We start from the raw sequence: 144,179 nt of genomic DNA, 5'->3' as shown, positions 1-144,179 counted from the left end.
GGGGAGGAAGGGAGAAAAACAACAATAAACAAAATAACAATTCTGGAAAATTGATATAGGCCACATTACTCCAAAGTCCATGCATCAGTGGACAGTATGAAAGTGGTTTATATACGTAAATTGCTGTTATTTTCTTCTGAATTTAAGTTGTCTAGCTTCAGTTTGCAGGACTTTACGAAAGTACAACTTAGTTTTCAGTAATTCCAAATTAGGAAAAATGGAAAAAACAAAGTTGAGAACTTATAGACAAGAAAAATTAGAATTCCATCCAAAGTGTAGGAAATAATAAAATTGAAAAACATTTGGCAAGACTAAGAATCTAACAACAGCTGTACTATAGTTTTTGAAACATAATTTTTCTCTCTCCAGTTACCCATTTTTACTAAAAACAAATCATGATAAGACTGATTTGCTTTGTTATACTTGGTCTAATTACTTGTATGCAGTGCAGCAAGAATGATTACTTTTTATGTGGGCTTTTAAATTGGCTTTGATGGAACTTTGTTCCATAGAGGGAATCTCAGATAAGAGTTTTTTGAAACCCAGCCAAGCTATAGAATTGTGCCATCAAATACCTATGAGTTGAATGATCCTTTCGTCTTTAAGTTCCAAGATAAACTTGGGGCTCCTGGGCCAGTTAGAAAGTGACATTCTTTACTTACCACAGGTCAGGAACCCTGTACAGTGAAGGTATGAGGCCAGTTTCCCAAGGGGCTTTATTGGCTTTATAAGTCAAGTTTTATTCCTTAAAGGAAAGACATCATTCTAGTTAAAGCCATGGTAAAATAACCAGTTTGTTCAATTGTGCCCTGTTGCAAAATGAAAAAAGATTCTTATTGTGTTTATGCAAATAACTGTATTGCCATAAGTTAAGAATACTCACAAATAGTTTTCAAATTTCGGAGAAATCAGGTAGAGAGATAAAACATATGCTCCAAATTTTGTTCATAGAAGTTTACTAAATTGTATATTAAACCTGACCAATAGCTCAAAAGAAAAGTTTCATTCACTCTGGGAAAAAAAAAAATAAATAAAAATAAAAAAATAAAAAAAAATCAATGTTTAAAGCAAACAAAGTCAAAGAGACTACTTTAGTTTTCTAACAGTTCAGTTTACACACTTAACTTCTGTTCTGCTTGATATTCATGAACATTTCAGCTCTCCATGAGAGTTCTGAAAGTTTTTTCCTGTATTTTAATGTCACAATCTCTAAAGTCATCAGATATTTCCATTTTAGAATACCTGTTAGAGTTCTACAGCTGATAATAAAACCATCTTCTAAGGAGGATCAAAGAGGACAACAATTATTTGTGAATAACAAAAGGTTTTAGGGTAGCCACAGTCAAAGACACAATTGACAAGGAAATTTGTTACCTCTGTGGCAAACAAAAACTTAACATAGCAATTATAATTATTATTGATAACATATACTAAGTCATTTCAGAATTATAGGAGTTTCCCATTATTTTGGAATACATACCAATAACATATTTATACAAATATGGTCTAGAGTAAATCAAGCACCATTTCAAATTTGAAAATGTTTCCTGTATAATTTTTGTACCAAATAAGCCATGCTATGTCATTTTTTTACTTTAGGGAACATAATATCTTAAAGGGTTTAATTAGGTTAGAAAAATATATAACCTATAATCTTATAATTTGATTTTAGAAAGTTTGTCAAGTATCAAAGGTTTAAAATTCTTGATATAACAAAATAGGATCATTCATTTAACTAAAGTGATAACAAGGATTTCAAAAAAGGCAAATTCTTTCATTCTTTGAGACAGGAGACTAAATATTCCGCACAGTAAGTCCTAATAAAAACCAGCATTAAGTCAATTAAATTTGTTTTTGAAAATGTTATAAACAATCAATAGAATTTTAATCCTGACCATAAGATACAACTTCCATAAGCCTTTTATAACCTTTATAAACTTTGTTAAGGAGTCAGTTAATGCTTCAGGAAAATCTTATTAATTTGACACAGGGGCCAATATGCTGATCGTGCATCAGTCTGTCTTTAACATTCATTAGTAATTTATAGAGTAAATAAACTTACTTTATCCTTTAAAATCAGTTCCAATTTCATATGCCCACCTCTTCTGTGATAGCCCCTGAGTTTTCAGTTAAAATAATTTTAATTTCTGACCTTGCATCTCAGGAATGTGCTCATTTTGATTGGTATCTTCTATGGGGTTTGAAGATGGGAATTTAATTGCTATTATTGTTTCAAATTTAGCAGAATTGATGTCCTTTTGATCCAGGGGTCAAAGCACTGTAGATTAGTGTCACAGTACTTTCAAAGCACACACAGAGGGATACACAGATGTAATAACCTTATTTTTTAAAATATTAAAGTCATTTTTTCCTAAGCAAACTAAAACAAATAATTATATACAAACTTGATTATATAGACATTTTGTTGTTGTTATTGTTTATAAATCCTCTTATTGTGACTTACGATGACTGTTCATGGTATGCTTGGACTTTCTGGTTTGTCCTGAACGACCCACTTTTTAAAACAACTAGTCATTTCACTCTAAGACTAAATTTACCATACAAGAGCTTTTCATATCTGAAATTATTTCCCTTTAAACTTTTTTACCAAAAAAAGCTCTTTATTTTTTACAACTTTCTTTTATTTCCTGGTGTCTTTTGCCTCATTTTTATACATGACATTTAAATAAGCTTTTAAAGAGACAAAACTAGCTCACCTTTTTTTTTTAAGGACACAATTTTTTAAAGAGTGTTTTCCTACAAATATATTTTAAAGAGAAAATACCCAGATAATGACATATGTATTATTTAATTTAATATAACTAAATTCTAAATTATGATGAATTTTTCTACAAGTATTCTATTATGTTTCCCTAATTATTTTATTTCAGTTGTTTACCTAAATTATTGATAATAACTTCGATTGTCATTATTTAAAGTTATGGAAACATATTGCACAATTATAACTGAGATAGTGAAAAATATTTGGCCTCCCTGTTTCCATCTGGCTTCTAACCTGCCAGCTGTCCTTGTTTATTCCTGGGTGTAGGCTAAACTAACTTTGTGAGGAACTTAGTTTATGGTTTAGCTTTGAAACAGAGATGATAACAGTCCTTTCCCAAAACAAACCATACTGTCTATGGACTAGACCACCTAAAGTCACAAGGTTAAAGTTATGGTAATGTTACTAAATTCAAGATGTAGCTATTTTTATTAAACCAATATAAATATCTTATTTAATAAAGATTACACAGCAAAGATATTTCTCTCTTGGGCTAGGTATATAGTTTTGTAATCCCTATGCTAAATTTTGACATATTATAGTATTTGGCAGGGATAAGTATGAAATTGTTTGATTAATAATTGCAAAGACAAATGTATGCTGGAATTTCTTAAGATATTTCTAGTATTACTTTACCAATAATTTAAAGCTAGCTTATTTATTAAAGATTTTACTTAAGTTGTATAAATTTGAAAAAGCATTTGACTAGTCTTTTTTATGATAAAGTGCTTGATTCAAGCACTTTTCTTTTTTTTCTTTTTCTTTAATTACCTGTTTAATCTAGAAGTTATAGGACTTTGCCAATGGTCTATTTCTTTTTATTTTATTTTATTTTACTTTAAGTTCTGGGATACATATGCAGAATGTGCAGGTTTGTTACATAAGTAAACATGTGCCACGGGCGTTTGTTGCACCTATCAGTGCATCATCTAGGTTTTAAGCCCCTCATGCATTAGGTATTTGTCATAATGCTGTCCCTCCCCTTGCCCCCTACCCCATGACAGACCCTCCTGTGTGATGTTCATGTGTTCTTATTATTCAACTCCCACTTATGAGGGAGTCTTGCTCTGTCACCAAGGCTGGAGTGCAGTGGTGCAATCTCAGCTCACTGCAAGCTCCACCTCCCGACTTCACATCATTCTCCTGCCTCAGCCTCCCGGGTAGCTGAGACTACACCTGTCTGCCACCACACCTGGTTAATTTTGTGTGTATGTGTGTGTATTTTTAGTAGAGATGGAGTTTCACCATGTTAGCCATGATGGTCTCGATCTCCAGACCTTGTGATCCATCTGCCTCGGCCTTCCAAAGTGCTGGTATTACAGGCATGAGCCACCACACCTGGCCAAACTCATCCTTTTTTATGACTACATAGTATTCCATGGTGTATATGTGCCACATTTTCTTTATCCAGCCTATCATTCATGGGCATTTTGGTTGGTTTCAAGTCTTTGCTATTGTAAATCGTGCTGCAATAAACATACATGAAGAACTTTTATTTTCTTAGCCCATTAAGTAGAGCTCTTTTATATATTTTCAGTTGTGAAAAATTGTGTATCCAATATATAAATACACAGACATATTAGGTATGCCAACAGAAGTACATCTTATAGATTTATAAACACCTTTTGTTTTCCTATCTTAGACTTCCGGATTAACAAGTCTAGACAGTTGTCAGCTAAATTGAATTAAATTTGCATATTAAAGGAAACAGCTCAGATGAAAATCAAATACCAAAATTTACATAATAAGATACAGAGAGAAAAAGTCTGGTGGTATTAGAGGGAGATTAATGATGGATGCCAAATCAAACATAAAAGTATAGAAATGTATCATAGGATTGTATAAGGAGACCAGGTTTATTTACACAGAGACTAGCTATCTTTTAACTGGATCTCTGAACCCACACTGAATCCTGGGTTTCCAACAAGGAATAATTTTTATGAGATTAGATCACGTGATGCTTTTACAGTACACTTAAATTAAAAAAAAAAAAAAAAATGTTTCTAAGTGCCTAAACCATATTCTTCCTTAAAAACCTAAGAGTAACCTCTGTTGCAAAAACTATTTTTGGCAAAGAAAAAAGAAACAGGTAACACAGCACAACTAAGCAGTTTAAGACCTAAGATGAACTTGTCTGTTTACATTCTTGGGGTTCCATAGGAAAAACAGGTTTCTTCCCCAAAGGGAGTCTGGCCCCTTCTTTATTTTCTTTAAGGAATCCTAGGCTGTTATAAACTATTTTATGTCCCCGATTCAGCAGACGGTACAAGAGAAAGAAGAGACAGCAGAAGTAAATGAAGAAAACGTAATTCAGTCAACTGAGAAAAAAACAAAACAAAACTGTTACTCAAAAAAAGACGAAGTCTTAGGAGAAAAACGAAAGCAGAAGCATGAAGGCTTTTTAAAAACAATACACAAACATATGCACATATGCAAACACACATCATGGATATTAGCTTTTAATTAAGCTGACTTTTAACCACTGAGCTTCTTAAAAAAAACCTTTTAAAATCTCATTACCGTATTTCAACTAGGACAAATTGCTGCTATTTCAGAAGTAAAGCCATTGCTCTTTCAGTTCGTCCTGGCTTGCAAAAAGGTGGCCTTGTTATGTAAATAAAGTATTTTAGTAGTCAAAATCTTTCCTCTTTTTTCCCCTTATATACATATTATAATATATATATTTATATATTATATATGATTTATGTAAATATATTACATATCATATGTAATATATTTATATATTATATACAATATATGATATTTATAATAAATAATATTTTATATGTTGTATATTTATAATATATATGATATTATGTATTATATATTTATATATAATATATTATAATATTCATATATAAATATGTTTAATTTAAAAATATTCTTAAATGTAATTTGATTGTTTAATGCAAATATAACAGTCATTCTATTCTTACTCCCTTTACTTAGCATACATTTTGTCCTCCATTCCGTTGTATAAACATGCCAAGAATGCCGTCTTTTAGACTTAGACTGTTTTTTCTACCTGTCGATACAGCATCCACACCCCATATGCAAGGACTCACTCCAGTGTTGTGGCTCATCTTTTTGTTTCTAATGTCTCATAATGTCTCAGCCAGCTTTCATCTCCCCAAAAGACCTTCTCGACTTGTATCATTTAATTACCACCCCTATCCATTATTCTTTACTTCCAATTTCCTCAGTCTTCCTTTTCACAATTTGTCATTCTGTATTTATGAAATATTCTCCTCTAATAGTTTTATAAGTTCCATGAGAGTAAGAAACATGATTATATTGCTTACCATCGTATTTCCAGAATCTAAACACTATCTGTGATGTAGTCATTGAATAATTCTGGAATGTATGCAGGATGTACTTAGAATAAATTTTCTTCGAAGTTGGTCTTACAAAAGTTCCAGAAAGTCATGTTTCAACCTATTTTACATAATACAAAGAGTCACATAAAGTTATTTAGATTCTCTTTATTTTGTCTTGTGTTCTGTCTACAAAATACGCTTTAAAAAACAGGCTAATAGATTTTTGTTTTTAACATGTTTTCAGAAACTAGAAGAAAAAAGTTAACATATTATTTTTTTAAAATCCCTTGAGTTTCTTTGAAGTGACCCTGTCAACATCTCTCAGTGTTTCAGCACTTAAAGTTGTTTCTTGGTCTGTTGCCAAAGGACCACCACAGGGATTTATACTGGCAGCTTCTTTAAAAATATATATACAGAACATTTTAAAAATAAGGTGTATTTTGGAGCAAGTCAAATTACTGTTACTTGCAATGGAAAGGCCATGTGCAGATATGTCATTATTTTTATTTTTAGGGCTGATAATGGGTAAGGTTCGACAATCAACTGAATAGTTAACTTCCACAAGAGGATGTCAATGGGCTTTGCAACTACTTAGTCACAAGTCAATGTAGTTTTTGAGTCAGTGGTTGCAGATGCTCATATACATACAACATGAAACCTGTAGCAGAGAAAGAGCTGAATAAAACCTTTAGAAGATATATAATGAAAAAGACATTTCTAAATCTACTTTTTATAAAAACTCTGTTTCCTTAGACGTTGTTTTTACTTATGTAGGTTATAAGTAGACTTTTTACACACACACATATACACATGCCCACACACATTATATAAATGTTAAATTTGTATTTCATAAGGCAATTAGCTTTGGAATTGTAACAGCAGACTATTGTATATCTTGATGGGGTTGCTTGAGTTCAACTATCAGGCACCCAAATTAACATATATTTGACAAAAACTAGCTGGGTGTGGTGGTGGGCATCTGTAGTCTCAGCTACTAGGGAGGCTGTGGTGGGAGGATCACTTGAACCCAGAACTCGGAAGTTGCGGTGAGCTAAGATCTCGTCACTGCACTCCAGCCTGGGCAACAGAGCAAGACTCCAATTCAAACAAACAAACAAAAAAGAATACTGTCTACAAATGTTACCAGATCATGGCAAATATAAGAACATTTATTTGGCACACCATGCACAGCAACAATGAAGAGATATTTCATTATTCAGAGTTCTCTAGGGAAACAGAACCAATACAGCATGTATCCATATGTATATACAGAAAGGGATTTATTAAAAGGAATTGGTTCATGCAATTCTGGATAGAAAAGAAAAAGATATAGTAAAAGGAACTGGTTCATGCAATTCTGGATACTGGCAAGTCAAAATCTGTAGTGTGGGTTGGCATGCTGAAGACCTAGAAAAGCTGATAATGCAATTTCAGTCTGACGTCTGGAGCCTGGGGATCCAGAAAAGCCAATAGTACAAATGAAGTCCAAAGGCAGTTTCCTGGAGAGAGAATATATATCCGGAAATATATATATATATATATTTTTTTTTTGCAGTATGTGTGTATATATATATATGCAATACACACACACACACACACACACACACACACGTATAGTTGCTGCAGGTAATGTCAGTCTTTTTGTTCCATTTCTTCAATTGATTGAATGAAGCCTACCCACATTATGAAGGACAATTTGCTTTGCCTAAAATGTTAATCTCATCCAAAACACCCTAGTGGAAACACCTGGAGTAATGTTTGACCAAATATCTGGGCACTTCCCAGCCCAATCAAGTTGACAACTTAAAATTAACTATCACAAGGGTCATGGGTTTGGAAATTAAAAAAAAAAAAAAATCAATAAAACAGAGTTGAAGGGGCATTTGTAAAATGCAATATTAGAAAGAATTAATAGTATTCCAGCATAAACTTTATACCTGAAATAATAGAGTGACGTTGAATAATTTCTAACTGTAGAGGTGTTAGTTGAAAAATATTGTATTAACCTTTAAAATCCAAATGGGAAGTTGCCACTGATCATTGCAAAAATTGCAAAATCTGGATGTAGCCTAACTGACTAGCAATCCCAGTCTTCCCACTGTTACTGAAGTGATTTAGAGCAAGTTGCACAGCTTTTCTGTGCCTCTGTTCCTCATTTGTAAGATGGGGTAATAGTACTTCATAATATCTCTGTAAAGATTAAACTACTTAAGCTTGAAATAAGCTTAAAACATATTTAGCACATAGTAAACCTTTGATAGTCATAGTTCTATTGTTACTATTATCATATTCTTTAGTAGTATCCACCTCTCCTAATCTGCTGCACTTATCATCTGTACTTACTACCTCAAAGTGAATTCTTCACATAGTATTAAAAGTAGTTTTACTGTTAAAAATAAAACCAAACCAAACAAAAAACTTTATGTACTGTAGCGAGGCAGAGTTGTTTCTATCTGTGGACTGCACAGATCTGAAATTGCTTCTGAGAGACACCGAGCTTTGACCTATGAATCACAGTATAAAGTCAGCCTGTTTATTCAGTCTTTTGTCTGAATGACACGAAAGGATCAATCAGGTAGAGAAGTGATTAAAGCTGAGTTTCTTTCTGTATATTTACTTAGAGGCAAAATCAATGAGCATCCCCAGTTAATAATAAAAAGTGATGAATAAATAAATAATCGCATACATTTTGGAAAGACACTGTGGCTCAGCCTTGAGGTAGTTGTCAGTCAATTATTGAAAGACGGATTCCGGCACTTGAAATTTTCGAAGCATATCTTTAATGCCCATCGGATAATGCAGTTTATTTCATTTTCTTTTGAACAAATAAATGACTGCCTTTTTGTTCCAACATTATTAGTGTAAAAAAGGTTTTCAGAAGGGCAAGGAGACCAGAGCTTATTGAATTTATAAAACCAAATAGCCTAAAATGTTACCATTAAAAAAGCCTCATTACCATGCCAGTAATGTAAATAAATGGACTCTACTTTCTTTCTTTTCTTTTTCTTTTTCTTTTTTTTTTTTTTTTTTTTTTTTGGAGACAGAGACTTGCTCTGTCACCACCCAGGCTGGAGTGCAGTGGCACAATCTCCACTCAGTGAAACCTCTACCTCCCAGGCTCAAGTGATTCTCCTGCTTCAGCCTTCAGCCTCCTGAGTAGCTGGGATTCCAGGTGTCCACCACCGTGCCTGGCTAATTTTCATATTTTTTCAGTAGATATGGGGTTTCGCCATGTTGGCCAGGCTGGTCTTGAACTCCTGACCTCAGGTGATCCGCCTGCCTTGACCTCCCAAAGTGGTGGGATTACAGACGTGAGACACCACACCAGGCCTGGACTCTACTTTCAAAATACCTCTCTTCCCTGGTGTATGGCTGATTTTTAATATAAGTTAAATTTATACTATAATCAAAATTTGTACTATAATCAAAAGCAAATGTGAGTCATCTGTGCAGGAAAACAAGGTATATCATGAAACTGTGGAAAAGGTGAAAGTGTGTGGCGAGAGTCATAAAGGATTACTATTCTCTTATCCAGATTCATCCACTGTAAATTGACCCATTAATATAAATTTTGTGTATTATCCTAATGAATAGTAACATACTATGGTGTAGAAAAGATTTTTCACATATTACATGTGAAAGTCATATAAAATCAGATAGATTGCTGATCATGATTCAGAATCCAAGAGAATGCTTTGAGATCTTGATTTCATTCATAATTTAGGCCTGAAATATATTTCCAGGGAAATCATTAAAAAAATAGTCTAGCATTGTATCAATGTGAATATCAATTTTGTATAACATCAAATCATATCTCATTGTTTCTGGTCTAGATCATTAAAGGATTCTATTGATATTATCTTTAGGCAAGAAGATTCTAAAATACTCAAGTCATTTAGAATTTAAGGACCTCATTGTGGTAAAATTTAGTGGGTATTAAGAATGTAGCAGAAATAATTAGGCATGTTCTACTTCAGAAAACTCACTCCCTGGTGGCTTTTGGAAAGAAATGATGTTGGAAACTAATTGGGGTTTAAATAAAGTCTTTAGTGTCTGCAAATTTCTTACAGGCTTCTCAGTCATGGGTATGATTAAAGCTTAAGTCATATATAATTTGCAATTAGAGATTATGGCAAAATTTTATTCAATATAGCTGTTTTTTTCTGAGAAAGTAAATATTAAGTTCCTTTTACAATCTCTAAGTGAAAAATAGATATTTTTAAAGGGGTATTACAGAAAAATTGAAGATGACGTTTTGAATACTTATTCTTATTTTTATCCATTCAAGAAGAGGCATCTTCCTGGTGTTTGGAAGTTTGTTTACACAGTGTCTTAGTGAGGTAGGAAACACAAATTTACAGTCTGGAGTTCAGGCCTGTAGATATTAGCTTTAGCCATGAAAGTTGATATTATATTAACTTAGAAAAAGAGAGGAAAGAGAATAAATATATTAGGAGATCCCCACAATATAGAGAGACAGCAAGAAAGAGCTATAAAGGATGCTAATTTGGTGAGAAAAAGCAGTAATAGTAAAACTAGTGTAGAAGGAAGTCAAAGAGAAGAAAGGATTTTAAAACCACAGTTGGTGAAGAGGCTATATGTGGCAAGAGAGAAATTAAATTAACGGTGTTGAATATTGCAGCGTTAGATGTAAGGTGGCCACAAAGAACACACTGAATTTCACAAAGAAATAATTGGACCTTAGGCAGACAGGTAATATTAAAGAGATTTTGATTAAATGAACACTGACTGTAAATTATGCAAATGGAAATATTATATAAATATTTTCTTCAGGAAGCTTAGTGAAGAAGAGCAAGAAAAAGCATGGAGGGTGTATTCAAGAAGGCAGACTGTTATTCTATTTATAATATGACTGATTTCTGAAATATTTGTACACAGAAGGAAGAATTCAAAGAACAGAGGAAATATTGAGACAGAAAAAAAATGGACTGGTTAACAATATGAAGCCTAGTAAGAGGGAGAAAGAGAAGCAATTCAGATTACAGGGCTATATAGGGTGAAGTAGAGAGCATTCAAGGAGGAAAATAGTATTTATACAGCAACCTTTCTTCCAAGCACTTGTCTTGGATAGTTAAAAAGTCCAACTTCATTTAAACACATGTTTAAATAAACTTGTTGTCTAAGATAGTAAAATATCACTGCTGAATGTTTTCATAGTAAATGTTTGGTTTATAAATAATCGGTTTCAAAAAGAAAGTTTCTCAAACTCAAACATTTCCACAAATTTCTCACCCCTAAAATTTATTGCTTACTCTTTTATTCTTACTCAATAAATATTTATCAAACACCAGTTATGTGTCAGGCACTGGTTCTGGCACAGTGAATTAAAAGGTGAAGAAGACAGGTTGAATCCCTGCCTTCATACTGCTGCTAAGTCAAATAAATACTAAATATGTTAAAAATTAAAATAACTAATGTTGTGGCTTTCAGAAGTTTTAGGGAGTATAAAATATATAACATGGTGTGAGAAATGTACTAGTTAAGGTAATCTGCATGCATTTTCCCGAGAAGACATTTACTTCAAAAGATGAATATTAAAAAAAAAAAAAAAAAAAAAGAAACTACAGTATTTTATGGACAGAGTATTTCTGGAAGAAAGAACCATTAAGTGTCAATGACCAGAAAATAAACAAACAAACAAAAAATACTTAGAATATTTAAAAAATAGAAAAAAATGCTTACTGGAATATATACAAGAGTAGAGTGATGTTAGAGGGTGCTGCATTTGGATGTTAGGCTGGCACAAATATTAACAGTAAGGAACAGTCAGATTGGATATTTGTTTTGAAATTAGAGAAGATACAGAAGGTACAGGGGAATCATAGATTATGCCATTTTTTAACCATACAACCAAGTGGATAGTGATTATATTTAATGAGTTGGAGATGACATGAACAGACTGCATCTTGATACAATTTTTTTTTTTGGTAAAAATCAATAGTACTCTTTTAGACATGGTAATCTGAAGGTACATTTTAGTGATACCTACATACGAAGAGAAGAAAATGTATCCAGACTATTAATGACTGAAGGAATGAACGCAAGCAAGGAATTCTGAGAAGAGACAGTGAGATAAGAAAAAAATCAAGCTATGTAGTATTGTAGAAGACAAACAACATTTATTTGAAGGCAGGGTGAGACAACGGGAATCCCAAGGGTGGAGGTTGAAGTGAGCCCGGATCTCACCACTGCACTGAATCCTGGGCAACAAAGTGAGACTCTGTCTCAACAACAACAACAACAACAACAATAACAACAAAATGGATAGAGATTTAATTATCAGTGATTAGGAGGAAATATACGGTACGTACCTAAAGCATCCCTAGTACCTCATAAACCCATTTATTCATCTACTAATTCATTCCTGCAACATATATTTACTGACATAATATGTGCATAGCACTTTTAAAGTATTGTAAACTAGAGTGTGGAAGAATGATTGCAACACCAGCATGACTGACTGATGTTACATGAAAGTCAATACATAAATGACAGTTATCCAAATGATCATTTCAAACTTAAAAATCACAGTTTAGAAAAGTTGATGCAATAAAATATACAGCATAATTGACCCTAACATAGATCATGATATATATAAAACATATGTTAAAATATGTCTTCTATTATATTCAATATGTCAAGTATATGTGCATATTTTAACATAGATCTAATGTATTCAGTTCTTTGAAAAAGTATTTATATCTTACCTATCTTATTCTTCTATATTTAGAAAACATAATATAATCTGTAGCATGATTCAAAACTGTGTGATTTTAAAATGCCATTACTTACATAGTCATCATTTTATATAAATGCATGTCCTTTTATGAAGATAAAGACATTCATTTTACTTACCACATCCTCCCCACATTTGAATGAATTTCAGCTGATTAATTTCAGCAGCAGTTTAGAAACAAGTTTACTCAATTATTTTCATTTCATCCAGTGCTTAAGGACTCCAATTTTTTAAATAGATTGTTTAATAATCCACAAACAAGATTCATACTGCATTGCAGATTTATTTAAATTTTCTTTCATTTTACTTAACAAGATGTTTTAACCATTATTCTTTTAAATCATATACTTGATTACTGGTGTTTTGTCATCTTATGCTTAGGCATATACATGGCATGGTCTAATTTTTCCTCATTGATGCATGGATTATAAGTTACAATGATAAAACCTGGTTTACTTTTTAACTAGCTGGGATCATTTAACTCCTTCTTGCTTTTAGTCAAAATATCAGTATTTATATTTAACTATTGCAAATTGATTTTCTATGTATATCTTTTTCATGAAAAATGATTCATTTCAAAAAGTAAATTATGCGGCTTTCACACACCTTCAATTTTCTCACTTACAGCAACTTTACTTCCAACTGTTAAATTCTGTCCACTGTTTATGGTTTCAAATTGTTCAAAACTGTTGCATTTCTATTTTATCTAATGCCTCAATTCTAGCAACTAGACATGAGACCTTATTGAGCAACAGTCCCCAGATTTGCACTATGTTTGAAATAACATTGTCTCTACCTTGTTGCCATATGCCTAAACACTTGACTTGACACTCTGATTGTGACCTAGTTCCTTCAGCAGGGGATCTTTCTTCTGGTAATCAGATCTGTTACATCCTCTGGTTCTGCACCTGCCCCCTACCTGGGACACCATGTACTGTTGATCTTTGTTATTTAACAACATCTGTGAACTGTTTTTATTTTCTCCTTGCACTATACATAAAATAGGGATAATAGCAGTATCTCCTTTGTTGTGAAGAATATTACCAAATTACTGATAAATATACTTATGTCTTGCAAGTGCTTGTTCAATGACAGCAATTATTATCATAAATAATGTGCATTTATATGTTATCCCACATAAACCATCCATAATATTATTAACATAACTTTAGCAAAAGAAGCAGGCATTAGAGGTATTTGGGAATGAATTAAATGCATTTAAACTACTGTTATAAAAACAATATAGCACATTTAAATTTAATGTTAACATTTATGGCTAGAGAAAAATTTTTAAATGATGAGGAACTCCATCAGACTTCAAATTTATTAGTCGAAGTGTTGGTAAATGTAGGAATGTGGATTCAGATGTCATTCTAAGTAAGGTTTAAGGATATCTCTTAAACCATGAGACAGAAACTACAATGGTGAAAATTTGTCTACAAGAAGAAATAGACTTCCAGTATCTCTACAATGCCTTAAAATAAATCTCAGTGTGAATACTTTTGTAGCTTATCAAGAACCATTGCAGAAATATATAACCTAATTTCTTGAGTCCTTGTTTCTAGGTTTGATGTATATAATTCCATAGCATGGTTTCACTTTTGTCTTGTCAGGAATAATTAACATGACTTAGGAAGTTCAATTAGTCTAGAATAAGATTCTCAGCTTGCCTGAGATGATAAATTTTCTTAGAGATTAGGTATCTTCTAACTACTTACAAATTTAAATATAAATACAAAAATTAAGAAGTAAATCAAATACATACTTCGTTACTCTTAAATTTAGAACAGTGTGCATATGTTTGGTAAAAAAATGAAAATTGTTTTAATGTTTAAAAATTTGTCATACTGGATGATTGAATAGATTAGCAGGTTAACCTAATTTAATATTATTTCAATTTTTTGAATGTTTTAAAAATTGTTTGTGGCCTAAGATATGGTCTATAATTAAGAACGATCCATGTGCTGGGAAAATAATGTGTCTTCTCCAGCTGTTGGATGAAGTGTTCCATAAATATCTATTATTAGGCCCATTTGATCTATAGTGGATATTTAAGTCCAGTGTTTCTTTGCGGATTTTCTGCTTGGAAGAGCTATCCGTGCTGAAAGTGGAGTACTGGGGTCTCCAGTTACTATTGTGTTGGAGTCTGCCTTTTGCTCTAACAATATTTGTTTTGCATATCTGGGTGCTTCAGTGTTAGGTGCATATATATATAGACACATATTTAAAATTGTTATGTCCTCTTGCTGAATTGACCACTTCATCATTATATAGTGACCTTCTTTGTCTCTTCATAAAGTTTTTTGTCCTGAAATTTATTTTTCCTTATGTAATATAGCTACACCTGCTTTGCTTTAGTTTCCATTGGCATGGATTATCTTTTTTTCCATCCCTTTATTTTCAGTCTATGAATTGTGTTTCTTGTAGGTAACAGATCATTTGGTCTTGTTTTTTTTCCTTAATCTATTCAGCCACCCTGTCTTTTGATTGGCATGTTTAGTCCATTTACATTCAATGTTTGTATTAGTCCATTTTCATGCTGCTGGTAAGACATACCCAAGACTGGGTAATTTATAAAGAAAAAGAATTCAATGGACTTTCAGCTCCAGGTGGCTGGGGAGACCTCATAATTATCGTAGAAGGTGAGAGACACATCTTACATGTGGCAGACAAGAGAGAATAACCAAGTGAAAGGGGTTTCCCCTTATAAAACCATCAGATCTCGTGAGACTTATTCACTACCATGAGAACATATGGGAGAAACTGCCCCCATGATTCAATTATGTCCCACTGGGTCCTTCCCACAACATATAGGAATTATGGGAACTAAAATTCAAGATGAGATTCTGGGGGACACAACCAAACCGTATCAATGCTATTACTGATAAGCAAAGTCTTAAACCTGTCATTTTGTTATTTGTTTTCTGATTGTTTTGTGGTCTTTGGTCTTTTCCTCCTTTTTCTTTCTTCCTATCTTCCTTTTACTGCAGGTGATGATCTCTGGTAGTACGTTCTAATGTCTTGCTTTTTATTTTTTGTATATCTGTTGTATTATTTTGATTTGAGGTTACCACAAGGCTTGTGAATTCTATCTTATAACCCACTGTTTTAAGTTGATAACAGATTAACACTAGAAACATAAACAAACAGGCAAGCAAATAGAAAACCAATAAAAACTCTACACCTTAACTTTGTCCCTTCACTTTTTAACTTTCTGATATTTCTATTTATATCTTCTTGTACTATCTGTGTCTTGAAACATTATTGTAGTTACTATTTTTTATTGGTTCATCATTTAGGTTTTTTTTTTTTTTTTTTTTTTTTTTTTTTTTTTTTTTTTTACTTAGGATAAGACGTAGTTTATACAACACAGTCACAATGTTATACTGTTTTGTGTTTTTCTGTGTATTTAATATTACCAGTAAATTTTCTAACTTCAGGTAATTTCTTATTGCTCATTAACATCTTTTTCTTTCTGAGTGAGCTTTCTGAGTGCAGAACCCCCTTTAGCATTTCTTGTAGGGCAGAGACGGTTTTGATTAAATCCCTCAAGTTTTGTTTGTCTGAGAAGGTCTTTGTTTATGCTTCATGCTTGAAGAATATTTTCACCAGATACACTATTCTATGGTGCAACTTTTTTCTTTCTTCAACACTTTAGATATATCATGACACTCTTCCCTGACTTATAAGGTTTCCACTGAGAAGTATGCTGCCAGACATATCGAATCTCCATTGTCAATATGTTACGTGTTTCTTTTTCTTTTTTTTTTTTTTTTGTCACTTTTAGGATCTTGTCTTTATTCTTGACCTTTGGGAGTTAGATTATTAAATGCCTTAAAATAGTCTTATTTGGGTTAAATCTGTTTGGTGTTCTATAATCTTCTTTTACATAGATATTGATATCTTTCTCTAGGTTTGGGAAACTCTGTGTTATTATCCCTTTGAATAAACTTTCTACCCATATCTCTTTTCTACCTCCTCTTTAAAACCAGTAAGTCTTATATTTGACCTTTTTATTTTCTAGATCTAGCCATGCCTCACTCTTTTTCACATTTTTTTCTTTTGTCTCCTCTGTGTATCATTAAGTAACCTATCTTCAAGCTCACTAATTCTTTCTTCTGCTTAATCATTTCTTATATTAAAAGACCAATGCATTATTCACTATGCCAATTGCATTTTTCAAGTCTTGAATTTCTGCTTGTTTCTTTGAAATTATTTCAATCTCTTTGTTAACTTTGTCTGATAGAATTCTGAATTCCTTCTCTGTATTATTTTGAATTTCTTCGAGTTTCCTTAAAGCAGCTATTTTGAATTCTCTGTCTGAAAGTTGACATATCTTTGTTTCTCTAGGATTGGTTTCTGGTGCCTTATTTAGCTCATTTTATGAGGTTGTGTTTTCCTGGATTGTCTTGGTGCTTAACGATATTTCTCTGTGTCTGGGTATTGAAGAGTTAGAAATGTATTGCAGTCTTCACAGTCTGTGCTTCTTTGTATCTGTCTTTCTCAGGAAGGTTTTCTAGGTATTTAAAAGGACTTAGGTGTTGTGATCTAAGCCATTTGTGCATTAGGGGACACTCCAAGCCCAGTAACATTTTGGTTCTTGTAGACTGGTAGAGGTACTGCCTTGGTAGCCTTAGATAAGATCCCAACCAATTCTCTGAATTACCAGGCAGAGACTCTTGTTCTCTTTCCTAACTTTCTCTGAAACAAATGGAGTCTTTCTCTCTTTTCTGAGCTGCGTGAAGCCAGAGGTGGAATGACGCAGCACCCCTGTAGCCACCATCCCTTGGACTGCACTGAGTCAGATCTAAAGCCCGCACAGCACTAGATCTCACTCAAGGCCTGCTGTAACCACTACCTGGCAAATGCCTATCTTCACTCAAGCCTCTGGGGCTCTGCAATCAGCAGGTAGAGAGGTCAGTCAGGCCGTTGTTCTTTCCTCAGTACAGCAAGTGTCCACAAGCACCAATTAGGTCCAGAGGTGCCATCCAGGAGTAAAAAACTAGAGTCAAAAGCCTGACAAGCCTACTGGTGTTCTATTGTACGATGGCTGAGCTGGCACTCAAACCATGAGATGCAGTTCTTTATAATCTTCCCTCCCCTTTCCACAGGCAGAGGAGCTTCTCCCCATGGCCACCACAGCCACATGCCCATAGGGAATTCTTCCAGGCTCCCACCAATGTTCACGTAAGGCCCAAGGGCTCTTCAGTCAAATTGTGGTGAATGCTGCCTAGCCTGGGACTCACCCATCAGGGCAGTGGACTCCCTTCTGGTCCAGGGCAGGTTCAGAAATGCCATCCAAGAGCCAAGGCCTGGAATGGGGGGTCTCAAAAGCCCATTTAGAGCTCTACTCCCTGTGGCTGATCTGGTACCTAAGGTACAAGACAAAGTCCCCTTTCTTTTTCTCTCCATTTTTCTCAAGGAGAAGGAGCCTCTATCTGTCACCACCACACCTGGGAATGTGCTAAGTCTCACCTGAAGCCAGCAAGTGTCAGAGTCTCTCCTGTATTAATCCATTTTCACACTGCTATAAAGATACTACCTGAGACTGAGTAATTTATAAACAAAAGAGGTTTAATGGACTCACAGTTCAGTTCTGCCTGAATGGGGAGGGCTCCAAAAACTTACAATCATGGCAAAAGGGCAAGCAAACAACTTTTTCACAAGACAGCAAAAGAGAGCATGCATGAGGAAGTGTCACACTTTAAACCCTTCAGTTCTTGTGAGAACTCACACACCAACATGATAACAGCATGGGGGTGGGGGGAACCGCCCCCATGATCCAATCACTTCCCTTCATCAACACATGGGGATTGCAATTTGAGATGAAATTTGGGTGGTGACACAGGGCCAAACCATAGCATCACCCAAGGCCATGGCATACTACCTGGGTATCACTGCTGGTTATTCAGGGCCCAAGAGCTCTTCAGTTAGCAGGTGATGGATCCTGCCAGGACTGGGTCCTTCTTTTCAAGGCAGTAGGTTTCCTTCTCACTCAGGGTGTATCCAGAAATATCATCTGAAAGCTAGGGCCTGGAAACAGGCCCTCTGATTGATGCCCTATTCTACTACATCTGAGCTGGTATTGAGGATACAAGACAAAGTCTTCTTACTCTTCTTTCTCCTCTCCTTAAGTGGAAGGAAGTTGTCTTTTTTGAAGCCAGGAACTGTGCAGCCTGGAATTTGGGAAGAGGGGGCACACTCACTCACTTAGCCACTTTGGCTGGCATCAATAGGTTGCGTGTCCCCCAGGTTCACTGGCTCTGAGCTTAATTCATTCTTTGGATTCAGCTAGCATTGCAGTTCGTGTATCCTAGATTGCCCTTCAAGTTAATTGTGAGCCCCAGAGCCCTTTAGCCTGTGCTGGTGAGACTTGCCAGAACTCATGTCTCAAATCCTGGGATGAATGATTCCCCTGCAGGTAGGGCTGGTTTAAATACTCCTTCCACAGGAGCTGAGTTCAGCTCAGTTTTGCTATGACGGGGAGGCACTGAGTTTAATGCAGTGCCTCACAACTGCTTTGCTCACTCTCTCCCAAGAGCTCAAATTCTCTCTCTGTGCCATGTGGCCATTGCTGGGGGATTGGAGAATGGCGGCCTTGTTGATTCAAGACTCCTTTTTACCGTCTTCAGTGCTTCTTTCAGTGATATGTAGTTAAAACCATGTACTGTGAGTGCTCATATGATTTTTTATTTTTTGAGCTGTTTTTGTGTGTGTGTTTGTAGGGAGTTGTTAAATTGGTGTCCTTGAAGTGGATGAAATCAATGAAGCCTTCTATTTGGCCATTACACTGCTCCTCCTTTCTTGTGAACCTAATTCAAAATGTCACTGACTTCACATTACTGGTGATGATGAAGTAGCTTTGTAAGAAATTATTTTGCATGTAGCAGTTATACATTTTAGACAAGAAAAGTAAAAAAAAAAAAATTGAAGAAAAAAAGCAGTAAAAAAACTATACAAGATTTGATTCTTGAAAAAAGACTGAACTCTGTAAGACTTGAACTTAAATGGCTTCTTAATGGAGTAGGCACTTCCTAGTCCATCTTGTGTAGGGTGGCCACAACTGAAGCAGAGAGACATATATAATCTTACTAGATTACAGTTAACGAATGGAATATGAGACTAATAGAGTATCTAAAGTGAATGGGACAAATCCGAAAAGTAGAAGCCCAAAGAAAGTTGAACCCTTAAAACTGCATAAAAACTCCATCCCTAAACTGTGCATATTTTGAGGCTTTGAGGAGACTCCAATATTCCTAGCCAGAAGGAATAGCTGAAAGCCTGAATGAATGGGGGTATCACACGTGTTAACATCTGTAGAGGTAATTGAATTCAGAGTTTGAGTACAGTTAAATTACTTCCTGCTAGAATGATTAAAAAAATAAGAGTTTTCAGAAAAAAAATGGAACCCAGAAACTTTAAATTAAATCACCTGGAATGTATAGTATATAACAAAATGCTACCAGACCAAAAAAGAAAAAAAAAAAAAAAAAAAAAAATCAGCCACTATTTAAAAAAAAAAAAAAAAAAAGTCAAGAGAAATGGACTCCACAATGACTAAGATGATGGAATTAGCAGACAATGGCTTTTAAGCAGCATTTGTAAATTTGTTCATGTTAAAAGAAAACTATGGTCATTATAAAAGAAGTTATGCAGAATCTCAACAATGAAAAAAATACTATATTTAAAATAATGGAAATTCTAGAACTAATATGAGGAATGAATATGATAAAAATTGAAATAAAAAACTGAGCATCAATGTGCTCTGAAAAGAAATCAAATGCCACAATAAAGGTGACGTTTAAGTACTTATTAAAAAAATAGACGGAAGTTGCCACATATTTTGAGAAATGCATATATCTCCAAATGAATCCCAAGCAAGATATTTGTAAAGTAAATCAAACCTAAGTAATTATTAATTACCCTGCTAAAAGCCAAATAGAAAAAGAAAATTTTAAAGTATTCAGAAAAAAGTGACAAGGGAACAATGATGCAAATTATCTGACTGATTATCAGAATCAATGAGAATCAAAAGACAAATAACAACACCTTTAATGGACTAAAAGAAAAAAACCAATAAAACTGTCATCCCATAATTGTATATTCAGAGAAATACTCTTCAGATGTTAAGACCAATATTACAATTTTGTGGATAAATATGCACTGATAGAATCAATCACTAGCAGATTTATGTTCTACACTGTGAGAAATGATAAGAACTTTCTTTTTTCAAGCTAAATGTAAATGACACAAGGTTATGTAATTTGAATTTATGAATTTATAGGAAATAATAAATGTGTTATCATGTATATATTTTTACTCGATTACAATTAATCACAATTAATATTAGTACAATACTAACTCTAATAAGAATAGGATTGGAAAAGCATACATATTATAATCTCAAAGTAATGACTAAATACTAGTGCATGAAATACAGCTAATAAACTAATAAGTAAGGCCGGGCGCGGTGGCTCACGCCTGTAATCCCGGCTCTTTGGGAGGCGGAGGAGGGCGGATCACGAGGTCAGGAGATCGAGATCATCCTGGCTAACACGATGAAATCCTGTCTCTACTAAAAAAAAAAAAAAAAAAAAAAAAAAAGAAAGAAAAAAATTAGCCAGGCGAGGTGGCGGGCACCTGTAGTCCCAGCTACTCGGAGACCGAGGCAGGAGAATGGCGTCAACCTGGGAGGCGGAGCTTGCAGTAAGCCGAGATCGCGCTATTGCACTCCAGCCTGGGCGACAGAGCAAAACTCTGTCTCAATAAAAACAAACAAACAAACAAATAAACAATAAAATAATAATAAATAAAAATAAAAGATTAAGCATATTTGATTGACAAAAACAGATGAAGGAAATAAAGGAAGAGTAGAGTAAAACAAAACAGATGATGACATGGCAAAATGGTAGACATAACATTAACCATAGCAAATAGTATGTTAAATGTAAATGAAATCAAAGCAAATAGTACTTTAAAATGTAAATGAAGTAAAAATTCAAATTTTAAAAAAGGCATTGTCAATAAAAATTAAGATCTAATTAGATGGTACTTACAAGAGATTAATTCTAAACATAATGACATAGTAGGATAAAAGTAAAATAAGGTAAACATTAAAGGAGTAAATATAAAACCAGCTGAGATGGCTAAAATAATAGCAGTATAAATGCATTTCAAGGCAGAGAGCATATACACAGACTGATACACTTAATTGCAATAAACATGCATAGTTTATGAGGGAGATAGTAATAATATATATGTACTTAATAATAGAGGTTAAAATATATAAAGCCCAAACTGAGAACTGATAGAACTTGAAAATGTCAAGATGAAAAAAGAGAAGAAAGACTTCATAGTTTTAGAACAAAATACTCTAAATATATAAAACAAAGAAATGTAATATATGATCCTGCACTGGAATTTGTAATAGAATATAAAGGAATACATTATTAAAATGATTAATGGCTTTTTAATACAATGAATTAGATAATATTATTATATCAATGTTAAATTTTCTGATTTTGATCTTTCTAATATGGCTATGTCAGAGAATATCCTTCTTCTTAGGAAATGCAAATTGAAATGTTTAGGTGCAAAGGACTGTAGTATCTCCAACGTAGTCTCAAATAGTTCAGAAAAAATAATTATATAGAGCATGAAAGATAGAGAATATAAACACATAGTGAGAAAACATGTAAATAGCTGGATAAAGGGTATTCAGGAGTCTCCTGTAGCATGCTGATAATTTTTCTGCAATTTTAAATTATATTAAAATCAGACAAAAGTACTCAAAAAGTTGTGTTCTCTTGGAATATTTTGAATAAAATGTTTGATAATTTGACAGACTGAAAACAATAGTTTCAGAGCACTTTAAGTTTTTAATAATTTTATTTAATTAAATTTATAAGAATCATTTAAGTATTTTGCATAATTGTTCTTATTATTTTAAGCTTGTTTGTTCAGGCATTTTGGTGCTTGAAAAGAAAACTGAGCATTTTTAATATATGTAAAATTTCATACATTTTTATGTGTGGCTAATGATTAAAATATTTATTTGACTTGTTTTAACTCTAATCAGAGCCTCCCCAGAAAGTAATATTTCTTTGGAAATTAAAATTTAATAGACTTATGAACAAAATAACAAGATATAGGGGTATCACTTAAGAACATAACTAACTTTTCTAGTTAGTTAACAGATCCAGACTTTTTAAAACAGAATCTGATTTCTACCAATTAAAAAAAAAGAAAGATAAAAGACAGAAGCCCACATTAATTCATTTCAGTAATTGGACCATATTCTTTGTATTGTAATTCACCTACCAGGGTGTTATCACTCCTGTGATTTGAAAAGTATTCACTATTTACCAATCCAATTTAGCCCTTTATTGCTAGTAAGACTGCCTCTGACAGGACTAGCAAAATTCCCGTTGTTTCAAAATTAAAATTGAGTGTTTATAATTAATTTCTTGGAGGAGTATAGAATCATTTAGAGTAGATAATTCAATGTATATTACTAAGAAATGCAGAAGTATGTGCCAAGAGTGGAAATCACTTTCTTTTTGGAAAAGCTGAGGTTACTTGGCAACTCACATTCCTCCGGAGAGGTTAATCTTGGCTGTGTGTGAAACATGTTACCATAATTTTTGACACGTTTTTTTACTTGATCATATTTGACAGCACTTAACAATTAAAGACACCATATTTTGACCTTGAATTCTTAGGGCATTTCTATAATGACACTTGTGTTGGTTTTTGTTGAAAGGAAGGATTTGTCTTGATTGCTGATTTGCCTTTTGTATCATTTGATGTTTTAGAGTCTTGACATATCTGTAAATTCAAGCTAAGAAATGTGCTGACACGGAGAAATACACAAGCATCGGGCTTGCTTTTCAACTTTGGTTCTACATCTGAAACAAAGTGAAAAAGAGACTGATGTTTAATAGGATAAACCCATAGCCCTGAGATGTGCTTATTAAAAAACCTAAGGAGAAAAGTTGTTAATTTTCTATTGGTTCAGTATTTCCTGACAAGTCCTTCTCAAGATAGGTTCATTGATGAAATTTTTAAAAATTATCTGAAAAATAGTAGTTAAAAAAGGACTTCATACCCAATTGAAATAAATAGAAGTATCATTTGCTTTTAAATGAACTTTAATTTTTAGAATAGTTTTTTATTTACAGAAAAAATTGGTAAGTTCATGCAGAGTTCCCAGATACCCTTCACTTAGTCTCCCCCATTGCTAACATGTTACATTATTATGGTACATTTGTTATAATTAATGAAAACATATGGACACATTATTGTTAACTAAGGTGCCTAGTTTATTCTAATTAATTTAGTTTTTATCTTTTTTTTTTTAGTTTAGAATCCTATCTTGGATACCACATTACTTTTAGTAGTGATGCTTCCTTAGGATCACCTTGACTATGACAATTACTCAGACTATATTAGTCTGATTTCATGCTACTGTAAATAACTGCCTGAGACTGGGTAATTTATAAAGGAAAGAGGTTTGATTGACTCATAGTTCAGCATGGCTCCGGAGGCCTCAGGAAACTTACAATCATGACAGAAAGTGATGAGGAAGCAAGGCACCTTCTTCACCGGGCAGCAGGAAGAAGTACCCAGTGAAGGGGGATGACCCCCTTACAAAACCATCAAATCTCATGAGAACTCACTCACTATCACCGGAACATCAAAGGGGAAACTACTCTCATGATTCAATTACCTCCACTCAGTTTTTCTCTTGACACTTGGGGATTATGGGGATAATAATTCAAGATGACATTTGGGTGGGGACACAAAGCCTAACCATATCAAAAAGCTTCCTTGTTTTTGACATTTCTTGTTTCCTTGTTTTGGATCAGGACTTCTCAAAAACTGTAAGAAAGTGAGTGATGACTTCTAAGCTCTTCAAATATCAGAACTGAAATGGGAAGTCTAGATGATATTTTCAATGTTTCACTAGTTAATGTCTTCAATGACACTTCTCTGTATATGCTTGAAAAAACAAATTATGATTAGCCACATTGCCTTAGCAGTAATTTTTTAATTGAATAGTTAATGAGCAAAGCCTAAAATTTCCCAAGGGCCTTCAAAACATTTAACAGCAGGTGAGTTTGTTTTTAATTTTTTTAAAAAATTGCTTTTAACATAAGGTTAAGACAACTGTGATGCTTACCATATGCTTGTGTAGGAACACGTTCATACATCTGTTAGTTCATTGAGTGATTAGGAATATGTTGTGAGAAATGTGGATTTGCAACTTCTGTGATTGCCAGCAGCTACCACAACCTTAGTTCTAAAGAGATGGTCATGAATCAGAAACAATGAAAAGTCATAAAAAGGTTTATTTTTAAGTGAACTAAATCTGAGAATAAAAAGTTTTATAAAAATTGAAATATATTTCCTGGGTAAAGTGACCTAAAAATTAAATAAACACAAGTTGAAGAAATAGATTAAAAATATTTTAAATTAAAATAATCCCTGGTAAACCAAAATGATAGCGAAGCCAAACTTTTAGGTGTCAGTAATCCCTTCTATGTGGAACATGATTAATTACATTTCTAGAACAATGGGAAACAATGCATACCAAAATAATGTTAATATTTATTAATATAATAATTTGTAATGAAATATTTATTTAACACCTACTACATACTAAACACCATTAGAGAATAAATGAAGAATGATACAGATCTTTCTCTGAAGGTGCTGATGCTCCCAGTGCCATAGAACAGATGCATCTGAGGTTGATCTAATACAGCACTGAGTCTGACAACTACATTAAAAGTCTAGGAAACAAAAGACCGCAGAGTGAGATGATTTGCCTAAATTCATACTAACTGAATCTCAGGATCTCCAAATCCTAGTCCTTTGCTATATAGTTAGAAGAAAAAAAAAAGAACATGCATTTAAAAAAAAGGTAACAAAACAAATTGTGATACAAAGGATAGCGTTTAGTTTCATCAGAAAGTGCTAATAAAATATTTGTGACTAAAAATATTTTATGGATAATAAATCAAACACCACATCTATATTGTTTTGAACTTACCACTTCAGTATTCAAAGTGATATAATGGAGTTTTATTATTATTGGGATAATAGAGTTCAAGGCTCTCACAAGGACTTGAAAATATATTCAGATTATCTGTCTGTTTAAAGTAATGGGTCAGCTTGGTTTACCATATAAGCTTCCCTTTTGAAAAAAATCCTGATTTTTGTCTCAATAGATTTCTCCCCACACATAGCTTATGTCAAAATATTTCACATGTAATCATAAAATCTTGGCTAAGTATCTCATACCTGTCGTCAGTGTTTCTGTTCCAAATAAGCACCAGTAACACTTACCAAATATTGAGTAAACAATATGCTAGAAAAATCTCAACACCTTTAGTAATCATCTGTTTCAAATAATATGGTCCCAAAATAGCAGTTAGTAGAATGTGTGCAATTTAATAACTAGTGTTCTTGGCAATACTACTAAAAATAACATTTGGTGATAAAGTCATTTCTGGCACTTTTTTTTTTTTAATCAAAGACAATACATTTGTTACCTTCACATTGGTAACTGAAGAAATTCTCATAAAGTATAAATGGAGATGAAAAATGTGCAAGATGCCTATGCAGATTTTTATATAGCTCCTAATAGTTCTCTTCCTGGTATTCATACTCTTGTTATTGTGGGTTGGACCTAGTGACCCGCTTCTAATGAAGAGGATATGGCAAATGTGACATGATGTCACCTCCAGAAATAGGTTACAAAGGACTGCAGCATCCACTTGCTGCCTTGCTCTGTTTGGTGGTACTCTCTTGCTCTCTTGCTTGCATACTCTGATGAAGCAAGCTGTCATGTTGCAAACTGATCTATAGAAAAGCTCACATATCAGGGAATTAAGAAAGCCTCCAATGAGTAGTTTGTGAGGAATCGAGGTCTCATTCAAAAATATGAGAGGAGCTGAATCATGCCAACCACTAGCTGAGTAAGCTTGGAAGTGGAACCAGTCAGACCTTGTGATGACTGCAGCTAAGCTATGAGTCAGAAATTCTTGACTCACAGAAATAATGTAGAGTAATAAATGCGTGTTGTTTTATGACTATAACATTTGTGGTCATTTATTTCACAAAAATGAATATACAATTCATTGTTCTAATGAAAAATGCATGTCATTGACAATGTTCATCATGATGTGCCACGATAAAACTTTTTCTTCCAATTGTTATTACTACAGAGTAAACTGTATTGCCGTGTGTCACCATTTTAAGAGTCAGGAAAGATACAAAGGCAGAAAAAGAAAACTGAGTTTACCAATACCTTTCTTCCAAGGGGTATTTTTATTTAAAAGAACGAGCTCATGAGGAATACAACTGAAGTTCAACAAATGTCATTGAAATCAAATCAAATTGGAACCCACCCATACTTCCTTCCAAGAGCTAGCCTCCTAGACCTGATTGTGAGGAATAAATGTACCCTGAATTTCTACTAGAGGGTAAAATGATTCTTGGAAGATGGCACAAAGGTTCTCTTAACTATGACAATGGCCCTCTGCAAGTTATTTCAAGGTTCAGAATTCTCATCTCAGTGGAAAATTAATTATAAGAATATCTCAGTTTTTAATGGATTTTAAATGATCTAAAAACCCTCTCGGTACTTTAGTGTATAATTCTTTTATATTAAAAGCAGAAAAGATATGAGGAATAAACTTTATGAAGCATACAGCACATCAATAACTCTCTAGTATTTGAAGTTCTTATGCTTATATTTTTTAATGTATGCTCTGAGTAAGATTAATTTTCTCATAAAAAGCATTTGCAATCTAGCTGAAAACACTTAATAGATATTTGTGTTATTTCTTTAGAATGAATGCTGACTAATTTTCTTTCTTGCTTGTTTAGCATAACTCTTTTTGTTAAAAATTTATTTGACAGTCATTTTCATAACTGTAACACAAATATTTTAAAGCATAAGAAAATGTTTTGTTTCCTAATCTAAATAGTGAAACTGTTTTAATCAGTGGCAGTATTCCATTCAAAAATTTCAATTAAGCAATAGAGCCCAAAGGATCATTGTAGGTATTTACAGTTAATAAAGATTTGGTAAAAATGTGTTTATTTTAGATGTTGCAAAAGTGCAACATTATATGAACCATTACAGAGTTCACCAAGAGCAGATCAAACTATCATTCAAAAAGTAGATCAAGCTATCATTCAAAAACATTATCAACTATGAAATTTGACGTTGGGCCATCTGGACCTCAGTTCTCCCATTCATTAAAATGGGGAACCATGGTACCTGGTGTGTTCCAGGAAATCTTAATAAAGTGCTTTACATAAATATCTAATATAAGATGATCACAAAACTTCTAATAACTTAAGACAATTTTAGACTTCGGATTAATCTCAAATACCTAGTTCTTTAAAATTTTAAACATAGGCCGGGCATAGTGACTTACGCCTATAATCTCAGCACTTTGGGAGGCTAAGGTGGGTGGATCATGAGGTCAGGAGTTCCAGACCAGCCTGACCAACATGGTGAAGCCCTGTCTCTACTAAAAATACAAAAATTAGTAAGGTGTGGTGGTACATGCCTGTAATTCCAGCTGCTTAGGAGGCTGAGGCAGGAGAATTGCTTGAACCCAATGAGCCAAGATTGTGCCACTGCACTCCAGCCTGGGCGACAGAGGGAGACTCCGTCTCAAAAAAAAAAAAAACAAAAAACAAAAACAAAAACAAAAAAACTAATCATAACATTTACATAAAAGGTTGAGTGAATTCAACCAATTAGAAAAAAATGCAATGCATTTATAATACATTTTTCATTCATTATTTTACTTAGTGGTTTCAGAAACCTTGTATTCTCTTTACAAGAAGAGACTATTATGAGGTTCAGATAGTTTATGTAATTTGATCAGTTACCTAGGATAGTAATGAAAAATTATGGCTGTAACCCACATCAGCAACTACAATTCCAGTATTTTTCTTATTTTACAGCAATCACTTCCAAATTATTAGAAGCACTCAAAGAATGAAATATTTGATATTCATTGCATTTTAAATGTTTTCATATTGACCTTTTCAAGTATGATCACACTTAAACCTAGATTCTAAAATTTGTAATATTATGTCATTTCATTGCCCAAACTTGTAACACAGAAGCAAAAAAAAAAAGAAAAAAAAAACCCACTTACATATATATATATATATATTTAAATGGAGTTTTGCTCTGTCACCAAGGCTGGAGTGCAGTGGTACAATCTCAGCTCACTGAAACCCTGCAACCTCTGCCTCCTGGGTTCAAGCAATTCTCCTGCCTCAGCCTCCCAAGTAGCTGGCACTACAGGTGCATACCACCAAGCCCTGTTAAGTTTTGTGTTTTTAGTAGATACAGGGTTTCACCATGTTGGCCAGGCTGGTTGAGAACTCCTGACCTCAGGTGATCCAACTACCTTGGCCTCCCGAAATGCTGGGACTACAGGCATGAGCCAGATTGCCTGGACCTAAATATTTCAAAAAATAATTGTAGTATCTGTTTTCCTTTCTCTTGTAGTATAGCAGTTAATGATCTAACGGAAAAAGGAGCAGTACATCACAACAGGGAATAATTGGATAATTGCATATATATATGTGCAGAGACACACAGACACAAATACACATATACATACCCACATATGCACACACAACATGCTTGTTCTGACTATATTAGATATATTTCACCTTCCGACTTTTCATTTTTTAAAGGTGAATAAAACATTTGCCTATAAAGATAGAGCTATGAAATTTAAAGCTAATACAGAATCTTGCAGCTATGTAGATTTTACACTTGTCATAGTTGAAAATTTATTGACTCTGGAAATAAAGTATTGAAAATTGTCATTGTGTGAAATTTCAAGTTATACAGATATGTAGATACTGTTAAACTATATATTATAATATATTAGTTAGCTGTGATGTTCTCTCTACAAGAATATTTTAAATTTATTAGAATCCTAGAATTTTGCATTATCAATCACATAAATGACAGAAAATATTTATTATTTCAGTATTTTTAATAGCTATGTTGGGGAAAATAAAATCTATTATTAGTTTGTCAGAAATACATTACTGGGCTCTGCACATTGCATAATTGCTTTAGTAATTATATTGTCTTCTAAAAATAAAGTAAATAACAATATCAATAAATGTTGGTACTGAGTAGAACACAAGCAATTATCACGTATCTGTTTTACAACTCCTTTTCAAAGAGAAAAATTTTACTAAATTATAACCTGTATGAAATACCCTATTCCAGTTTGAGGAAAACTTTTAAAAGTATTCATAAATACTTCTAAAAGAAACATTTTCTTAGCAGCAACTCAGATCTATTGCTATCATATTACTATATATATATACACATATATATGTATACTCTGAATTTAACATATGAGGGTGAATATCTACTGATTTAAACATCATAAATGAACTTTGCTAATAAATTATGCCTACAAATTTAGCTTTCTACCCTTAGTTGAATTCTTTCTTTGGTAGCAAATTTATTTATTTGAAAATAACCATTTATCTTATTCCATATGTATTGACTCACAACTGTAGCAAACGTATGTTACTTTTTGCTAACCACAGGGCTGGACCTAAGTTTTATTTTGTCTGCTCAGCATACATTCACCTATTTACTTCATTGGGAATACTCCCAATTTCTTTTCCAGAACCACCATACCTCCAGTCCACCTGGTTCAAGGGTATGCAGGCGGACAATTTCTCAACAAGATTTAATTTAAGATATAGACCAATGGAACAGAACAGAGTCCTCAGAAATAATACCACACATCTACAGCCATCTGATCTTTGACAAACCTGAGAGAAACAAGAAATGGGGAAAGGATTCCCTATTTAATAAATGGTGCTGGGAAAACTGGCTAGCCATAAGTAGAAAGCTGAAACTGGATCCTTTCCTTACTCCTTATACGAAAATTAATTCAAGATGGATTAGAGACTTAAATGTTAGACCTAATACCATAAAAATCCTAGAGGAAAACCTAGGTAGTACCATTCAGGACATAGGCATGGGCAAAGACTTCATGTCTAAAACACCAAAAGCAACGGCAGCAAAAGCCAAAATTGACAAATGGGATCTCATCAAACTAAAGAGCTTCTGCACAGCAAAAGAAACTACCATCAGAGTGAGCAGGCAACCTACAGAATGGGAGAAAATTTTTGCAATCTACTCATCTGACAAAGGGCTAATATCCAGAACCTACAAAGAACTCAAACAAATTTACAAGAAAAAAACAAACAACCCCATCCAAAAGTGGGCAAAGGATATGAACAGACATTTCTCAAAAGAAGACATTCATGCAGCCAACAGACACATGAAAAATGCTCATCATCACTGGCCATCAGAGAAATGCAAATCAAAACCACAATGAGATACCATCTCACACCAGTTAGAATGGCGATCATTCAAAAGTCAGGAAACAACAGGTGCTGGAGAGGATGTGGAGAAATAGGAACACTTTTACACTGTTGGTGGGATTGTAAACTAGTTCAACCATTATGGAAAACAGTATGGCGATTCCTCAAGGATCTAGAACTAGATGTACCATATGACCCAGCCATCCCATTACTGGGTATATACCCAAAGGATTATAAATTATGCTGCTATAAGGACACATGCACACGTATGTTTATTGCAGCACTATTCACAATAGCAAAGACTTGGAATCAACCCAAATGTCCATCAGTGACAGATTGGATTAAGAAAATGTGGCACATATACACCATGGAATACTATGCAGCCATAAAAAAGGATGAGTTTGTGTCCTTTGTAGGGACATGGATGCAGCTGGAAACCATCATTCTTAGCAAACTATCACAAGAACAGAAAACCAAACACCGCATGTTCTCACTCGTAGGTGGGAACTGAACAATGAGATCACTTGGACTCGGGAAGGGGAACATCACACACCGGGGCCTATCATGGGGAGGGGGGAGGGGGGAGGGATTGCATTGGGAGTTATACCTGATGTAAATGACGAGTTGATGGGTGCAGCACACCAACATGGCACAAGTATACATATGTAGCAAACCTGCACGTTGTGCACATGTACCCTACAACTTGAAGTTTAATAATAATAAATAAATTAAAAAAAAAAAAACAAACAAACAACAAAAAAAACTATTTTCTAAAATTTTGGGAAAGATAAATACTTCCATGTTTCCATTTGAAGTTACTGATCTAATAGGATAAAGTTTTGGATATAGAAAGAGAATCTTGCCAACTTGATACAGAGGAAACGTCTCTGCCTTCTTGAAATTTAAACCAGTATAGGAAAAAATAGGACTATTATTTGATAAAACACAGAATCCTGAGGAGAAATTTGAGACTCTGGAATTTTTCATTCCTGAAGCTAAAATTCTCAGTTTTACTTGGAAAGGACTTATGAATTTGCAGTTTGAATTTAGATTTTTATCACCACAAGCAATGCTAAATAGTTCAGAAATATTACTTACAAAACATCTTTTAAAAGGAAACATTTTATAAAAAGAAAAAATCCAAGTTCTCTTCAATATGAATTCTTTAGACAGAAACTAGATTAAACAAGTCGTTATGTATTATAAGCTTTCTAATTCTATGCTATGATAGATATAAGTGAACTCGGTTTTTCAATTTGTGGATCACAGTGTGGTTATATTTTCAACCACAATACCTTTGAAAAATCTAATTGGTTTCAATTAAGATAAGTTAATATAAATCATTTCCACCATTTAGATGAAAACAGAAAAACTGACAAGTTCCTTCAATCATAACATATAAAAACCATCCATAAAATACATCAGGCCCAGCTGTGTCTAGTCATTGGATTTGTGTTTTGTTTTACTTTTTCATGGGAATATTAATGCAGTGATGAATAAAACCTGGGTCATGCAATCAGAAGGCTTAAAGGCAAATCTTACAAGCACTGTGAATTTGAACAACTCTCTCTTCACACTCAGAAATCTGTTTCTTTCTGTATTCTGATAATATTTAACATGTAGAGTGGTGGCTGTGATTGATGAGACCATACTTGGGAGAATATTTTGGGAACTCTTAAATGCTATACAAATACTACAGATGTGTGTGTGTGTGTGTGTATATGTGTGTATAAATATGTCAATATAAATGTATTCTATGTGCTAGGTTTGTGTTAATGTACACAATTAGATTCCACACACTGAGAAACTTTTATGTAATAAAATACTGTGTGAGGTACTTCCATTGCCTGGAGCCAAGACCCCTGTCTACAACAAGACATACTAACTTTAAGTCAAGTATCTGCCAATGTCCAGCTATGTGGCCTTTGGCAAGTCTATTTGACTTCTTGGTGACTTAGTTTCCTTATTTATAAAGAATAATAATTATTAATTTGGCTAATACACACAAAGAGCTTACAACAGTAAGACCTACAGCTGGCGCATGATAGGCATTCTACTGCTATTAACTTTTAGTTTGAACAGTCCTTAGCTAATTCTATGTTGTGGCTTGCTCAACTTGTGACTCAGGTTCAGTTCTCTCAGATAAGGCCCTGTTAGGTTTTTCCATTCTCTGTATCCTGAACAGCATTTGTATACTTCTTCTATTTCCCAGAATGCTGAAAAATGTCAGGCAGGACACTGAGGAAGAGAGCCCAGAGAAAACAAGTTGTCACATTCTAGCCTCTGGAAACAATCAGGATTCCTGGAGAGGTGACAATTCCCCCTTTGGGTGTTAGCAATGGGCAACACATGTTATGTTTGCTTGTTTGTCACTGGATCTTCTCTGGTGGATGATGAGATCATTAAGGCCATGGGTCATTTTAAATTTATTGGACCAAGTCCAGAGAATTTTCAGCTACAGGAGAGAAATCAGAAGCTAAAGATGGGAGCCAGGCAAGCATAAGAAAGAAAAGGAAGTGGAAAGGGAAGTAGGAATTGCAGACAGTTGCATTAGTCTGCAAAGCAATGGACTTAGAGTGCAAAAAACAGACATGTTGCTGATGATGATAACTCTCCACAGAGACTAGGTGAAGAGTACATAAAATGACAACAATAATTCAAAGTTGTAGTAACTGTGACATCAAGAGTGTCAGTGGAAACAGTTGGTGTCAAGTAAAAAGGATCAACTGTTTTCTAATCTCTGGGTTCACTGGTGGTCTGGCTAACACTCAGATGTTTTTGAAGCAATTGGAGTTTCCTCCCAGTGCTCTAGAAACCAACAGAGATATTTGAGATAGTAAAAGATGAGTGGAAATTGATTTATCTGAGGGATAGTTCCTCTGTGACATCAGTAAAAGAAAAGAATATTCTGGGACACATTTATATTAAGCTATTTGAGATATCTCTCTATCTCTCTATCTATTTATGTGTGTATATCCCTGCTCCCATGTCCCAAAAAAGAGCTCCTAAAAACCCTTCTAGAGTTGCTAGGGGAATTTTTTGTTCTATTTAATGTTTAACTCTGGTTACTAACACAGAGATCCTAAGACTTCTTCAATTTCCCAAGTGACAAGCACATCCTTTGTTTTGATGAGACAATTTTTAATGGGTGTTTGGACAGCCCATTGAGTAGGTAGGAAATGAAGGCTGAATTGATCTCCGAAGATTCAAATAACCATGCCTATGTAATGCAGCATCCATGAAACCCCAATAGGCCAGGGTGCAGAGGGATTCTGAATTGCTGAATAAGTGGAGGTACCTGGATGGTTGTACACTCAGAGAGGGCACAGAACCTCCATGCCTCTGCCTTCCCATACTTTACCCTATGTATCTTTCCTATCTAACTTCTGTATATATTTATATATCTTCTGTAATATATTTTATGATAAATGGGTAATCATAAGTAAAGTGTTTCCTTGAGTTCCTTGAGCTGCTCTAGCAAATTAATTCAACCCAAAGGGGAGCTCTTGAAATACCTAATTTCCAGCCAGTAAGTCAGAAGTAAAGGTAACAACCTGATACCTGTGACTGGCATCTAAAGTGGAGAGCGTTCTTGTGGGACTAAGCCCTTAAGCTATGGGGTTTGATGCTATCTCCAGGTAGACAATGTTATAATTAAATTATAAAACACCCAGTTGGTGTCCACCAGAGAACTGGTTGTTAGTGATGAGAAACACCCACAAATTTTGGTGATGGGAAGTGAAGTGCTTTGTGTTGTATTGAGCATCAAATTAGGAAAAGTAGCTTTAGTTTTCCATTTGCTTGTGTTTCCACATCCACGTGTATGGGTAAAAACTCACGCACATTTGGTGAGCACAGGCAAAATGCTCTGTGTTCACAGTGTGAGAATAGGGAAAACACATTTCGTTTTTTCCTATCTTGTATAATATGTATTTCCCTATATCTATCTTCTATCTAAAATTATTTTAAATATAGATCAATATATGGTTAATATTTCACTCTATGCACCAACGGGTATATAGACTACAAAGGAGTTTTATGAATGCTGCAGAAAAGCTCCTCAGACATAGAATAACCCATAGTTTTGATTACTCAACTGCACCTACTCTTTTGCTCTTACTTGTACTTTATAACAATAATGATAGCAACAGTAAAATTATGCCAAACACAGCTATATGTTACATAAATGAAAATTTCCAAAAGATTTAGAGGATACATTGAAAACAACTTTAATGTATTTAATCGGATGAAATGGAAGGAAAAAGTTGACATACACTAAGATGTGAACAATTGTAGGAGAAGCCAGTTTAAGGTAAAAGACTAGGAGTTCAATTTTGGACATGAGTTAACATATTATCCAATTATTAATGTAGTAGGAGACAGATCTTATACAAATTCTCCCTCCCTCCCTCCCTCCCTTCCTCCCTTCCTCCCTTCCTCCCTTCCTTTTTTTTCCCCCAGAGGGAGTCTTCCTATGTCAGACATGCTTGAGTATAGTGGCGCCATCTCGGCTCACTGCAACATCCGCCTCCTGGGTTCAAGCAATTCTGCTTCAGCCTCCCGAGTAGCTTGGATTACAGGCATGCACCACCACACTCAGCTAGTTTTTTGTATTTTTAGTAGAGACGGGGTTTCACCATGTTAGCCAAGACGGTCTCAAACTCCTGACCTCGTGATCTGCCTGCCTCAGCCTCCTAAAGTGCTGGGATTACAGGCGTGAGCCACTGCACTCAGCCCACAGGGAATATATATAATATATATATTCCATATATATACTCTATATATGGAAAATATATATATATTCCATATATATATTCTCTCTCTATATATTCCATATATATATTCTCTCTATATATATTCCATATATATATTCTATCTATATATTCCATATATATATTCTATCTATATATATTCCATATATATATTCTATCTATATATATTCCATATATATATTCTATCTATATATTCCATATATATATTCTATCTATATATACCATATATATATTCTATCTATATATTCCATATATATATTCTATATATATATATTCCATATATATATTCTATATATATATTCTAAATTGAAAAAAAAATCTGAAAAATTTTGGATAAGGCATAGTTCTTTCAAAAGAGTGTGCTCAATCCCAGCACTTTGAGAAGCTGAGGCAGATGGATCACAAGGTCAAGAGTTCAAGACCAACACCCCATCTCTACTAAAAAATACAAAAATGAGCCAGGCGCGGTGGTGCATACCTGTAATCCCAGCTACTCAGGAGTCTGAGGCAGGAGAATGGCTTGAACCTGTGAAGCGGAGATTGTAGTGAGCTGAGATCACGCCACTGCACTCCAGGCTGTGTGAAAGAGTGAGACTCTGTCTCAAAAAAAAAAAGAAAATAAAAGAATATATATATATATTCCCTGTGAAAAATTTATCAAACCTTGGAAATGTTTAGTAGCATAGAGAACGTGTTTTACAGATGAGTTTTTGTCACATAAAATTTCAAATTTTATTTTGAAGTACTGTAAGAAACACTTAATTTTTAATATACCTCCACTTAAATATATTGAGTAATTAATTAATTTATGGAAATAGGGTCTCACTCTGTGGCTTAGGCTGGAGTGCAGTGGTGCAATCACGGCTCACTACAGCCTTGACCACGCTGGCTCAAGCAATCCTTCCACCTCAGCCTCCCAAGTAGCTGGGACTACAGGAACACTCCATCACATACAACTAGTTTTAAAATTTTTTGTAGAGAACGAGTCTCCCTGTGTTGTGCTGGCTGATCTCAAACTCCTCAGCTTAGGCAATCATCCTGCCTCAGCCTCTCAAATTGCTGGGATTATAAGTATGAGCCACTGCTCCAGCCTATCTGCATTTTTAGATAAAAGATATGTGCATTAGATATTTTTGATTAACTGTTTTCTCTAAACATAAAAGTTGGATCTCAACATATTCTACTTTGTTTTGTTTTTCTGGCTTTCCTTACTCTGTTCTTTCTGAATTAAACCTTATAATAAACTGTATTTCCTGGCAAGCTACAACTTCACCTCTAGGAGTGTCATTTCCTAATCAGTCCATTCTTCTGGATGTAGGTTAAGTTAGGTGTCTTTTCTTTGTGCTCCTAAACGTCATTTCTACAATTTGCAGTAGCATTTTCACATAACATTGTCATTATTAACTTAGGATAACTGTTTCATTAGATACTAACCTCTTTGGGTACAAGGAACATAAGCTCATTTCTATCTTCAGCACTTCTTTCAGTGAACTTTAATATTTTGTTTTTATGAAAGCCTACTAGCCTCCAGGTACAATACAAATTGAAACAAATTCTATCCCCTAAGATTTTACAATCCAGTGGAAAACATTCAGTGCAATGCAAAAGTTGTAATAATAAAGATAGGCCATACCTATTGAGGTACTTGTTGAAGGAATAATAGAAAAATTAAGAATATCTGATCAGGTTAACAGAATCAATGACAAAGTAAAAGCTTTTACAACTGTTCCTGGAGCAATGACCTAAATTTCCCACTTTTTTTTTTTTTTTTACTTTGACCCAAAGATAATACAAAACTGTCATGGGCATTTTTTTTAGTTATTAAGGATGCCTAGTTTATTCAATAAGCATACATTCTAAAACTCAAAACCGGCTGGGTGCCAATCAAATTGCTGGGATTATAAGTATGAGCCACTGCTCCAGCATATCTGCATTTTTATCCCAGTTCTTTGGGAGGCTGAGGCAGGTGGATCACCTGAGTTTAGGAGTTTGAGACGAGCCTGACCAACATGGTGACACCCCATTTCTACTAAAAATACAAAAAACTAGTAGGGCATGGTGGCAGGTGTCTGTAATCCCAGCTACTTGGGAGACTGAGGCAGGAGAATCAGTTGAACCCTGAGGTTGAGGTTGCAGTGAGCTGAGATAGCGCCACTGCACTCCAGCTTGGGCAACAAGGGCAAAACTCCGTCTCAAAACAAAAACAACAAAAAATCATCTAAAAACCAATCTATTTCCTTGTCCTGTGAAAGAATACCCAAATATTCCTTTTAAATTTTCATTAATATAATCTTCATGCAAAGTACAATACTTTTTATGAAAAGCAAGTGATCCCACTATTTTTCTTTAAAGCATAAATTCATATATATATATATATATTCCCGCTACCCTATAGAGTCTTCAGTTTAATGCCAAACAATGCCTTACACATGAAATATAGCATATCCTTCTTATGATCAGCTCATCACATATATATTCTATAATACATATAACAATTTATTTATTTATGGAAACAGGGTCTCACTCTGTGGCTCAGGCAGGAGTGCAATGATGCAATCACGGCTCACCATAGCCTTGACCTCCCTGGCTCAAGCAATCCTTCCACCTCAGCCTCCCAAATAGCTGGGACTACAGGTACACACCATCACATTCAACTCGTTTTTAAATTTTTTTGTAGAGAAGGAGTCTCCCTATGTTGCCAAGGCTGATCATGTAACAAATATGTTTTATATATTTGTTATTTAAATGCATGTACACTGTTATTTATATTTAAATTATTTATATTATCTTATTTCTACAGGATTATTTTCTCACAAAAAAACATTTTCCATTAGCAGCAAATGATAACATGCTAGCCCCATTCTACTGTGCATGACTTCTGTTGTATTCTTGTTCAAATGTAAAAAAAACAATAGTCAGTAGAGAGTTAAAGAGTTGAAATTACTCATTCTGTGGCATATAAATATATAGATTTAATTATAGCAAATATATTGGCAATTGCTTATATACAAAACTGTCACATATTTAAAAATACAGTATCTAGTCATTTTTAAAACAATTTGATTTCATTTTTAGAAAAGGAAGCGACAGTCATATTGGTTGAAGTTATAAACATATTTAGCAGCCACACATTTGAGTAGCACAAAATGGAAAAATAAATTAAAATTTTAAAATAACTACCATTTATTTTGCTTGTATTATACCCAAAGGATTTCAGCAACATGGGAGCTAATATAATATAATGACATCTGTCTCCATCCCAGGCTCAATTTCCTTCCATGTTAATTGAATGCCTTGTGTGTTCCAGGGACTGTTCTGAGTGCTTGGAATGTATCATGCAACAGAAGATACAAAAACTGCCACCCGGGTGGAACTTCCAGTTGGGAGAAATATGCAATGAATAACAAACATAATAAGGAAACTGTATTGTGTACCTAAACACGATAATATAAAGTCAAGTAGAAGAGGAAAACTGACCTGCGAGTGTTGGGAGGAGGGTAGCTTGCAGAATTAAATGGAGTAACAAGGTTTCAGCATGGGCTTATTGGAGAGCAAAAGTTTGAGCAAAGATTTGAAGGGCTAAAAGGAGTTATTTAGAGGAAAATAATTGCAGGCTTAGCAAATGTCTTATGTGTTCGCAGGTAAACCAGAAGGCCAGAATGGCTGCAGGAAAGGGATTGGGGGCAGCAAGGAGGAGGTTAGAATACACAGGTTATGGGGAGCCATCTCACAGAGGACTCTGAAGCCAGTGTGGGCACTTTGGATTTTATTCTGAGTAAAATAAAGAATAATTGGAGGGTTTTTGCCAGACAAATGATACAACCTGGTATATTTTACCGAAATACATTGTATTAGTGTTATCTCCTTTATACCTGATAAAATTAATATTGGAAACTATGGGTCATATAAAGATTTACCTAGCATGACTCTGGTCAAACTGGAGGATAGAGGCCTTTCCACAGGAGGTTTTCCCCTCATACCTGTGCCATGGAGAAGCAGACAGAGATTAATATTTTCTGTCCTGCAAACTGGATTCCTATCCTATAAAGGAAAACAAACAAAAAAGAGTGTGGAAATAAAGGGGTATTTTTTTTCATTTCCAAATTCTCTAATTAGATTAAAGAAGTGAGTGAGGCACATAGAGCAGTCATTCAGGAGTATTGTATGAAGAGCTTCCCAAGTGGAATAGAACCTCAGGAGTGGGGAAGGAATGATTTCTTCCAACAGATCCATTCTTGCCTGCTCATCTGCAATGCAGAGTCTGACCCTGCAGAGAAGAAGAGAAGATATGAAATTATCTAGCCTATAGGATTAATTAGTCATTTTTATTCAGGTGAGGGCTACAAGGCCATTTGGCCCTCCTCCTAAGTCTTATCTTTGAATCCAGTTTTAATCAGTAACAGTAGTTTAATCTACATTAATCTGATTTCTCATCTATCAGTTGCTTGTAAATGGGGAGAGATGTTATCCATTAATCACTTAAATACAATCAGAATGAAAACTTGAATGACAAAAGTAGTGGGCAGGGGAGTGTGGGGGCGGGGGTTGCCAGAAAGTGTCATGTGGAAGAGAAAAGAGAGAAGTGCTTTTCCTCTGATAAGAAAACTCTCCAGACAAGAGCATCACCACCAACTCCATCATTAATTAGAAGCATTTGAGTTCTACAGTTACAGTATTTGCATTGAGTTTCTCCTTCAAGGCAGAGGCATCTGAATCCCCATCATCAGCAGTGACCTTTGGGTTAATTGGAAGCAGCAGTTGCACCCAAGTGTCCAGATACATGAAGACATACCTTTAAAGTACAGCTGACATGATGTCAAAGTAGAGAGGAGAGTCAGTTCAGGGGTCCCTACCATATATTCAAAAGTATGATGGAGTTGGGGTGGTACAAGCCATGAAATAGCTATCACTTATATTTGGGATATCTAATAAAATTACTGGCTCTTGTCACTTAAGAGATCACCACAGACTAATTATAAAGGTGTCATTTGAGGTGAACCTGGAAGTTTGTCATTTGAAGCATTTGTTGGAGCAAGTATGTTTTAGATAAAGAAAATAGCAAGCTGATATCACAAAGGTGTAAACATGCTAACCTAATTCAAAGTAAAATTTCAAAAATATGTCTTACCGTTTGAATTTATGACAACTAAAAGGAATATATGTAGGACAGTAAATTGAAACTACCTATTAGAATTAAAATGTTCTCAGTAAAGCTTTATATGTATTCTTGAATTTTTTTCTTAACCTGCAATGGAATTTCAGAACTTAACTTCAGTTTCAAGTTTGGGGTCCTTATTACTGGAATAATTCCTTGCAAAACTATGCAAAAGGAGCATCTATGTTTAATTGAAACAAGAAAGGATGGGGACTGGAGCAATGCTAGGAAAGTTATTTCAGTTGCATGATTCTCAAAGTTCAATGTATAGAGCAATCATGTGGGAACCTGTTAAAACACAGATCCTAAGATTTCAGCCCCAGATATTTGAACTCATTTGCTCTGAAAAAAAAGGCACACTGGTCAACATTGTAATAAGCTCTGTGCATGAAGCTAAAGTATATTGTCCAACACATGTTGAGCAATGCTGTAGTGGTTTAAATTAGAAGTGGTGAGTGCATGAACCTGAGAATGGCAATGGAAATGAAAAGAAGACGATAGACCAAGAGACATTTTGAGATTTCATCCATTAGGATTAAAAGACTAGGGGAACATACTGGTGAAAAAAGACTCACAAGTCATTCTTTTTATTATTATTATACTTTAAGTTCAGGGGTACGTGTGCAGAACATGCAGTTTTGTTACATAGGTATACACGTGCCATGGTGGTTTGCTGCACCCATCAACCCGTCACCTACATTAGGTATTTCTCCTGATCCTATCCCTCTCCTAGCCCCCCACCTCCTGACAGGCCCTTGTGTGTGATATTCCCCTCCTTGTGGCCATGTGTTCTCATTGTTCAGCTCCCACTTATGAGTGAGAACGTGCAGTGTTTGGTTTTCTGTTCTTGTGTTAGTTTGCTGAGAATGATGGTTGCCAGCTTCATCCATGTCCCTGAAAAGGATATGAACTCATCCTTTTTTATGACTGCATCATATTCTATGGTATACATGTGCCACATTTTTCTTTTTCCAGTCTATCACTGATGGGCATTTGGGTTGGTTCCAAGTTTTTGCTATTGTGAATAGTGCTGCAATAAACATACGTGTGCGTGTGTCTTTATAGTAGAATGATTTATAATCCTTTGGGTATATACCCAGTAATGGGATTGCTGGGTCTAATGGTATTTCTAGTTCTAGATCCTTGAGGAATCACCATACTGTCTTCCACAATGGGTGAAGTAATTTACACTCCAACCAACAGTGTAAAAGCATTCCTAATTCTCCACATCCTCTCCAGCATCTGTTGTTTCCTGACTTTTTAATGATCACCATTCTAACTATGAGATCGTATCTCATTGTGGTTTTGATTTGCATGTCTCTAATGAACAGTGATAATGAGCTTTTTTCATTTTTTTTGGCTGCATAAATGTCTTCTTTTGAGAAGTGTCTTTTCATATCTTTAGCCCACTTTTTGATGGTCTTGTTTGTATTTTTCTTGTAAATTTGTTTAGGTTCTTTGTAGATTCTGGATATCAGCCCTTTGTCAGATGGATAGATTGCAAAACCTTTTCCCCCATTCTGTAGGTTGCCTTTTCACTCTGATGATAGTTTATTTTGCTGTACAGAAGCTGTTTAGTTTAATTAGATCCCATTAGCCAATTTTGGCTTTTGTTGTCATTGCTTTTGGTGTTTTAGATATGAAGTCTTCTCCCATACCTATGTCCTGAATGGTATTGCCTGGGTTTTCTTCTGGGGTATTTATGTTTTTTGGTCTTACATTTAAGTCTTTAATCCATCTTGAGTTAATTTTTGTATAAGGTGTAAGGAAGTGGTCCAGTTTCAATTTTCTGCATATGGCTAGCCAGTTTTCCCAATACCACTTATTAACAACTCAAGCCCTGACAGTGATGTGAACATTGATGTTTTCAGTAAAATTAAAAAAAAATAAAACCAAAAAACAAAAAACAAACAAACAAAAAACTTCAGAGGACTTACATTTTAGTGCAGGAAAATAAATTTTTTTCAAGAAGACATCTTGAGTTTCAGGTGGCATAAGGAAAGCGAAATGGAGATGCTCTCTAGGTACTTTGATGAGGGTCAGGGAGAGTGAAGAAAGTTAAAGACTTAGACTCAGCAGTCACTTATCCATAGGTAACAAATGAGACTGTAAAAGTGGATGAAAGAAATGTGAAACTCTGAGAAGCCATATAGCTAGGGGAGGGGAGATTTGGAACTAGCAATAAAAAATCATGTTTTTCCTATCTGGGCACAATGGCTCACACCTGTAATCCCAGCACTTCGGAGGCCTAGGTAGGGGGATCACCTGAAGTCAGGAGTTCAAGACCAGCCTGACCAACATGGTGAAACCCCATCTCTGTTAAAAATACAGCCAACAGACACATGAAAAAATGCTCATCATCGCTGGCCATCAGAGAAATGCAAATCAAAACCACAATGAGATACTATCTCACACCAGTTAGAATGGCAATCATTAAAAAGTCAGGAAACAACAGGTGCTGGAGAGGATGTGGAGAAATAGGAAGACTTTTACACTGTTGGTGGGATTGTAAACCAGTTCAACCATTATGGAAAACAGTATGGCGATTTCTCAAGGATCTAGAACTAGATGTACCATATGACCCAGCCATCCCATTACTGGGTATATACCCAAAGGATTATAAATCATGCTGCTATAAAGACACATGCACACGTATGTTTATTGCGGCACCATTCACAATAGCAAAGACTTGGAATCAACCCAAATGTCCATCAGTGGCAGACTGGATTAAGAAAATGTGGCACATATACACCATGGAATACTATGCAGCCATAAAAAAGGATGAGTTTGTGTCCTTTGTAGGGACATGGATGCTGTTGGAAACCATCATTCTTAGCAAACTACCACAAGAGCAGAAAACCAAACACCACATGTTCTCACTCATAGGTGGGAACTGAACAATGAGATCACTTGGACTTGGGAAGGGGAACATCACACATCGGGGCCTATCATGGGGAGGGGGGAGGGGGGGAGGGGGGAGGAATTGCATTGGGAATTATACCTGATGTAAATGACGAGTTGATGGGTGCTGACGAGTTGATGGGTGCAGCACACCAACATGGCACAAGTATACATATGTAACAAACCTGCACGTTATGCACATGTACCCTAGAACTTAAAGTATAAAAAAAAAAAAATACAAAAAGTAGCTGAGCATGGTTGCAGGTGCCTGTAATCCCAGCTACTCAGGAGTCTCAGTCAGGAGAATTACCTGAACCTGGGAGGCGGAGACTGCAGTGAGCCAAGATCACACCACTGCATTTCAGCCTGGGCGACAAGAGCAAAAGTCCATCTCAAAAAATAAAATAATAATAAAATCATGTTTTTCCTGAGACTTAACCATTAAAACAAAATTCAAATGTAAAGCAAATGTTAATGTGGGGAAGAAGGAAAGACAGCATAATCCAGGCAGAGGCCACAACCACTGAGGAAACTGAGACTAGAGACAGAGAGGGAGGGAAAAGTCAATGCCTGAATTGCTTCTTGTGACTGAAGGGTTAGGGAGAAGCTGTCTTCTGATGACCTTTGTCTTTGCGGACCAAGTGAAAATTTTTAATCTTTACATTAAGAGCAGTGAGAAGTCACATGTTTCTAAAAAAATAAAAAATAAAAAAAGTTGGGAATATTTCTAGCACAGGGTGCTGAGTACATACCATAAGTTGCTGTGCTGTTCTAATTCTGGAGCATGGTTGAGCTTCAGCATTGACTCAAGTCTGTTGTTGCTTTTCCAAATGTACCTTACAGGACAGTTATATGTGTCATGAAGAAATTGCCTTTCTGGGTGTTCATTCTGAATTCACTCTTACTCATTGTGTTATTTTGAAAAACTTATTTCATTTCATGCTTCTTAACTTTGGTTTCATATTCGAACCATCTAAACATACCAATGCTTGGCCCCACCTCCCACAGATTCTAAACTCAACCACTGGTGATATTTTAAAAACATATGCAGGTGTTTCTAATGTGTATTCAAAACTGAGAACCAGGGACTGTCACTAAATGTTTCAGTTATTTATCTTGAAAATGGGCTGATTATAATAATACCTAATACTTGGAGATGATATAAAATGACGTGGCGTTTGGAAACACTAAGTGTAAGCTAGCCATGTATTTAAGTGTATATTATCTCACGTCATAGTCACTTACTATAGTGATTCGAGTGCTGAAAAAGACTCTTCCATGAAAAAGATCCATGAGGAAAGCTTTTTCTGTAGCTTCTGGCCTGTTACTTTAACTTGTAATGGTTTTCTTCCTTCAACTAGTCATAGAAGGCCTGTGGTTTGATGTGTTGCAAGGTTTCCCTGCTTTCTGTTTATAGACATATTAAAATTTGTTTGCATCATTCTTTCCACATGTGGGATACCCAAAAACTTTGTTCTTGCTCGTTTCTTGTTGAAAATATACTTTTTCCCACCCGTCTACCCCACAATCTGTTGGCCTTCTTCACTTCCATGGCATGAAAAAGCAAAACAAACAAATAAAACAAATAACAAAGAACAAAAAAAACTAACAGCAGCAAAACCAAAAATCTCCTCTTTTCTCTGGAGGATGGACATTTAAATATGAGAGTAAAAATTTAGAAATGTGAGTATAGTGATATTGATGTAATGCCTTACTTTAAAACTCAGTACAAATTGTGTTATGCAGAATAATTATAGAGCCAAAATTTTAAATGACATCACTATATTCTCCACATAAGTTTCTACATAGGGAAGAGCATGTACTGCTTTCTGCCTGAAGCTAGCGCTCCACCTCCATTCTAGAGTTCGTAGATGATATACAACTTTGAACTTGGTCATCTGAGTAAAGTGTGGATTTTCTAGCCTGGCTTTGATTCCTGTATTGATTCACTGTTGAGAGGCTGTAACTCAGTTTCTTGGCTTCTCATTTCTATCTGTCATGCATTGTGATTCATCATTGCTTCCACATTTGAGGATAATTTGTTTTCTGTTATTTTGCACTTCCTCAAATGTTCTCTAGCTAAGTCATACATGTATGCATGGTATCTTTCTTAAGTTCAGAGACCATGTTGCTAGGATGATTCTGGGCTAACGGAACTGGTCACAAGAGAACCACCATTTAAAAGAGCATAGAAGGCCTAAATTTAATTTTCTAATTCAGTTATTAACAGTTTTGTTTAACAAAGTTGACACATATCCTCTCCAATGAGTAGATCATGCCTGTGTGACACAAATTAAAGTGATCAGGCTGCTGACCAGGCCTTTGCTTTTGTTTTTCACCACCTTTGGTCACTTTATTCCCATGATTATGCTGAGCTATGTTCCTTTCAGTACCATGCTTAGCCATAATCATAAACAGTCAATGATTTTTGTCACATGAAAGCAAAATCAAAAGGAAAATTTTAAACATGTAATTTTTTTTAAAAAAAATGTTATTACTTAGCTCTTTCAGAATAAGTGCTACTTGTAAGTATTGAATATTTTGATTCTCTAATGCATCATTGAAGTTCATTAGATACATTTTACTAAATGAACATTAGAAATTAGATATAGAAATGGAGAATGGGATAAGGAGGTTGAAAATCTTAGCAGAGGCATTTTTCAGTCCATCGAGATAAGAACACCAGAATTTCATTGAAAGTCATATAAAAACATACAGTTTATTTAACTGTAACCTTTATTTTCCATTCTAACTTGAAAAACAGTGATGCAGCTTTTCAACTAATGCCACCTGACAGGAGCAGCAGAAGGAAGTACCACTGGCTTCCAAAATTATGACTGATTGTTTCAATGTACAAAAATTATTGGTGTGATTAACATTTACTGTTTTTACTAACAATATTTAGCTGAGTTCCACTGCAAGCACCAAAGCATTGCTTTAGGAGCTCTTTGAAGGAGATGATGTTCTTTTTGTGTTTGTTTGTTTTTCCTCCAAAATACTGTACTATTCACAGTGCACTTACCTTCAAGTTTTTAAATGCTAGTTTGTTTGAATTGAGTTTGACCTAAACGACTTGGTAAATGGAAGTGAGGAAAAGCTGTTTCAACTTTCTAGCACTTTCAAATGTTCCCATCTAACAGCTTCTAAATACATGGGACAAAAAATACTTCAGTGGCCTAGGTAAAGACTGCAAGCAATGGAAAATGAAGTAACATTTGACAAACACCTTTTACTGCTGGGCACTTAACAGTGTTTTATAAGCCTGAGAATGACTATGTAAGTTAAATGCGAGTAGCTCCATTTTTAAAATGAGGAAAATAAAATCCATTGAAATGTAAGTAACTTGTCCACATCACTCAAAGGCCAGTTGCCAAGTCAGAACTCAAAACTTTGTGCTTCTGATCACAGAGACCTTGCTTAGCAGACATTTCTGTGTCAACTAACTGGTCCAGCCACTCTTAATAAGGAGTAAGTGGTTTGTCACTCCACCCTCTGTATGTTCAAGATGTTTTCCAAGAGACTTAAATTGATAAAAATTCACCCAAGAAACAATATGATGTTTTTTGTCTTTTTCGGCCTAAGCTCTTAAATCTTAATAGGATCACAACCCAGAACGTAAAAAAAAAAAAAAAACTGTACTAATCTCTCTTTCATGTATTTCGAGGCAATGATTAAAACAAATGTTCTTTTCTATCCTTGGAATAGTACTATATCCCAAAGTAGTACTGTAAAACTCCAGAATGTTGGAGTTGAAAGAGATCTTGGAGATGATTTTATTTTATTTTATTTTATTTTATTTATTTAATTAATTAATTTATTTATTTATTTTGAGACACAGTCTCTCTCAGCACCATCTTGGCTCACTGCAACCTCCATTTCCCAGGTTCAAGCAATTCTCCTAGTTCAACCTCCTGAATAGCTGGGGTTCCATACATGCACCACTATACCAGGCTAATATTTATATTTTTAGTAGAGACTTGGCTTTATGATGTTGGCCGGACTGGTCATGAACTCCTGACCTCAAGTGATTTGCCCTCCTTGGCCTCTCAAATTGCTGGGATTATAGGCATGAACCACCCTCCCAGGCCCCCATTTTCAACTCTAAATTTACATGTGAGAAAGTTGGAAGCTGAGCCTCAAAAGAGCTGACATGTAGGTTTCAATCTAGTCGACAAGTTAAGTAGAATAGTTAGAATTAAAACCTAGGGATTGTAGTCCTTATCTCTGTGTTTTTATCCACAACGCTATGAATAATCCTGCAACTGCAATGTTATTTTGCTTTCGCTTTATGTTCCTGTACACATTTGCAGATATTTGTTCAATGTAATGTTTTAACACTCCTTCAAATAGTGAACCACACTTAACTTTTTTTCTCACTTGGTGATGTAAAAGGGAGTACTGAACAGGACCCTGTGTACTTGCATGCTTCTCAATTAAAGTAACCTGATTGTTACAGAAGTCTTATTGTTTTTACCAGGCTGAACATTGACTTGAGTTCATCTGAATGGTATATTTTAAGCATTGTTGTCTTTGGTCAGTTAATATTTAATTATTGTCAGTTGACTTATCAATTTCATTGTCCTAAAATGTCCAAATATATATAAAGTACATTAAACTAGTAGAATAAAAAATTTTCTGTTACAAAGAAAAATTACTAAAATTGCTCTATTTCTGTAGATGCTAACCCAGGACTCTGAGAGAGAGTTTCATTTTTATGTCCAAATACATTCACCTACCCATACATGTATCCTTTTGGTAGAGAATAATTTTTATTCACTTTCTCAATGAATAGCAAATTGCATTTGAGGAAACAAATGTTCTCACTGTACAAAATTGAAAATTGCTAATTTCTCACTTACATAGATTTCTTAGAACATCTGATACTTTTTCTATTCCTTCCATGAGAAATAACATTGTAAATTGAGCTGTTAAACTGATTCATGCTTAGACCAGCAAAAAAGGGCAGTAAGTGACTCTGAATCTTTCATAAATGCAGCAGAAAAGATTTCTGTCTGTGCTTACCCCTTACCCCTGCTATTTTATGTCATAATGCATCATCACATACTGATGTTTGCTCTTGTGCAAGTCAGCAAAAAAAAGGATTACATCGTGTATGCTGGCCCTTTTCCTTAAATTAACTATGTCACTTTTGATTTGTTATGTTATTGAACCATGTTTCAGGCCTTTTTAACACTGACAACTATGGAACCAATATACATAGTCATCCCCAGAGGTTTGCTATTTTGTCATCTGCACCCTGAACATTTTAAATATTTTTATTCAGATAAAATGGTCTTAAAATAATCTAAAAGAATGCTCAACAGGGAAAGACATTGATAATGTGCAATGTAAACCGAGGGTTTGGGGTGACACTGTCTTGTGGAAATTTTGGTAGTGAGTGGAATTATTCTACAAATTCAGTTCTAAAACAAAATTTTAAAAAATGGATATTAAAAGGCCTTAGGTAGTACATAGTCTTAATAATCATTTTCATTCTCATGTTTGTTTTCTGATAGCAAGGTCCAATATTCAGTTACATTTTGCCTGAAACTTCACTGATGAAGAATTCACTGCCTTCGTGGATGTTTCTGATACTCAACCCTCTCTTCATGGTGTTCACATTTTCCAAATGTGGTTTCATTTTCATCTATTGATCCCAAAATATCACCTGGAAATACTAAATGAAGGAATGAGGTACTTACTAAATATATTTGTGTAATATACTGTGAACAGGTAGTCTTATATTTTATTAGGCTTAATGTAGCAGAGAAGAAACAATATAATTTTTCTATTTAAATAGATTCCTTTACTAAACTTCTATTGAGTTACAACTCTCCTTTAGGCTCTCAGATAAGTCCTGGGTATTCAAAGGGAAATAAGAAGTGGTTCTTGTTCTCACAGAGTTCATGGTCTAGTGAAAAGACCGAAAAAAGGTAAGTGTGGAGTGATCTGCCACACACTTGCTAAGTGACGCAGCACAAGTGTGGTTGCCTGTGTGTTTGTGTTAGAAGAGATAATGTTATTTCAAGGCCTTACCATAGGTGAAATCAGCAAAAGCTGGTTTCCAGTTAAAAGGTTGTGAAAATCTACATTACAACATTTATGAACTAATTAAGATAGTAGCTATTTTGTGACATTTGACATGGTGAATTTTAGAATGTTTTAGGTGCTGTGACATATATAGTCTGAAATCTTCAAATATGTCAGCTAGTAATATAAGAAAATTAAGAAGCAATGCTTCTGTTACATATAGTAGAAATAATATCTTTGCCATTTCTTGGAATTAAAGTAACTGTGGGAAGGTTAAAATGACATTAAATAAAACTGGGGATGCATGAATCAATTGTGAAGAAGAAATAAAGACAATTTTGTGAAAAGAGTGTTAGTATTTAAACGGCTACTAAATCAGGTCTTAAAATGCATTTTCCTGAAAATATGGTCACTTAAGGTTGTGTTTATATCAATTGAGAAATGATGATGTTAAAACTGAAATTTATTTAATATTACAGTCATGTTACAGATTTAATTAAAACATTTTTGAGATTAGAAGGAAAATGGGTATGTATTTTTCTCATTTACTGATCTATTGTTTAGGTAGTCAAAAATCACCCACGCATGGAATGTGACACAGCCTCTACTGCTTTTATAGAAAGTAACTGGAAAAGAAAACCTTTGTAGGTTAAACCTAAGACCCAGTAGTTTAATGTCTAAATGACAGATGATTATGAAAAAAGAATCAAGTGCTCTCTTCTCTCTCTTCCTCTTCCTATTCTCACTGTAACTCAGTGTAGTTGCTTTGTTCGAATTTGAAATAAGCTGTTTTCTAATCGAGGATGTTATGGATAATCAATTACATTGGGAAGAAAAGAAGTGCTTAATATGGCTCATAAGCATTCTCCAAGTTTGCTGAAATTATTTGTACAGGAGAGTGACATGATTTTTCTGTCTTGCTCATGGAGGAGGTTTCCTAGTGGGAAATTAGTGATGAAAATAAAATACCGAAATGACAAATCATTTATGTTTCTAAAAGCTGAAATAATTTCAATTTACACACCAAGACAAAGTAAGGCAAAGAAATCTTTACAAATGTGCCTTTTTTTTTCCTTCATAGCATTCGTAGCTCTAATGCATTTACAAGATGTTATATCACACAGTTTTAAAGAAATCAGATTGAAATGGGAAACAATTTTCTAACATATTTGAATCTACTTCCAGGACTAATGTAGACACTGCCCAGAAACTTTGTATATCAATTTAGCTATTAATGGAAGTTGACATGCATTCACTCAGGTTGGTGCATTGCACCAGTGCTGATTGTACCAGCTACGTGGGGGAAACATGAAGAAAACCAGTGATTTAGTATTTGTTTTGTCTGAATAACTTTTTACAGGCCTTCCCAATATTATGACTCAGTGAAAATATATGAATTCCTGATTAAAACTGGCTTTCAGCAATACAAAATCTGCACAAAATAAGGAAGTAAACTATTTCAGTATCTCAATATTGAAACATTGACAGTACTCAATAAATAAATGTCAATGGAATGAATGAAGAGGTAGTTAGACAACTAATACTAAAGTAACACAAAATTACATGATAAAAATTTATCAGGGAGGTGGACCATACACCAATAATTAATGTGTCTGCATTGTTATTGTGATACTTTACTAACATATTATCATCCATCTCAAATAAATAAGTTGTTACTTATTGAATGAACCTCATTCATTAAGTAAGACTCTTTAAATAGTTGGCACTTCTAGACGCAATCGTAAACCCCAGTCAGAGTCACTAAATATATGCTGCACTGTTCTATGGTCAACACGGTTATGCTAGAAATTATAGTTCCTAGGAGCCTCTTTTCTATATCATTTTAACTTATAAAGAATTACTAAATGGGAAGCAGCAGTGAAGAAATGGGCATTAGGTTTGAGATGAGCATATTGTCTTTGAAATACACATAGGGTGACAGATATTTCCCAGTTTGTCTCTGCTCTTACTGCTCTGCATCCAACTCCACTTTCTGACTGTTAGCTATGCTAAGAGCAAACCAAGTTCATTCCCCAAATGATCTGATGCAAACTTAGGAAGTAAGGTAACCTCAAAGAGCAAAGAGCCAACATGATTCCACAGACTTCTACACCAGCCCCATTGATGGTGCTGCTACTCTAAAAGCAAGATGTAATGAGCATCAATATTTCCTGAAATATTCCATGAAATTCTATTTCTCCAACCTCTTTTGGGGGGCCTTTATTTCCCTGGATCCTACTTCAATAGTGTAACATCTGACTCCATTACCAAACTCATTGTTTCATAGTTCTTATGATAGTTCTGCTTTTCTTATTTTATCCAGCCTAAGATTATCACAATGGTATCTCCCATCTTCATGCTCAAGAAGGTGGAAACCATTTCTCTGCTCTCTTGAATCAGAGTCTAGGAGTTGGGCCTATGACTGCTTTGACCAACAGAATAGGAAGAAAGGGATGCTGTGCCATTTTCAGGCCTAAGGATTAATTGGCTTGGTATATTTTGATTTCTCTTACAGAACACGAGCGGTAGAGAAGCCAGTCTCCATATAAGGATCCTGACTACTCTGAGACTTCCATGCTCTGCAGAAGGCCAAGCCAACTGTATGACGAATAAATGTTAAGAAAAAGAGCTGATCAACCAATTCAGAATCACTCCAGCCTTCCCAGCTGGGGTCCCAGACACTTGAACTGATCCAATTCATCCAAATTTCTCACCATTCTGGATGCAATTGAGATTTGATAGCAACTGCATGTGATATTTGGAGCAAGAACTTCTGTCTGAGCCCAGTATACTCAAAGATCCATGAGAGACAATAATATATGATGTTTTAAAATATCCAGGCTTGGAATTTCTTCTTAATGTAATATTAAATAACAAAAGGAATGAATTACAAGCATTGTATTCTTCCTTGGTACCCTGTTTTCACCACTGTAGCTCATTCGATAAGGAATTCAGCAATTGCTAAGTGAAGTGGGGCAACCCATTCGAAGTACAATACATTGTTTAACTTTTAATAATTTCATTGCTGGGTTTACTTTCATAATACTTTCCATAATAATTTTATTGCTGGGATCATTTGCTGTGCAAGATTTACAAGCATTATTTAGACTACAGTGCCACAAAAAACGGAAACTATTTCTTAAAGCCATAAATGACTGAGGTCCTACAGGCAAAAAAAAAAAAAAAAAAAAGATATTTTAACAAAGAATATGCATTGTGTCTCCAAATTTTGTTATAAATACATTTTATATTACCATGTTTTATATTATCCAATACCATCCAGAAAGTGTGTTAATTTTTATTTGCCCCTTTATGTTTCTTGATGGTTGGAGAAGGCTGGAGGAATGTGTGACTCAGAGACTTCTGCAACAAGAGTTTCGGCCTTTCAGCAATTACTTAAAACTTACTTGAAATTCACTGCTGATGAGAATTTGTTGGTACTACAGGGCAGAAAGGAGTCTCAGTAAAGTAGTTATTGCACAGAAATTTACTTCGGTGGTGGTAATTCTTGCAACAATAAGACCAAATTTTGAGTTCCTCATTTACTATTTATCAGTATTTTATGTTTGATTTAATAAATTACTTAATCTCTGAGATTTAGTATGCTGTATGTAAAATAGAGACTGAATCCTACATATGTATTTCTTTATTTTATTTTCTTCTTTTTAAAATTTCTTCCTTCTTCCCTTCCTCCCTCCCTTCCTCCCTCCCTCCATCCCTCCTTCTTTCCTTCCTTCCTTCCTTCCTTCTTTCCTTCCTCCCTCCCTTCCTTTTTTCATTCCTTCCTTTTTTCCTTCCTTCCCTCCCTCCCTCCCTCCCTCCCTCCCTCCCTCCCTCCTTCCTTCCTTCCTTCCTTCCTTCCTTTTTTCCCTCCTTCCTTTCTTTTTTCCTTCTTTCCCTCCCTCTCTCCCTCCCTCCCTCTCTTCCCTCCCTTCCTCCCTCCTTTCTTTCTTTCTTCTTCCCTTCTTCTATACCAAAGAGTTTAGTACCCAAAAAGTTCTCAGTGAAAATTAATATCTTTTATCTCTTAACTCCCACTGTAGCTCCACACTCCTCCTCTTCCAGCTTACTCCATTTCTTTTTTCTTTCTTTTTTTTTTTTTTTTTAATCTTTTCTAGCTACATTCAGATTTCTGGTTTCCTAATTCAATATTGTATAATATTGTATAATACTGTATCTGTTTCTTTCTGAGTATGAACAACTGCTATATCCTAACTATGCATTGACTTTGACATCTTCTACCTTTCTCCGTATGATAATAGCTAAGATTAATTGAACAATTATTACATGTGAAGCATTACCTTAATGCAGGTATTATTGATATGGCTGTTTTACAAATGGGAGTTTCAAGGACAGAGAGTAACTAATTTCACATAAGTCAGAAAGCTAATAAGGGAAAGAGTGTTTTGGACTAATTAAATTAGTCAGACAGCATCTCCTTCCTAAGAGCAGGGCTTTAAAACTTTTAATAAAAAGTCAAAATTTACACTTTGTTTATACCAGTGTTTCTCAAAATTTATACCAGTGTTTCTCCATCATCATCTCTATCAGAATTTTCTTAAATGCTTCTTAAAATACAGATTCTTAGGCCCCAAACCAGTAATGGAAATGAGAAACTTGAGGTTTCTGTGGAAGAGTCCAAGCCTTTCATAGAATTTCCCAGTGATTCTTGGAACAAAAATGTTTGAGAGCCATTGTTTATAGTTGTTTAAACAAAACAATGGGCCACACCATGTCCCTGACTATTTAATACATATCTACATCTGGTTTTTGTTTGTTTGTTTGTTTGTTTGCTTTTAATATTATAAGGCCCAGGGCTGTAAAAATAAATGTGATAGTTAGGGTTTGCATGTAGTCCTTCCCCATTCTTATAATCCCTATGATTCTGAGGCGTTTTCTACTCCACATTCACCATGGTTTTCTATAATTATTGATTCAGTGGATTGCCTTTCTCATAATTATTTACTGTTTAACAACAGCATATTTAATAACAGAACTTTTGTATCTCCTTTCTCCAAATTCATATGTTGAAGCCCAAATATCTCATACCTCAGAATAAGACTCTATTTGAAGGTAGGCCCTGTAGAAGGGTACTTAAGGTAAAATGAGGTCATATGGGTGAGCCAAAATCTAATATGGCTGGTGTATTTATAAGAGGATATTAGGACACAGGCAACACAGATTGAGGGTAAACACAGACTGAGGATGTAGTGGCACATTCAGTAGGTGGCCGTCTGCAAGCCAAGTTGAGAGGCCTCAGTAAAAAACAAACCTACCAACACCTTGGTTGGGGACTTCTAGTCCACAAAACTATTAGCAAATAAATTTCTTGGGTATGCCACCTAGTATGTGACATTTTGTTAGGGCAGCCCTATCAAACTCATACAATAACTAATTATATGTGTGCATGTGTGTCTATATATACACACATATAAAATGTATAATATATAGTGTGTATAATATGTACATATGTGTATGTGTGTATATATGTATATATGTGTATAATATGTATATATGTGCATATGTGTGTATAGATGTATATAATGTGTATAATATAATATATATTTTACACATTAATATATAATTATATATAAATATATATTTATATGTAATTTAATGTATATTCATTTATATATAACATTTTAAAATTGTAAAAATTATAATTTATAAATATATATTTATATATAAACTCATACAACAACTATTATATGTGTGTATATATTACATACATTTAATTATATGTAATCATATATATATAAAATTTCTGTTTAAGGTAATTTAAGCTATGGATGAACAGATGGAAAATTTGGTACCTCTTACATTATTTCTGTGAGCTTCTGTAATATCCCTTGCAACATAAGTTGAATCTTCCTTTGAGTCTTGTTCCATGCAGTCATCCAGTTATATTAAAAACATATAGAGTTGTTTCCATATATGCTATATTCAGAGACAAAATATTAGTAGAAACTTGAATATTGACACAGCCTTTCTCCACTATGTTTTATACTATTCAACATTCTACTTAATAGCTATCCTCTTCTATCTTTTCTACCTCTACTGGACACTGAATATGCGAAATTCCTTTGAAATAACCAGATGTGTTCGTGAAATAGCAAAGTATAATAGATTAGATTATTGTTGCTAAATCCTCAATTATTTCCTCACTTGCAGAGAAGAATATTTTCTTTGGCCCATTAATGTTATTAAACATTTTTTTTCACTGGTCTATAGGGAATGAAAAAGAGGACCCCACTCTTGGCAATAATTTCTGAATTCTACATTGCCCAAATGACCAATTATTTATTCTCACTCATGAATCCCCAAGTTAACTTGCAATTAATTAATATAGTCCGACTTAGTTGGGAGGCTGATTTCATACTTTGTTGGGCTTCTTGCCATTTTTTGGAAGATTTTGGTGCTTAATATTTATTATTAATACATTAATGTTAATATTGTATTTAATATTTATTACAAATTTATGTAAAATATATATAATTCCTCAAATTTACATATGCCTAAAGAATATTAATTTGTAACATGATTCCACAAAATTTCATCAAATTTGAAATATTCACATTTATGAAAATACTCAGTTATTCAAAAAGTCAAGAAGACTTTAAATTCATTTCAGAAGAGATTTATATTCTTTTTAGAATTACATTACGCTACGTAATATTGAAAACTTTAAAAACAAAACCCTAGATTTGAGTTTTCTTAAAGAGTTAGAGTGGTGGACAAAATAAATAACATAATTTTCTCTTAATGCTTAGAAAACATGGGACATAAATGATGACTTATAATCTGCTAAGAATGAATACAAACAAGACTTGAAATAAAAGTAAGCAATAATATGGTTTTGAATACAAAATTAAAACTTTATGTTAATATTCAAAGACAATTTTATTTTTGTTATGCATACAGTTAGAATTAACATAAACTGAAACAGTACACAATGATAGTACCATAGTATAATGAATTCAGGGTAGATAGATGTGACTACAAGAGTTTATAAATTTTAATGGGTAAAACATGTGAATTCAATTGTTCATTTATTTGCTGTTTCATTTAACACATAATTATTGACTCTCACTTTCTTGTGGTACTGTTTCAGGCCCCTGGGATCTGCAGTAACAACATAACTAAATTACCTGGCCTCGTGGAGTGTACTTTTTAGTGGGGTAAAATAGAAAATGAGTAGATAGGCCGGGCGCGGTAGCTCAAGCCTGTAATCCCATCACTTTGGGAGACCGAGACGGGCAGATCACGAGGTCAGGAGATCGAGACCACCCTGGCTAACACGGTGAAATTCTGTCTCTATTAAAAATACAAAAAAAAAAAAAAAAAAAAAAAAAAAAAAATTAGCCGGGCGAGGTGGCGGGCGCCTGTAATCCCAGCTACTCGGGAGGTTGAGGCAGGAGAATGGCGTGAACCCGGGAGGCAGAGCTTGCAGTGAGCTGAGATCCGGCCACTGCACTCCAGCCTGGGCGACAGAGTGAGACTCCGTCTCAAAAAGAAAAAAAAAAAAAAAAAAGAAAATGAGTAGATAAATAAGACAATGTCAGCCATTGTCATGGCTTTGAATGGTAAGTTGTGCGGGAACACTAAATTGTTTTAATAATTGAAAAAATCAGATTTAATGTCTAACGTTTTCATAATTATGCTGAATTAAAAGCAGATCTTCTAACTATGGCAATAACATCCCTGCAACATGCTTTAGCTTTACCACTGCAAGTTTATGGGTCTTACAGATTTCAACTGACATTTAAATACGCTCATTGTAAAACAGGTAACACTTGTTAGTAAAATGTTGCATTATGTGGAATGTACAAAAGTGTTGTCAACCTTATGCCATCAATAATTACATTTTCTGGGAATTAAGTAACTCCAACTATTCTATATGGTAAAAATAGCTATGACTGGGAGGATGAAACAAGCAGGAATAGAAAAGAAAAATGTCTTACAGCTTGTTTCTTATAGCTTTTTAGTTTTTTATCTCATTTTAGTCCCATTACTATTGTTAAACTTGATGAACGCTGATATACAAGAATACTTCTTTAATTGAAATTGTCCCATATAGGACCATATAACTGCTGTCAAAAGAAATATCTGTGTGTTCTGTATTAAAACCAAAACAAGATTTTTTTATGGGACTAACAAAAATGTATTAAAGAATCACATGCATGCCATAAATATATTCAGAGTTAAAAAATAAGACAGGTATATTGCATGCTTACTTACTATATCAAAAATTTTATCATATGGGCAAAAATAGGCATCAAATTACCTTTACCATCTGTAGTTAACTCCTAAAAGTATGTGAAAAAAAAATCACAAGTTAATTCATATTTAAATAGAATATATCCTTCTCTCATATTCCAAGAAAATAATATTTTCAAAACAAATTATCTTCATGTCTATTCAGTTATCAAAAGTGCTTTGTTTTTTATTCTACATAAAATTTTGATGGAATAGTGTCATTTGCTAAATTTTTTTGTAAAAGCCTGCCTCTGGCAAGGAGCAATTTAAGCACAAAGGATACAATGAAATCTTAATATGTGTCACTAATCAAGGATGTACACAGGCAATCTGTTTTTGAGAAGAACTGGTATAAACAGCTTGTTGCCTTAGGAAGACAGCAGTCTGACCTAAATTAATATGAATTACCACAACATCATCAGAAAAACTACCTTGTAATCCAAACATTTCAAGCTAGACCCCAGAGGTTCAGTTCATCCAACTGTTATGCTGTGTATACTCAGATTTATTCTCTTTAAATCCATTTAAACAGCAATAATTGTTCTTTTAGCTTCCCACATTATTTTGCCCATGTTCCTTTTGTGTTTGGCCTGTGGTGCTTTAAACATTTTTCAGAGGAAACTGTAAAATGCAGAAAGTATGTGTGTAAGTTTTGTTTAAAATTCTGTTAAAAATCAGTATTATTTTAAGGACAAGGATATAATTAAATATTTTTAATTACTATAATCTACAGAATACTCTCCTAAAATTGTTCTTCTATTCTTTCAAATGTTTTGTATGTGTATAATCACATAACTTTCAGCACTTTAAACATCGTTCACATTGACCATCCATTTAGTGGTTAAATCTCTTTATGTTTTTAAAAAGCTATTATTTGTTAAGATAGTTGATAAAGTATTTGTTACAATTCTAGAATCTTGGGGATTATGGGATACCTAGAATTAGTCTTGCAACTCATTGTTTTGCCATATGGATGTGTGTTTAACAATTTCAGATAATAGTAAATTTTTATTTGAAAAGTAAATTGAATTTTAATAATATTAAAAAGAACTTTTAAAATGATCTAACAAATGATCAATAATTCATAGGCATTAGAATGCTTCCTTATTAATAGAAAGAGGAAATGTTATTAGGAAACAATCATTCCTTATTTCACTAGCTAAGGTGATTTCTCTAGTATACAATTCCTAGTGTCATATTTATCTTGGATTTAAGACTTTTCATTTTGCTTTACATTTCTTCTTTCTTTTCCCATCCAGACAAGAGTTCCTCCCAAATATGACAAACTAATCACACCTTTAATGATTTCATAATTGTGATAAGCAATAAACACCTACTCTTAAATTTATATATTCTAAAATATTTTAAAATAAATGTTATGGATGCCTAATTGCATTCTTTGCTTTACTTAATCTTACTATATTTTAATATCAGGATTTAGTATATGTGTTTGCTCCTCCAAAACATAAAAATGCATCCTATCTGAGAATCATAATGTGTATCTGTTTTAATTCATCTTTCCTTTCTATAGCCAGTGCATAACATGGCCTTATGTTTAAAGAAAGATCATATAGAGCAGTGGTCCCCAACTCTTTTGGCACCAGGGACCAGTTTCATGGAAGACAATTTTTCCATAGACGGGGGCGGGAGGTTGGCTTCAAGAAGATTCAAGCACTTTACATTTATTGTGTACTTTATTTCTATTTATTACTATGCTATAATATATAATGAAATAATTATACAACTCAACATAATATAGAATCAGTGGGATCCCTGAGCTTGTATTCCTGCAAATAGATGGTCCCATCTGGGGGTGATGGGAGACAGTGACAGATCATCAGGCATTTAGATTTTCATAAGGAGCACACAACCTAGATTGCTTGCATGTGCAGTTTACAATAGGATTCACACTCCTAAGAGAATCTGATGCCATGGCTAATCTGACAGGAGGCAGAGCTCAGGAGGCAATGCAAGTGATGGGGAACAGCTGTAAACACAGATGAAGCTTCACTCACCTCCTGCTGCTCACTTCCTGCTGTGAGGCCCAGTTCCTCACAGGTCATGGACCTCCTTTATATCAGGGATCCATGGCCCAGGGGCTGGGGACTCAGGTTATAAAGGATATATAAATGAATAAGTAATTGAACCAATGTGTAAATGAATCAATGAATACAAAACCAGACAAAGGTACAATATTATCTTTAAATTTTTATTTACGTCTGTGTCACTCTTAATTATATATATATGTGTGTGTGTGTGTGTATGTAGATGTCTGCACTTAGTACACTAAAATAAATGTTAACGTAAGTTATATTTTATCTCAAAATATTTCAATTGTTTTCATTAATGTTTTTAATGGATTTTTGCTTTTTTGAATCTTATTAAGCTTACTTGAGCTGTAAAGGAGAAAATATGTTGCTTGTATGACCACTATCATCAACAATTATATATTTAATATCTTATATGTCCTTAGGCAGTTGAAGATGCTAATAATGGATGAACTGACAAAATGACCGGTCTCTTGAATCTTCTGTCTATTCATCTATTCCCTAATCAACGCATCATATTTTCTCCACAGAACAAATAAGATGATTCAGAAAGAAGACTTTCTTTGTAAACTTTTATGACAAACTAGAATATATGATTTTGTATTATCTTTTCATTTTTTCCTTCTCTGAACTCTAGGGAAGATGGATATTGAATTGACAAGACATGCACTTTAGGGATCAAGACATAACTAAGCTGGATTATATGCCTCTGGAGAGTACTTTGATTATACAATTTGATTACCTTTCAACTTGAATCTCCCAATCCACATGTTATCTAAATTAATCTTTCCTGATGGGCAGCTCATTTGGACTTAATCCCACTGTTTATACTGCCAAAGTCACATATTTGAAACACTTCAGGGTTTTAAGTGTCAAATTATTAATGATATCTTGAAAAATCTTAGAACTCCCTTCTTTTTCTGCAACTAAAAGCCGTTATTTAAAATGACCTTATTTTGAGGCCTTTTAATTTAAAAGATTTTCATTAATTAATACATTCTACAATGAATAGGCCATTTATATCCTGAATATGCCCAGAGTACGTTTAATCTTGAGAATTATAAATTGCTATTCTTTCAATTTTTATTTATCAAATAATAACTACATTTCATGCATTATTGTTTCCTGCTTCTTTTGAGATGTTTTAATTAGATCACAGTAAAATTGTTTAAATTAAATTTAAGGGATATCTTAGCCACTTTTTAATTCTTAAGAGTCATTTGAAATAAAGGTCTTAGGATATAAAATTCTAACCAACATACTGCTCTCCTCTTGTTGGTTTTGCAAGCATACATTATTCAGGTAAACTGGGTTCTCAACTGCAGGGGAAATAAGTCCTCGGAGAGCTGGAGAACTGACATGCTCTCTGTCTGAGTGATTTCCTCTCTCAAGTCCACAGAGAGAAGTCAAGGACCTTAAGTAAAACTTACTGTTCAATTTCCATCTTGTGAGAGGATGTTAATAGACGTATCCACTACATAAGAGTTTGCAATCCAAATATATAGACTATTTTTCTAGGCTTTGAGTACTTCAGCTAATCTTCACCATTGTCTACTTTATGCTCCTTTTATTGAGGTCTGAATTTTCTATGGGGGTTACCATGCAATGGCTAAGAGACATTCTATATGGGCATTGTATTTATTTATTCTCTAAGTTATTTTTGTAGTAGAAAACTATTTTATAATATCTTAAGATTATAGAAAATTTATCAGAAAACACAATGCTCGATAAAATTCAAAACATTTCTAATAGAAATTTTACTTAGAGTTTTGCCAAGACAAAAAATTCAGAGGAGTACATTTGGTCTTAAGAATATTGCACATGAAATATATAATTTACATAGAAAAAGAGAACAAATGGCTTTATTCCAATAGATGTTGGGAACAGGCCCCCATATCTGGCCATAAACAGGCCCCAAAACTGGCCATAAACAAAATCTCTGCAGTACTGTGACATGCTCGTAGTGGTCGTATGGTCATGATGCCCACGCTGAAGGTTGTGGGTTTACCAGAATCAGGGCAAGGAACACCTGGCCCATCCAGGGTTGAAAACTGCTTAAGGCGTTCCTAAACCACAAGCAATAGCATGAGCGATCTGTGCCTTAAGGACATGTTCCTGCTGCAGATAACTAGCCAGAGCCCATCCCTTTGTTTCCCGTAAGGAATGCTTTTAGTTAATCTGTAATCCATAGAAACAATACTTATCACTGGCTCGCTGTCAACAAACATGTGGGTAAAACTCCTAGTGGTTCTTAGCTCTGAAGGCTGTCAGTCCCCTGATTTCCCACTCCACACTCTATTTATGTGTGTGTCTTTAATTGCTCTAGTGCCACTGGGTTAGGGTCTCCACGACTGAGCCAGTCTCAGCAAATAGCCTCATCCCATTTTGTTAGAAAGCTTGGAAGAGATGATGCATGTAAGTTTGTTTCCATAGAAAAAAAGTGTTAAGATGCGGCTAGGTGCTGTGGCTCACGCCTGTAATCCCAGCATTTTGGGAGTCCAAGGCAGGCAGACTGCCTGAGGCCAGGATTTCAAGACTGCTGAAACCCTGTCTGTACTAAAAATACAAAAAATTAGCTGAGAGTGGCGGCGGGTACCTGTAATCCCAGCTACTTGGGAGGCTGAGGCTGGAGAATCGCTTGAATCCAGGAGGTAGAGGCTGTGGTGAGCCGAGATCACACCATTACATTCCAGCTTGGGCCAAAAGAGCAAAACTCCATCTCTCTCTCTCTCTCTCTCTCTCTCTCTCTCTCTCTCTCACACACACACACACACACACACACACACAAATAAAGAAAAGAAGGAAAAAAAGATCCAATCAAACATCTCATTTCAAAAAATCCAGTTGGCCTCTCAATAGTAAAAATTTACCTTGTTAGAGTCCCTTAGATTTCAGACTATCCAATGTGATTCTGTTTATTTTTATTTACTCAGCTAATGACAAATCTGCTATTCATGCATGTTTCAAAAGTCATAGTGATATACAGATACATAATTTTATAGCATTATCACCTCATAAAATGTGTTGCAAGGAATAAACACATAAAAGTGTCCAGCATGGATTAGTAAAGACTCATTAAATGTTAGCTATGATTAAAACTTATATTTTATTTAAATAGACGTGAGACATTGCATACACAATGAAGCCTATATAAAACTTTGCATTTCTCTTTTTGCCTTGGCTACCAGGAGGTGAAATTTTTTTAAATCATAGCAACTTGGTTCGATGAAATGTAGATGAGACTTAATTTTTTAAGCTACCAGGCATTGTATGAGTCTCTCTTTTAAGAAAAATTAATTCCCTGATTGTCTCTAGTCAGAGTTTTGAGGTAACTCACACTGTGGTTGCAAACTGATGCTGGGACGAAGAATAGAGGCCGAAACAGTGGTACATTGTTTGGGGAAAAGTCATAGCAGAGCAGATACAATTTGAGGTAGTGCCCAGAGTCTAAGCAAGAACAAATTGAATTTTAACCATCAGGAAAATATTGTACTCTCATGAGTGATTTTTTTTTTTAAATCAAAAAAAGTCAGAAATCCAGTAGAAACTGGGATTCATTGAAAAGTAAAAAGATGTAAAAGTAAAGAAAATGGTTTTAAACTTTTGCTGTACTGTGAATTAGAATGGAGGCTCAAGACTCTTTTTATTAATAGCCTACTTTGCAGCATATAAGGAGATCATTTTATTCAAATATTAATCATTGTGTACCTAATGCCAAATTTTATTCTCGCTACCCCTCTATCACTTCCATACCTTCTTTGAATGTGTAGGCATTATCTTTACATGTAACCTGTGATTCAAGAATTATATTATAGCTAGACCTTTTACTTTAAATCAACTATAACCCGTTTAAAATGTAAGCATGGTATAAATAATAAAGTAAAGTAAAAGTAAGTTAACCGTGTTACATGGCCATGAAAAAGCTAATTTAAATTCTTAGCATAGTAGATTGGTAGCATCAATAATAGAAACCATTTATTCTCTACCAGTTAGACCACAAATAAAGTAATGAAGTCATTTATGGATACTGTGTTTTCAACAAGACAATCTTAAGCTAGATATGATATGCTATAAAAAGTAGGCTAGCTAGTTTTATAATATTGCCGTATGTAAATCGTTGATGTACCTGAGGCAGAGACAACGTAATAGGTAATTAGAGGCTCTTTGGGTGACATCTTGAATATTCAGGATAGTATTAATGTATTGCAATGGTAAAGAGAAGAAAAGCGCCACAAGGGTCTTAGAGTGAGGCAGCCTAGGTGAGCATTCTAGGGCTGCCACCAACTTTTGCCTGATCCTGGGCAAGTCACTTCATTATCCTGAGCTTTGGTTTATTGAACTGTAAAATGAAGAGAGTAAAACATGGCTAACTCACAACATGATATAAGAATGAAATAACTTTATATATGTTTTAATATATAATTATTTGAAAGTTCATGTGAGCACTATGAAATGCGTACCATCTATTTTTATTCAATTTTAGTCAGGGATACTGTTGAGTCATTTGTGGTAAACGGTTTAAATATTATCTAAGTTGTATCTTTTTTGTAGATTTTATGATGGGAAATTTTAAAATTGTAATAAGAAAAAGACAGAAATTAGAATAACGGAGGCTTAATATTTGATAATCTGTTTCCCCAAGACTAGCCAAGTAGGGAGAATTCCAGGTATTCTGACAACTCAGAAGGGGAATGTGAAATTTCCTGATTGAGCGAATAGTCATCAATATCATGTAGCACTGCCAAATGTAAACATCAGGCACATTACTGAAAACAGAAATTCAGAATATTGTCAGTGATTCTTGACCTTGAATACATACTAGTTATCATTGGGGAAGTTTTTAAGAAACACATACACACACATGCGCACACACAAACACGTGCATGCGCACGCGCACGCACACACACACACACATATTGGCTTAACTTCTACTATCCAGAAATTTGAATTTATTTTTCAGGAATGAAACCTGTGACATTGTGTATCCATCTTTACAAGTAATTCTATTAGAATTTAAAACCACTAGACTATGTCAAAGATAAATTTGAATTTAGTGAGACACAGAAGATGATGAGAAGCAGAAAGAAAAGAGTTTGAAGTAGAATTTAGTTCTAGAGCAATTATGAATAGAGCTGCTATAAATATTTGAATATTTTGGTGTAGGCTTTTTGTGGACATAAGTTTTCAGCTCCTCCAGGTGAATACCAAAGAGCACAATAGTTGGATCATATAGTAAGAGGATATTAAGTTTTGTAAGAAACTAACAACCTGTCTTCTATAGTGGCTGTTCTATTTTGCTTCTCATTAGCAGTGAATAAAATTTCCTGTTACTCCACATCTTTAACAGTATTTGTGTTCTAGATTTTGGTAATTATAATAGGTGTGTAATGGTATTTTACTGTCGAATTTTCATTACCCTAATGACATATGATGTGGAGCATCTTTTCTTACGTTTATTTGCTATTCACTCTATATTTTTGTTGTAGTGTCTATTAAGGTGTTTGGTCCATTTTTTGGTTAGGTTGTTTGTTTTCCCATTGTTGAGCTTTAAGAGTTACTTGTATATTTTGAAAAATAGTCCTTTATTAGATGTGTCTCTGGCAAACATCATCTCCCAGTCTGTAGGGTGTCTTTTTATTATCTTTCACTAAACATAAATCTTAATGAAGTCCAGCATACCATTTCTTTCTTTCATGGATTATGCTGTTGATGTTTTACCTAAAAAGTTATCACCAAATCCAATGTTATGTAGGCTTTCTCTTGTGTTATATTCTAGTTTTATAGTTTTGTATTGTACATTTAAATCTGTGATTCATTTTTTGTTAATTTTTTGAGAGAGTAAAGTCTGTATCTGAATTCTCTAAGCATTTGCTTGTCTGTAAAGGATTTTATTTCTCCTTTACTTTTGAAGCTTGGTTTGCCTGGATTTGAAATTCTGGGTTGAAAATTCTTTTCTTTAAGAATGTTGAATATTGGCCCCCACTCTCTTCTGGCTTGTAGAGTTTCTGCCAAGAGATCCGCTGTTAGCCTGATGAGCTTCCCTTTGTGGGCAACCTGACCTTTCTCTCTGGATGCCCTTAACACTTTTTCCTTCATTTCAACTTTGGTGAATCTGACAGTTACGTGTCTTGCAGTTGCTCTTCTCGAGGAGTATCTTTGTGGCTTTCTCTGTATTTCCTGAATTTGAATGTTGGCCTGCCTTGCTAGGTTGGGGAAGTTCTCCTGGATAATATTCTGCAGAGTGTTTTCCAACTCGGTTCCATTCTCCCCATCACTTTCAGGTACACCGATCAGACGTAGATTTGGTCTTTTTACATAGTGCCATGTTTCTTGGAGGCTTTGTTCGTTTCTTTTTACTCTTTTTTTCTCTAACCTTCTCTTCTCACTTCATTCCATTCATTTGATCTTCAATTACTGATACCCTTTCTTCCAGTTGATCGAATAAGCTACTGAAGCTTGTGCATGTGTCACGAAGTTCTCATGCCACGGTTTTCAGCTCCATCAGGTCATTTAAGGTCTTCTCTACACTGGTTATTGTAGCTAGCTATTTGTCTAATCTTTTTTCAAGGTTTTTAGGTTCTTTGTGATGGGTTCAAACATCCTCCTTTAGCTGGGAGAAGTTTGATCATCTAAAGCCTTCTCTCAACTCATCAAAGTCATTCTCTGTCCAGGTTTATTCCACTGTAGGCGAGGAACTGTGTTCCTTTGGAGGACAAGAGGTGCTCTGATTTTTAGAATTTTCAGCTTTGCTGCTCTGGTTTCTCCCCATCTTTTTGGTTTTATCGACCTTTGGTCTTTGATGATGGTGATGTACAGATGACATTTTGGTGTGGATGTCCTTTCTGTTTGTTAGTTTTCCTTCTAACAGTCAGGACCCTCAGCTGCAGGTCTGTTGGAGTTTGCTGGAGGTCCAATCCAGACCCTGCATGCTTGGGTATCACCAGCAGAGGCTGCAGAACTGTGAATAGCCAATTCACTGTTTCAGAACAGCCAATGTTGCTGCCTGATCACTCCTCTGGAAGCTTCATCTAAGAGAGGCATCTGGCCATGTGAGATGTCAGTCAGTACATGTGAGATGTACTGGGAGATGCCTCCCAGTTAGGCTTCTTGGGGGTCCCTGACCCACTTGAGGAAGCAGTCTGTCCATTCTCAGATCTCAAACTCTGTGCTGGGAGAACCACTACTCTCTTGAAAGCTGTAATGGTTTAAGCACTGACAGTGACATTTAAGTCTGCAGAAGTTTCTGCTGCCTTTTGTTCAGCTACGCCCTGCCCCTAGAGGTGGAGTCTACAGAGGCAGGCAGGCCTCCTTGAGCTGCAGTGGACTCCACCCAGTTCAAGCTTCCCAGCCACTTTGTTTACCTACTCAAGCCTCAGCAATGGTGGGTGCCCCTCCCCCAGCCTCACTGCTGCCTTGCAGTTCCATCTCAGACTGGTGTGTTAGCAATGAGTGAGGCTCCGTGGGTGTAGGACCCTCCGAGTCAGGTGCAGGATATAATCTCCTGGTGTTCTGTTTGCTAAGATCATTGGAAAAGCACAGTATTAGGGTGGGAGTGGCCTGATTTTCCAGGTGCCCTCTGTCACAGCTTCCCTTGGCTAGGAAAGTTAATTTCCTAACCCCTTCCACTTCCTGGGTGAGGTGATCCCTTGCCCTGCTTTGGTTCTCACTTGGTGGACTGCACCCACTGTATGGCACCCACATATCCCTGATGAACATCGATGCAAAAATCCTCAATAAAACACTGGCAAACCAAATCCAGCAGCACATCAAAAAGTTTATTCACCATGATCAAGTGGGCATCATCCCTGGGATGCAAGGCTGGTTCAACATACACAAATCAATAAATGTAATCCATCATATAAACAGAACCAAAGACAAAAAACATATGATTATCTCAATAGATGCAGAAAAGCCATTCCACACAATTCAGTAGCCCTTCATGCTAAAAACTCTCAATAAATTAGGTATTGATGGGATGTATCTCAAAATAATAAGAGCTATTTATGACAAACCCACAGCCAATATCATACTGAATGGGCAAAAACTGGGAGCATTCCCTTTGAAAACTGGCACAAGACAGGGATGCCCTCTCTCACCACTCCTATTCAACATAGTGTTGGAATTCCCTTTGAAAACTGGCACAAGACAGGGATGCCCTCTCTCACCACTCCTATTCAACATAGTGTTGGAATTCTGGCCAGGGCAATCAGGCAGGAGAAAGAAATAAATGGTATTCAATTAGGAAAAGAGGAAGTCAAATTGTCCCTGTTTGAAGATGACATGATTGTATATTTAGAAAACCCCATTCTCTCAGCCCAAACTATCCTTAAGCTGATAAGCAACTTCAGCAAAGTCTCAGGATACAAAATCTACGTGGAAAAATCATAAGCATTCCTATACACCAATAACAGACAAACAGAGAGCCAAATCATGAGTGAACTCCCATTCAAAATTGCTTCAAAGAGAATAAAATGACTAGGAATCCAACTTACAAGGGATGTGAAGGACCTGTTCAAGAACTACAAACCACTGCTCAACGAAATAAAAGAGGGCACAAACAAATGGAAGAATATTCCATGCTCATGGATAGCAAGAATCAATATCGTGAAAATGGCCATACTGCCCAGGAATTTATACATTCCATGCCATCCCCATCAAGCTACCAATGACTTTCATCACAGAACTGGAAAAAACTACTTTAAAGTTCATATGGAACCAAAAAAGAGCCCCCATTACCAAGACAATCCTAAGCCAAAAGAGCAAAGCTGGAGGCTTCACACTACCTGACTTCAAACTATACTACAAGGCTACAGTTACCATGGTACTGGTAACAAAATAGAGTTACAGACCAATGGAACAGAACAGAGCCCTCAGAAATAATACCACACATCTACAACCATTTGATTTTTGACAAACCAGACAAAAACAATAAATGGGTAAAGGATTCCCTATTTAATAAACGGTGCTGGGAAAAATGGCTAGCCATATGTACAAAGCTGAAACTGGATCCCTTCCTTACACCTTATACAAAAATTAATTCAAGATGAATTAAAGACTTAAATGTTAGACCTAAAACCATAAAAACCCTAGAAGAAAACCTAGGCAATACCCTTCAGGACATAGACATGGGCAAGGACTTCATGTCTAAAACACCAAAAGCAATGGCAACAAAAGCCAAAATTGACAAATGAGATCTAATTAAACTAAAGAGCTTCTGCACAGCAAAAGAAACTGCCATCAGAGTGAACAGGCAACCTACAGAATGGTAGAAAATTTTTGCAATCTACCCATCTGACGAAGGGCTAATATCCGGAATCTACAAAGAACTTAAACAAATTTACAAGAAAAAATCAAACCACTCCATCAAAAAGTGGGCAAAGGATATGAACAGACACTTCTCAAAAGAAGACCTTTCTGCAGCCAACAGACACATGAAAAAATGTTCATCATCACTTGCCATCAGAGAAATGCAAATCAAAACCACAATGAGACACCATCTCACACCAGTTAGAATGATGTTCATTACAATGTCAGAAAACAACAGGTGTTGGAGAGAATGTGGAGAAATAGGAATAGTTTTACACTGTTGGTGGGACTTTAAACTAGTTCAACCATTGTGGAATACAGTGTGGCGATTCCTCAAGGATCTAGAACTAGAAATACCATTTCTAGTTCTAGTTTCTAGATGGCATATACCATCCCATTACTGGGTATATACCCCAAAATTATATATCACGCTGCTATAAAGACACATGCACACATATGTTTATTGTAGCATTATTCACAATAGCAAAGACTTGGAACTAACCCAAAAGCCCATCAGTGATAGACTGGATTAAGAAAATGTGGCACATACACACCATGGAATACTATGCAGCCATAAAAATGAGTTCATGAAAATGAGCCATAAAAATGAACTCATCCTGCAAAGGATGAGTTCACATCCTTTGCAGGTACATGGATGAAGCTGGAAACCATCATTCTCAGCAAACTAGCGCAAGGACAGAAAACCAAACATCACATGTTCTCACTCATAGGTGGGAATTGAAAAAGGAGAACACTTGGACACAGGAAGGGGAACACCACACTCCAGGGCCTGTTGTGGGTTGGGGGTGGGGGGGAGGGATAGCATTAGGAGAAACATCTAATATAAATGATGAGTTAATGGTGCAGCACACCAACATGGCACATGTGTACATATGTAACAACCCTGCATGTTGTGTACATGTACCCTAGAACTTAAAGTATAACAATACAAAAATTAATTATACAATTAAAACAATAAAGAAAAGAAAAACCATTGTTTAAACCGTAATCATGAGGAGGAAACCAGAAGGCAATATCAGTAGTTGAAGATCCCATTTAAAAATACTCAAGATCTGTAGTCAGCAAGCTGAAAACCCAGGGAGGATGGTGGTGTAGCTATAGACCAAGTCTGAAAGCCTGAGAACCAGGAGAGTTACAGGTGTAAGTTGCAGCCTGAAAGTTGGCAGGTTCAAGATATGACAACTAATGTTTCCCTTTGAGTCCAAAGACTGGAAACAACTGATGTCCCACTTTAAAGCTGTTAAGCAAGGGGAATTCCCTCTTAGCCCGTTTGTTCTATGGATCCTCAATTGATTGGATAAGGTTTATTCATATTAGGGATTACAATCCACTTTACTTGCTCTACCAATTCAAATGTTAATCACATCCGGAAACATACTCACAGACACGCTCAGAGTAATGTTAGTCTAACTGTCTGGCACCCATGTAAGTAAAGAAAACACTGTATGTGTTCGTAAAGATGACATAAAATTAGCCATCATACAGGTTTGTTGCCTTTTATGCATGAATGCAGAATCTCATTCTCTCTCCATCTCCCGCCTCTTTCTCTATCTCTTTCCACCTCACCATTTTTAAAGAAATTTTTGTGTTGAAAATTAAGTGAAAGTTTTTCTTATTTATGCCTTAGGTCAGAAATAGTTTAATTCATTCTAACTACATTAAAAGTATTATTTGCATAAGAATTATAAGGAAATAAACTCCAACAATTTACTTTGTTGGTGAGAAGAGAAATGTGAGAGAATAAAACCTTTTATTTATATTGTCATTAATAGAAAAATATTATTTAATTAATAGTAAATAATTATATTATTTAGACAACAAATAACATATATTAACTGACTTCTAAATTAGCTAGAATGTCACAGAGTGTGATATTTTTCGGTGACTATAACACCAAATATCCTAGCTTGGAAGTCATCACGAAAGATAAACATATATATAACTCACTCTATAAATGTCTATTTCATAATGTCTCTCGTTATTGCATAAGTTATTTTATCTTGAGTAGAACAAAATGGCCAAAATTCCATTAGAATTTTATTATTCTCCATAAATAAGTATCAACTCACTACACTCTCTACCTCCCATTGCCATACTTATATTTAGAAAAAAACTATCTCATAGCCTGAGTTGTGTTAATCAGGCACTTTTTATACAAGGTTATACTTTTAAAACAAAGATTCACTTAAAATAGCTAATTTCGGTCATTTTAAGTCAGTTGGTAGAGTTATATTTTGTTATATCTGTTTCTATGGGAATCACCACTTATTCAAAGCACTCAAATATGGTGTGGATAGGCAGAATTTGGGGAAACATAATTTTTAATCTCAGATGGCTGAATATTTGTCTCACATGAGTTATGTAACAGAGCAGAAATGCAGAAAAGTAGTCCATGTACTATAAACACAAGCACTCTAGTCATTGCCAAAGGCTGAAAACAAGTGTATCTCTAGTGGAAGTATAAAAAGAATATATAATGAGGAAATTAATGAACAGGGAAGATGGAAAACCTTTTTTTCTAAAATGCATGAGTTAGTGAGCTGATTTAATTCTTACACTGTTAAATAAAATCACTCCTTTTATTATTATTAATTCAGTAGACTATACCTTGGAGAAAGACAGACACATTTATTTAAGTTTATAGGAACTCCATTTTTCTCTTTTGTGAGAGTAAAATGACTATCTTTTTACTCCTGTTCTTGGTCTTGGTATTAAAATTATATGTAAAACAGCTTAGAAATACCTTGATTTTGAATCTATGATTTATACACAGTGATATATTCTTAGATGCAGAAATGAGGGATTTCTACATCATAATCTAAGAATATAATGATGCAATATAAAATCTTCAAGGGGTAACTGAATTTTCAATTTGGAAAATATTTTCAAATACATGAAATTGAAGACGCTATATTTGAGCTCATCTAGTAACAAATACCTTCTCTTCCTCAAGACTCAAATACCTTCTCTCTTCCTCAAGCATTTATTAAAGGTTTTCATAGGTAGAACACTGTAACTGATGCTTTAACAAAAATGTGTGCATGAAATAAACAGAAACCACAGTTTTTAATTTCAGGGAGAATGGAACTTAGTTTTAAAGACAATAAAAACGACCAAAAACATACTACTTGCTAAATGCTATATTGTTTGAGGATGTTTAAAAGTAAAAATATTTATATAATTTGATAACCTCAACAATAATAACTCTCAAATTAAAAAAAAAAAAATCTTTCACTGGCTTAAACAGAAAACCTTCAACTATTTCAAAATAGTTGTTTTTCCCAAATGTATAAGATGGCTTATAGATCTTTTAATTTAACAAGTAAAAGAATGTAAAAACACAGCTATTATCTCAATACATGCTAAAATATATTTGATAACATTTCATCTCTTCCTATTTTTTAAATTAAATTGAGTGTTATGTTTCACATACTGAAACACAATTTTATGAAACCAATAGTTTATACGACATATAATGTTGGTACATTGCAGAAATTAGGAATAGACATAAACATTGCAAGGGGCATCACCATTATTTAAATATATTCCTTGGATTTCTCTTGCACAATATTACATAAAAACAATACAAAGATAGTATCTATTGGAAGAGAAAAGGTTTTTTTTAGACAGTTTTAACAGACCATATATTTGCCTACCTAGAAAACACAAAGCTCATGAAAGATACTAAAACTTATGAAAGATATTAGAATTAATAAAATCATTCCTTAAGCAAAACACATTTACATAAATTAACAGTTATGACTATTTGCTGCATAACAAACTACTCCAAAATTTAGTGATTTAAAACAACATGCAATCTCACAATGTGTCTATATCAGAAATACAGGAAGTATTTAGGTGGGTGATTACTCCTTGTGGTCTCTTAAGATGTTGCAGTCAAGCCATCAGCCTGGTTTACAGCCAAATCAAGACCACTCAAGTTGAAGTATACAGGAATCACCCAGAGAATTATGAGTTTACTTCCAGACTACTATAATAAAGCAGTATCAATTAAGCATACGATAATCTCAATACAGCGAGTCAAACAAACGTAGTTTATTGTCAATGGCATTATGTCTAAAAAAGGTATATACCTTGAATATAAAATATCTTGTTGTTAAAAATGCTAGCAATCATCGAAGTCTTTAGCCTGTCAGAAGCTGTTTGCTCTTTAAAGATCCTGCCTTGATGTTTATGGCTTCTCACTTATCTGGTTGCTGATGCTGGTTGCTGAAGGTTGGCGTGGTTCTGGTAGTTTAATTTCTTAAACTACAACACGTGAAAGTTTGGCATCTATTAACTCTTTCTTTCCCAAAAGATTTATCTGTAGTATGTAATGCTGTTTGACATCATTTTACTCACAGTACTTCTTCCAAAATCGTGGTCAATTGTATCAAATTGCTGTTGATTTATCAACAAAGTTTACATATTATTCTAAATAATTTGTTGTCATTTCAACAATACTCACAGTATCTTCATGTGGAGTAGACTCTATATCAAGAAGTCACTTGCTTTGCTCAACCATAAGAAATAACTCCTCATCTGTTAAAGTTATATATTCTGTATATTTGACTTACATGAGTCATGTAATGGATATTCAGGTTCCACTTCTAATGTGAGTTCTTTTGCTATTTCCACTACATCTGCAGTTCCTACCTCTAGTGAAATTTGGAACCCTTCAAAGTCTATGACGTCTGGAATCAACTTCTTTTAATCTCCCTTAATATTAATAGTTTGACTTTCTCCCATGAATCATTAATGTTCTTTATGGCATCTAGAATGGGGAATCCTTTTCAGAGGGTTTATCAAATTATACGGCTCAGATTTATTATAGGAATCACTATCTATTGCAGCCTTGTGAAATGTGTTCCTCAAATAATGACTTGAAAGTCAAAATTACCTCTTGATCCATGGACTGCAGAGTGGGTATTGTGTCAGCAGGCATACAAACAGCATTAATCACCTACACATCTTTATTAAAGCTGTTAGATAAACAGGTGCATTGCCAAAGAACAGTAACATTTTCAAGGTAAAGCAGTTTGATGTCATAGAGATGCTTATTTCCTTAAACCTCATGTACTAAACTCAGCTAGCATCAAACTTTTCTTCTGCAGCTTCCTTACCTCTCTCAGCCTTCATAGAACTGAAGAGAGTTAGAACCTTTTTCTGAATTTAACTTTAGCTTAAAGGAATGTTTGATCTTCTATTAAAGGCTGGTTTGATCTTCTATTCAGACCACAAGAAATTTCTCCATATCAGAAATGAGGTAGTTTCACTTCCTTCTCATTCATGAGCTGAATGGAGTAGCACTTTTAATTTCCTTCAAGAGTCTATTACTTGTATTCAAAACTTTGCATTCACTGTTTGGCACAAGAGGCCTAGATTTCAGCCAATCTAGGCTCTCAACCTGCTTTCCTCACTAATCTTAATCATTTTTAACTTTTTATTGAGGTGAGAGATGTGTGATTCTTCCTTTCACTTGAACACGTAAAGGCCACTGTAGGGTTATTGATTGGTCTAATTGTAATATTATTTTGTCTCAAGGAATAGGGAGGAGAGGAGACGAGAGGAGACAGGAGACCCATTAGTTGGTAGAGCAGTCTGAACACACACAACATTTACCGATTAAGTTCACCATCTTTTATGGGTGTGGATTGTGGTGCCCCCAAACAGTTACAATACTAACATCAAAGATCATTGATCACAGATCCTCATAACAGATGTAATAAAAATGAAAAATTGATAATATTACAGAATTACCAAAATGTGACACAGGGACACAAAGTGAGCACATGCTGTTGGAAAAAACAACGTCAACAGACTGGATTAATGCAGGGTTGCCACAAACTTCCAATTGGTAAAAAATGCAATATCTGTAAAGTACAATAAAGTGAAGTGCAAAAAAAAAAATAAGATAGTTTCAATTTCCAAACTCAGCAATATCGTTCTTCACAGGTCTCAATTCTTCTCAGGTTGATTTAGAGAAACACAGGGAGATGGCGAAGCAGACAGCGCAAGATAGGATGCACAGTCCAAATCCATCTCAGAAATGATTGTATTAGTTTGCTCTCACACTGCTCATAAAGACCCTGAGACTGGGTAATTTATAAAGAAAACAGGCTTAGTGGATTCACACTTCCACATGGCTGGGGAGGCCTCACAATCGTAGGAGATGGCAAAGGACAAGCAAAGGCACATCTTACATGGTGGCAGGCAAGAGAGCTTGTGCAGGGGAACTCCCATTTTTAAAAGCATCAGATCTCATGAGACTTACTGTCATGAGAACAGTGTGGGGGAAACTGCCCCCATGATTCAGTTATCTCCACCTGACTCTGCCCTTGACATGTGGGGATTATTACAATTTAAAGAAAGATTTAGGTGGGGACACAGGCAAACCACATCAGTGACACACCAGAATGTTTGTCATATGTCACTGGACACACAGATCAATTGGGAACAATGTGGTAGAATGCTATGTAAGTGTTAATAACAGGAGTTAGAGATCATTGCCGGATATATTGGAGGCTATAGAGAAAGTAGTTGAAGAGCAAAGTTATACTCAAAAGAGTGTGGTACTGTCATTAAAAAAACCAGGATATAGACCAACAGACAAGACTAGAGGAAAATAAATAAACCCACACATAAACAGTCAATTGATCTTCGACAAGAGTGTCATGAATAAACAAGGAAAAAAAGATTATTCAATAAATTATATTAAGAAAAGTGGATATTCACATGCAAAATAATGAAATTGAACATTTATCTTAAACCATATCCAAACATTTATTCAAAATGAACTCATAACTTAAACATAATGCCTGAAACAGTAAAAGAAAATGTGGGAAAACACAGGCAAAAGCTTCTTGACATGGGTTTTGATAATTACTTGTTAGATATGACACACAAAGCACAGGCTGTGATAGCAAAATTAGACACATGAGGCATATTAGACTAAATATTTCCTGCACAACAATGGAAACAACTAAAAAAATAAAATGCCAATCAATGGAACGGGAGAAGATATTGGAAAACTATATATCTTATAGAGGGTTAATATCCAAAATATATAAGCAACTCCCACATTTCAATAGCAAGAAAAAACAAAACAAAACAAAACAAAAAAACCTGACTTAAAAATGAGCAAAAGATCCTAGTAGACATTTCTTTAAAGAAGACACACAGATGGTCAAGTTATACAAAAAGGTGATCAATGTCACTAGCTCTCAGAGAAATTCAAATCAAAACCATAATGAGCTATCATCACAATGAGATTCAACAGTGGAGAGGTCAGGTAAATTCAAATCAAAAACACAATAAGCTATTGCCACAATGAGATTTAATAGCTGAGATGGCTATTATAAAAAAGATGAAAGATGGTAAGTATTGGAGAGGATAAGGAGAAAAGAGAATCCTGCATACTCTTCAGGAGAATGTGAACTGGTATAGCCACTGTGAAAAGAGTATGAAGCATCCTCAAAAATTTAAAAATAGAACTACTGTATGATCTACAAATCCACTTTAGTGTATATATATAAAAAAAATTGAAATCAGGACAGGCACAGTGACTCATATTTGTAATCCTAGCACTTTGGGAGAATAACGTGGGAGATTGCTTTAGACCAGAAGTTTGAGATCAGCCCTGGCAACATAGTGAGATCCCAACTCTACAAAAACATTAAAAATTAGCTGGATGTGGTGCCACACAGTTGTAGCCCCAGCTACTCGGGAGGCTGAGATGAGAGGATTGCTTGAACCTGGGAGGTCAAGGCGACAGTGAGCTATGGTTGTGCCAACATACTCCAGCCTAGTCAACAAAGTAAGACCCTGTTTCAAAAAAATAAAGGGAAAATCAGGAACTCAAAGAGATATCTGCACTAACATGTTCATTCCAGCATTATTTACAATAGCCAAAATACGAAAGGAAATAAAATAAATATACATCAATGGATGAATAGATAAATGTGGCATATATAGGAAATATAATATTATTCAGCCCTATAAAAGAAGGACAATTTCACCATTTGTGACAACATGAATGAATCTGGAAGATATTATTCTAAAGTAAGTAAGCCAGACACAGAAGGACAAATGCTACATGATCCTACTTACAAGAGGAATGTAAAATATTTCAACTCATAGAAGTAGAGAATAGAATGGTGAATGCCAAGGCCGAAGGGAAGGAACAATGGGAAGGTATTAGTCAAAGGTTGCAAGGTTTCAGTTATGCAAGATGAATAGATCTTAGAAATCTACTGAGCAGCATTGTGCCTGCGGCTAATAATATTGTCTTGTATACTTACAAATTTAAAAGAATGTATCTTAAGTTGCAAAAAGGTAAGAAGAAATTACTAACACCATTATTTTCTCTTCATTCTACAACCTGACATCTTTATTCTCCAGGATAAGGTGGTTTACTTTCTCCCCATAGTAGCAGGCCTTCCCTTCTTTTAATCAATTAATTGTACTAATGAAGAACATACTTTATTTGTGTCCATATACAGGCTGTTAATTAATGTTGCTTTCTGTTTCCTTTGAAGATGTTTCTGTTATTATTAATATTAATGTATTAATGGGTACAAAAGATATAATGATTAGTAGACAAAAGATAGAATAGTACTAATTAAAAACATATGAAAATGTTCAGCCTTACTAGTAATATAAAATTTAAATGGAAATTGAAAAACCACCTTTGTACTCAATTAAGCAACTAAAATAAAATAGAATATATAATCCACGGTGTGTGTGTGTGCATATGAATATATGTATGATATATTTATTATAATCTATATCTTTATATCTAATACAGTAGCCACTAGTTATATATGGCTATTTAATTTTAAACTTAAATTAATTCAAATTTAAACATTCATTTCTTCAGCTGCACTAGCCACATTTGAAGGGCTAAAAAGCCACATGTGATTAGTTACTACCATATTGAATGTCACAGAAATATAGAACATTTAATTCATCATAGAAAGAAAATTTATAATATACAGCACATTTGTGCAGGATGAAGAGAAAGAGTTTCCAAAAACTAAATTACATAAGAGTTTTTAAAACTTTTTTTTTGGTTAAATGCAGTGTAAAGAAAAAAAAAAAGAAACTGAAAAAAAAGCAGGGTATGCTTACATTTTAATAAAACAGAGCTCATATATGGAAGAGTTCCTGGTCATAAAAATGAAAAGAAACCTAATTGTCACAGGCAGATCTTTGGTTTAAGCAGAAAATAAACACTTCTTTGACAGTATTATTCACTATCAAAATGTAAACTTAAATTTAATTGCATAAAGGATGAATATTATAAAATTTAAACATTCACATAATAACGATAAACTTTTTATTTGTCCTTTTAGAGTTTTTGGATCATTTATACACATTAAATATAAAATTTATGTTCAAAATGTTAGACCAAGATGCTATTATGAAATATTTCATTTGATCAGCTTCATTTTTCCATAGTGTCATTTAATTTAATGAAGTGCCCATTTGGTGATAAAAAGAAATTATAAGCTTTCCTGATAGAATAACACATTATCAATGCACCCTTATGTCAAAATCAACCTTACATTTTGTCAAGGTTGATGTCTCACAGTTACTTCAATCCCATTTAAAATGCAATAATATACAACAATCTTACTTGTTACCATGTGAGATAAATTGAATACTTTCCATTTCAATTTCTTTGAAACTGTTTAAAAGCAAAACCAAAACAAACAGTTCTGCTACTTTTAAAGGAGGTATATGCCTTATAGTTTTTAGATTAATACTGTGAAGAATCAAACACTACTTTTCTTTCCTGAACCAGATTGCATTTATAGATGCACAAGCTCTTCAACTACATTTGGATGTATTTATATATGAAGAAAAACACCTATACCCTTCCTTTATGCCTATATGTGAGGTTTTGAGGAATACTGATGAAGGAGAAACAACATGGCCAGGGTGAAATAGGTAGAATAAGCTTTCCACTGATTGCCTATGCCTCTTAAGGTGGCAGGAAACCTCTGCTCTTTTGCATTACTGAAATCTCACAAACTAGCCCAAAGCTCAGCATGTGGTGAATCACCAAAACTATTAAAAAATAATTTTGAATTGGTCATGTCATCTTGAGCAAAGTCATCTATATGAGTCTCATTTTTCCTTTTCTATCAAGAAAGAGATACTAATACTCACTTGTTTGGAAAATAAAATGTTGATTGGCACACATAATGGCTTTCAAATAGCTTGTACTTGATAAATTGAATTATCTGTGTTTTTATATTTGAAATATTATTTCTAATTATCAAACAATATTTTTTGCAAAAACAAATACTAGACATCAGCAAACTAGAGGTAATGGCAATTACTGTAAAAAAGAGTATTTCATATTGAAATTACGTTAGATATTTAGATAAGTGGGGGTGATGCCAGGTTTGCTGGTCCTGTCACCACATGCCTTCTCTTCTCTGTTGAAAAAAAGTCAAACTCTGTAAAATATTTGAAGAGATTTGTGCTGAGCAAAATGTGGGAACTATGAGCCATGAAACAGCCTCAGGAGGTCCTGAGAACACATGCTTACCGTAGTTGGGTTATAGTTTGGTTTTATGTTTCAGGGAGACGTAAGACAATGCATGTAAGTTACATATTTGTTTGGTCCAGAAAGGTGGCACAACTTGAAGCCAGGGGGCTTCCAGACCATAGACAGATTCAAAGATTTCTTAATTGGTAATTGAATGAAAGAGTTATTATCTAAACACCTGAAAATAATAGAATGGAGTGTCTGAATTAAGATAAGCATTGTGAACATCAAATATCTTATTATGTAGATGAAGTCTCACAAGTGGCCACCTTTAGAAGCACTCGAGGGCAAATATTTCCTATTCAAACCTTTAAAAGGTGCCAGAATTTAGAACAACAACAAAAAAAAGCAAAACAAACAAACAAACAAAAAACAAACTAGTAAGTAAAAAATAAAAATAAAAAATACTCAACAAAAAGCAAAAAAAAATCCTGTAAAAGAGACAGCTGTGCAGGGTAATTCCAAAATATGTCAGAGTGAATTCAGCACCTTCAACTAAAGTATCAGGTTCTTGCATTGGGACTAAATAGGCAAGCTGCTTGATTCATGAAGATCAAGGAGAAGCAGCGGTGGTGGGGGTGATGGTCCACCCAGGAGTGGCGTGGAACCTAGGGAACCCCCCACCCACAGCCAGGGGAGGTGGTGAGTGATTGTGTGACCCTGTGTGGGAAGCCAGCCACACTTCTGCCATGGATCTTTGCAACCCAAGGATCACGAGATCCCCTTGTGAGCTCTCACATCCAGGGCCGTGGTTCTGATGCATGGAGCTGTGTGGAATCTCAGCAGGGCAGCCACCGAGGCATGCAGAGACCCAGGAGTTTTACATATTCTGGCCCCCAGATCCCTGCCATGGCAGAAAACCCATTTGTGTATATTCCCAGGAAGGGAGCTGAATCTAGGGAACCAAGCAGCATCATTCTGCGGGCCCCATTTCCATGGCACCTCAGGGGTAGGAACCCACTGGCTTGGAATCTCAGCCAGCCAGTGACAGTAGGCTGAAGTCCACCTGAGATGGGACCAAGTTCCTTGGAAGAGGGGTGGCTGCCATCTCTGTGGTTCAGGGGACTCAGCTGTTCCAGCCTGCTGGCTGTGGAGAGTGCAGATGATCTACACCAGGAGAGGGCACCACAGCAGCACAGCTGCCTTGTTAGATCATGGCCAGACTGCTGCTTTAACCAGGGCCCCAAACCTCTCCTCCTTACCATAGGGAACCTTGGTTCTGGGACAAAGCTCTGATCTCTTCCTGGCAGGGAGCTCCTGAAAGGAGGGCAGCTGCCATCTCTGAGAGTCCATAGACTCAGTCCTTCCTGCCTGCCAGCTGTGGAGACTACAGACAGATGGGAAGAAAAAGGGTCCTTCCCAGTGCAACACACCTGCTCTACCAAGAAGCAGTCAGATTCCTGATTTCGGTGGGTCCCTGATCCCATCCCTTCTAAGTAGGTGAGATCTCCCAGCTGGGGTTCCAACCACCTCCTGCAAGTGCCTGTGGGCTGGTGTCAGGTTGGATATTCCAGAGTGGTGGAGCTGGCTGCCCTCTTTGTCGTTTTTGTGGACTTCCTGGTGATAATACCAGGTGCAGGAGAGGCCAAGGTGACGGGACTGGAGCAGACTCCAGCAAACCACAGCAGTCCTACAGTAGAATGGTCTGACTGTTAAAAGAAAAACAAACAGAAAGCAACGACCACAACAAAAGATCCCCCAAAAACTCCACTCAAAGCTCAGAAATCTCAAAAATAAAAGGTAGATAAGCCCACAAAGATGAGAATGAATCAATGCAAAAGCTCTGAAAACTCAAAAAGTCAGAATGTTTCTTATCCTCCAAACAACAAAAACACCTCTCCAGTAAGGGCACAGAACTGGGCTGAGGCAGAGATGGCTAATTGATAGAAATAGGCTTCAGAAGGTGAGAATGTTGTAACCCAATGCAAAGAAGCTAAGAATCATGATAAAACAATAGAGGAGCTGGGAGAATGTTGTAACCCAATGCAAAGAAGCTAAGAATCATGATAAAACAATAGAGGAGCTGATAGCCAGAATAGTCAATTTAGAGAAGAATATAACCAACCTGATGGAGGTGAAAAAAAAACATGATAAATTCACAATGCAATCACAAGTATTAACAGCATAATAGACCAAGTGAAGGAAATAATCTCAGAGCTTGAAGACCATCTTTCTGAAATAAGAGAGGCAGACAAGAATAGAGAAAAAGAATGAAAAGGAATGAACAAAATTTCCAAGAATTATGGGATTATCTAAAGAGACTGAACCTATATAGATTTGGATATCTGAAACAAATGGGGATAACGGAACCAAGATGGGAAACATACTTCAGGATATCATCCAGGAGAACTTCCCCAACCTAGCAAGACAGGCCAACATTCAAATTCAGAAAATCTAGAAAACCCCAGTAAGATACTCCATGAGAAGATCAACCCCAAGACATACATAATCATCAGATTCTCCAAGATCAAAATGAGAGAAAAAAAGTTAAGGGCACCCAGAGAGAAAGGCCAGGTGATCTACAAACGGAAACCCATCAGACTAACAGCAGACCTCTCAGCAAAAATTATACAAGCCAGGAGAGACTGGGGGCCAATACTGAACATCCTAAAAGAAAATAACTTCCAACCCAGAATCTGGCCAAAGTAAGCTTCATAAGTGAAGGAGAAATAAGATCCTTTTCAGCCAAGCAAATTCTGAGGGAATTTGTCACCACCAGGACTGCCTGCCTTGCAAGAGCTCCTGAAGAAAGAATTAAATATGGAAAAGAAAAATTGTTACCAGTCACTACAAAAACAAGTAGTGTCTCCCACTATTACCATGTGGGAGTCTACGTCTCTACCTAATGTAGATGATGGGTTGATGGGTGCAGCAAACCACCATGGCATGTGTATACCTATGTAACAAACCTCCATGTTCTGCTCATGTATCCCAGAACTTAAAGTTTAACAGTAAAATAAAATAAAATAAAATAAAATAAAATAAAATAAAACTCAAGATTAAGAAATTCACTCAAAACCACACAACTACATGGAAATTGAACAACATGCTCCTCAATGACTCTTGGGAAAATAATTAAATTAAGGCAGAAATTAAGAAGTTCTTTGAAACTAATGAGAACAAAAAGATAATGTATCAGAATCTTTGTGATGCAGCTAAAGCAGTGTTAAGAAGCAAATTTACAGCATTAAATGTCCGAATCACAAAGCCATAAAGATTTCAAGTGAACATCTCAACTAAAAGAACCACAAAAGAAAGAACAATCAAACTTTAAAGCTAGCAGAAGACAAGAAATAACCAAGATCAGAGCCACACTGAAGGAGATAGAGACCTGAAAAACCCTTCAAAAAAATCAATGAATCCAAAAGCAAATTTTTTGAAAAAAACATAGTAAAATAGATAGACCGCTAGCTAGACTAATGAAGAAAAAAAAAAGAAGAATGAAATAAATACGATCAGAAATAATAAGGGGAATATTACCATTGACCCCACAGAAATACAAACAACCATCAGATAATACTTTAAACATCTCTATGCATATAAACTAGAACATCTAGAATAAATGGATAAACTCCTGGGCACACACAATCTCCCAAGATCAAATCAGAAAGAAATTGAATCTCTGAATAGACTAATAATGTGTTTGAAATTGAGGCAGTAATAAATAGCCTATCAACCAAAAAAAGAGCCCTGGACCAGACAGATTCATAGCGGAATTCTATCAGAGGTACAAAGAAGAGCTGTACCATTTCTACTGAAACTATTCCAAAAAATTGAAGAAGAGAGATTCCCTGCTTACACGTTCTATGAGGCCAGCATCATTCTGATACCAAAACCTGGCAGAGATACAACAACAACAAAAAAACTTCAGGCCAATATTCTTGATGAACATCAACGCAAAAATCCTCTGTAAAATACTGGCAAACCGAATCCAGCAGCACATCAAAAAACTTATTCACCACAATCAAGTTGGCTTTATCCCTGGGATGCAAGGTTGGTTCAACATATGCAAATCAATAAATGTGATTTATCACATAAACAGAACTAAAGACAAAAACACATTATTATTTCAATAGACAGAGAAAACATCTTTGATAAAATTTGGCATCCCTTTACATTTAAAACTCTAAATAAACTAGGTATTGAAGGAACATACCTCAAAATAATAAGAGCTGTATATGACAAACCCACAGCCAGTAACACACTGAATGAGCAAAAGTTGGAAGCATTCCCCTTGAAAACCAGCACAAGACAAGGATGCCCTCTCTTACCAGTCTTATTCAAAATAGTATTGGAAGTTCTGACTAGGGCAATCAGGCAAGAGAAAGAGGTAAAGCGTATCCAAACAGGAAGTGAGCAAGTAAAATTATCTTTGTTTGCAGATGACATCATTCTATATCTAGAAAACACCATTGTCTCAGTCCAAAAGATTTTTAAGCTGATATGCAATTTCATTAGTCTCAGAATATAAAATCAATGTGCAAAAAATTGCTAGCATTCCTATACACCAACAAGCATGCCAAGAGACAAATCATGAATGAACTTCCATTCACAATAGCTACAAAAACAGTAAAATACCTAGGAATACAACTAACAAGATAAGTGAAGACCCTCTTTAAGGAGGACTTCAAACCACTGCTCAAAGCAATCAGAGAGGATACAAACAAATGGAAAAATCCATGTTCATGAATAGAAAGACTCAATATTGTGAAAATGACCATACAAGCCAAAGTAATTTATAGATTCAATGCTATTCCCATTAAACTACCACACACATTATACACATAATTAGAAAAAAAACTATTTTAAATTAATATGGAAACAAAATGGAGCATAGATAACCAAGAAAATCCTAAGCAAAAAGAACAAAGTTGGAGGCATGATGCTACCTGACTTCAAATCATACTACAAGGATACAGTAATCTAAACAGCATGGTACTGGTGCAAGAACCATCACATAGACCAACGGAACAGAATAGAGAACTCAGAAATGAGACTGCACACCTACAACTACCTGATCTTCGACAAACCTGACAAAAACGAACAATGGGGAAAAGATTCCCTATTTAATAAATTGTGCTGGGAGAACTGGCCAGCTATATGCAGGAAATTGAAACTGGATTCCTTCCTTATCCAATATACAAAAACTAACTCAAGATGGATTAAAGACTTAAATGTAAAACCCAAAACTGTAAAAACCCTAGAAATAGATCTAGATGATACCATTCAGGACATAGGCATGGGTAAAGATTTTATGATTAAAATGCCAAAAGCAGTTGCAACAAAAGCCAAGTTCTGTTTATGTGATAAATCACATTTATTGATTTGCATATGTTGAACCAACCTTGCATCCCAGGGATAACTGACAAATGGGATCTAATTAAACTAAAGAGCTTCTGCACAGCAAAAGAAACTGTCACTAGAGTGAACAGATAACCTACAGAATGGGAGAAAATTTTTGCAATCTATCCATCTGACAAAGGTCTAATATCCAGATTCTACAAGGAAGTTAAACTTACAAGAAAAAAATAATCCTGTTAAAAAGTGGTGAAAGGTTATGAACAGACACTTCTAAAAACAAGACAGCCTGGGTGCAGTGGCTCATGCCTGTAATCCCAACACTTTGGGAGGCTAAGGCAGGCAAATCATGAGGTCAAGAGATAGAGACAATCCTGGCCAACACGGTGAAACCCGATCTCTACTAAAAATACAAAACTTAGCTGGTTGTGGTGGTGTGAGACTGTAGTCCCAGATACTCATGTGGCTGAGGCAGGAGAATCTCTTGAACCCACGAGGCAGAGGTTGCAGTGGGGCAAGAATGCACCACTTCAATCCAGCCTGGTGATAGAGCAATACTCTGTTTCAAAAAAAAAAGAAAAAAAAAAAAGAAAGAAAACACACATGTGGCCAACAAACATATGAAAAAAAAAAAAAAACTCAAACCTACAAAAAAACATCTCAACAGTACTGAACATTACTGATCATTAGAGAAATGCAAATCAAAACCATAATGAGATACCATCTCACACCAGTCAGAATAGCTATTATTAAAAAGTCAAAAACCAGTAGATGCTGGCAAGGTTGTGTACAAAATAGAACACTTTTACACTGTTGGTAGGAGTATAAATTAGTTCAACTATTGTGGGAGACAGTGGTAATTCCTCAAAGACCTAGAGGCAGAAACACCATTTGACCCAGCAATCTCATTACTAGGTATATACCCAAAGAAATATAAAGATACATTCTGTTATAAAGATACATGTACATGGATGTTCACTGCAGCCCTATTTACAATAGCAAAGTCATGGAATCAGTCTAAATGCTCATCAATGATAGACTGGATAAAGAAAATGTGGTACAAACACAACATGGAATATTATGAATCCGTAAAAAGGAATGAGATTATGTTCTTTGCAATTTGCAGGTACATGGATGGAGCTGGAAACCATTATTCTCAGCAAACTAACGCAGGAACAGAAAAACCAAACACTGCGTGTTCTCACTTGTAAGTGAGCTGAATGATGAGAATACATGGACACGGGAGGGAAGAACACACACTGGGCACCCGGGCACCTGTATGTCTTTCGAGGGAGCATCGCGAAGAATAGCTAATGAATGCTGGACTTAATACTGGATGATGGGCTAATCTGTGCAGTAAACCACCATGGCGCACGTTTACCTGTGTAACAAATGTGCACATCCTGCACATGTACCCATGAACTTAAAATAAAAGATGAAAATAAAAAAGGACAAAGAAATAAAATATTTCAAATAAATATATTGTGAGGTAAAATACTTTTATATCCTTCAGGGCCTGCTATCATGTGATGCTCTACTAGAGTTATGATGGAGTTTAGTATCCTATTGCTACAAAGAGTCTGTTTGTCAGTCTTAAGATCTTTGTTTTTATGTTAATTCTGGTCAGTTGTGTCTGAATTTCAAAGGAAGGGAGTATGAGGAAATATGTTCAACCCCCACTTCTCACCATGGCCTGAATGAGCTTTCAGGTTTCTTTGGAATGCCTTTGGCCAAGAGGAGAAGTCCATGCAGTCAGCTGGGGGCTTAGAAATCTAATTTTGGTTTACATCTCTCATAGAAAACAAGAACTCCTGAGTAAATCTGAAGAGAATTCGAGAAATCCCATTTTTCATAAAGAAAGAAACTTAAGATGGGTAGATTCTAAGGTCTTCTGGTTCTTCAGACTTGGGCTCTGACTCCTGTTCCACAAATTATAATCTCGTTTCGATGAAATTCATTCTTTCTAAGGTTTACTTTTTAAAATATCTCAAAATGAGGAAAACATACCTAGTTATTTTACAAGAGTATTGTGAGAAGTAAAGGAAACAATTATAACATTATATTTAGTTGGTGACTTGCTCATATTATCAGTTAATTATTATAATGATGATTATTTCACATTAACAATTTCCATACCAAATTGTAACCTTGAAAAAGGTCTATGGTTTGAGATCAGCAAAGTTATTTCGGGATACATTCAAAGACTTTGTTTTACACTTTGCCCTTCATAATAATAGTCTGGGCCACGTTTTTCAAGAGTTATTGTTCAAAACTGTTTTACTATCATTATTTGTTACACTAACAAGTAATGTTGGTAATTTTGGTATCCACTCTAGTTTTGTAACATAGCCCCAAGATGTCTCAACTATGCATGGAATATATGTAACTTTCAACCTTACATTGTAAATTAATTGTTGAAACCTGTAAATCATGCTTTGGATTTTAAGAGCTTTATTTACTCTGCTATAAACAATCCTCAGAACTGTGTTTTGCATTGAGCAATTGTTAGGCTTTGAGTAGTTTTAGATTTCTTTCTGTAAATAAAAATCAGGTTTCTTCAAGTCAGTGACCTTCAACAACAAAAATCACTTTTACTATGGTAGGAAATTACTAAAGAAAAATATTGCATACCAGGCAGTTGAGAAGATAAACAACTATAGTGTTCTTGGAAGTAAAGTTCCTTTGTGTCAAGCTATATAACACTTCCCAACAGATTTAAATAACATGCAGTCCCTATGTAAAAACAGAAGTAGGCTTAATATATTTTTTTCAGTTTCCTTCCACATCAAGAATTTTTGCCTATCACAAAATTCATAGTTAATTTTAATTGCAAATTATGAATTGAATACCAACCATGGGTTTCAGAAAAGTCTAATTGATAAGAATATCAGCTTTGTAATAATTTCTGGAGATGCCAGTCCTGTAATTCTTGGCAAGGTGTTCTATACGTTGAACTATAACTTTACTCCCCTGTAAAATATGAAAAATACCAACTAATTCGAGCAATTGTGGGATTAAATTAGGTAATACACACACAATGTTTAGCACATAAATTGAATAAATTACTGAAATAATTATCTTCTATACCTAAAGTTATCATTATTTATTATCATTATGATTTTTTATTAGCTAAGTGTTGTTCTGGTGCTAAAGATAAAACATATTAGGTAGACTATTTTCCAAGTCAAATGTTTGTTTATTAATTCAATATTTACCTATTTTCTACTCACAAAGTTTCTCTCTCCTACTTTTACGGTGTTCTGCCTTGAATTTTGTATGGTTCCTTACATATCTACCTTTGTCCTGGAGATAGGAAGATTCTTGAGGTTTGTATTATCCTCGAAGAACTTTTTACCTTTTTTTTTCAGAGACAGGGTCTCACTCTGTCACTCTGGTCGAAGTGCAGTGACACGAACACAGCTCACTGAAGCCTTGAACTCCTGGGCTCAAGTGATCCTCCCAACTAGCTAGGACTATAGGCACCTCATGCCTGGCTATTAAAAAAAAAAAAAAAAAAAAAAAAAAAAAAAGATGGTAGAGATTGGGGTCTTTCTATGTTGCCCAGGATGGTTTCAAACTCCTGGCCTCAAGCAATCCTTTTATCTCAGCCTTTCAAAACACCAGGGTTACAGGCATGAGCCACTGCACCAGTCTCTGTTCTCTAAGAACTTTACCCATACAGTGCTCCTTCCCCTGTAACAGGTCTGGCATAGCACTTTGTATGCGCCGTGGACACAAACACATTTACAAATGAAGAGTGGAGAAGAAAGGCGAGTTAAAGAGGGCATGGAAACAAAAGGAGTGGAATGAAATAAGATGAAATGAAACAATGAAATGAAAGCAGACTAAATAAAGAAGTTCTCTGCTATAGAAAGAAAAATATTCTAGTTCCTTCTCCTTCACTCCTTTTCCTTATTTCCTTCCTTCCTTCTCTTTCTCTTTCTTTTTCTTTTTTTCTTTCTCTTTTCGTTCTCCTTCCTTCCTTCCTTCCTTCCTTCCTTCCTTCCTTCCTTCCTTCCTTCCTTCCTTCCTTCCTTCCTTCCTTCCTTTCTTTCTTTCTCTCTCTCTCTCTTTCTTTCTTTCTTTCTTCTTTTCTCTTTCTCTCCTTTCTCTTTCTCTCTTCTTTTCTCTTTTCCTTTTTTCTTTTCTTTTCTTTTTTTTTTTTTTTTGAGATGGAGTCTCGCTCTCTCGCCCAGGCTGGAGGGCAGTGGCCAGATCTCAGCTCACTGCAAGCTCCGCCTACCAGGTTCACGCCATTCTCCTGCCTCAACCTCCCGAGTAGCTGGGACTACAGGCGCCCGCCACCTCGCCCGGCTGGTTTTTTGTAGTTTTTAGTAGAGACAGGGTTTCACCATGTTAGCCAGGATGGTCTCAATCTCTTGACCTCGTGATCCGCCCGTCTCGGCCTCCCAAAGTGCTGGGATTACAGGCTTGAGCCACCGCGCCCGGCCTCTTTTCTTTTCTTTTCTTCCTTTTTCTTTTCTTTCTGAATTCTTCAAGTAATTCTTTAAGAAGTTCTCCTAAGATTAGAAGTACTTTTGACCTACACGTCACAAAACAATTGATCTCTTTAAATAGCTCTGATTAGGAAGAGAAAATTTTGTCATTTGAACATAAGTTTGTAGTCATCATGCTTCAAAAACATAACATGAACTAAAGCTGGAAATGCGGTTTGATTATTAGGATATGCCCTGGTGAAATGATTATCTCATGTAACTGCTGGACTTAAAAAAACTATACTTTTGAGTTACTTTGATTTATTTTTATTGGTTTTTTTTTTATTAATTGCATGTTTAATAATTGCATGGCTGTAGATGGGTGTTACTGATCCAAGGGCAAGTCCCCTTCTCCCTTGTTAATTGCCTCTTGATTTTTTTATGTGTTCATAATTGTTTACATTCCTCAGAAAAAACATTGTCCCCAGCACCAGCCATTAAAAGTGAATCTTAATTAATGTAAAACAATAACGATAATTTGAATCTCCCTTTCAAATGATTAAATTTGATAGCGAATGCAATGCAATTATGACCCACGAGGCATTGGATAAATTTTATGTGCTTCTAGCAAATGTATTTTAGTTATTAATGAGCTTTTTGAGACAAAAAACAGTGTTTCTATTTTTGGCCTCTGAACAACATTGCACATGGTTGTAGCGCTTGGATCTGCTGCAGCAATTTGAATGCCAAGAGGTGAACTAACAGACCTGCTGAGGTTGGGAGGATAAAAAGATGGAAAGAACATGAGTTTCTAGTGACATTATTTGGATATAAATTCACCAGCACAACTTCTTATTATGTGAGATAATAAATACCATTATCGCCTAGTTATCTTGACTCTGGATTTTTTAGTTACTTGCAAAAAAAAAAAAAAAAAAAAAAAAAAAAACCAAATATAATGCATCATATTTGTGGAGAAAACTAAAAGACATTTTAGCTAATAGATGCTGGTCTACAGAATTTAAAAGTAGCAATTTATCAGTGAAAATATTTCTAAATTTAAATATAATTCCTCAAGTGAATTAGTTTGTTTTCTTCTCCATTTCCTTGAATCATTTTCCATTTTACCCTTTGTTATTTTCTTCCATGCTTTTATAAAAATCTTCTAGAACTCCCTGAATATAAATCTTTTATAAACTGAACAATTTATAATGGAGAAAATAAACTGTGCTTTGTCCTCTGTTTAATACAACTTTCAAAACACATACTAAGGCATTTTCTGGGAATAATTAGATCTAAGAAATCATATTTTGATTCTTTGAAAAACTGCATTAAAAAATATTCAATCTGTAACTGTTGCATGGAAGTAACAACTTATTAAAGATAATTCTAGAGGTAGTTTCAAAAAATTCTATCAAACCATAAATGAACCATCTCCTTAATATCGTTGTTATCTCCAAGAGTAAAGCATTGTCAGAGAGTTGTTGTAAAGCAATGACAAGTAATGTTATTATGTTTTAATTTATGCTTAGAGTACCATAACAGCCATACATATGAAAATACATTAAAACACCTGGCCCACAAATAGAACATAAGGCCAGTGCAGTGGCTCATACCTGTGATCCCAGCACTTTGGGAGGCGGAAGCAGAAGGATAACGAGGTCAAGGGTTCAAGACCAGCCTAGACAACACGGTGAACCCCCATATCAACTAAAAATACGAAAATTAGTTGGGCACAGTGGTGCGCGCCTGTAGTCCCAGCTACTTGGGAGGCTGAGGCAGGAGAATCGCTTGAACTCGGAAGGCCAAGGTCTTGGTGAGCCAAGATTGCACCACTGAACTCCAGTCTGGGCAACAGAGTGAGACTCTGCCTCAAAAAAATAATAATAATAAATAAAAATAAATGAATAAAACAACACACCAAAAAAAAAAAAAAAAACATAATACTCAAAGCTAGGGAAAAAAAATATAAAAAGCAATGTATTTGAGGAATGTACTTTAGCTCTCATCTGATCTGAATGCCATAAATGCTGAGATCTCACTGTGTTTGAACAGACATACAAAATCAGTTTCCTTAGTGATCAAAATAAATGTATTCCTAATCTACAAGTAATTGACATTCAGTGGTTAGAATTTAATTGCAGTGCTTATTTAAGTAACCAGTTTTAATGAATGCAAAGGGTCATTTTTAGTAATCTTGAACTAAAAGAATAAATAAGACAGTAAATTAATGTTTTGAGTTTTCACGCTTTTTGAAAGGAAATGACCTCAATACATTTTGTTGGTTTGAATAGAAATGTAAAGGTAGACTGACACTAAATTTAAATGTTTCTTATAAATGTGAGCATTTACTCTCAGTATTCAATTTTCAAAGATTATACTTGGAAATAATATTTTAGAAGCAAAATGTGTCTTTTTTAATCTTGTCTATAAATTAACTCATTGTATTTTATAAGAAATATTCTCTGATGACTGAATGTTGCCCCATGCACCATCATAATTTATTTTAAAGATCTTTCAAAACTGAAACATGCACTTTTGGGTTTTTTTTTTTTTTTTTTTTTTTTTTTTGGTGTCTTACAAGTTAAACTACAAATAAGCTCACTTGAAATTTGTGTGGAAAATAAAAATTTCAAATTTTTAATAGCAATATGGGCATGTGGGTTATAATAGTATATTTATTAGATATACCAAGTTATGTCTATACTTACAATATGAAGCAGATCACTGCAATGTCAAAATAATTTCAATATTACCTTTTTTTTTAGTGGCTACTGTAGGCTTTCCCTTAGTTATGCATATAAGATAAAACCATGCAAAGTTTTAATATAGCCTTTAGACATATGTTTAATGAAAACAGAAAGCAAAAACATCTTAAGGCCAAAAATGTAAACATATTTTCTATATGACTGAAGAGTTTTATTTCCTGTTAACTGTCCATTGTATCTCAAATTTTTATTTTTAAACCTAAAATCATCTGACTTTAAGGCCACATTTTTGCATGGTTCAGAAGGGAAATTGTCTCTCTTTCTCTCTCTCATTCTGTCTGTCTTTAGAGTGACTTAAAAAATACTTTAAAAGCTATACAGCTTGCAGATAAACTGCTTCCAGATGGTGTGAAATTTAGAGGTTGATCTTGCTCTTCTACCACATTGATGTGGTAATAGAAACTCAGCTAAATAGCAGTGTCTTTGATAACCATCCATTAGATCTCCTTAATATAAGAGAATAATCATTTACACTTGTGTTGGAACATACTTAGATACTATTATATTCTAAGATAATATTATATTCTTGGATTCATTAATATTAGCTCAAGTGGTACTCAGCCCGTGGAAAACTCTCTCTATTCCAAAATATTACAGGATGAAGTTAGAAACATCTGCAACTTTGTGATTGTGCTTCCTTGAATCTGTACTGGGGACCCAACAGGAAGGTAAATTTGGTTACATGATACTCTTTGGAACTGTTAAATGGTTGTACTATTCCTTGGAAAGCAGGTAGTAGCATATACTGAACAGAAGTAGAACAGGCAAATGTCTAAATTTTGTGTGTTTTAAGAGTTGATGAGTTGACTGACAACATGATCATCTGGAAGCTACCATGAAGTCTGAAATTCTCTGTTTGATAATATTAACAATATTGTTTTTTAAGAATTTACAACATGTATTTTGTGAGTGGAGAACAGTTAACACCTCAGCAAAATGAAGTTTTCTGATCAGCAAGCTTCAGAATAAAAGACTCCTTAGTACTTATTTATTGCATATAATAATATAATATATTCCTATGGCATCTTCTAAAAATATCTTAAACTACTTTAATCTCAGATATACTCAAAGCATTTTAAGCAGTGGCATAGGCATGGTCACATAGAAAGCAAGTCAACCAAGTTTAAATTAGTTCTAGCTCTTTTCTTCCTAAGCTTTCTTCTTCATACCTTACTGCTCAGGGGAAAAGAAAATTCCTGAATACAGAATGATGGAAGCAGAGGGGATGCTTGCAAAGAGACTGAAATGGGAGTCTTGAACTTCAGTGTCGGTGAAAAGACTTTGGCGTATCTTGGTGATGAATATTTCATGGAATAAGAGTGCCCTGAAACACCATTTGGGATGGAAGAATAACAAATATTTGCTTCTTCACAGTTTGGTTAAACATAGGTTTGCCAGGTAAAATACAAGAAGTTTAGTTGAATGTGGTTTCAGATTGTATTAGTCTATTCTCACACTGCTATAAAGAGCTATCAGAGCTATCAAAAAGTTCTGCATGACTGAGGAGTCCTCAGGAAACTTAACAATCATGGTGGAAGGGGAAGCAAACTTGTCCTTCATATGGCAGCAGGAACAGGAGAAAGAAATGCTGAGCAAAGGGGGAAGAGCCCCTTATAAAATCAACAGATCTCATGAGAACTCACTCAATATCGAAACAACAGCAACATGGGGTAACTGTTCCCATGATTTAATTACCTTCCACCAGGCCCCTCCCATGACGTGGGGATTATAGGAACTACAAATCAAGATGAGATTTGGATGGGAACACAGCCAAACCATATTACAGATCAACATTGAATAATAATCATTTTTAGTAGAAGTATATGTTTATATACTTGTACTAGATAATTCTATACTTATTCTAAAAATTAATTGTTTGTTAAACTTATGTTCAAATTTAACTGGACAATCTGCACTTTTACTTGCTAAATTTGCCAATCTTTTTTACATGGCCATTGTATAAGACATTGTTAGTTATTTAATTCACAGAACTTCCTCCTTTTTTCTTCCAGTTGTTTGATAAGCCTTGAAAAAGTTAATCATGATCAGGCTAAGTTAGTCATAGTCATCTTGTTTCCTTTGCTATCTGTTGGCATAGAGTGAACATATGATACAGCCAATGAGAAATAAGGAGAAGCTAATGAGGACCTTTGTAGTTCTTCCTGGTTATAAAAGGGAAAAAGTGAGAATAGTTGTTTCTGTCTACTCCAAAGAAACCAGCCACCTGCTCCTTTGTCTTCCTCACATAAATTTACTAGATAGCTGCACTAATGACATGACCAACACCAAGTATAGGAGATTAAAGTTTATAAATGCTCACATTAATAAGATGGGCTTCACCAGCCAGAGGTTGGTGATGATGAGAAAACTGAAGAAACAGCAAGGTTAATGGTGAAAATTATTTTTTAATTAAAGAAAGGCTACATTTTGTGTGTTCACCAAACTGGTTGTATATGAAATCTAATTGGCAGTCATAGGTGTTACCAAAAAGAAAATTTGTTTTCCTAAATTTGTCACAGCATGTCAAAAAGGACACTTAATTATAAAAAGCACTCAGGGTATCTGAGATATTAGGAGAGGAGGGAGGGAACAGAGAGAGGCAAGGGGGAGAACCTTCATAAGCATCACTTATATCAAGCAGTTGTCACCTGAACACCACAAGCTAATGGGTTCTTCTCAATACAATATTACAAGGAAAAATAACACTGAACCAACTTTTTGCTTCTTACTTGATTGTTGTTACCTAAGGGTATAATATTGGAAACTATGGTGGTCATCCTGTAGCAATGATAGAGAAAGCCTGAATTCTTTTTTTTTTTTTTTTTTTTTTTTTTTTTTGAGACGGAGTCTTGCTCTGTAGCCCGGGCTGGAGTGCAGCCTGAATTCTTTATACAAAAGCTGGGTTGACATACAAACCGTGGACTCTGTACCTCTTGACTCCTTGTTATAAAAAAATTCTTAAAATGTTGTTTTTATTTCTTACAACTAAATTCACATCCACAAAATAGTAAAAATTCTTATTTCTTAATTTCTCTTATTTCTAAAAAAAAAAAAAAGAAGAAGCAGTTTTAAAGACGCCTATGGAGTTTCTTTTATTTGAAAATATTTGCATAGTAACACTATAACAAAACACTGATTTAGACAATAAATGTAGTCATCCACAAGACAAATAAATTTTGTTTGCATTGGGGTAGAGCCATTAGAGTTAAAGAAGAGAAGGGATTCTAAAAATTAGCTAGAACACTTAGGTGAAATGTGTAAGATTGGTTAAGGATTAAGTTGAAAATAGAGTAAAAAATTGTGGGCATGTAAATTTTATTATGATTTAGACCTTCAAGTATGGCAATTATGCAGTAAGTTTTATATACAGTTGGAACATCAGGAGGCATTAGAGAGAGAGAGAGAGAGATACATAGATAGATAGATAGATAGATAGATAGATAGATAGATAGATAGATAGAGTCAAAAGTACATAGGGGGAAGTTAAATACAGGTGGGATGACCTAGGGAAAGAATGTAGATAAAAAGAAAAACAAAAACCAAAAGGGACTTAGGGATGTTTCCTAAAGTAGCCCAGAGTTTAAATTCTATTCAGAACCAGCAACTGTTGAAGAACATAAAGAAGCAAAATCCAATGAGGAATACCAGTAATTTTTTCAGAGCTCAATTGTATTAAACACTGCTTAGTGGTTGCTTAAAATGAAGACAAAGCAACTTGTATTGATTTTAGCCATGAATATGCTCTCTGTGACCTTGACAAGAATTCTAAAATGTATGTTGGAAATTGTATTAGGTAATTTAAAATGTCATTGGCAGGGGAGAAAATCTCAGTATTTTTTCATGTGAAATATTTTCTCGCAGTAACTGAAAGAAGAGAAATGAGGCAGATGACCAAAAGAAGTATATGACCAAACACTTATGTCTGTGTGCTCCAATAACAGCTGGAGTATAGTTCATAAGTAATTAAGAGAGGATGAGCTCCAGAGCAAATGTAAAAGATTTGGATAATAACTAACAAGCGAGAACAATTTTACATGGTAAAATTAGATGAAGAATACAGGACCACATATAAGTATGACTATTCAGTTGGCAATAGAGTATTGAGAGAGGTAATAATGATTGAGATCGAATTTCAAAATGAGTTTTGAGTCAAGGTTATACACTATAAGTGAAGATTGAAGAAGGTATAGGTGGTTTGAGGAGACACTTGAATATATAAAATAATTATGTGAGATCAAAATAAAACAAATTTAATGGAGAAAAAGTTGGACTAGTTGGTAGCATTACCCATTTTATGATTATCTTTTTGCATTTAAAGATGAATCCAGTCAGTTGAATGCATGCTTTTTCCATGGCAACTTTAGCAGAGTAAATATGTAGGTTCAACATTTGTTGGGATTCTATGTAAGCATGGAAGTAAGAAGCAAAAGAGTAATGATCACTTTGAAAATCTCATGTTGTCAGAAGTTTGGAAGTTTTAATCTGGTAAAGGATCTGCTACAATATTGTTTCTCACATAAATTAACTAGAACAGAAGAAGAGATACTAAAATTTTTGAAGTTATAAGAAAGCAACGTTTTGAAAAAGGCAGAGTTACTAGGCATAACAAATTCCAGATTGTGAACTTGTGTGTAGCTTCTTGCTATAGAAACCATTGTTGTTTGCTGGTTGAAATTTTATTTTTAGCTTGTAGTCATTCACCCTTTCATTCAATTATCATCGTTAATTTGAACAGATAATTTGGAAAGACTGGTGAAGCACAAAATGTATTTGTCTTGTTAATTTTGTTAACAATTGAATCTACAAGGAGAGTGCATTTTCATAAATAGCTATGACAGTTGCATAGTTAAAATCATGAATTCTTCATTCAGAAAATATTCTCCAGAGTGAAGATATAATACTTGTTCCTTATTTTCATAAGTCTTTGCTTTAAAAAAATAACTGTATTCAAACCATTACTAATGTGAATAACATCTATCCATCCAGTTTAACTTCCTATAACTTTTATTAGGGCCATTTAGTAAAATTGAGAAAAGATAAAATATCTAGACTGTAAAAAATCATAATCTTGTACTAACACTGTAATTTTATAATTTCCAAAATACTCCCAACATAGTATATAAAACTTACTGCATAATCTCCTTGTAGATACAATTGTTAACAAAACTAACAAGACAAAATACACTTTTGTATACACAATACAAATGCTTCTAGAGCCATCTAAATTATACAGCCCATATTTCCTTTTTGAAGTCAAAATAGGTTCTATGCTCTCTCTTAATATATCATTTCTTTTTATGTCATGGATGGTAAAGAAGTCGATCATTGCTTTGGTTTGGATGTGTCGCCCAAAAAGCATGTGTTGGAAACTTCATTGCCATTGTAACAGTGTTAAGAGGTGGTCTGTTAAAATATGATTAGCTGAGGTGGGCAGGATCACTTGAGGTCAGGAGTTCGAGACCAGCCTGGCCAAGAAGGTGAAACCCCATCTCTACTAAAAATACAAAAAATAACCAGGTGTGGTGGCGCACATGTGTAATCCCAGCTACATGGAAGGCTGAGGTGGGAGGATTGCTTGAACCTGGGAGGCAGAGGTTGCAGTGAGTCAAGGTGATGCCACTGCCCTCCAGTCTGAGCAACAGAATGACACTCTGACTCCAAAAAAAAAAAAAAAAAAACAAGATGTGATTAGTTCATGAGAGTTCTCTCCTCTTGGATGGATTAACACCATTATAGTGGGAGTGGGTTCTTTATAAATGGACAAGTTTGTGCCCCACCACCCCCTCCACTTTTCTGCCATGTGAAAAACAGTATTCCTTCTCTCTGGAGGATTCAGCTTGAAAGTGGAGAGGAGACCCTTATCAGACACCAACCCTACCAGAGCCTTGATCTTTGACTTCCCAGCCTTCAAAACGTTGAGAAATAAATTTGTATTTTTTATAAATTACCTAGTCTTAGGTATTCTGTGGTAGCAGCACAAATAGTCTAAGACAATTGTATTTGAAAGCTTTCTTAGGCGACATTATACCTTTTGTACCATCAATTCTAACAAAAAAAATCCCAAACCTGAACATCATAGTTATGAGTAGTGGCTTTGTCTAACTTTTTTCTTAGAGTGTTTCTTATTTTAAGTTCTAAGTTATAACTCTTTGTTATAAAAGTAACAACATTAGAGAAAATAAAAAGAAAAATAAAAACACCTAATAATCATTAGAAACATACTTTCTTTTAGCTCTTTTTCTATGTATTTGTAACTATATATGTAAATGCATATGATAGTCACCTTATGACATGTATAATTTTCATCCTGTGATTTACTGAATAATTAATGATGCTATGAATTATTAGTGTAATGGGTTACCAAGTTGAGTGATTTTTTTAAAATGTCTTAATATCTATTAATTCATTTGTTTTAATAGCTACATGGTGAGTATCTGGAGCTTGTGGGCATTTTACAGTTTTGGGGATAGTAGATGTCAATTCTTGAGAACGATTTCCTTTTTGAAAAGATAGCAGAATTGACTCTGTCTCATAAGTTTTATAAAGCAAAATATCAAGTCCAACCACTTTTTACAAAGAAAATAGTCATTCTATACCTAAATGCAAACATTTCAAACTAAGATGGTATTATGTTAAGTCATGTATATTAGATTGTTCTTAGCCTACACATGGAAAGAATTAGAATATTTACCTCAATTTTTAAAATCAATTCAGATTTTCACTACTTCGCTAGTGTTCATTGTCAACCACAAGTGTCATTCAAATTTGAATTATCCAGGATTTTTGAATACTTAATGATGATTAGGTGGGGCAAAGGTTACACTCTGAAAAAAACCCACATATGTGGCAGTCATTTCCAGATGAAAATAAGCAGGTCTGAAATTGGTGCTTGCACAGTAGCTTTATCTCTTTTGCACACAGGCCATTGCACACACGTTGAACATTTCCTTTGCTATGTGGGATTCTTCTATGACCATAAAACTTTCATATTATGTTTAAAAATTGTGAATTACTTGGGAGGTTGAGGTGGGCAGATCACCTGAGGTCAGGAGTTCAAGACCAGCCTAGCCAACATCATGGTGAAACCCCATCTCTACTAAAAATACAAAAAATTAGTTGGGTGTAGTGGCACGTGCCTGTAGTCCCAGATACTCGGGAGGCAGAGGCAGGAGAATTGCTTGAACCCAGGAGGCAGAGGTTGCAGTGAGCCAAGATCGAGCCACTGCACTCCAGCTTAGGCGACAGGGGGAGACTCTTGCCTCAAAAGAAAAAAAAAGATAAAGGAAAAAAAAAAAGTGAATTACTTGCTCAAGACACATATTTTGTTTTTAGTACTGAGGCTGGTGAAGTAAAGCTTTGGGAAAGGTTTGCAGTGTTTTAAGGAGTTTAATATATGATGGGAGAAAGTATATGAAAGCATCCTAAAACATTCTGGGTCCTCCGGGTCAGCAAAGGAGAGAGAAGTAGCAGAGGCAGCAAATGATGACCAACATGACTGATTCTAAAGCATGTAAGCATAAAACCCAGACTCAAAACACAAGTTTTACAAAAATCCTAAAAGTATTCTCATACCTTCACAGGACGATTACAACCCTAAGTAGCAACCACATCCATTTTTCATTTTATATCTCTCTCTCCTGAGATATTTTTCACTGGAATTTTTTGTCATATAAATAAACAGCAAAATATAATTTGCTTTAGAGAAAATTGCAGCATAGACAGCTTTCACAGAATTAATCTACTTAGTACTTTGAACAAAACTATTTGGGTTTATACATTCTAAAATATCAAGATTTTTTTTTAAATTTAGTCTAAAATGTATAATACTATACAGCATTATAGCCTTTGATTCTTTGAAATAATAAAATGCTTTTACCAGAACCTTTAAATGACATTAGTTACAATTAGTATTTTAGTTCTCCATCAATAATTGCTTAGTTTTTCTCCTTAGCAAATATTCACATAATTATCACTGAATAAAGTAGTAGTCCAAATACTTTTTAAAAACTGGAGTTTCCTTCAGATGTCTGGAATCATATCTACATCACCTTTCTTGACTGTAAAAAAATACGCTTCTCCTTAAGATATATTCAAAACCTCTTCTTCTATGATTCAACCATTTCTTTAATTTCAACAAGTTTTAATGACATACTTACCAACTCTTCAGCCTAGTATTGGCTAAAACATAAAAGAAATATGAAATGATATATTCCCTTCATAAAAGGTTAGAAACCTTTAAATATGGAGTAAAAACAATTACAGAGGATCACCGGTAATTATTTGCCTGATGTAAATCAGTCATTACAATTGCAAAATTTTTAAATGAGAATGCCCAACTACTTTATTTTTTAAGGCAAATTATATTTAGTTCTGTAATATTACCTTTAAAAACTCTTTCCAAAAGAAGGTAAAATAAAATCTATAGTCTTTCCAATTCTTTTTAAAGTGGAAGCCGTTTTTTTTTTTTTTTTTTGGTCAACATTCACTAAGTGTTCGAAAGATGGGTTCCCTGTCTAAATTCTACCCCAACATTATAGAACATAATAGTTTCAGTTCCTCTGAAGGTCAGCTAAAGCGTTTGTTCAGCTTCTTCTAAGTCTTTTGGAACTAGCTCACCATAATAAAATTTTATTTGTTGACGTTTTGGTGCCAAGAAACATGCAATGTACCTTTATGAATTTTCTTGTATAATTTGTAGGAAAAAAAAATAAAGTATATTCCCCCATTTTAAAGCCAAACACTTAAAAATATTTGGTTATTCGCCAAATATCACAAGTTAGAAAAAGAAGCACAATTGGGTTCTAGTACTATCTGATTGCAGAGCATGTACTCTAAAAAATTGTTCTATCCCGTACCTTTCCTCCGTCCCTCAGCATCGTTAAGCACTAATATCTACACACAGCTTTAAAGTACCACGAACAGGCTTTCTGTTGAGAAACAAGTTCCTATAAAATCAAGGTCTCCTTGTCATGTGTCTCAGCTGGTAGCAGTCTCACCTTGTTGACTCTTTTCTGAACTGAGTTTTTTATGAGCTCAGATGCTTGGCTCACCTTCTGCACATCCTTCAGCATTTCACTAATGCCTTCCAGAGACTTCGATTCATGGGTGAAAAGTCTAGGTTACAAATATTCCATCCATACTACTCAAGAAGTCTGATACGCCCGTGTCCCAACGTAATCTTTTGATGAATGCAGTTAAATAAATACCAAAATATAATTTATTTACATTTGGAACAGCAAAAGTTTCAGTCACATTCATTTAATCGATTTGTTATTTCATTGAAAATACTCTAGGCTGTGAAACTGTGCAGCGGCTTGCCTAACATTGTCTTGCAAATGCCAAAATTAAAAGCTTAGTGCTCACGCAGAGAAAAGAATAGTAATAATAACCTCCACACGAGCAAGAAAAACCCTGGTTCTTGGCTAACTTTCTGATTTACATTTCAAATTCCCAACTGCCCATCAGCTAAAATCTCAGTAGCTATATTTTTGCACTGTCAGAGAATAATTTAAAATATTTTCTGCTTATATGGACATGGGGCTCTCACTCTTCTAAGCCTACAATTTACATCTTTTAAGATTTAAATACATGACCGATTGCAGCTGGGGAAGTGATGTGAACTTCACAGCATTCTGCAAACTGCTGCTCCGAGCCTGGAAAGAGGGGTGGAAGGTTCAATCTCTACTTATTTGATCTTAAGATTTTGCTATGTCAGTGAAAAATAATGTGTTAGGGGACAGGACACTCAATCTGCTGCTGGCCAGCATATTGATTGTATAAGCTGTGATTTGCTATCTGGCAAAAGAAATATTTTGCCATCACAGTTGGAGTTGGATATTGGCAGATTTGTTGAGAAGCAAATTCAATATATTAGAGGATTTACTCCATTCTTATTCTTTACAACGTATGTCCCCCAATTATAATTATGCAATGCTGTTTCAGTGGGCAGGGTGAGTTTGAGGAATTTATATCTTAACATATTCCTGGTTATAAATTTATTTTTCAATTCTTAATCAAGTCATATACCATTTACAGATAAATCTTGGAAAAAAAAAAGGTACAGTTTCATTGCTTAAAGGATGCTTGTGAGCATCGTTAACTTATTTTCTAATAAGATAACAGGGGCATTAAGAAGCACAGCTAGTTAGTGGGAGTGCAGGAACTAGATCTGATTTTTCTCATTTGAGGCCATTCATTAGCAACTTAAGGCAGCAGGTAACCTTTGAGAACTGAAGAGCTTTTTATGTGTTGTCTTATTCACTATTGTCATTTACGCCATTTGAAGTTTAGTAGCTATCCCTGCAAGAGTGAAATATTTGTATTTTTTAAATCAAGCAGTCTAATAGAGACTATTCGTCATAAAAAATTCATGAGTAATTTCTGTTTTGTTTAACTTCTGTGACTCAATTTCCTTAATTTCCAATTGTGTTAACAGTAATATCTGCCTCACAGGTTTGTTTAAGGGAATTTTAGAATGAAGATGTGTAAAGCAGTTGGAACAATACCTGGACACATGGTAAGTGCTACATATACATATTTGTTATCATTAGAGTGTTCTTATTTTAGAAAATAGACCTTAATCAGTTGAAACATGATTTTATGTATGTAACTTAAAACCAAAAAGTTTCCTCCATGAATCAAAGTGTCCCAAAAATATAAGTAACTGTTTAGACGGTGGCTTATATAATAAAAATAATAATAATAAAATAGCCTCAGCTGTGATTCAGTTGAAAGGCTGAGAGAATAACGAAATAGAAAGGCCACTTCTATGATTTTCATTCCTGTTTGTCAATGAGTCTATGCTTCCAGGTCCTAAAATTTTATGTAAGATTACTTTTAATTGTTTGGAGGGGAAGGAAAAGGGCAAGAAACACATGAAAAGCAATCTTCATTAAATTCATTGAACTGCACGTTGCAGATATTTTTATGGAATATTGGCATCCTGAAAGTAATACTTAAATAATTTCCCAGCATGGTATAATCTGCCTGCACATATTTTGCATAAGTTATTACCTTCTACCAAGGAATGAAAATGAGAATTGTTTAAAATGGGATATGCTTGGTAGTGAATCAAATTTCCCTAGTATGTAAATTATTTCCTGGGAGTGAATAAGGCACATTGGGAGCAATTTAATAAATGATACCCTGGAGGTCTGAATGGATTAATGAAGCTGATTATCCTTTTCCTGCAGAAGGAGAAAACTGTCACTCTGCAGTTAGCCTAAATGAGCTCTCCATAGTGTCACTTGAAGGTATTTTTGCGTGGAGAAAGGAGATAAATATAGGTGCCCCATTTAATTCTTCTTGGGGTAGAGCGACTTTACATGATTACTTTCTTTCTCTCTCGGTATGGTGTCATTAGCGAAGAAGGATATAGTCTTCTTGGAGAAAGAGAGTGAGCTGGTTCTGTTAAAATAAAACATATCTACCCTGTTGGTGTGGAGCCTTGTCCAAGGTGAATGTCATGGTCTTTCTCTCCTAAATACCCATGCTGATGACTGCACCTGGCCTCCTCTGCAGTGCTTCACAGGTGTTTTTCTTAAAGCACTTCTATGGAGAAGGCTTAATGCTCTTTACACAGCCACAAACCACAGGTGAGGTGCTTATAAGTCTCAATCAGAACGCAGAGTCTTATCCTTGTATTCAAAACAACTCTATTAGTTATCTACCGTTGTGTGACAAAGTATCACAAATTTGGAGACTTAAAACAACACAAATGTCTGATATCACTCTCTTAGTCAGTTTGGGCTTGTAAAACAGGAATCCTATAGACTGGGTGGCTTAAACAATAGGAAATTATTTCTCACAGTTCTAGAGGCTGAAAAGTCAGAAATCAAGGTGCTGGTCAACTCGGGTCCCGCTGAGGGCCCGCCTCCTTGTTTGCAGATTGCTACCTTCTTGCTATATCCTCACATGGCGGAGAGAAAGAGGGAGATTGGGTCTCTGCATTTCCTTATAAGGACACTGATTCACCTAAACCTAATTATCTCCCAAAGACTCTACCTCCTAATACTATCCCATTGGGGGTTAGAGTTTCAACATACACATTTGGGGGAGACATCAATGCGGAGTTCATAGCACTCACACTTTCCTTGGATCAAGAGTCTGGGCACAGGTTTGCTGGCTCCGCTGCTCAGGGTCTCACGGGCTGAAATCAAGGTATCAGCTGGAGCCTCAGTATTATCTGAGTCTTAGCTTCCTCTTCTGAGCACATTCAGAATAATTGTTGGCAAAATTATTTTCCTTGAGGATGTAGGACTGAGTTCCTTACTTGCTTGCTAGTTGTTGGACAAGGATATTTTCAGTTTCAGAACCAAAGGTGTTTCTAGAGACCATCCTCACATCCTAGCCGTGTGGTCCATAGCATCTGGCTCCATAAAAGGAAGGGGTTCCTCATTTTAAGGACTCGCTGATTAGATTTAGTCCACTCACGATAATTCTTTATTTGCATAACTCAATAAATTAGCGACTCCAATTATATCTGCAAAATCTCATTTGCTATATAAGGTAACATAATCACAGAAGTGCTTTCTCATTATGTTTACAGGACCTGCACATTCTCAAAAGAAGAGGATTAAACAGAACATGAATCGTTGGGAGTTATAGTTGAATCCCATGTACCACAGAATATACTATTTTTCTCCTCTGAGTATACACGTGCAGAAGTATATGTGTGCACATACATTCACACATACATATGATATGGAATACATAAAGTTTGGGGCTTACAAAACAAAATCTTCCACGCTGCCAATTAAATTATTTCCTTTCCTAGGCAGTATGACATTTTTAAAAAAATCAATAGATATATGTACCTGTTCAAAACAGAAACAAACTGACTTGCTACCCATGTAAGAATTAAGAATATAGTAGTATTATCTCTACATTTAAATATTGCAGTGCCAATAATATTTAGGCTGTAATAAAGTGAAAAAAATATTTTTTTATTTACAACAAAGACAGATTAATTTTTCTTTCTTTTTTTTTTTTTTTTTTTTTTTTTTTTTTTTTTTTTTTGAGACAGAGTCTCACTCTGTTGCCCAGGCTGGAGTGCAGTGGCATGATTTTGGCTCACTGCAACCTCTGCCTCCTAGAATCAAATGATTCTCCTGCCTCAGCCCCCCGAGTAGTGGGGATTACAGGCATGCACAACCATGCCTAGCTATTTTTTGTATTTTTAGTAGAGATGGGGTTTCACCATTTTGGCTAGGTTAGTCTCAAACCCCTGACCTCAGGTGATCCACTCACTTTGGCCTCCCAAACTGCTAGGATTACAGGTGTGAGCCACCATGCCAGGACAGATTAATTTCAAGGGATTTGCAGAAGAAAGAGTAAAACTTGGACACCATGTGGTGGAGAACAAATAAAAGAGCCAGCTGTCAAAATTGTCAGAAGAATTTAACTGAGATTTAAAGTGGATATTTATAATTTTTCAGATTATTTGTCAAATTAATCATTGTTTATTTAACCAGTATTATTGAGCACTGAAAAGAGATGAGTTGCTATATTTGTTAGTGCCGAATATATACCCAAAACATGTGGCTAAGCAGGCCATGTGTGTTAGTCCACGTAATACCTACAACAACCCTAAATGGAGAATAATAATAAGAGGATTAGTTTTGGACAAAAGAAGAGAGAAAAAATCTAGAGGCTTCCTTAATGATCTGGTCCTTAAGATGAAGTCTAAGACTGTGTGGAAATTATTAAGCTAATGAAGATGAGGTTGATAAATTACATATATAAGGCAACCAGGCACTAGAGTGTAGGGCACGTTTGGGAACTGCCACTTGTTCAACATTACCAGAACATGACTGTGGGTTTAAGAGAGTCCTACAAGAAAATATGACAACTAAATTGCAGAAAGGTGCTCCTTCCCCTGGACTCTCCCTAACCAGGATACAGGACTTGGCAAGCAGAGTGCAGGCACAATTTCAGGCCAACTTTATCCTCACACCAGGATGCTCAGAAGGATCAGTCATAAGTTTATCTAAATTTATCTCCCCAGATCTTCTGATCCGAGTCATGGGAGAGGTAAAAGAATTCAGAAATAAAGCTCAAAGGAATCAAATGAGTTAAAAGCTGATTATGCTCTATGATAAGGAGCTATGTGTACCAAGATGCAAAAGTTCATTCTAAAGAGAGGTACACATACTACAAAAATATATAAGTATGCGGATATTAGAATAATACCTATGTTCTGCTTCTCAAATGGGTTCCTGGGATGGATCAACAATTTTGTCAAGGACTTTGAGCCACCTTAACAAAGAAGAGTAGATTAGGAGGAGCAGCACTTTGTATGAGGCAATTTTATAGGGCTGATTTCATCTTACAGAGTCTCAGTAAGTCCCAGTTTAAATTTTCTGTGCTTGAGAGATATAAACATGACCTTGAGAAACATCAAAGGGGCATATGCATAATGGAAACTTGTAGCCAGAATAAGTGTAAATTTGCCAAACAAATAGCAAAATGGACTATCAAGCCTGTTGATGTCAACATGGATAGATGACCAGAATTAACCCTATGTTATCCTCTCTGTCCCATCCCATGAAGAAAAATAAGTCCTTGGAACTTAGATTCAACCTTCACTAAAAGACAAGCAGAGGAATTTTAAGTCGGATTTATTATAAAAAATTGAGTTTCATGTGGAAACTAAAAAAGATACAGTAAATAGAACGTAAATATTAATGCTATGGAATTGCGATGAATTAACTAGGGTCCTACATATATTGAAAGGGTAAACAGAAACTGAGCTCTACTGAACTCATGACTTAATGATTACTGGATTTAAATAACATACAAGTTCCTTAGTATTACACATTATCTTTTAAAAATTTGCTTGTGTCTAATAATATAGTTCATTACTTGAACTCTCTTGCCAGTCCTAAAGTCTTCTGTAACAAATTTATGTCTGGAAAAACTATAACATCGATGATTTTTGTATAGAAATGAGTTAAAATCATATAAAAATAATCAATAATATAGAATATATGAAAATTATCAATTATATAGTATATAAAAATCATCAGTGATATTGTATGTAAGATCACCAATGATATAGTATATAAAAATCATTAATTTTTCTAGACATGAGATTTGTGATAGTAGAATTTTGGACAGGCAAGAGAGCTCAAGTGATAAACTTATTAGATACCGGCTAATTATTAAAAGTCAATGTGTGAATACTAAGGAATTGGTATTTTATTTAAATACAGTAATATCATCAAATAGTTTTAAGCAAAATGATCAGATTTAGATTTTAAAAATATCCTATGGCTGAAGTAAAGATGATGTGCTGGAGGATATTTGGATGGAAGACAAAAAGCCTTTATTAATGGATTCATGTTAATCTTTTGGTTCAGATGATTCAGAATGAAAATCAAAATAAATAATATCTTTTTAAACCTTCTTATACATAAATAATATGGTGACTGACAGAAAAAGAACAATCAAGAAAGAAGATCCTCAGGTCATATAAGTTAGATTGAAAATAATGTATTTTGTTCAAATAAGAAAGGTAGGAAGGAACCAGTTGTGGTGATGAAAATGGTGGCTCTGTGCATTTGTGGGCCATACAGATCAGCAAGGTGAATGTTCCTTCCCCCAGAGAAATCTGGGGGAAGACAAGAGTTGGCTTATCAGCATAGAAGTGGTAGATGAAGACAGGGGATGAAATAACACGCAAAATATATAAAGGTAAATAGAAGTTGAATATGGAATTCTAAGTAATTGGGAGATAAAAAAAAAAAAAAAAATGGCACACAGAAAACAGTGAACCTAGTCACACAGAAAACATTGCTTTCCTCAAAGACAAGAAAGGAGACAGTTTCAAGAAGAAAAGGCAAGATCAACAGTGTAAAATGTCAAAAAAAGAGTTCAAATGTAATAAGGACTAAAATGTGTCTATTAGATTAAGCAAAGAATAAGACAATGATGACCTTTGTGAAAAATTCAAGAAAATGGTAAGGGCAGAGGTTAAATTGTAAGAACCTGAGAAATGGACAGGAGGGAAGACCTCAGTCAAGAATGTTCATCATGAAGAGGAGGAAGGCTGAATGGTAGCTAGAAAGGCAAGGTGGTTATAGTGTAGAGCTTGTCTTAGTGAGGTCAGTATCACTCCAATGGGCAAAATTTGTTTTTTCTTTTTTTTGTTTCTTTCTTTTTTTTTTTTGAGATGGAGTCTTGCTCAGTCGCCCAGGCTGGAGTGCAGTGGCCTGATCTCGGCTCACTGCAAGCTCGGCCTCCCGGGTTTACGCCATTCTCCTGCCTCAGCCTCCCGAGTAGCTGGGACTACAGGTGCCCGCCACCACACCCGGCTAATTTTTTGCATTTTTAGTAGAGACGGGGTTTCACCATGTTAGCCAGAACGGTCTCCATCTCCCGACCTCATGATCTGCCCGCCTTGGCCTCCCACAGTGCTGGGATTACAGGCGTGAGCCACTGCGCCTGGCTTTGTTTTGCTTTTTTGTAGATAGGCATGAAAAAAATCTTACTTTATTATTATTATTATTATTATTATTATTATACTTTAAGTTCTAGGGTACATGTGCATAACATGCAGGTTTGTTACATATGTATACTTGTGCCATGTTGCTGTGCTGAGTATTGAGATACATGTAATATATAAATACACAATGTATATCTGTGATATTAAAATTTCAGGGGATGAAACTAGGAAAAAATCACTAAAAAGTTTCCTTAAAAGGGCGACATTAATAACTTTTAAATTGTTGAGGGAAACTTATGTAAACTAGCAGTGTTTGCTTAAAAAAAAAAAGTATTGAAAGAAGATAAAGAAGACTATAATTAATAAAAAACATAATGAAAAAGCAGAGAGTCTAAAGGATACAGATGAAAAGAAAAAGATAAACTTTGCCCAGGCGCAGTGGCTCACACCTATAATCCCAGCACTTTGGGAGGTCGAGGTGGGCTGATGACGAGGTCAGGAGATGGAGACCATCCTGGCTAACACAGTGAAACCCGTCTCTACTAAAAATACGAACAACTAGCCGGGCGTGGTGGCGGGCACCTGTAGTCCCAGCTACCCGGGAGACTGAGGCAGGAAAATGGCATGAACTCAGGGGGCGGAGCTTGCAGTGAGCCGAGATCGCGCCACTGCACTCCAGCCTGGGCGACAGAGCGAGGCTCCGTCTCAACAAAACAAAACAAAACAAAACAAAACAAACAAAACAAAACCAGATTAACCTTAGAAAGTGTCCATGGTTATATTTTCTTTGAAAGGGGGAAATAAGAATGGAAAGGAACACATATTTCAGAAATCAGAGTGTCCTTTTTGTGACTTGTATCACCATGTTCCAAAGAAATGAAGTCATTTGGGAAGAGAAAAGGATTAAGAGATTAGATAAAATAGACTAAGTTAAGGATTGAAGTTATTCTGGGGAGGTGTGCTTCAATCAAAAGAGCCTTTGAAAGGGTTTGGCTCTTCTTGAGGGAAGAGGTTCAAAACGTGAAATCTCTCCTGCTGGCCTTGAATAAGCAAACAGCCATTTTGTGAACTATCTGTGAGAGGTAGTCATATGGCAAGGACGTTAAGAGTGGCTTGCAGGTCAAAGATAAGAAAGGAGACAGTTTCAAGAAGAATAGACAAGATCAGCTCTGATCTCGTAGCTCTGATCTTGTATCTAGGAGCTCAGAGCCATTCCTGATAGATATCAGATACTTACCAAGAAAACGGGAACTCAGTCATACAACCATAAGGACATAAAATCTTCCAAACATCTGAGATGTGTTTTAGCATATTCTTTCCTACTTGAGTCTCCAGATTATATACTCTCCAGATGAGGGTATATATAAATGCCCTAGTTGAGTCTACAGATTGGGTATGTATGTGTGTATACACACACACACCTCCAGAGGAGGGTATATATAATATATGTAATATATTATTACTTATTAATTTTTAATTAAATATTATAAAATATATAATATAAATATATAACATATTTACATATAAATACATAATATAAAAATATATAACATAATATTTACATATAAATATATAACATAATATTTATACAAATATACAACATAAATATACAACATAATAATTATATATACATATATAAAATATATAAATATATAACATAATACTCATATATAAATATATCATATATATATATAGCATAATATTTATATATAAACATATAATATATAAATATATAACAACATATAAATATATCATATATAAATATATCACATATTTAAATATATTATATATTATATATAAATATATAACATAATATTTATATATAAATATATAATATATAAATATATAACATAATATTTATATAAAATATATATAATATATAAATATATAACATAATATTTATATATAAATATATAATATATAAATATATAACATAATATTTATATATAAATATATAATATATATTTAATCAGTCAGACTATGATATCTATATAGCTATATTCTGTTTTTCCAGAATATCACTTAGTTACCTAGATGTGAGGACAAAGTATTTCATCTAACTTGCAATTATTCTAGGAAAGGTTGGTGGAAGAAAAAAAGGAGAAAGGATGAGATGACCAAAAAGTTTAAAATATTGGCAAAAGAAAGATTTAGGTAATGGAACAAAAAGAGCCATTATTTTCAATTTATGAGAGTATGACGGTGCAATATTCTCTGTGCCTTAGTGTCTTAATCTACATAATGAATTAATAATAGTAGCGGCCTCACAGGGTTGTGAATCCTTTTTTTTTTTTTTTTTTTTTTGAGACAGAGTCTCCCTTTATTGCCCAGGCTGGAGTGCAATGGCATGACCTCAGCTCACTGCAGCCTCGGCCTCCTGGGTTCAAGTGATTCCCCTGCCTCAGCCTGCCAAGTAGCTGAGATTACAGGCATGTGCTGCCACATCTAGCTACTTTTATAGTTTTAGCAGAGAAAACGTTTCACCATGTTAGGCTGGTCTCAAACTCCTGACCTCAGGTGATCCACCCACCTCGGCCTCCCAAAATGCTGGGATTACAGCTGTGAGCCACTGCACGTGCCCAGATCCTTTTTTAATATCTATAAACCATACACAACAGCGCCTGCCCTGTGTTGGGTAGTAGTAAAAGAAGAAGTTATAGAGTAACAGCATTATAAATTGTAAGATAAAGGAAGATAAGATCAGTGCTCACATTAGAAAATAAAAATCAAGGGGTTACAAGAAAGCAGAAGGTCAAAGAGCAAACAATGTGGCAGGAGTTAAAAAATGAGAGATTAAGGAGATAATAGTTAATGTGTAATATTGGATTTGTAATTGGAAAGAAGAGTACATGTAAGTGAACTTAAAACACACATACAGATGAATACCACATGCACACAAATGTATTTATCAGAAAATGTGTATTTCAAGAAAATGGCATACATCATAAGCATCTACCAACTAGATAACCCAATCTTTCATGAAATAGTTATGCAAAAGGGATGAATATGGGAAAGGGGAGAATATAATGAATACATAGTTAACAGAATTGGTAGTTTTCTAAATAATCAATCTCATAACTAAAAGACATTTCAGCTGTGATAGGGTCTCTGGTAGCATGTTTAGGAATCCTTTTTTAAAATGTATTAATCATGTATGCATTTTGGTTGGTAGATTTGTTATGAACCTAACATGAAGAAATATCTAGGTATGTGGGATAAAGAAAGATATGAAATATTTTATGGCAGTATTTCTCTACTTATCCTTATAAAGCCTAATAGAGAAAGAAACATACTCTATTATATTTTCAGTGTTTGCTTACAAAGGTGTTTCTCAGTCAAACTCTTGGATTCAGTGAAACAGCATAGTTTACAAGGCACTGTAAAGAAAGTATGTTTATGTAGTTGCATATATAAACCTGTGTCATATGAACCAATGGAGAAAGAAGCATGTTCTGATAATATTAATAATTGCTTAAAAAGCTGTTTATTCATCAAACTCATCCATCCATTGAGAGAAAACTGTTTATGATGTCTCTTTTTAAAAAGCATACTTACATTGGCTTTTTATTGCTTGATTTCTCAACTTGTCCTCATAAAGCCCAATGAAGAAAGAAATAACATTTCTTCTGATAAGATATTTTCAATGTTTTCTTAACTCTCTCTCTCTCTGTATACACACACACACACACACACACACACACACACACACACACACACACACAAATATTCTTATTTATGGATTTATCATTTTTTATTATACTTTAAGTCCTGGGATACATGTGCAGAATGTGCAGGTTTGTTACATAGGTATACATATGCCATGGTGGTTTGCTGCACCCATCAACCCATCATCTACATTAGGTATTTCTCCTAATGCTGTCCCTCCCCTTGCCCCCAACCCCTGGCCAGGCCCCGGTGCGTAATGTTCACCTCCCTGTGTCCATGTGTTCTCATCGTTCAACTCCCACTGATGAGTGAGAATATGCGGTGTTTGGTTTTCTGTTACTGTGTTAGTTTGCTGAGAATTATGGTTTCCAACTTCATCCATGTCCCTGCAAAGGACACGAACTCATTCTTTTTTATGGCTGCATAGTCTCATTTTCTTTATCCAGCCTAACATTGATGGGCATTTGGGTTGGTTCCAAGTCTTTGCTATTGTGAACAGTGCTGCAGTAAACATACATGTGTGCATGTGTCTTTATAGTAGAACGATTTGTAATTTTTTGGGTGTATACCCAGTAATGGGATTGCTGGTTCAAATGGTATTTCTAGTTCTAGATCCCTGTGGAATCGTCACACTGTCTTCCACAATGGTTGAACTAATTTACACTCCCACCAAAAGATATTACTAAACTGAAATAATTATACTTAATTTGTGAAATTTTTTTTCGTCTTTTTATTTTATTTTTTTTATACTTTAAGTTCTAGGGTACGTGTGGATAACGTGCAGGTTTGTTACATATGTATACTGTGCCATGTTGGCGTGCTGCACCCATCAACTCGTCACCACCCATCAACTCGTCATTTACATCAGGTATAACTCCCAATGCAATCCCTCCGCCCTCCCCTCTCCCCGTGATAGGCCCCGGTGTGTGATGTTCCCCTTCCCGAGTCGAAGTGATCTCATTGTTCAGTTCCCACCTATGAGTGAGAACATGTGGTGTTTGGTTTTCTGTTCTTGCGATAGTTTGCTGAGAATGATGGTTTCCAGCTGCATCCATGTCCCTACAAGGGACACAAACTCATCCTTTTTTATGGCTGCATAGTATTCCATGGTGTATATGTGCCACATTTTCTTAATCCAGTCTGTCACTGATGGACATTTGGGTTGATTCCAAGTCTTTGCTATTGTGAATAGTGCCACAATAAACATACGTGTGCATGTGTCTTTATAGCAGCATGATTTATAATCCTTTGGGTATATACCCAGTAATGGGATGGCTGGGTCATATGGTACTTCTAGTTCTAGATCCTTGAGAAATCGCATAACTGTTTTCCATAATGGTTGAACTAGTTTACAATCCCACCAACAGTGTAAAAGTGTTCCTATTTCTCCACATCCTCTCCAGCACCTGTTGTTTCCTGACTTTTTAATGATCGCCATTCTAACTGGTGTGAGATGGTATCTCATTGTGGTTTTGATTTGCATTTCTCTGATGGCCAGTGATGATGAGCATTTTTTCATGTGTCTGTTGGCTGTATGAATGTCTTCTTTTGAGAAATGTCTGTTCATATCCTTTGCCCATTTTTTGATGAGGTTGTTTGTTTTTTTCTTGTAAATTTGTTTGAGTTCTTTGTAGGTTCTGGATATTAGCCCTTTGTCAGATGAGTAGATTGCAAAAATTTTCTCCCATTCTGTAGGTTGCCTGTTCACTCTGATGGTAGTTTCTTTTGCTGTGCAGAAGCTCTTTAGTTTAATGAGATCCCATTTGTCAATTTTGGCTTTAGTTGCCGTTGCTTTTGGTGTTTTAGACATGAAGTCTTTGCCCATGCCTATGTCCTGAATGGTATTACCTAGGTTTTCTTCTAGGGTTTTTATGGTATTAGGTCTAACATTTAAGTCTCTAATCCATCTTGAATTAATTTTCGTATAAAGAGTAAGGAAAGGATCCAGTTTCAGCTTTCTACTTATGACTAGCCAATTTTCCCAGCACCATTTATTAAATAGGGAATCCTTTCCCCATTTCTTGTTTTTCTCAGGTTTGTCGAAGATCAGATGGCTGTAGATGTGTGGTATTATTTCTGAGGACTCTGTTCTGTTCCATTGGTCTATATCTCTGTTTTGGTACCAGTACCATGCTGTTTTGGTTACTGTAGCCTCATAGTATAGTTTGAAGTCAGGTAGCATGATGCCTCCAGCTTTGTTCTTTTGACTTAGGATTGTCTTGGTAATGCGGGCTCTTTTTTGGTTTCATATGAACTTTAAAGCAGTTTTTTCCAATTCTGTGAAGAAACTCATTGGTAGCTTGATGGGGATGGCATTGAATCTATAAATTACCTTGGGCAGTATGGCCATTTTCACGATATTGATTCTTCCTATCCATGAGAATGGTATGTTCTTCCATTTGTTTGTGTCTTCTTTTATTTCACTGAGCAGTGGCTTGTAGTTCTCCTTGAAGAGGTCCTTTACATCCCTAGTAAGTTGGATTCCTAGGTATTTCATTCTCTTTGAAGCAATTGTGAATGGAAGTTCATTCATGATTTGGCTCTCTGTCCGTCTGTTACTGGTGTATAAGAACGCTTGTGATTTTTGCACATTAATATTGTATCCTGAGACTTTGCTGAAGTTTCTTATGAGCTTAAGGAGATTTTGGGCTGAGACAATCGGGTTTTCTAAATATACAATCATGTCATCTGCAAACAGGGACAATTTGACTTCTTCTTTTCCTAACTGAATCCCCTTGATTTCTTTCTCTTGCCTGATTGCCCTAGCCAGAACTTCCAACACTAAGTTCCATAGGAGTGGTGAGAGAGGGCATCCCTGTCTTGTACCAGTTTTCAAAAGGAATGCTTCCAGTTTTTGCCCATTCAGTATGATATTGGCTGTGGGTTTGTCATAAATAGCTCTTATTATTTTGAGATATGTTCCATCAATACCGAATTTATTGAGCGTCTTTAGCATGAAGGGCTGTTGAATTTTGTCAAAGGCCTTTTCTGCATCTATTGAGATAATCATGTGGTTTTTGTCTTTGGTTCTGTTTATATGCTGGATTACGTTTATTGACTTGCGTATGTTGAACCATCCTTGCATCCCAGGGATGAAGCCCACTTGATCATGGTGGATAAGCCTTTTGATGTGCTGCTGGATCCGGTTTGCCAGTATTTTATTGAGGATTTTTGCGTTGATGTTCATCAGGGATATTGGTTGAAAATTCTCTTTTTTTGGTGTGTCTCTGCCAGGCTTTGGTATCAAGATGATGTTGACCTCATAAAATGAGTTAGGGAGGATTCCCTCTTTTTCTATTGATTGGAATAGTTTCAGAAGGAATGGTCCAGCTCCTCCTTGTACCTCTGGTAGAATTCAGCTGTGAATCCATCTGGTCCTGGACTTTTTTTCGTTGGTAGGCTATTAATTATTGCCTCAATTTCAGAGCCTGCCATTGGTCTATTCAGGAATTCAGCTTCTTCCTGGTTTAGTCTTGGGAGAGTGTAAGTATCCAGGAAATTATCCATTTCTTCTAGATTTTCTAGTTTATTTGCGTAGAGGTGTTTATAGTATTCTCTGATGGTAGTTTGTGTTTCTGTGGGATCAGTGGTGATAACCCCTTTATCATTTTTTATTGCGTCTATTTGATTCTTCTCTCTTTTCTTCTTTATTAGTCTTGCTAGCAGTCTATCAATTTTGTTGATCTTTTCAAAAACCAACTCTTGGATTCATTGATTTTTTTGGAGGGTTTTTTGTGTCTCTATCTCCTTCAGTTCTGCTCTGATCTTAGTTATTTCTTGCCTTCTGCTGGCTTTGGAATGTGTTTGCTCTTGATTCTCTAGTTCCTTTAACTGTGATGTTAGAGTGTCAATTTTAGATATTTCCAGCTTTCTCTTGTGGGCATTTAGTGCTATAAATTTCCCTCTACACACTGCTTTAAATGTGTCCCAGAGATTCTGGTATGTTGTATCTTTGTTCTCATTGGTTTCAAAGAACATCTTTATTTCTGCCCTCATTTTGTTATGTACCCAGTAGTCATTCAGGAGCAGGTTATTCAGTTTCCATGTAGTTGAGCGGTTTTGATTGAGTTTCTTAGTCCTGAGTTCTAGTTTGATTGCACTGTGGTCTGAGAGACAGTTTGTTATAATTTCTGTTCTTGTACATTTGCTGAGGAGTGCTTTACTTCCAATTATGTGGTCAATTTTGGAATAAGTGCGATGTGGTGCTGAGTAGAATGTATATTCTGTTGAGTTGGGGTGAAGAGTTCTGTAGATGTCTATTAGGTCTGCTTGGTGCAGAGATGAGTTCAATTCCTGGATATCCTTGTTAACTTTCTGTCTCATTGATCTGTCTAATGTTGATAGTGGGGTGTTGAAGTCTCCTATTATTATTGTATGGGAGTCTAAGTCTCTTTGTAAGTCTTTAAGGACTTGCTTTATGAATCTGGGTGCTCCTGTATTGGGTGCATATATATTTAGGATAGTTAGCTCTTCCTGTTGAATTGATCCTTTTACCATTATGTAATGGCCTTCTTTGTCTCTTTTGATCTTTGATGGTTTTAAGTCTGTTTTATCAGAGACTAGTATTGCAACCCCTGCTTTTTTTTTGTTCTCCATTTGCTTGGTAAATCTTCCTCCATCCCTTTATTTTGAGCCTATGTGTGTCTCTGCATGTGAGATGGGTCTCCTGAATACAACAAACTGATGGGTCTTGACTCTTTATCTAGTTTGCCAGTCTGTGTCTTTTAATTGGACCATTTAGTCCATTTACATTTAAAGTTAATATTGTTATGTGTGAACTTGATCCTGCCATTATGATATTAACTGGTTATTTTGCTCATTAGTTGATGCAGTTTCTTCCTAGCCTCGATGGTCTTTACATTTTGGCATATTTTTGCAATGGCTGGTACCGGTTGTTCCTTTCCATGTTTAGTGCTTCCTTCAGGGTCTCTTGTAAGGCAGGCCTGGTGGTGACAAAATCTCTAAGCATTTGCATATCTGTAAAGGATTTTATTTCTCCTTCACTTATGAAACTTAGTTTGGCTGCATATGAAAGTCTGGGTTTAAAATTCTTTTCTTTAAGAATGTTGAATATTGGCCCCCACTCTCTTCTGGCTAGTAGAGTTTCTGCCGAGAGATCTGCTGTTAGTCTGATGGGATTCCCTTTGTGGGTAACCTGAACTTTCTCTCTGGCTGACCTTAAGATTTTTTCCTTCATTTCAACTTTGGTGAATCTGGCAATTATGTGTCTTGGAGTTGCTCTTCTCGAGGAGTATCTTTGTGGTGTTCTCTGTATTTCCTGAATTTGAATGTTGGCCTGCCCTACTAGGTTGGGGAATTTCTCCTGGATAATATCCTGAAGAGTGTTTTCCAACTTGGTTCCATTTTCCCCCTCACTTTCAGGCACCCCAATCAGACGTAGATTTGGTCTTTTTATATAATCCCATACTTCTTGCAAGCTTTGTTCATTTCTTTTTCTTCTTTTTTCTTTAGGTTTCTCTTCTCACTTCATTTCATTCATTTGATCCTCAATCACTGATACTCTTTCTTCCAGTTGATCGAGTCGGTTACTGAAGCTTGTGCATTTGTCACGTATTTCTCGTGTCATGGTTTTCATCTCTGTCCATTCGTTTATGGCCTTCTCTGCATTAATTATTCTAGTTATCAATTCTTCCACTTTTTTTTCAAGATTTTTAGTTTCTTTGCACTGGTTATGTAGTTCCTCCTTTAGCTCTGAGAAGTTTGATGGACTGGAGCCTTCTTCTCTCATCTCATCAAAGTCATTCTCCGTCCAGCTTTGATCCGTTGCTGGCGATGAGCTGTGTTCCTTTGCAGGGGGCGATGCACTCTTATTTTTTGAATTTCCAGCTTTTCTGCCCTGCTTTTTCCCCATCTTTGTCGTTTTATCTGCCTCTGGTCTTTGATGATGGTGACATACTGATGGGGTTTTGGTGTGGGTGTCCTTCCTGTTTGTTAGTTTTCCTTCTAACAGTCAGGACCCGCAGCTGTAGGTCTGTTGGAGATTGCTTGAGGTCCACTCCAGACCCTGTTTGCCTGGGTATCAGCAGCAGTGGCTTCAGAAGATAGAATATTGCTGAACAGCGAGTGTACCTGTCTGACTCTTGCTATGGAAGCTTCCTCTCAGGGGTGTACTCCACCGTGTGAGGTGTGGGGTGTTGGTCTGCCCCTAGAGTGGGATGTCTCCCAATTAGGCTACTCAGGGGTCAGGGACCCACTTGAGCAGGTAGTCTGTCCGTTCTCAGATCTCAACCTCCGTGTTGGGAGATCGACTGCTCACTTCAAAGCTGTCAGACAGAGTCGTTTGCATCTGCAGAGGTTTCAGCTGCTTTTTGTTGTTGTTGTTGTTGTTTAGCTGTGCCCTGTCCCCAGAGGTGGAGTCTACAGAGACTTGCAGGACTCCTTGAGCTGTTGTGAGCTCCACCCAGTTCGAGGTTCCCAGCTGCTTTGTTTATCTACTTAAGCCTCAGCAATGGTGGGCACCCCTCCCCCAGCCTCGCTGCTGCCTTGCCACAAGATGGAAGACTCCTGTGCTAGCAATGAGGGAGGCTCCCTGGGCGTGGGACCCTCCCAGCCAGGTGTGGGATATAGTTTCCTGGTGTGCCCGTTTGCTAAGATCTTTGGTAGAGCGCAGTATTGGGGTGGGAGTTACCGGATTTTCCAGGTGTTGTGTGTCTCAGTTCCCCTGGCTAGGAAAAGGGATTCCCTTCCCCCTTGCGCTTCCCAGGTGAGGCGATGCCCCCCTCTGCTTCAGCTCTGGCTGGTCGGGCTGCAGCAGCTGACCAGCACTGATTGTCAGGCACTCCCTAGTGAGATAAACCCAGTACCTCAGTTGAAAATGCAGAAATCACCTGTCTTCTGTGTCGCTCCCGCTGGGAATTGGAGACTGGAGCTCTTCCTATTCGGCCATCTTGCTCGGCCAATTTGTGAAATTTAATACTTTTGTTTCAGGCACTGAAAATCTTTATGAAAGAATAAGGTACTAATGTATGTTTTTTCTCAAAGGGGCCACTTTGCTTCATAGCTCCTCTCACCAAAAAGAGCAACAAATTACTCCACCCTTACAAGTTATCTTGCTTTGTTAAAAACATACCTGGTTGCTCTTCTCAGATACTGTATTGTTACAAATCAAATATCTGTGGCAACCTTGTCTCACACAGACCTATTGAAGCCATTTTTCTAACAGCATGTGCTCACTTCCTGTTTCTGTGCCACAATTATTCCAGTATTTAAAACTATTTCATTATTGTTAAATCTATTATGATATTCAGTGATCAGTTTTTTTTTTTTTTTCCCAGAATCTCTCTCTGTCTTCCAGGCTGGAGTGCATTGGCTCGATCTTGGATACTGCAACCTCTGCCTCCCAGGTTCAAGGGATTCTCTTGCCTCAGCCTCCCAAGTAGCTGTGATTACAGGTGTGCACCACCACGCTAGGCTAATTTTTGTGTTTTTAGTAGAGACAGGGCTCCATTGTGTTTGCTAGGTTGGTCTCAAATTCCTGACCTCAAGTGATCTGCTCACCTCAGCTTCCCAAAGTGCTGGGATTACAGGCGTGAGCTACTGTACTCAGATGATGAGTGATTTTTGATGTTAAGATTATAATTGTTTTGAGATGCCATGAACTGTGCCCATGGAAGATGACAAACTTTATTGATAAATATTGTGTGCTCTGACTGCTCTACTGACTGGCTGTTTCTGTCTCTCTGCCTCTCCTTGAGCCTCCCTATTCCCTGAGACACAACAATATTGAAATTATGCCAACTAGTAACTCCACAATGGCCTCTAAGTAGTCAAGTGAAAGAAAATAAATTACAATTCTCTCACTTTAAATCAAAAGCTAGAAATGTTTAAGCTTAGTGAGGAAGGCATGTCAAAGGCTGAGATAGGGCTGGGCACTCTGGCTCATGACTGTAATCCCAGCACTTTGGGAGGCCAAGAAGGGCCAATCCTTGAGCTCAGGAGTTCGAGACAGGTCTGGGCAACATGACAAAACCCCCCTACCCACAAAAAAATTAGCTGGTCTTGGTAGTGTATGACTCTAATCCCAGCTACTCAGGATGCTGAGGCAGGAGAATCTCTTGAGCCTGGGAGGTGGAATTTGCCTAGGAGGATCTCAGTTGCTTATGGAGAGATTGTGCCATTGCACTCCAGCTTGGCTGACTAAGCAAGACTGTCTCAAAACAAAATAAACAAACAAAGATGAGATAGACTGAAAGCTTGGCTTCTTGAACCAAACCATTAGTCAACTTATGAATGCAAAAGAAAAGTTTTTGAAGGAAACTAAAAGTAATACTCTATTGAACTCATGAATGATAAGAAAGTGAAATATCCTTATTACTGATATGGAGAATGTTCTAGTGGTCTAGATAGATCAAACCAGACACAACATTCCCTTAAGCATTAAGCCTAATCTAGAGCAAGGTCCTAACTGTCTTCAATTGTCTTAAGGCAGAGAGAGAGTTGAGGAAGCTGCAGGAGAGAAATCTGAAGCCAGTAGAGGTAGGTTCATGAGGTTTATGGAAAAAAGCCATCCGTGTAGCATAAAAGTGCAATGTAAAGCAGTAAAATCTGATGTAGAAGTTCTAAAATGTATCCAGAAGATCTAGCTAAGATTATTGACGACAATAAATACACAAAACAACAGATTTTTGGTGGAGATAAATAGACTTATATTGGAACAATATGCCATCTGGGGCTTCATAACTAGAGAAGAAAAGTCGATGCTTGGGCTTCAGAGCTTCAAAAGACAGAATGACGCTCTTGTTAGGTGCTAATGCAGCTGTTGACTTTAGGTTGAGGCCAGTGTGTATTTACTATTCAGAAAATCCTGGGGCCCTTAAGAATTTTGCTAATTCCACTCTGCTTGTGTTCTAAATGGAATAAAAAGCCTGTATGATGGCACATGTGTTTACAGCATAGTTTACTAAATTGTTTAAGCCCACTCTTGAGACCTACTGCTCAGAAAAAAAAAGAGAATGCTTTCAAAATGTTATTGCTCCATTGGCAATGTACCTGTTCATTCACCCAAGAGCTCTAATGGAGATGTATTGAGAGATTAATGCTGTTTTCATGTCTGCTCACAGAACATCCACTCTACGGTTCATGGATCAGGAAGGAATTTTGACTTTCAAGTCTTGTTATTTAAGAAATAAATTTCACAAGGCTATAGCTGCCATAGATGGTGGTTCCTGTGATGGATCTTGGCAAACTGAATTAAACACCTCTAGATGCCATTAAGGTCACGTGTGATTCATGGGAGGAGGTCAAAATAACATTAACAAGAGTTTGGAAAGCGTTTATTCCAAACCGCATGGATTATTTTGAGAAGTTTGAGACTTTTATGGAAGAAGTAACTGCAGATGTGGTGCAAAAAGCAAGAGAACTAGAATTAGAAGTGAGGCCTGATGATATAAATGAAGTGTCTTTTTGTGGATGAGGAAATAATAATTTTTTGAGACAGAATCTACTCCTAGTGAAGAGGCTGTAAGCATTGTTAAAATTACAACAAATAATTTAGTAAGATTACAGAAACAGTTGATAAACAACAGCAGGGTTTGCGAGAATTTACTCTAATTTTTAAAGAAGTTATGTTGTGGCTAAAATACTATCAACCAGCATTGCATGATACAGATAAATCTTTCATAAAAGAAAAAACTAATTGATGGAGCAAACTTCATAGTTTTCTTAATTAAAAAAAAATTGATACAGCAACCCCTATCAGCAATCGCCACCCCAATCAGTCAGCAACCATCAATATCAAGACTTTGTACCAGCAAAAAATTAGGACTAGTTGAAGCCTCAGATGATTGTTATCGATTTTTTAGCAGTAAAGTATGTTTTTTTTAACTATGATATGTACTTCTTATAGATATCATGCTATTGTGCACTTAATAGACTATATTCAAGTGTGACTATCACTTTTATATACTGATAATCCCCTACAATTTATTTGACTCACTTTATTGCACCATTTACTCTTTTTGGGTGGCCTGGATCTGACTTGTAATATCTCCAAGGAAAGACTGTAATTGCTGTAACCAATTGAATATGGTACAAACCACTCTGTAGAAATTCTGAAACCAGGCCTCAGAGCACTGTGCAATATTGACTGTTTATATTATTTAAATTTTGTGACTGCTTTGTGCAAAAGTGCTACATGATGACAAAAATAAGACCCAGAGCCCACTTGTGCACTGTTCCATAACTTACCAACTGCATGACATGCAAGTAATGCCACCCTGAATCATCCAAGTATCAGTCAACTCACCAGCTAACCACATTCCATGAAGGAGCCAAGCAAAACTTAGCTGGGTTGACCTAGACTAGACCATCTACCTAGCCAATAAAACATGGTGAGCTAAATAAACATCTGCTACCTTAGGCCTCTAAGTTTTGAAATGATAAGCACATAACAATGCAATGAGAAAAAACTCTTAATATTTTGATTACATACTCAGTACAAATCACTGAAATAATAACTGTGCCTAACCATAGAAACAAAATAAAGACAATGACAATTTTTCTTAGACTGCATTAATTGAAATAGACTTTCCAAAACAATGATGATAATTACTCTTGGTTGCATTTTTATGGTCATATTACAGACATAAATTACTATTCACTTCAGGTGCAACATTTATTAGAGATGTTAATTTGCTACTGCATATGCAAAAGAAGGTAGCCAGGATTATACTCAGGAGACACCATGATTCATTTCTTCTACAGCCTGGAGACAAAAAAACCCAAGAGAAAACTAAAGACCATCTCCAAATACCTTGGATTTAATATGTCATGGAGAATTGAATTTATATTGTGTACCATTCTCAGTTGCAGAAAACAGATCAGGACATATATGTTTAGGGGTTAATAATCATAAGTTTAATCTAAAACAGAAACATTCTGATGATTAAAATTCAAACGGGTATTTTGATGGGAATTGCACTGAATTTGTAGACTGCTTTTGGCAGTATAGTCATTTTTACAATATTGATTCTACCCATCCATGAGCATGGGATGAGTTTACATTGGTTTGTGTCATCTATGATTTCTTTCAGCACTGTTTTGTAGTTTTCCTTGTACAGGTCTTTCACCTCCCTAGTTAGGTATATTCCTAAGTATTCTATTCTATTCTATTCTATTCTATTCTATTCTATTCTATTCTATTCTATTCTATTTTATTTCATTGTATTGTATTATTTTGTAGCTATTATAAAAGGGGTTGAGTTCTTGATTTGAATCTCAGCTTGGTTGCTGTTGGTGTATAGTGGAGCTACTGATTTGTGAACATTAATATTGTATCTTGAATCTGTGCTGAATTCATTTATCAGTTCTAAGAGCTTTTTGGGTCTTTAGGGTTTTCTAGGTATAGGATCATATCATCAACTAACAGCGATAATTTGACTTCCTCTTTATTGATTTGGATATCCTTTTAATCTTTTTCTTGCCTGATTGCTCTGGCTAGGACTTCCATTACTAAGTTAAATAGAAATAGTGAAAGTGGGAATCTTGTCTTGTTCCAGTTCTCAGGGAGAATGCTTTCAACTTTTCCACGTTCAGTGTAATGTTAGCTGTGAGTTTGTTATAGATAGCTTTTATTATGTTAAGGTATGTCCCTTCTATGCCAGTTTTACTGAGGGTTTTAATCATAAAAGGATGCTGGATTTTGTAAAATGCTTTTTCTGCATCTATTGAGATTCTCATGTGATTTTTATTTTTATTTCTGTTTATGAGGTGTATCACATTTATTGACTAAGGTGTATCAAACCATCCCTGCATTCCCAGTATGAAACCCACTTGATCATGGTGGATTATCAATTTGATATGCTGTTGAATTCAGTGAACTAGCACTTTGTTAAGGATTTTTGCGTCTACGTTCATCAGAGATATTGGTCTGTAGTTTATTGTTGTTGTTGTTGTTGTTATGTCCTTCTCTGGGTTTGATATTAGGGTGATAATGGTTTTATAGAATGATTTAGAGAGGATTTTCTCTTACTGTGGAATAGTGTCAATAGGATCGGTACCAATTCTTCTCTGAATGTCTGATAGAATTCAGCTGTGAATCCATCTGGTCCTGGACTTTTTTTTGTCTGCAATTTTTTTTTTAATTACCACTTCAATCTTGCTGCTTGTTATTGGTCTATTAAGTGTTTCTTTTTCTCCCTGGTTTACTCTAAGAGGGTTGCATATTTCCAGGAATTTATCCATCTTCTGTAGGTTTTCTAGCTATGCACACAAGGTGTGTTCATCATAGCCTTGGATGATCTTTTGTATTTCTGTGGTATTGGTTGTAATATCTCCTGTTTTGTTTCTAATTGAGTTTATTTGAATCTTCTCTCTTCTTTTCTTGGTTAACCTCAATAATGGTCTATCAATTTTATTTATTTTTTCAAAGAACCAGCTTTTTCTTTCATTTGTCTTTTGTATTGTTTTTTGTTATTGTTGTTGTTTCAGTTTCATTTAATTCGGCTCTGATCTATGTTACTTCTTTTCTTCTTCTGTGTTTGGGTTTAGTTTGTTCTTGTTTTTCTAGTTCCTGGATGTGTGACCTTAAATTGTCTATTTGTGCTCTTTCAGACTTTTTTATGTAGGCATTTAAGGCTGTAACTTTCCTCTTAGTGCTGCTTTTACTCTATCCCAGAAGTTTTGATAGGTTGTGTCACTATTATTGTTCAGCTCAAAGAATTTTTAAATTTCCATCTTGATTTCATTGTTGACCCAATGATCATTCAGGAGCAGGTTATTTAATTTTCATGTATTTGCATGATTTTGACGGTTCCTTTTGGAGATAATTTCCAATTTTATTCCACTGTGGTCTGAGAGAGTACTTGATATAATTTGTTTTCTTAAATTTATTGAGGCTTGTTTTGGGGCCTAGCATATGGTCTGTCTTGGAGAATGTTCCATATGCTGATGTATAGAATATATATTTTACAGTATTTGAGCAGAATGTCACCACAGTTCTTCAAAGAACTAGAAAAACAATGCCAAAATTCTTATGGAACCAAAAAAAAAAAAAAAAAAAAAAAAGGTCTACATAGCTAAAGCAAGACTAAACAGAAGAGCAAATCTGGAGGCATCATATTACCTGACTTCAAACTGTACTATAAGGTTACAGTCACCAAAACAGCATGGTACTGATATAAAAATAGACACATAGACCAATGAAAAATAATAGAGTACCCAGAAATAAAACCAAATACTTACAGCCAATTGATCTTCACCAAAGCAAACAAAAACATAAAGTGGAGAAAAGACACCCTATTTGACAAATGGTGCCGGGATAATTGGCAATCCACATGTAGAAGAATGAAACTGTATCCTCATCTGTCACCTTACACAAAAGTCAAATAAAGATAGATTAAAGATTTAAATCTAATATCTGAAGCTATAAAAATTCTAGAAGATAACATTAAGAAAAAAAAAAAACCCTTTTAGACGTTGGTTCAGGAAAAGATTTCAGGAACAAGAACCCCCAAAAAGCAAATGCAACATAAACAAAGATAAATATGTAGGACTTAGTTAACCTAAAAAGTGTCTTCACAGCAAAATGAATAATCAGCAGAGTTAACAGACAACCCACAGAGCAGGAGAAAATCTTCGCAGTCTATACATCCAACAAAGAATACTAAGAGTCTACAAGGAACTCAAATAAATCAGCAAGAACAAAAGAAAACCAAAAACGAACAATCTCATCAAGAAGTGGGCTAAGGACATGAATAGGCAATTCTCAAAAGAAGATATACAAACGGCCCACAAACATATGAATAAAATACTCAACATCACTAATGATCAGGGGAATGTAAATCAAAACCACAATGTAATAACACTTTACTCCTGCAAAAATGGCCATAATTAAAAAATAAAAAAAAATAGATATTGGCATGTATGTGCTGAAAATGGGACGCTTTTACACTGATGGTGGGAATGTATACATGTATATACTGTGGAAAACTACTCAGCCATAAAAAGGAATGAAATAATGACATACTCAGCAACCTGGATGGAACTGGAGACCATTATTCTAAGTGAAGTAACTCAGGAATGGAAAACCAAAAGTTGTATGTTCTCACTCAAAAGTGGGAGCTAAGCTGTGAAGATGCAAAGTCATGAGAATGATACAATGACTTTGGGGACTCAGGGAAATGGGGGAAGGAGGTGAGGTATAAAAGACTATTCATTGGGTATGGTGTACACTTATCAGGTGATAGGTGCACCAAAATCTCCGAAATCACTGCTGAAGAACTTATTCATGTGACCAAACACCACCTGTGGGGTATGTGTTTCTCACTGACCACAGAACCCACAAAACACTCAACCATCAAATAAGTTGAGAGGCAAACACCAAGAACCTATAGAAATAACAAAAAAAGAAAAGAAAAGAAAAGCTGTCAACTAAGACTTTTCTACCAGAATGTTACAACTGCTGAATGATGAAATTATATGAGAATAAAATTTTAAATTTTAATAAAATAAAGCAGACTAGTTGTTGCCTAGGGTTGATGGGTGGTGGTGGTAAGGATGGGGAAAAGTCTGAAAGGGATGACTGCTAAAAAATACAGGGTTTCCCTTTGGCGTGATGAAAATATTCTAGGATTGTGTTTGCACAACTTTGTGAATATACTAAAAGTCGTTAAATTGTATATTGTAAACAGGTAAATGCAATATTCAAAAGGGAATGAGCTGCACTCACTGAAAGCGGCCTCCCTCACAGAAATTCAGACCTCAGGTATGAATTGAACTGTCAAATTCCTTCCAATGCAGATGTTATGTCATATAAGCTTGCTAAAATAAGGGAGAGAATGGGTTGTCTTTAAGTTTGATCACATTGTTATTCAAGGGAAATTCCATCTTCAAAGCTGGAAAATATGGTAGTTTAAGGATAGGAGGATGTAGAATACTGAGGGTAAAGGAAGAAATGGAAAATATCAAAAGTCATATTTCTTTATTTTCCTTTCTGCTCATTTGACAAGCAGCAGTTAGGTTTGCCTGGTGATATCCTAAGATCAGCTACTTTTGGGTATGCATTTCTCATCAGTCACAGAACGTACATCCCAACACTCAAACATCAAATAAGTTGAGAGGCAAACACCAAATACTTAGTGAATAGGGCAAAGGAGTTCATAATCAAATGCTTAGTTTTGCATCCTAGGTTATAAACATCATTAGAAGACCTCAGTAAAAAATAAAAAGATATAGTGGCAACATTAAGGAAAATTTTTAAATAAACTGGGCCTTGAGTTTAGCCTTTACAGGATAAAAAAGAGGCATATTCAAATTCAATTTTCTAATAGTTATATCTATTTACCAAGCATGTAATAACAATAGATAATATTTTATGGCCTAAGTACCAAAACTCTGCTAGTTTTATGTGTTTTTTATCTTGTCTTTAAACTCACAACAATCCTATTATATATGAGTCCATATTTCTCCCATTTTAGAGGTGAGGAATGTGAGAGAATATAAAGGTTATGTAGTTTACCTAATATTGCACAGCTAGAAATGGCAGATTCAACAGTCAATCTCATCTAATAAGATTTCAAATCCCAGGTATTTAAATAGAGTATCACTGTCTCAGTGCAGAAACTTTAAAAGGCACTGAACTAAGGCTTAGTGGAAGACACAGCTGATTTTTTTCCAACTGAAGCTCTAAAGACTACCATAGCGGGAGAAAGACTGATAAGAAATAAACAAAATATAACTGACGAAAGTGTGATAAATTTTAAATTTATATACAAACCAAATACTATGTGAACACAGTAGCAGGTGAGATTAGTTTAGCTGATGAGATTGGGGACAACTTCATGGAGGAGGTAATACTTAATTTTGACTTTGAAGAAGAGGTACAATTTTGAGCATTTTTATCACTCTAATACTTTGGTATAGACAGATGATGTTTTGCTGCCAGGGGTTGATGCAAAAACTCCAGTGGGAATGAAGAGAGAAGTTTTCCCCTTCATAAAACAAAGCATGCTCTGCCACCAGAAAAGAAAAACCAGACACACAATTCTTTACATGCCTGTGGATATCTTTCACCAAAAGAACATTTTGTTTCACACATGCTACACCACATTAAAGCATATCTCACATGCAACTTTCTTTTAATTGAGTGATTTTGACATAGTGCAATGCTTCCCTGTGGATTAATAAAATTAATGTTGTAAGAGTATAGTTACGTGCTTCATTGAGTACTTATAAAATAACCTATAGAAGAAATTAGACTAACATTATTTTGAGCTAAGGGAACATTTTGCAATGACACTGGAAAAGCAATTTAAAAAAAACACAATTTTTAAATCAACCTGCTAAATTATCTTCTTTGGTTTGTCTCTTCCTTCTCAGCCCTGGACTTGGGTTCCACATCTTAGAATCACTTAAGAAAGCAAGCCCTTAATCTGCTCTCAAACTAGACTCCTCCTGCCCCATCTAGTCAATATGAGTTAGAGCTTTCATGGTAGAAAACATTGCCAGAATCAGCCTGTGATGTCTACCTTGTAATTCAGTCTCCCGTGAAACTTTCAGGACCTTTCGGGTCAGCTGTTTTATGTGCCACTGGCCTCACACACATCCCAAAAGTGCACCATGCCGCCCACAAAATTGACATCTCTGACAGAATGCCTCATGCTCAGTGACGCCTCCTTTATAGAGATATCCCTATGGAAAAAGATCAAAAGGTAGGTGGGGGCAGAGGAGGTAAAAATAAAACAAACATGGATAAAAGATACAACTGATTACTGAAAAGTTGTGAATTCTCTGCTAGAAAATAATGAACTTTATGAAGCAAATAATTTGAATTTCTTGAAGCTTGGTGTCAGTGCCATGATATGGTACTATGTTTTGACCCCATCAAGAGGGGGAGCTAATGAAGGAAGGTAAATCCACTGCGAAAATTGCATTGATGCAAATACGTGGTGACAAAGGCCGTAAGTAGAAGCTGAAGTGGGAATTAATCAAGGGGGTGGATGAGAAAGGAGCTGCAGACACAGCACAAACAGAAAATTACACCATACCTTAGGGATGGGTTAGTAGCGGAAGAGAGTGTAAAACGTTCAGCCTGGGAGGCTGACAAGTTTAATTTACTCAAGAAAGTCTTAGTATCTAAAAACATGCTTTTCTCAGAAAGAGGCAATTGAATATAGAAACAAAAGCTACAATCATATCATCGTGTAGCTCACAGTTGATCATGAAATATCTGTAGTTAGAACAATTAAAACGATTAATAATGATAAGTGAGGGAACGTCAACAAATAGTTTTCCTGCTTATAGGGAGAGGCCATGATATGAAAGTATGGTATTCAGGAAATTTTAAACAAATACGTGACTATTGAGTGAGCTTTAAAAAGATAAATGTGCATGCCTTTCCTAGACATAGTTGGATGGGGAAGGGATATTCTTGGAAAAAGGACAAATAAATTTAAATATAGACAGATGAAAAAACCCTCAACTTATAATGCTGTAACAAATGCCTAGAAGTTAGAGTTTAGTGGAGAAAGGAGGAAGAAAAGAGTAAAATATTAGGTGGTCAGAGAGCTTTTCATGAAAGACTTATGTGGTTATTGCTTTGAGTCAATGGAGAAACATTAAAGGATTTTAATCAGAGAAGTTCAAGGATCAGATTTGTATTTCAAAAAGCTCTGTGATAGCATCATGGAGAATTGATCTCGTGTTGATCAGACTGGAAACAGAAGAATAGGGAAATTTTGCTGTGAAAGAGAGGAGGGATAGTGGGGAACTTTGTTAATGGAGGGTAAGGCCAAAGGGAATAGAGATAAGAAAACAGGTTGAAAATGGTCTATTAAGGGAATAAAATCAAGATTATATGATGAATAAAGACGTGCTGAAATTTTACTTCTTCAAAAAGACCTTCCCTATTAAAGCTCACTAAATAGCCACCTATGGCAAAAGTATCTGCCTACCCCACATCTTTTCCCCATGCCTTCTTAATTACACAATGCAATCTAATTTGGACTAAGGATGAAAAAAAACGATATCTCTTGCAGCATGATGTATTAAATTAGAGTTACGTGAGGTTGTTTTGTGGAGTCTCCAGGAATATTGTTAAACTATGTTAATCTCTTTGATAGTGGCCTGTTTTTTTTGTTTTTTTTTTTTTTTTCTTTTTTTCTCTTCTGTGCTTTATGTTTTCTGCTGACTGGAACTTAGACTCAATAGCTGAAATCTCAGCAGACTTCATGAACTGAGAAGTGACCTTGAGTTGAAAGCCTTACACAAGGGTTATAGAGGAAAGTAACTCGTGGGTCCCTGAAGAAATTGATGCCACCATACAAGCTGTGGACTGCCTAAAAATAAATTTTCTTTGCAATGACAGAAAATTAAATTTTACTATTATCACTATTATTTTAGGTTTTCTGTTTCATGCAGCCAAATCTAATCAGAAATGATATAACCTCCAATCATAATTAATATTCTTTGCACTGCTGACTATCTAAAATCACATATTTTATTTTTATGCATTCATTGTGAACTCCTGCCCAGTGGATTATAAGTGATATGAGGGAAGAGTTATTGTTTGTCATTCTACCTTAGCACCTAGAAGAGGGTCTAGCATAAATTGAGTGGTCAGTAAATATTCTTTGTATAACTGAATGAATGGATGAAGTGGGCAGGGGACATAGAAGAGTCAAAGATATCAAATACTTGTTTCTGGCTTTGGAGGCTACCCAGATGACATTAACATTTTTCACAATGGAAAAAAACAAACAAACAGTGGGTCTGAGGGTAGAATGAGTTCCATTTTTATCACCTTGCACCTGAGGTATATATTTTACAGCCAGGTTGACTCATACAGTTAGAAAGTTAGGTACATGGACTTAGAGCTCAAAAGACCGTTCTGCGCTTGGAAATAACTGTATTGTTAAGTGTAAGAATACAGATGATATTATAATTTAAAGTTCAGGGAAGTCATGAGGTTGTAATGTTAAGCATGAGAATGCAGATGATATTATAATTTAAATTTCAGGGAAGTCATGGACAGAGCAAAGCATTGAGAGCAGAGCTAGAGAAACAAACAGTATGTTCAATAGAAAAGGTGTTAGAAAGGTAGGAAAATAAAGGCAGACACATCTTGTCAGTGGAGCAGGTGAGAGAAGAAAGGATGGCAAACAGAGTCAAATACTAGACTAGTAATTAGATAATAATATCCAACTAGAAGATATTTGTAAATATTGGGGAAACAGTAGCTTTGGTGAAGTGAAAAGAGGAAATTACATGGAAACAAAATTGAGGTATTGAATGTAGAGCACCCATTCATTAAACTGTATCAGGAAAGCAATGAGAAATATAGCAGTATTGAGAGAGGACCATGGGACTAAGGAGGAGATGTTTGTTTATTTTAAATAAGATACTTGATATATCTTTATCTAATAAACAACCAAGATCAATGAAAAGAAAAATATACAAAAACACAGGAAGAACTAGAAATTGTTTATGGAGTAAAATCTGTCCAGACCCAGAAAAGTGTATCTTTGGAGTATTTTGTACTAAAGATATGATATAATGTAAAAATGTTAAGGAACGTTATTTATTACAACTTTGATTCACATATATAAAAATATTTGAAAGGCATGATCTCTTGGTGCATCTTTTCTTCCTCCCCCCAAAAACTGGCCTTCCTTTGAAAAACATGAGAGGTACTATTATATAAATATTTGGGGTCATATATTTGTTCTTAAACCCAAGGAAGATGCTTTATTTTTTTTCTATAGATATCAAAATTTAAAATGAAATGAAAAGGCAAGGGGCTAGAAATATGTGAACTTCAATTAGGATTTAGATAAAGACTGTATGATATAATATACCAGAAAATTAATTGAATTGAGGATGGTATTGATTGTTTTTCTGGATGTTTTAAGGCTTCTATTAGGAAAGTCAATCTTCATGTCCTTACACATCAATTCAGACTATAATAGAGATGAGGTTTTGACTGGGTTGATTTTTAATCTGACTAACTCTGTCAGATCATGGGAACTTAGGTAGAACTTAGGATATTGACTAGATGATTCAGAAAATAAACTCTAAAACAAATCATTAGAAATTCAGAAGATGAAAGAAAGTGATGAGATAATTTTCAGAAGATGAAAGCAAGTGATAAAAAAAAAAATTTTAAAGTTCCAATTTCAATTTATTGTAGGTAAGCAACGCAAGTCTAGTTATTAAAAAAAAATAAAGATGAACATTTAATGACCACTTCTTATTTTGTAAATGAATATATTGGTCTATGCCATCTCAAATATTTCCTCTAGTCCTATTGTCCTGTCATAATTTTACCAACAAAGACAGTTCCCCAAAAGATGAATGTTTTTCCTCTTGGATGTTGCAAAGCCAATACCTGAAGCTGAAAGTGAGTGTCAATCAGTGCGGGCTTTATTTGATGGCCATGGAATTGAGAAGCAGGAGGAGTATGGCTCAAAAATCATCCTCTCAACGAATGAAGGGTATATATATATAGCAAAAATATTGCTAATAGAGATACCCTAACCCTGGCAGTGAAGCGTTTCCATTAGAAAACTACTTTTGAGTCACAAAGACATGAGTTTAAACATGTACTTGTCCACTTGCTGTTCTGGGGCATTAGGTTTAAAGCTCTAAGCCTGGTTTATAGAATCTGAAAGATGAGGATAATGCTATCTATCATGAAATTGTTGTGAGGATTAAATAATAGATGTCTACAACACAGTTACTTTGTGCCTGGATCACAATAAGTGCTTAGTTAGATAGGAGCTATGCTAAGATAATGCAGCAGAGTTGTTCAGCATTTAGGTTTAGGAGTTAAACAATGGAACCTTGAATATCAGCTCTACTCTATAAAAGTATGAAGCGTGACAAGTTAAAGAAACTCTTTGAGCCTCAGTTTTTTTCATATTCTACAATGGTATTTTTTATACCATAAAGTTATTTTGGAAACTAAGTTAGATAAAATATGGAAAGCATCCACTTTTTAGTGGATGGCTAGTCACAGTAAATATCAGACATCATAGACACATGTAGGGTGCATATATGTGTTTATGTTTCTGTGTTTGTATGGGCAAATGCAAAACTTGGTTTTGAAGTAATATGTATTGTACAATCACACATATATATAATATATACACATACATTCAATATATAGTTATACATATATATGATATGTATCTACATAAAATGTGGAAGCATTAACTTTTATTATCAACAAGTTACTATGTATTCAGACCCACAGTTAACTATGCATTTTTATTTGTAAATCAGGTAATTTTTTTCTTTTTGCTTATCTATATTATACACATTTTCTAAATGACTGAATTATTTGTATAGTAATTTACAAGTGCTAGCTCTCTTTGCATGAAAGTCAAACTAATGCAGATATTTTGCTTAAAACAAACATGATAAATAAGTGTATTCAAAACAAACAAGACAGGTTCAATGATGAGAACAACAATTTCAGGTGTGAAAAATGAAAAGCATGGAAGTGACTACAGTTGTTCAACAATGTCTGGGTGTTTTCTTTCCTCTGGAGCCAAAACTAAATGACATTTTCCAGCTGTGTATTTATTTATTTATTTTGAGACGGAGTCTCGGTCTGTCACCCAGGCTGGAGTGCAGTGGCGCAATCTCGGCTCACTGCAAGCTCTGCCTCCCGGGTTCACGCCATTCTCCTGCCTCAGCCTCCCGAGTAGCTGGGACTACAGGCATCCGCCGCCACACCCGGCTATTTATTTATTTATTTATTTATTTTTTTAGTAGAGACGGGGTTTCATTGTGTTAGCTAGCATGGTCTCAATCTCCTGACCTCGTGATCCGCCAGCAGCGGCCTCCCAAAGTGCTGGGATTACAAGCGTGAGCCACGCGCCCTGCTGACATTTTCCAGCTTCTCTTACTGAGAGTCCAACCATTTATCTTAGACCTGACCCACGGGATGTGAATGGATGGTGTGTGCTATTAATAGGCATGAAAACTAAAAATATCCTATGAAATCTGTTCATATTTTATACCCCCACTTTTCAGTTGACTTGTGAGGATAAGCTAAAAGTTGAAAGAAATCTGGACCCCTGAATGTAAGAGCTGAGTGAAAGCTTGTGCCTCGGCTTTGCTTATACCATGAATATACAGCCAACTACTACATCATTCAAGAGTTAGAGTGAAATAAATACACCTTTAGGCAAATATGAAATTGTGTAGCACCTCATTATACTTTTGCTGGGGCTAAAAATGCTACAGAACATATTATAAAAGGAACTAAATTGAAAACAAATCACAACAGAGAGAGACAAAGAAATTGGTAAATGGATATGTAAATATGAGCATGCCTTATGATACATAGTCTCATTAAAATATCATTTTTAGAGTTTACGGTCTATAGAACAAGATAAAATTGTTTTGGCATTTAAATAAATAATTTTAAACAAACTGAAAAATATTCATTGATCATCGATCACAAATCATTAGGAGATCATTGATTAAACATTGCTTCATATTATGTATCAACAACCACCTATGTATAACCTTGAAAATAAATCATATAAATTGTTACTCTTAGAACTTATCTACAGAATATCTATTATGAGTCAAATTTTGTTCTAGTTACTGGTGAGTCTATAAATTTATGTTCTATAATAACTAAGTCATTTAGATTTTTAAATATCCTCTGCATCTATAGATTGTGAAGAATTGTTCAATATGACACAAGGAGGAAACACAAAAAGCCACTTACATTCATTGCAGCCTCAAAGGTGGTCCACATTGATCCCTGCCTTCCTGCCTTCATGCGCTCTGTATTCTCTCAACACTGATTCAGGGTTGGTCTCTGTGACCACAGAAAATGGCACTTCTCTCCGTCTCTGTTTCTGTTTTAGTATCTCTCTCTTTTTCTCTTCTCTCTCACTATTTATTCTGGGGAAAGCCAGTTGCCACGCTGTCAGAACCCTAAAGCAGCCCTAGAGAGAGGCCCATGTGGTGAGGAAAGTCAATGTTAATGAGCTATCTTGGAAACAGATCGTCACCTTAAGTCCAGCCTTGCATCCCTGGCTAATATCTTACAATATTTTGACCTCAATCTTATGAGAAACCATGATCCAGAAACACTTAGCTAAGTGACTCCTGACCCAGAGAAGCGGCAAGATAATAAATGTGTTTTTAATTGTATGTATATTTATGGTATTACTGTTATATTTTGCTTTGCATATGCAGATGAATGATAATTTCAGTAAAGTAAATTAGCATACCTATCTCTGCACATTGTTACCTTTCTTGTATGTAGTAAGGGCACCTAAAATGAACTCCTTGGAAAATGTTCAGTAGAGAGTACAATATTATTAATAGCCATAGTCATCATACTGTAGATTCAATCTCAATTTAATTCATCCTCTATAGCTGCAACTTTGTACTCCTCGATTAAAAAATAAATTGTTGTTTTAATTGCTAACTATGGGAGTAATTTGATGCACTGCAATGAGTAAATTATTTTTAGCCTTCTGATATCTTGCTCTGATACCAAAACGAAATAGAGGAAGTTTTGGCAGCAGTCTGTAAATATGAGCATTTTTACCATGTCAAATCTTCATATTTCGAAAGTTTGAGAAACAGTCAATCACAATGTTTCTTTTAGTATCCATTTGTTAATTTTAGTATTTAATAGAAAGCAGCAGGGGAGAAATCTCTTTTAAATGTTCTTCAGTAGTGCTCAGAGTGTCAATTATAGTTTCAAAAATTTTAATAATTACACACGGTTAGTACTTACTAAGACCTTGTAGAAAAGGTCAGTGCTAACTTATTCATCTGGCAATAAAGGAGTCAAGGTAATGTTAAGTGGCCTGTCATAGATGTTACTGATAAATATAGTCTAGAATATAGGATAGAACTATAGTCTTGTTCCTCATCTTATTTTCATGGTTGAAGGACATATATAGCCAAATAACACAGAATCATCATTATTATTATCTTAATAATACTCAACTTATTTCGTGTTGAGGCAACTTATTAGAAACACAGTAAAATTATATAAAACAACAAATTCTAAAAAAAGATGCAAAAATATATACCTATGAAAGTTAACTGATATATGTGAGTTCTGAAAATTTTAGCAGTCAAGAAATAAAAATATGATTAGTTACATGCTTCTTCACCCTCTCTATAACAATCCCAAGGATGTCCTTAAATTAATTGCCATGTACAGCTTCACAGGTAATATTCCTACACAGTATGCTTAAGAGAAAGTGTAAGGAAAATAAAGCATGAGTTTTAATGAGGCTGTTTCTTGCAGCTTTTCTTGATTGAGCCTGCAACAACACAGGAAATGAAAGTGATTCTTTAAGGTCAAGTTCACAAACATACTGCTCCAAATAAATGGATTTCTCACCGTCAGCTAGAGTCATTGATGAGTCTCTAGCTTTCCTAGATTTACTGTACAGGCTTCAAATGATCCTCAATTAATATCATTCATTGTTTCCAGGTTCTAAATAACAGCTGAAAACAAAATTTGAGTTGATAACATACACTTTGTTTTTTAAAGGCTATCAGTGCTGTCACTATCTGCTTAGGACATGAGACCTTTTACCGCAGATAATTTAATAAGGTGAGGGAGGAGGAGCCTTTACCTGAACTCCTTTTTAGACATTTAATCTTTTTGAATTAAGCATTTGATTTTAGGGGCCATAGACAACCTGCACAGATTTAACTGTGTTGATCACAAGATTGTTAAGATACCATTGAAAGGTGATTTTTGTATGTTGGGGGAGGGTCAGATTAAGAACATTACATTTGGAGGATGTACATATTACATCCATTTCACCATCTAGAGGAGGAGTATATCAGTAGATATCTATAAGTGAGAATTATTTTTTAACTATCCATGTGTTAATTATTTAGGACTATAAAGATAACTAACTTAACAGAAGAATCAGTCAAACTGGTTGAAATTAATTACCTTTTGGGGGAGGGAATTAGGATAGAAACAGGTAAGTCAGAAGACTTTTTTGTGTGCTTGTTTCATTGTGACTTTGCTTTGTATATTCATTAGGATATGCAGTGTTATTTGACATTATATAATATGAAGACATTATTTTAACGCTAAATAATGTTACTTTAGGCAGTGATTAGCACAGTCTCTAATAAATAATAGGCAGTTAATAAATGTTGGGGTTTTTTTTTGTGAGAGTTCCAGCTTCAATGTCCAAAAAATTATACGGTTTTTAGAAGTAAAACCTGTGGTCTACTATGCATATACTTGATTTATTTTTTCCTCCTGGTTGTTTCTCCATCTTTCAATTTCTAGGAATGGGTGAAATAGAATGAAGACTCAAGAACCCACATGTTAGTGATCAAAGAGTCAGCTATGATTTTTTACAGATGGGGTAAAGGACTGAAGTAACTTTGCTTCCTTCCTTCCTTCCTTCCTTCCTTCCTTCCTTCCTTCCTTCCTTCCTTCCTTCCTTCCTTCCTTCCTTCCTTCCTTCCTTCCTTCCTTCTTTCCTTCCTTCCTTTCTCTTTTTTGACATGGAGTCTGGCTCTGTCACCCAGGCTACAGTATAGTGGCACGATCTTGGCTCACTGCAGCCTCTGCCTCCTGGGTTCAAGTGATTCTCCTCCCTCAGCCTCCCGAGTAGCTGGGATTACAGGCATGCACCACCATTCTTGGCTAATTTTTGTATTTTTAGTAGAGAAGGGGTTTCACTATGTTGGCCAGGCTGGTCTTGAACCCCTGACCTCAAGTTTTCCACCCACTTCAGACTCCCAAAATGTTGGGCTTATAGGCGTGAGCCACTGTGCCCAGCCTGAAATAATACTTTGTAAAGTAAAGTTTAGAATTGGGTAGATTTTTCAGGAAAGGTTGCTGGCGAGCTTTTCCAACAAGCATTTTGGGAAGGTATTCTGTGGTGAAGCAAGAGGTATAGGATATAAACAGAGAGAATGACTGCTGGAGGCCTCCGAGGCAGGGTCAATATGATGTGTGTGGTCAACAGTAAGCAGATTTTTATGATTTAAATGTGGGAAATATGTCCAACAAGTAACATAAAATTATATCTTTAAACATGAAAAAAATAGGATTTGATAGGTATGTTTACTTTGTACTTGCTGACGAATTTAATAAGCCTCTGTATGTCTCTGAGGAAGAAGTTAAATTAGAATTTGAAGACTGATCATAATAGAAATATGCAAGACAGTTTGAAAGGAAGAGAGAGGCATGATAACTTCTTTTCCTCTAAACTTTTTTCCTGTTATACAAACTAACTATATCTCTTCGTTATGTGTTGCCTCTTTTTCCACTTCATTTACTAAATAAAACATCTCATCTCTGTATAAGAGAAAATTATCCACTACATTATTTCATATGAAATTCTGTGCACACATTTATCTAAATATGAATTGTCTGACACTGATTTGAATTTGTTAGGGAGGTTAAGGGTAATGATGAATCACTAAGTTCTGGAGAATACAAGTTTAATTTTTACTTCATATGTGTCAAACCTTAAGATGGCTAATTAGGCCAGGGTGTGATGGCTCATGTCTGCAATCCCAGCACTTTGGGAGGCTGGGATGGGAGGATTACTTGAGGTCAGGAGTTTGTGATTAGCCTGGGCAACATAGGGGAGACCCCCCATCGCGATCCTGAGAGAACATGAATTAGCTGTTCCAGAGCAATATTATATAAATATACATGTCCATTTATTTATATCCCATGATTCTAGAAAGGATTAATCAGTTTATAAAAATTCATAGAATAAAACGATAAAATGTAAGTAGATAACAATTGCCACCAAATATGCAGGTCAGGATAGAGGAAATACTTAAAAGGCAGACAGATATTCAGACCAATCTCCTACTAAGTTATTAAAGTTGAGCTTTATATATGGTTTGAGTTTCCAGGAGCACAAAACTGAATGGAAATTATAGTCAGTAATGATTTGCAATATTTTAAGTTAGCATACATTCTGATTTCTTTTAAGAAAATAGTTTTTGTTTTGGTTTTTTTTTTCCTGGAGCTTAAGTCTGAAAACTTTTCTCGTAATGGTGTTCATACAGAAAACAAAACATAAAGAAAATAACAAGAATAAAAATAATTAGGCCGGGCATAGTGGCTCGTGCCTGTAATCCCAGCACTTTGGGAGGCCGAGGCGGGAGATCACGAGGTCAGGAGATCGAGACCATCCTGGCTAACGCTGTGAAATCCCGTCTCTACTAAAAATATAAAAAATTATCCAGGCGTGGTGGCAGGGGCCTGTAGTCCCAGCTACTTGGGAGGCTGAGTCAGGAGAATTGTGTGAACCTGGAAGGTGGAGGCTGCAGTGAGCCAAGATCACGCCACTGTACTCCAGCCTGGGTGAGAGCGAGACTCTTTCTCAAAAAACAAAACAAAACAAAAAAAATAATTAAAACTAATTGATTTTTACTGTGTACAAAACATCATGCTAAGCACATAACATATATTATATCACTTATTAAATTATGTATTTATATATTATAAATGAATACTAAAATAACAATTTTTTCAGTAGTTTACCCTTTGTCACGCAGCTAAAAGTAGCAGAGAAATGATTTAATTTTGTCTCATAATAATCAACATACTCAGTTGAATCCCTATAAATAGTAAAGTATTGCATTTTATAGCACATCTAGGATTTTCCACTGGACCTAGAATATGGAATGTAAAACAAAACTCATGATGCATAATCTAAGAATGACTGAAATAAGACTTCTGACTAGTAGTTTTAAAGTTAAAAAGCACTTCATTAATTAAACAATTTATAATGCCCAGTAAATATACAATGAAATTCAATTGCTTTTATTTTTTACTTTTTTTTTAAGAAATGCTGCCTCAGTCTGTGTCACAGCCTAGAGTGCAGTGACATGATTATAGCTTCCTGCAGCCTCGAACTCTTGAGCTCAATCAGTCATCCTGCTTCAGTCTCTGGAACTACAGGCCCAAGCCATCTCACCCAGATAATTTCTTTTTTTTTTTTTTTTTTTTTTTTTTGAGATGGGGTCTCACTGTGCCAACCTGGCTGGGGTGCAGTGGTGCTGTCTCAGCTCACTGCAGCCTCTGCTTCCTGGGCTCAAGCAATCCTCCCACCTTAGCCTCCTGAATACTGTTACCCAGCTAATTTATTTTTATTTTTTTATTTTTATTTTTATTTTTTTAGAAATCTAAGTCTTGCTATGTTGCTCATGCTGGTTTCAAACACCTGGCTTCAAGCAATCAGCTCACCTCAGCCTCTTTTCCATACATTTTGTTTTAATAGCATGAATGAGTGCCTTACTCTGAGTTTTAATATATTTGATTGTAATTGTTTTCTTAATGATCTGTTTTCTATTCTTTGGAAATTCCTTAAGGTCTGAGATTCTCTTGCTCTTCTTCAGAAGATCACATCCACCTGATAAGTGTACATTACTTATACAAAGTGGTAAATAAGTGAATACATGAATTTTAAAATATCTTTATTAGACTTTATACTAGTACAATATGTATTCTAAGTAATGTTCTTCATTATAAATAATAACCTCAAAACTGACATTTGAATGTTTGAAGTAGAAAAGTCATCACAAAAAGAAGTCACAGATAAGTTTGTATTAACATGCACCTTCCAAATTTGTAAGGACAGGAACACGTATGAAAAATGAAGACAGAGGCGTAGACGATCAAGTCAAATATTAACATTCTAAAATGTCTTTAACAACAAAAATGTTTATGTAAAATCTGAAGCAGCATAACATTATTTAGATCATAAATTTAGCAAAGAAAAAACATGTAGAATTGTATTTTAATTAAGCAACTAAAATGGTTAGCTCTCTGAAAATTAGATTATTTGACCTTCTTTAAAAAGTATGGCACTGCCTTCTCAATGTTTCCATTTATTTTTCAAATATCTGCTAATTAATCAAATGAATGACCAAATTATGCAATCTCTTGAAATAAACCCAGAACAGATGCATCGCACCCTGAAGTGCAAAAGAAAGCCAAGGATAAGTCATTACAGCTATCAAGTAAAGTTTTTTAGATTAATTGAAAAAAATACAAATAATTATGTCTCAAGTTTAAATTTTAGTCTTACTTGCCTAGGTTATGTGGAGTAAAATATAAAGTATACATGTTAAACAAGATGGGCTGGTTTTAGATGAGCCTTAATTAAATGCATGCTTTGTTTTGTAGAGTCTTTCATATTCTTTACTGGGCTTGAGATGTTTATACTTTTTGTATCATATAACTGACTGTCGGTCTACTGGAAGTTTAGAGCACTATATTAAAAGTGACATCAGGTATAACTCCCAATGCCATCCCTCCCCCCTCACCCCTCCCCACAATAGGCCCCAGTGTGTGATGTTCCCCTTCCCGTGTACAAGTGATCTCATTGTTTAATTCCCACCTGTGAGTGAGAACATGCGGTGTTTGGTTTTCTGTTCTTGGGATAGTTTGCTGAGAATGATGGTTTCCAGCTGCATCCATGTCCCTACAAAGGACACAAACTCATCCTTTTTTATGGCTGCATAATATTCCATGGTGTATTTGTGCCAAATTTTCTTAATTCAGTCTGTCACTGATGGACATTTGGGTTGATTCCAAGTCTTTGCTGTTGTGAACAGTGCTGCAATAAACATATGTGTGCATGTGTCTTTATAGCAGCATAATTTATAATCCTTTGGGTACATCCCCAGTAATGGGATGGTTGGGTCATACGGTATTTGTAGTTTTAGATCCTTGAGGAATCGCCATACTGTTTTCCACAATGGCTGAACTTGTGTATGGGTGCAGCACAACAACATGGCACATGTATACATATGTAACCTGCACGTTGTGCATATGTACCCTAGAACTTAAAGTATAATAATAATAAATAAAAGAGTGACATCTAATTACTATTTTAACTATCCTACTATATCACTAAAGTGTTAATAGATGTTTGAATATACAGAATCATGGGCTTAATTTCTATGGGCTCAGCTAATAATGCTTCATTTACAGATTCTAAGGAATCATTTTAAACCCTTATGAGGCAAGATGGAAATAAAATATAAGTATCAAAACATAACAATACTAATAATATATATGCACAGTACTCACATGAACTATTGTTGGTAGAATTTAGTAACTTTGTTTCTTTCTAAATTTAATCTCTTCCTTTTTTCCTTTTTCAGAGGTTCAGTTGCCTCTAGAACATTATTCTTAAACATCCACCTAGAAGTTGTCTCTCCTAATCGTATGTGCATTCTGGCATTTTGGTGAACACTTCTTGGTAATACAGAGCACTGATTAGGTCTTAACTTCAGAGTCAAACATTTGAGGTTGAACCCTGAGTCTTCTTGCTAGTTATTGACAGGGTTATTGTCTTCTCTGTATTTCAGTTTTCTTATCTGTAAAATAAGGAATAAGAACACTAAGAGCATGATGTTTTTTATAAAGATTAAAATAATAAATGAAAAACATTCCAGCTCATTTATTTTTAAAAATCCCTAAATTTTGTTATTTTTAAAAGATATTCATAGATTCTTTATGGTTCTGGCTACTACTTGGAACACAAGTCTTAATTCCTGAAACAGGTCACTTTCCCTCTGCATAAACACTAACAAAAACATAAGATGTGAACCATGTTCTCCTATTAATTTATCATTCTGTTTTTAAGTCTTCTTAAGACATGACTATCCAGCTAAAATGCTTTAAGGAAGAAACTGAGGAATGTACAAGGGATCATATGAAGAAAATGGAGAGAACGTTGCCAAATAAATATTTCCAGGCTTCTAAGAGCATCAACAACAAAAACAACACACAAAAATGAGCAAAACAAGTAAATCCTTCAAAAGGGGATCCATTCATAGGTATATCCTAGTTTTTAAACTCACTCTGCCATCTCAGGTCCCTTCTGTTCTCTTTATAGAGATGTCTTTTCAAATCTTTCAGCCACATCTTGGAATATTCTACCCCTTTCTCAAATGCCTGCCCCCCACTCAGTAGGCCCAAACATTTCATACCTCTGAGTCATTCAGTAAAGTAGAACTCTGAATGTTAGCAGAAATATAATTGTTACCATTGAATTGTGGGTTCCAATTTGTGAAGAATTTGGTAGGTCAGAAATGAGAGCATGGGGCAAGGTTTGAAGGGGTAGAATGGCATTGCAAATTACAAAGATTTTTACTGATATTATCACTAATATGAATCGCAAGCACATATTCTTTTCTAAAGTATTGTGGACGTATCATCAAATGCCTACCAGAAAAACTCAGACAACATATATATATATCAATCACATAGTTCAGATATATAAATAATAAAATATTATATATAT

This window comes from Chlorocebus sabaeus, chromosome 27 (assembly GCF_047675955.1).
Source record: "Chlorocebus sabaeus isolate Y175 chromosome 27, mChlSab1.0.hap1, whole genome shotgun sequence".
Taxonomy (NCBI): Eukaryota; Metazoa; Chordata; class Mammalia; order Primates; family Cercopithecidae; genus Chlorocebus; species Chlorocebus sabaeus.
This window is presented reverse-complemented; position numbering follows the sequence as displayed.